The sequence below is a fragment of the Felis catus genome, chromosome E2 (genome assembly GCF_018350175.1).
Source record: "Felis catus isolate Fca126 chromosome E2, F.catus_Fca126_mat1.0, whole genome shotgun sequence".
Classification (NCBI taxonomy): domain Eukaryota; kingdom Metazoa; phylum Chordata; class Mammalia; order Carnivora; family Felidae; genus Felis; species Felis catus.
The window spans coordinates 173,132-295,027 of record NC_058382.1 but is presented as its reverse complement, the minus strand read 5'-3'; the positions used below and the strand labels follow the sequence as shown (position 1 = coordinate 295,027).

At 48.4% G+C, this 121,896-nt stretch overlaps 7 protein-coding genes and 3 long non-coding RNA genes across 26 annotated transcripts; 7 read left to right on the top strand and 3 right to left on the bottom strand.

Annotated features, from left to right (window-relative positions):
• The first annotated feature begins 739 nt into the window (after positions 1-739).
• On the top strand, positions 740-6,185 carry RPS5 (ribosomal protein S5). Its single transcript, XM_003997339.5, has 6 exons — positions 740-896; positions 1,669-1,777; positions 4,001-4,210; positions 4,372-4,500; positions 5,884-5,982; positions 6,064-6,185. Exons 2-6 carry the CDS (start codon positions 1,670-1,672, stop codon positions 6,130-6,132), a joined length of 615 nt encoding a protein of 204 aa, XP_003997388.1. The 5' UTR covers positions 740-896; position 1,669; the 3' UTR covers positions 6,133-6,185.
• Positions 6,186-6,321: 136 nt separating this feature from the next.
• On the top strand, positions 6,322-11,821 carry RNF225 (ring finger protein 225). The gene is made up of 2 exons (XM_023245771.2): positions 6,322-7,137; positions 7,723-11,821. Exon 2 carries the CDS (start codon positions 7,734-7,736, stop codon positions 8,739-8,741), a length of 1,008 nt encoding a protein of 335 aa, XP_023101539.2. The 5' UTR covers positions 6,322-7,137; positions 7,723-7,733; the 3' UTR covers positions 8,742-11,821.
• Positions 11,822-18,796: 6,975 nt separating this feature from the next.
• ZNF584 (zinc finger protein 584) lies at positions 18,797-54,787 on the top strand. 8 transcript variants are annotated; one of them, XR_006590208.1, is made up of 10 exons: positions 18,849-18,888; positions 19,233-19,289; positions 21,343-21,501; positions 28,982-30,226; positions 31,119-31,245; positions 36,310-36,432; positions 37,044-38,601; positions 44,069-44,200; positions 51,385-51,420; positions 53,455-53,575. XR_006590208.1 is itself a non-coding variant. In XM_006940729.5 (5 exons), the coding sequence occupies exons 2-5, from the start codon at positions 30,209-30,211 to the stop codon at positions 38,048-38,050; spliced, it is 1,275 nt and encodes a 424-aa protein (XP_006940791.5). In that variant the 5' UTR covers positions 18,895-21,501; positions 28,982-30,208; the 3' UTR covers positions 38,051-39,008. The 8 variants fall into 8 exon arrangements, 1 of the variants encoding a protein (XP_006940791.5); XR_002738640.2 differs by lacking the exon at positions 19,233-19,289 and having other exon boundaries at positions 18,797-18,888; XR_002738644.2 differs by lacking the exons at positions 18,849-18,888; positions 53,455-53,575 and adding an exon at positions 54,540-54,787 and having other exon boundaries at positions 18,895-21,501.
• Positions 54,788-56,637: 1,850 nt separating this feature from the next.
• Positions 56,638-63,404, bottom strand: ZNF132 (zinc finger protein 132). 5 transcript variants are annotated; one of them, XM_045045755.1, is made up of 3 exons: positions 63,194-63,404; positions 60,469-60,637; positions 56,638-59,106 (listed from the first exon to the last, which is right to left on the bottom strand). In XM_045045755.1, exons 1-3 carry the CDS (start codon positions 63,260-63,262, stop codon positions 57,176-57,178), a joined length of 2,169 nt encoding a protein of 722 aa, XP_044901690.1. In that variant the 5' UTR covers positions 63,263-63,404; the 3' UTR covers positions 56,638-57,175. The 5 variants fall into 5 exon arrangements, with proteins under 5 accessions (XP_044901690.1, XP_006940789.3, XP_006940790.3 ...); XM_006940727.5 differs by having other exon boundaries at positions 62,950-63,327; XM_006940728.4 differs by lacking the exon at positions 63,194-63,404 and adding an exon at positions 62,772-62,943.
• Positions 63,405-63,640: 236 nt separating this feature from the next.
• On the top strand, positions 63,641-84,970 carry LOC109494580. Of its 2 annotated transcripts, none has more exons than XR_006590230.1 (2): positions 63,641-64,285; positions 82,846-84,970. It is a non-coding gene; the product is annotated as an uncharacterized LOC109494580 (long non-coding RNA). The 2 variants fall into 2 exon arrangements; XR_006590231.1 differs by lacking the exon at positions 63,641-64,285 and adding an exon at positions 66,779-68,699.
• LOC101089225 (zinc finger protein 569-like) lies at positions 77,716-78,964 on the bottom strand. The gene is given in 2 exon segments (XM_019818484.3): positions 77,716-78,076; positions 78,078-78,964. Coding segments are annotated over 2 exon segments (837 nt in total). The 5' UTR covers positions 78,765-78,964; the 3' UTR covers positions 77,716-77,926.
• On the bottom strand, positions 79,013-83,764 carry LOC111558087. The gene is made up of 3 exons (XR_006590215.1): positions 83,628-83,764; positions 81,543-81,669; positions 79,013-79,522 (listed from the first exon to the last, which is right to left on the bottom strand). It is a non-coding gene; the product is annotated as an uncharacterized LOC111558087 (long non-coding RNA).
• Positions 84,971-87,635: 2,665 nt separating the features above from the next.
• On the top strand, positions 87,636-97,813 carry LOC102899750. The gene is made up of 3 exons (XR_441959.4): positions 87,636-87,999; positions 93,028-93,214; positions 97,271-97,813. It is a non-coding gene; the product is annotated as an uncharacterized LOC102899750 (long non-coding RNA).
• Positions 97,814-98,130: 317 nt separating this feature from the next.
• Positions 98,131-104,209, top strand: ZNF324 (zinc finger protein 324). 3 transcript variants are annotated; one of them, XM_023245759.2, is made up of 5 exons: positions 98,131-98,891; positions 99,009-99,426; positions 100,382-100,508; positions 100,837-100,953; positions 101,361-104,209. In XM_023245759.2, the coding sequence occupies exons 2-5, from the start codon at positions 99,418-99,420 to the stop codon at positions 102,797-102,799; spliced, it is 1,692 nt and encodes a 563-aa protein (XP_023101527.2). In that variant the 5' UTR covers positions 98,131-98,891; positions 99,009-99,417; the 3' UTR covers positions 102,800-104,209. The 3 variants fall into 3 exon arrangements, with proteins under 3 accessions (XP_023101527.2, XP_023101526.2, XP_023101528.2); XM_023245758.2 differs by lacking the exon at positions 99,009-99,426; XM_023245760.2 differs by lacking the exon at positions 98,131-98,891 and having other exon boundaries at positions 98,898-99,169.
• Positions 104,210-106,518: 2,309 nt separating this feature from the next.
• ZNF446 (zinc finger protein 446) lies at positions 106,519-114,373 on the top strand. Of its 3 annotated transcripts, none has more exons than XM_045045770.1 (7): positions 106,519-106,655; positions 107,957-108,337; positions 108,414-108,615; positions 108,929-109,023; positions 110,610-110,694; positions 110,924-111,013; positions 111,266-114,373. In XM_045045770.1, the coding sequence occupies exons 1-7, from the start codon at positions 106,551-106,553 to the stop codon at positions 111,886-111,888; spliced, it is 1,581 nt and encodes a 526-aa protein (XP_044901705.1). In that variant the 5' UTR covers positions 106,519-106,550; the 3' UTR covers positions 111,889-114,373. The 3 variants fall into 3 exon arrangements, with proteins under 3 accessions (XP_044901705.1, XP_019674030.1, XP_011287821.1); XM_019818471.3 differs by having other exon boundaries at positions 111,151-111,824; XM_011289519.4 differs by having other exon boundaries at positions 110,924-114,373.
• The last annotated feature ends 7,523 nt before the right edge of the window (positions 114,374-121,896 follow it).

Sequence of the window (121,896 nt, the reverse complement as noted above, 5' to 3'; positions counted from 1 at the left end):
GTCCATTGATCTCGCATCAACGCATGGCCGAGATGCATCAAACAGTGGGGTTTGCCCCCCAAGCCACCTGCTGGGCACAGCACCTGGTCCCACGTCCGGAGCTCCTCCCCTACCCTCAAGCTATGAAGAGGCGGCTGGAGCTGCAGGGGTCGAAGACAAATGATGGGGGTACCCTGGCATGGGGTGAAGAGAGGTCAAACCGGAAAGGGTCTCCTCTGGGAGGCTCAGGCCCGCAGCAACCCCAGGCGTGCAAGCGTGGGGGAGGCCGACCTGGGAGAGGGGCTCGCGCATGCACGTTTGGGGGGGGGGGGGGCAGGACCAGCGGAGGGCAATCGTGACCACCAGGCTCACTCTTCCTTCCCGAGCCTACAGCGAGCGCGTGCCTGTGAAGCGACTGTAACCTGGAGCGAGAGGGGTACCGAACTGGATGCCCTACTCAAAACCGGCGGCAGGTGGGGCGTGGAGCCCGCGGCGGAACACGGTGGAGAGCGCGAGCCTGACTTCCGCCGTCACTAGACATGGCGGCTTGGCCTCAGAGAATTCTCTGAGCTTGTGCAAGCCACTCCTCCCCCCGCCTCCCCCCGCCACCCCGCCCCAAGAAGGAAAGTACTGAAGGTTAGAACAGCCGCCAGGCACGCTTTTGGGGCCGCTTCTGCAAGTGCGCGTGCGCAAAGGATTTACGGCTTTCCTTTGGCCCAGCAGGCGCCTTCACATTCTTGTTCCGGATTGGCCCTTGAACAAACCGTGTCATTTTGCGCACGCATTGTCCCCGCTGACCCGGAAGTTTTCACCTTAGTTAAAAGCGTCGGCCCGCGACTCGCGGTCTCTTCCTGTCTGTGCCAGGGCAGCGCGTGGTGCACGCCGAGCGATTGTGACTCCCCCGGCTGCGCCCCCAGGTGAGGCGGCCGCGGGGTTGGGGGTCCGAGGGACGATTCAGGATCTTTTGGGGAGTCCTCATCGATCCTCGAGGCCCGGGGCTTCCCTGGGGGGTGGGCTCTTTCCTTTCTCTGGAAAATGTGCTGAGAAAACGCGGAGGCGAAGGAAAGTTATTCTTTCTTTGGCGTTCCGCTACCTCCGTAGCTTTACCCTGCAGCAGGGCTCGGATGTAGTGGTTTGGCCCCTGCAGGCATACTTTGAAATAGGACGTTGCTGTTATTTTTATATGCGTGATGCACTTTGTAGCGTATACACGGTTTTCTCTTTAGTAGCAGCCCCTTGGTGCTTGCCAAATGCCCCCTTGGTGTCGGACACGAGCGGTAGCCTTTGCTTTGATTATGCACGGAATTCGTGTAGTGATCTTGATGACAGATAAACGGTTCTATTTTATGGAAGAGGGAGCAGAATCTAAATTAGTTTGACACTCCTAGCGTGGCAGAGCTCGTTAATGACGTGGCTGGGATTTGAACTTGAGCGGGTGCGATGTTACGGTATTTGGCATCTACTGTCTCGATACGGCCCGCGCAGCAGCTGTTGACCCAGGCCTGCCACCAGCTCTCCTTGGTGAGAGACAGCTGTTTCTTGCTGACAGCTAACTGGTTCTTCTAAGACTCAGAAAGATGGACCCGAATGTTTACAGCCTTTCTTGGTTCCACATAACTTCCCAACTTACAGGTTGTGGGTTAGTCTCACAGGGGTGGGTGTGCTTGGGCTCTGACAGTCTGTTCCTAGGATGACGGAGTGGGAGACGGCTGCACCTGCAGTGGCGGAGACCCCTGACATCAAGCTCTTTGGGAAATGGAGCACCGATGATGTGCAGATCAATGACATTTCCTTGCAGGTAAGGGGGCTGTGTGGTGGTTGTGCTACCCAGTTGGGTTTTGGGGCACACACGGATTCTTTCAGGAGGGGTCCCTGGAAACTTGTAGCTGTAAAGTTGAAAACCTGACAGGTAAAGGAGGGCTCCCTGGACCATCACACCTACAAGTCCATTTTTTCCTTGTGTTCTTTTCATCTGTACACAAGATGGTTCCTTTCTCAGAGGTCACATCACATCCCACAGGGTTTTCGTGTGGGTGTTTTGGGGTTTTTTGTTGTTTTTGGATCATTATTTTGCATGTGAAAATCCAGTTGTCCCAACACTATTTGGTTTTTGTTTTTAGAGTTTTGTGCATTTTACTTAGCAAATTTAGGCTATAAGTTGTCTTAAGTTAAATCTTTTATACATTATAATAAGTTTGTCTGAATGCCACCATATGTTGAAAAGAATATTTCCCTTATTGAATGGTTTTAGTATCGTTGAAAATAAGTTGAGCCTAGCTATATGATATGGGTTTATTTTTGGACTCAATTCTTTTCTGTTCTGTAAATCTATCCTTAAGCCAGTACCCCTCTGTCTTGATCATTGTATTTTTGTAGTAGGTTTTGAAATCAGGAAATCAGTGGGAGTCCTCCCAGTTTCTTAACCCCTATATTGTTTTACGCTGGGCCTCATTAGGACTTTTGTGGGCCTTTCGTTAAAAAGAAATTATATTTTGTAATTTCATTGGTATAAAGGCAAATACGGTTTGGATTGTTTTTATTCCTTTTTCATTTTAAAAGAAACGAAAACATTTTTTGTTGTTTCTATACATCATGGGATCTAGGCACTGTGCCTCATGGAGGATTCGGTCCTGTTTTTCACACCGGATGTTTTGTAGTTCTGTTTTCCTTCATTTCTTTGTTCTGCGAGGGCTAGATAGCAAATATTTTAGTCTTTGTGGGTCATATGTGGTAGATATGTGTTGCGAGTATAAGTGATAGAATGATCTTTGGGTGTATTTCATAGCGGAACAATTGACAATAGTCGTCTTCACGTACATGTATTTCCTCTGATTCCAACACCCCTGAATGTTTTGGTGTTTTCTAGACATTTTCTTTAGAAATGATACATGTGTATATAGGAGAGATTGATGAATAATTTTGTGTGTGTGTGTGTGTGTGTGTGTGTGTGTTTAGAGAGAGTGGGGAAGGTGGTAGAAAGAGGGAGACACAGAATCCAAAGCAGACTCCAGGCTCTGAGCTGTCAGCACAGAGCCCGACACGGGCTCCAACTGGTGAACCATGAGTTCGTGACCTGAGCTGATGTCGGACACTTAACTGACTGAGCCACCCAGGTGCCCCAAATCACTGTTTTGAAACAGTAGTTCTCTGGAGTGATTTCCCCCCACCTCCTTTAGGGGACAGATGGCAATGTTGGCTTACATTTTTGGGTGTTGAAACTGAGAAGGGTGTTACTAGCATACTGGATGCTGCTAAACATCCTGCAGTGTGTGGGGCAGCCCTTATACAAAGAATGTTCTGATTTAAAATGTCTACGCTGCAAAGTTTGCGGAGCATTTTATTTAATGTTTACTTTTATATTTGGGAGAGACAGAGTGCAAGTGGGGCAGGGACTGAGAGAGAGGGAGACACAGAATTCGAAGTGGTCTCCAGGCTCCGAGCTGTCAGCACAGAGCCCAGCATGGAGCTCAAACTCACGAACCATGAGATCATGACCTGAGCTGAAATCAGAAGCTTAACCGACCGAGTCACCCAGCCACCCCAAGGAGCACCTTAAAATGAGATCATGAGGGGCACCTGGATAGCTCAGTCGGTTAAGTGTCTGACTTCGGCTCAGGTCATGATCTCACGGTTTGTGAGTTCGAGCCCCGCATTGGGCTCTGTGCTGTCGATTCAGAGCCTGGAGCCTGCTTCAGATTCTGTGTCTCCTTCTCTCTCTGCTCCTCCCCACTTGTGCTCTGTCTCAAAAATTAATAAATGTAAAAAAAAAATTTTTTTTAATGTGATCATGAGCTGTAATCTTGGTTTTCCATCTTCCTTCCTCCTATTATAAGGGAAACACTCTTTTTAGTGACTTGGTAAAGTTACTTTTTGGGGATTTATTGTTTTGTGGCACACGGGCCTCACAGTCAAGCCCCCACAGGTGGACAGGGGCTATCCAGAGGTGGTGCTCAGTCCTTCTGGTTCCTGGCCATCCTGCTCCTGACCATGATCCCTCCATCCTCTCTCCCTGCTGCCCTAGGATTACATTGCGGTGAAGGAGAAGTATGCCAAGTACCTGCCCCACAGTGCAGGACGCTACGCGGCCAAGCGCTTCCGCAAGGCACAGTGCCCCATTGTGGAGCGCCTCACCAACTCAATGATGATGCATGGCCGTAACAATGGCAAGAAGCTCATGACCGTGCGCATTGTTAAGCATGCCTTCGAGATCATCCATCTGCTCACTGGTGAGGTAGGGCTCTGAGGCCTGATGAGGCAGAGAGTGCCCTTAGTACACCATAAACCCAACAGCTACCCCATGACAAGCATGCCGGGGTCTGCCAAGTTTTTAGGAGTGAGGACACCGGGGAGGGACATAGGTTGGGTGTCAGGTTCATGGCTGCCTTCTCTTAGAACCCCCTGCAGGTCTTGGTGAATGCGATTATTAACAGCGGTCCCAGGGAGGACTCAACCCGCATTGGACGAGCTGGAACAGTGAGGCGTCAGGCTGTCGACGTGTCCCCCCTGCGCCGTGTGAATCAGGTGGGCCTGGGGCTTTAAGCACATATGGATTGATGGGAACACCACTGGGCTCCGGTGTGGTTCTGCCTGGGGCAGATTGGCAAGTGGGAAGGTTTGTCCTGCCTGTGTGTTTTACTCAAAGTGGCCTTTCCTCCAGGAAGCTTTCCTGCATTTCCATCCCTCTGATGGCAGATTCTAGCTCTGGCCCCTTCCCTGAGCAACAGTTGCCTGAGGCCAGTTTCATTTGAGTGTATTTTTACATACCATGTATGGGTATATATTTTTTCACAGACCATTTGAGAATCAGTTGCAGGCATTGTAAACATTTTCCCCTTAACACTTCAGTGGATGTCTCCTAGGAACAAGGATATTCTGTCCCCACCATCATCCTCAAGGAGTTTAACAGTGGTAGAATTATCTGATCATCCAGTCACTGCAGCTGTCCCTAGCATATCTTACAGTTGTCTGTTTACTTTCTTTTTTTAAATGTTTATTTTTTAATGTTCATGTATTTTAATTTTTTTTTAATGTTTATTTTATAGCGTGCACGAGTCAGCGGCGGGGGAAGGGTGGGGGGAGCAGGGGGCAGTGCAGACAGAGGAGACAGAATCTGAAGCAGGCTCCAGGCTCTGAGCTGTCAATACAGAGCCCTTTGTGGAGCTTTAACTCATAAAATGTGAGGTCATGACCTGAGCCAAAGTCCGATGCCTGAGCCACCCAGGTGACTCTAATGTTTATTTTAGAGAGAGCTGGGGGGGGGGGAGGGGCAGAGAGGGTACAGAGGGTTAGAAACTGGCTCTGTGCTGACAGAGAGCCTGATGCAGGGCTCTAATTCACAAACTGTGACAACATAGCCTGAGCTGAAGTTGGACGCTTACCCAACTGAGCCACCCAGGTGCTTGTCTTAATGTTTCTTTGTTTTTGTGAGAGTACATGCATGAGTGGGGGAGGAGCAGAGAAGTGGAGACAGGATCCCAAGCTGGGCTCTGCGCTGATAGCAGAAAGCCCATTGTGGGGCTTGTATTCATGAACTGTGAGCCGAAGTCAGATGCTTTTCCAGCTGAGCCACCCAGGTGCCCCTATAATAACTGTCCATTTTTAATCGGAGGTCCAGGTCAAGAGCACACACTGCATTGCATTTCCCTGGGGTGGTGGGTTTCAAATCTCCTGTAATCAGGAGCTTTTGTGTCTACGCTTGTTTTTGTGGCCCTTGGTCTGATCCCAGATAGGCAGCATGCCACCTGGGCAGCCTGTGGGCTCCTGCTGTGTCTTGACTCAGTGGGCCAGTGGATGGCAACATGGTAACTGACATTTGTTAGGATCACAGAGTACTGGAGGACAGTGGTCCTATCTGCTTTGGGGGCACCCCTGCCCCCAGGCTTAACTGACCCCTGTGCTCCCTAGGCCATCTGGCTGCTGTGCACAGGTGCCCGTGAGGCCGCCTTCCGGAACATCAAGACCATTGCTGAGTGCCTAGCAGATGAGCTCATCAATGCAGCCAAGGTGGGTGAGGACACTGGGGTGGGGGTCAGTTCAAGAAAAGGCTCTTCCAACATTCTAAACTAACCATCTACTTCCTTGCAGGGCTCTTCCAATTCCTATGCTATCAAGAAGAAGGATGAGCTGGAACGTGTGGCCAAGTCCAACCGTTGATCTCCTGGCTATGGCTCCAATAAATCTGTCTGCTCTTGGGGCAGCCTCACCCACCTGTGCCAATGTCTGTCCTTGTGTGGCTCCAGGAACTGGAGTGGGGATGGCAGTGTCCTGAGGAGCTGCCCACACTTCTGGCATGTGTTTTGGTCTGTGGGGACCTGGGATCACCAGGGAAATATTCTGTCCAGGAAGCACCACTGACTCAGGACCATGGCACCCCGGGGTGCAAGCCTGGCCACCTGGAGTGTTCGTGGATGTTGGAAATGAGACGGGTGGGGTTGTCCTGGCAGAGATGTCACTCTAGTCTGGGGAGGGGCTTGGTAGTTGTCCATGATACCTGGGTGGCTGCCCACCATCCTGAGAGGCATGTTCCCTGGAAGGAGCTCCAGGGAGAGGAATCCAAGGCCACAACTGTTTCCAGCCCCCTGTCTGCTTGTTTGAAAGGGGCCAGCTCTGTCCAGTCCGCTGTGGTGTCTGCCCACCTTCCACCCCGGGACTCCAGGGGTTCCTTGGTTCTGGCCAGGTTCCCCCAGGGGTTCCAGGCCGCCTCCCCAGTCATTTTGGGTGGTCAACAATGCAACCCAATCCTGGGCATCCTGTAGAGCCACTGCCACACTAGGCTTCTGATTGTACTAGGTGGCTGGGAAGTGGGTTCCTGAGGTGTTGAAGGTTTGGTTGCAGGAGTGTGGGGTGTTAGGGGAGGATTCTTGCCCACCCACGAGGCCAGACTCTCCCTGCCCTGTCAATCTGCCATCGTCACCTGCCGCCCCCAACATCCGGCCAAGGTCAGGCTTGGTGTTCATGCTGGAGGGACCTGTCTGGGGGGGCGGGGCAGGCGGTCAAACAGGTCTGGTGGGTACCTTGGGAACCTGGGATCTGGAGGGAGTGGTACCAAGGCAGCACCCTCCTGCAGGGAGGGGCACCTAGTATGCAGTTGCTGGTAGGCAGAGGACTGGGGTCAGAATTGGAAGGGACGTGCCAGCCAAAGGGAGGAGGCATCCACAGGTAGGAAGAGCCCAAAGGTCAGCTGGGGTCTGTCATTGTCTAGTTGGGACCCTCTGTCACCTGTTGGGCTTCCAACATTGCTCTGTGCTGCTGGGCTCCAATCCTGAAGTTTGGGTGTCCTCTTCCCTCATCTTCCTCTCCTGGAGTCTGTGGACTCCCCAGAGTCAGTTCTTTTGGTGGGTGGGGGCATCCCCTTCTTTGCTCCTCTTGGTGTTGGATTCTCCTCATTGCCTAGGGTCCTGCCTGGTGACTCAGGTCCTCTCTGCTATCCTCTCTGGGGCCTTTTGAGTCTGTAGCTTAGGATCTACTGGGCCCCCTGAGTCCATCCCAGTGTCTGTCCCTGTCCCCAATCCTCCGTCGTCTCATCTGTCCTGCCCCCCTCCTTCCCTGGTCCTGATATTCTACTTCCTACTTCGGACACCCTTTTCCTCTGCTCCAACCCAGAGAGTCGCTAACTTTTACCATCCTCTGCTCCTTGGCTCTGGCAACCACCCTTTCTCTGAATGCCCCTGCTCTAGGTTGGGCCAGCCCCTGACCTTCGTTCTTCCACCGCCTCCTTCCCTGGCTGACCGCCTCTCCCCTCAGGCCTCGTCCGGATGCCCTGCCCTCGGCCACCCTGGCTCCGCCGCCCCCGGGCCGCTCAAGGCTCAGGCCCCTGCTCTCCGGGCTCACTCTCTGTGCCACGCTCCCCGGGCAGGGGGGAGGGTGAAGACGACGGCGAGGAGGAGGAGGAGGAAGAAGGGGAAGGCAGCCCGGGCTCGGGCCCCATCCTGTCCCCCGCGTCTCCCGTGGAGTGCCTCATTTGCGTGTCCCCCTTCAACGGCGAGTTCAAGCTGCCCAAGCGCCTGGACTGTGGCCACGTCTTCTGCCTCGAGTGCCTGGCCCGCTTGTCCCTGGCCACGGCGGGCGGCGGGGACGCGGTGGCGTGCCCCGTGTGCCGAGCGCCCACGCGCCTGGCCCCGCGCCGCGGGCTGCCCGCTCTGCCCACGCAGCCTGGCCTGCTGCCCCGCGAGGCGCGCGCGCCGACCCCGCGCCGGGGCTCAGTGCGCTTCGACCGCCGCCGCGGCCTGCTCTACCTGCGGCCGCCGCCGCCCCCGCCCGGGCCGCGCAAGTCACGCGCTGCCCGCCCGCCGCCGCTGCCGCCGCCGCTGCGCCTCGGTCGCCCGCTGTCCCGCCGCCTCTCTCTGAGCAGCCCGGCCTGGGCCTTCAACGCGGCCGTGGCGCTGGCCGTGCTGGTGGCCGCGGGCCTGGTGGTGTCGGGCGTCTACATCTTCTTCCTCATCCCGCACGCTGCCTCCTCCGGCCCCGCGCGGCCCCAGCTGGTGGCGCTCGCCCCCGCGCCTGGCTTCTCTTGGTTCCCGCCGCGGCCCGCGCCCGGGGCGCCCTGGACCCCCGCCTGGACGCCGCACCCCACGGGCCGTGACCTGGACACTGCCCTGCCGGGGGCTGCGGAGGACGCGCCGCAGCCCGAAGGGGGCTCCGAGGACACGGCGGAGGGCGAGGGGACGCCGGCCAGGGCCCCGAGCCGCACGTGGAGGGCAGGGGTTGGGCCCGGCTGGGCCCCGCGGGGACGGGGCGCGAGGAGGGTGTGGGGGCCGCAGTAAACGCATCTGTGCTCCGGGTCCTATCTTCAGGCCTGGGGACCTCCGTGTCACTCTGGTGGGGCCCTGCCAGGACCCCTTGCCATGATTCTCGTGGAGGCCTTGGTAAGGTGCATCCCTTACCGATTGCCCACTTCTCCAGAAGGAGGCTTGGTGGGATCATTCCAGACAGCATCACCACAAAGCAGGGACCCTCTCAAGGACTACCCCCTGCCTTCATTCCCACAAGGGGCCCTCAGAGAGCACCCATGACCCCAATCCCTGTGGACATCCGGCAGCTGAGGCTGCCCTGATCCCCATCTTTATCAAGGTCCTGCTGGGAGCCACTCCAAAGCCTGGTCTCCATTAGGATCCAGTGGGAAGTACCCTTGATCCTCATCCCTCGTGGCAGTCCACCTGGAGAGCCCCTCTGACCAGAATGGTGCAGGTACCCTGCTAGGGACACCATCAGCCCTGATCACGGGGCTTGACTAAGTGTACCCCCAGTCATCAGACCCCTGGGGGAGCACCTTCAGCAAGCAGCTGGGGCTGAAGGCTCTGATTTACCCACCCTTGGGACTCACTGGAGGTTGCTGGGGCCCCCCATCTTTGGAGGCAAAGCTGCTGCTGCTGTTAGTCTCTGGCCATGGTCTGGCCCAGCCCATTGTAGTCCTCCCCCTCCCCCCTCCTCCCTCCCCCACCAATCCCTACAGGAGGCTGTGGAGTTTTCCACTCTGCTGCATACAGGCTGGGTCTGGGTGGCATCCAGCTGTTTCCATGCTGGTCCTGTGTTGCCTCTCTGTAGACATAGCTGGGACTTGAGCTTGGAGGGGCAGCAGGGGCCTGGCCAGGATTTAGGAGGGACAGATAGACCCTGAGCCTCAAAGACTAGCTCCCACTTGGTCCTGAGTACCAATTTGCAATGGGAGCCTCCACAACTCCAATGGGTCATGGCTTCTGGGACCCTCCTGAAATGCTGTAGGGGAAGCTCTGGTCACCTAGGCTTAAAGAGGCTAAGGTTGCCCTCTAGGTCAATGTCACATGATTTTGGGGGTGGGTGTTCCTGGATCTCCCTGGCCTGCTGGCAGGTATCCTGGCCACCTTAGGTTCTAGAACCTCCATCACCCCCATCTGCACTCAGTTATTGCACCTCTTCCTCCAGGGCTCTATCAACCTTTTTTGGCATCCTTGCCATTCCCCTAGGTGAAGCTTCAGCCCTCCCTGTGGACGGCAGCCTGCAGGGTTCCTGTCCTCCTCCTCTCAGAAGCCTTCCCTGCTAATGTCACTGCAGGGTAGATGGCAGCCACCTGCTACACAAACTGAACACGGGCCTTCTGTTCCTCCCGGGTCCTGGAGCCCACATCCTGTCTCACTTTGCCCAGGGTTGGGGTTCTGTGTTTTGTGGGTGGGAATCCAGCATTTTCCAGAGAGCAAAATGACTGCTACGGGGCTGGAGGCTCCTGTTTGACTTGTTTACATCTGTGTCCTCAGTGCCTGGCATACAGAGGGGGGCCAAATAGTATTCTGGGGAGTGACAGCATTGCAGGTGACAAAGAGGCAGCCCAGGAATGCCTATGGGCACTCCAGGCCCAACTGTCTCCCAGTCACCCCGATCTAGGCATATCGGCAGAGCTCCTTTTGATACAAGCTGCTCCTTCCAGGTGGAAAGCCAGAGGGGGAACATCAGGACATTGAAGGGAGTGTCTTCCCAGACCAGTTCTTGTTGCACACCCAGGTGTCAACGTCACCCACAGGGGCTGGGGGCAGTGTGCTGGGTCACTGGGCAGTCATAGCCCAGTCCATTCAGGGAGGGAGTGGACTTGGTCAGGCAGGAACAGGTTGGTGGTCTGTATTAGTTTTCTCTGTCTGCTGCAACAAATTACCACCAACTGAGTTCCTTAGAACAACACACATTAAGTATCTTATAGTTCTGCAGGCCTGGAGTCTTGAAATCAATTTTGCCTCGATAAAATTAAGTGTCCTCAGGGCTAACTTCTCTGGAGGCTCCAAGAGAGAATGTCCCTAGCTTTTCCATCTTCTTGAGCTGCATTCCTTGGCTTCTTCCTCTATCTTCATATTTTATTTTATTTTATTTTTTAAGTAACTACGTCTCACGTGGGGCTTAAAATCACAAACCCAAAATCAAGAGTCCTGCGCTCTACTGACTGAACCAGCACGCTCTATCTTCAAAGGCAGCAGCCTAGCAGCTTCAGATCTCTCTCTGATCTGCCTCCCTCTTTCACTTATAAGGACACTGTGATTGCATTGAGCCCACCCAGATAATCCCAATTTCCTCAGCTCAACATCCGCATCTGCAAAGTCACAGATTTTGGGGATTAGGATGTGGCTATCTTTGGGGGACATTATTCAGCTTAGCATAGGGTCTCAGATATCCCTCTTCTCATTCCTTCCCTCCTCCACCCCAGGCTGGGAAAGTGGAGAGGGTCAGGAGTTGGGCCCAGCTGGGGGTGTCAGAAAGGGGCCCTTAGCTGGTGGTGCACAGAAGGGGGAGAGACAATGCTGTCTGCTTGGAAGGAGACCTTAGAAATGTATCTTCAAAACAGCTGGCATCGAGGTAAAGGGACCTGGAACAGGAAGGTGGTGACTGAGGGCAGTGGGCAGGGCTGGCCCCTCCCCCCTGTCCTAACTAGCTTCCTCTTAGGGGCTAGGGAGAGTAAGAGAGTGCTTCTCCACTCTCACAAATGGAAACCTGAAGCCTCAGTCTTTCTTTCCTTTAAATGAGGCTGATGACAGATTCCAGGGGTCCTGAGCATTCCTGTCCACCAATTACTACCTTGATGCCTGCCCACCTGCTGCCCACAAACAAAAGGAGCTGCCCCAAACCACACTGGGTGACTCCTCCCCATCCTTGCCTACCAGCCTATGTGGCCACCCAGAGCTGTGCTCTCCCAGCCCTCTCTCTGCCCTCTCAGCTGCATAACCACCCCTCACCAGCCCCAGGCTTGCTCCTTCTTCTAGGTCCTGGTGCCTCTGACTACCCAGAGAGGGGGCATCAACTTCAATGCCTTGCATGGTGCCAGAGATGCCAGACGTTTGTTCTTTTCTCTGTAAAATGGACAATAAACATTTTACTTGCAGGAAAATTTTGTTAATCTACAAGTATTTATTGAGCACCTGCTGTGTACCAAGGGTGCCTGGGGACACCTCAGGAACAAAGAGGGCTCTCACATGCCAGATGACATCCATAAAGCTGAGCAGAGGGGCCATCATCTTGGCCACACTCCCTTCCTTGTCAAGCTCGTGGAGCCCCCAACTCCCCAAACCTTCCCCAGGGCATCCCCCAGCTCTCCGTCCCATGCTCTCTGAAGGGCCCCCAGGTACTCCATTCTACAGGGATCCCGCCAGCCTCTTCTGATTGGAGTCAAGGAGGCTCCTGCTTACTCCAAACCCGACCCTGACCATCAGGCATCCTTTCGTGTTGAGACCAAGGGAACAAAGGCCTCAGAGGGCCCTCACTGGACCCTGAGAGCAGCAGTGTCCAGATGACATATGGGGAAACTGAGGCTGATGGGCTGGGCAGGACGTGGATTTGAACAAAGACTACAGAGCTTTCTGCAAAACACTTTCTCCCCTCAACTCCACACCCTGGCGGGGCAGCCTTGGTTTTTTCCCTTCCCTGGAGGTGCAGTGGAAGTTCTCTCTCAGTGCTTGGAGTCTTCCCTCCTCGCTAAGACAGCTGCTAAGCAGCAGGCCAGGGGAGCTTGGGAGAGCTTCTAGCATTCCCGGCTGGGGGGCCACAGGAAGAGGGAGAGGTGAACAACAAACAAAAGACCCAGATACCTCAAACGCCTGAATGTAAGAAAAGGGGCAGATTTTGCGATCGCCTTTGTGGCGCTTCTGCTGTGTACCAGGCCCAGCGCTCTGGACACACAGGCCCATGCCCTCGCAGGGCTCACGCCAGACACAAGGTGGTGGACAGGGACTAAACTAGATTTGAACAGAGATAATACAATTATGGATAAATTTTAACACAGACAAATGTGAACGCAGGCAGATTAGATCACGAGGTTTCCAGTGGAGGTAAGTGCCAGAGGAAGACCCCAAATGTGCGCCGGGCAGGTGGACCTGCCTGACTCTGAGGCACTCTCACTAAAGCTAACCACACATTCAGATTAGACCCGGCAAGTGCTAAGATCCTCCCATCCCAGAAGGGAGACTGAGGCTGGGTCAGGGAGCATCTCCACTAGGAGCCCAACTTGGCGGTGCAATCCTAGACGTCTCCTCCAAGCTGCCACCCCCTCTGCACTGGCAGTCTCTGCAGAGGCTTGGAGCCACAGTGGCCTGAGCGACCTGTGACCTGAGTTCTCCCTCCCTGGGGCATGGGGCATGGATGCTTCACTTTAATAGCCTGGGAAAACTTTGAGTATAGGGTATAGGACTTTTTCAAAGAAACTTCTAGAAATCTACTCTTTCCTTTTTAATTTTTTTAGAGAGAGGGAGAGAGTACAGGTGAGCAAGGGAGAGGGTCAGAGAGAGAGAGAAAATGGGGATCTTAAGCAGGCTCCATGCTCAGTGTAGAGCCTGATGCAGGGCTTGATCCCGCGACCCTGGGATCATGACCTGGGCTGAAATCAAGACTGCCACTCAATAAACTGAGCCAGCCAGTCACCCCAGCTCTGTAACTTCTTAATTAAGATCCAGCAAACTTTTTGTGTAAAGGGCCAGATCATAAATATTTTTGCCTTTGTGGGCTGTGCAGTTTCTAGTCACTACTCAACTCTGTCACTTTGGCGTGAAAGGAGCCATAGACAATATGCAAATGCATGGCTACGACTGTGTTCTAATAAAACTTTATTACCACCTTATAGCACCCAGAATGGCTAGTATCAAAAGACAAGAAATAACAAGTATTGGCAAGGATGTGAAGACAAAGGAACCCTCATGCACTGTTGACAGGAATGTAAATTGGTGCATCCACTGTGGAAAACAGTATGGAGGTTCCTCAAAAAATGAAAAATAGAAGGGACACTTGGCTGGCTTAGTGGGTGGAGCATGCAACTCTTGATTTCAGGGTTATGAGTTCAAGCCCTGTGCTGGGTGTAGAGATTACTTAAAAAATAAAAATCTTTGGGGTGCCTGGGTGGCTCAGTCAGTTAAGCCTCTGACTCTTGATCTCAACTCAAGTTTTGATCTCAAGGTCATGAGTTCAAGACCCATGTTGGGTTCTGGACTAGGCCTGGAGCCTACTTAAAAATAATAATAATAAATAAATTTTTTTAATCTTAAAAAAATTAAAAATAGAGATACTTCACAATCCAGTAATTTACTGAGGAAAATGAAAACAATTTGAAAATATATGCATCCCTATGTTTTTTGCAGCATTATTTACAAAAGCCAAGATATGAAAGCAACCCTAATGTCCATCAATAGATGCATGGATAAAAAAGATGTGGTGTAAATATGATGAAATATTACTCAGCCATAAAAAAAGAATGAGATCTTGCCATTTGCAAAAATATGGACAGACCTACATGGTATTATGCTAAGTGAAATAAGTCAGAGAAAGACAAATACCATATGATTTCACTTGTATATGGACTCTAACAACAAAACAAATGAACAAACAAAAAAAAGCAGAAATAAACCCGTAAATACAGAGAACAAACTAGTGGTTGCCATAGAGGAGAGGGGACAGGGGATGAGCAAAATGGGTGAAGGGGAAGGGAGGTAGAGGCTTCCAGTTATGGAATTAATAAGTCATGGCAATAAAAGGTACAACATAGGAAATATGGTCAAGGGTACAGTAATAGCGTTGTATGGTGACGGATGGTGGCTACACTTGTGGTGAGCATAATGTAATATATAGACTTGCTGAATGGCTACGTTGTACATCTGAAACTAATATAACATTGTGTGTCAACTTTACTCAATAAAAACTCTATTTATGGATGCTAAAATCTGAATTTAATGTAATTTTCATACGTTACAAAATGGTGTTCTTTTGATTTTTTTCAACCATAAAAAATGTAAAAACCATTCTTATCTTGGGGGTAGTACATAAACAGGCAATGAACTGCATTTGGACCACAAGCTATAGTCTGCTCTTGCCTGTCTTAAATTACTCATGACTCTTGATTTTGATATTCAGTGAACCACAGAAGACAGTGCCCTTCTTTGAGTGGCCGTGTGCACACGGTCTGAGGAGCATTCTTTCTCTTTGAACCAGGCTGGAGTGTGGTTCTTCTGACCCAGCTGGCTCTTGTTGGTCCCTACTCCATGGGCTGCAGACTTGGTTCATGGTCACAGCTGGCCCCTCCCTTGCCAAGAGGCCAGCTCAGAGCTCATTGCTTCCACCAGTTCTGGACTCCATCCCAGGCTAAGTGAAGAGCTCTGTAGTGGGTGGAATAATGCCCCCCAAAGATATTCATGTCCTCATTCCTAGAATCTGTGAGTGCTATATGGCAGAAGAAACTTTACAGATGTGATTAAGGATCTTAAAATGTGGAGATTACCCTAGATTATTTGTGTCGGGCTTCAATGCAATCACAAGTACCCTTCAAGAGGGAGGCAGAGGAGTCAGAGAAAGAGATGCGACAACAAAGACAGAGGTCAGAGTAATGGGGCCACAAGCCAAGGAATGCAAGCAACCACCAGGAAGTGGAAGAGGCAAGTAACAGATTCTCCCCTAGAGGCTCTGGAGGGTGTATGGCCCTGGTGACACCTTGATTTTGCACTTCTAGCCTCCACAACTGTCAGACAATAAATTTCTGTTGTGTTAAGCCACCCAGCTTATGGAATTTTGTTATAGCAGGCCTAGAAAATGAATACATCCATATTTCCGCTTTCAACCCTCTTGCCACTTCTGCTCTCTGTCCCTTCCTGCCCCTGCCTCTGCCCTATCTCTCTCTCCTCCACCTCTCATTCCTCTCACCGCTCCCTCTAGTAGTTTTCCAGTTTTGGTCTTCACTTAGCATATTATGAGATATGTTCATATCCTTAAACTGTTCTTGAATACTGGATACTCAGTTTCAACTGGATTTTCCTGTGCTTGAACACACCCTTCCGCACAACATTTACAAATTTCTAACAGGGCTCTGCTGAAAAACATTTATAGAGGTATGTATTGGAGAATCTGCCTTTTCTCCATGTTCTGTACTTCATTCTTGTATCCTTGTCCCTCATGAGGCCTCCTACATTCTCTGATCTTGCACATCAGCCTCTTAACCTGATTTGAACCTCCTCAATGGAGTTGTTCTTAGTGTTAGACACACATTTATGATGGAACTGCCCCATTCAACCAAAGTCACCATGGACTTTGTCAGCATTTCTTCACTGTCAGCTTGTTGGCATTGAGTGAAGGACGAGGAGGCAACTTTCAAGCAGACTGTTTTTATAAAAGAAGAGTCACAAATCTTCAAGGTTGGTCCTGCTACCCAGAAGATCCACCTCTGTTACATATGTAATCCAGTCTTGAAGATAATTTTACACCTAGCTGAGCACCACGGGGCAATCCTTGGATAGGAACCATATGTATGTAGGGATGTGGGAGAAGGTTCTAGTTCAGTGCAAAACTTTCCCAGCTCCCATCCTTCAATAATAATAATAATAATAATAATAATAATAGGAATGTCTGAGTTGCTCAGTTGGTTAAGTGTCCAACTCTTGATTTCAGCTCAGGTCATGATATCATGATTTGTGAGTTTGAGCCCTCCATCAGGCTCTGTGCTGACAGTGGGAAACCTGCTTGGGATTCTCTCTCTGCCCCTCCACTGCTCACCCACACACTCTCTCAAAATAAATAAACTTTAAAAAATAATATTAATAACTATGACAGTAATGTAATAACACTCAGTGAGAGTTTACTAAATTCCAAGCACCATGGTTTGCCTGTCATGCTTTTTTTTTTTTTTTTTAAAGCTCAAATAGCCCCACAGGTAAGTCCTAGAGATGGTGAAGAGGCTAATGATAAAAGACTCCAGAGCTGGACACTCTGTGCCCTTAGACAAATAATGTGATCTTTTTGTCTCAGTTTCCTTCATGCCAAAACAGGGGTGAAAATAGCACAAGCTTCCCTGGTGTTTGAAAGGCTCAAAGTTATATAGATAAAAGACTAGATACATAGATAAAAGACAGTGCCCAGCAGAACTCAGCATGTGCAGTGATTACTATTGTATCTGTGTTACAGATGAGGACACCAGGGCTCACAGAGGTTCATCTACTTGACCAAGGTGACCCCTGCCCCAGTATAATTACGCTTGGAGTGGGGATGTGAACTTGGGGTTATAGGACTGCCTTGTATGCAGAGGAAGACTTTACTATTCTTATTTCATGGCCAATTTAGTAACTAATAGATTTATCAAACAATTAGCATTTTTAAACATTGAACAATCAACATTCCTAAATAACTACCAGTGGGATGAGTAAAAAATAAAAACTTAGGGATTTAAAAAGTCGTATCCATGTTTAAATATTGTGTCCCACTCATAGGTACTCAAGTGAAATGAAAACTATATTCACAGACCAGTATACAAATATTCATAGCAATTTTATACTTTTTTTTTAAATGGAAGCAACTCCAATATCCATTACTAGGATGAGTAAATACCATGTGGTACATCCATAAAATGGAATCCCATTAACCAATCAGAAGCAAAAACTTAGGGGCGCCTGGGTGGCTCAGCTGGTTAAACTGGACTTTTTTTTTTTTTTTTTGAGAGACAGAGACAGCTTGAGCGGAGGAGGGGCAGAGAGAGAAGAAAAGAGAGAATCCCAAGCAGGCTCTGAGCTGCCAGTGCCGAGCCCAACACAGGGCTGGAACTGAGGAATCCTGAAATCATGACCTGAGCAGAAACCGAGTGGAACCCTTAACCAACTGAGCCACCAAGGTGCCCCTAAACCGGACTCTTGATACCAGCTCAGGTCTTGATCTCATGGTCCTGAGTTCAAGCCCCATGTTAGGCTCTGCACTGGGCATGGAGCCTACTCAAAGGGGAAAAAAAAAAAAAAAAAGTAATGACATATATGCAACACCATGGAGGAAAAAGTCTTAAAAGTATGAAGGTAAGTGAAAGCTAGGAAAGAATGATCTTTAAGATTCCATGTATTATTTTTTTTCAAGATTTTATTTTTAAGTGATCTCTACACCCAAGATCCAGTGGGACTGGAAGTCACAACCCGTATATCGAGTTACGTGCTCTACCTACTAAGCCAGCCAGGCGCCTCTGTAAGATTCCATTTATACAAATTCTAGAAAATACAGAATTACATTTTTCCACATTGGCTCTACTCATAAGGTGAGAGTTTTCTGAGCCCAAAGAAGAAAACATATGTGGAGCATTTTTTACTTAAGTCTTTCCCCAACGGTTGCGCATGTAAAATTCTCTGATATGAACTTGCTCCAGTAGACTTCAGAGGTGGGAGATAGGACCAAGGCCCTCTGAAACTCCTTATGCACACAAGATTTTGCTCCGTGATCTCTTCAGTAGTAAAAGAGAGTTGCTTCTTCTCCAAGGACTTTCCATAAGCCACGCACTGAGAGGGCGAGTTTTCCGCGTCCACTCTCGGGATGTTCTGCATAGGGATTGTTGAGGCCTTAGCTGCCCGATAAGGGCACATACTGAGCAGTAGGAAGGCCCGGGCAGTGCACCATCTGCATCTCTGCCCACATCTAACTGTCAGTCTTCCTCCCCACACCTCCTTTTCCTCTTGCAGCGGTTCCCCAGGCATTAGTCCTTAGCTGCTCCACGCCACGGGGAACGACTCGGGGGCGGCCGCGGGCACGTGCCGGCTTCTGCTGTGGCCGCGGAGGACGCCCCCTCTCTGAGCGGCTGCACAGCCCCCGGGCGGTCCCTCTATGGCTGGGGACGCCGGGGATCGAGGAGGCGGGACATTCGTCGCGGTAAAGGCACGTTCATGGCGTGGTGGGACACCCCCCACCCCCACCCCTACACTCTCGTGCTGTCCCTGTTCCTAACTCTGCCCTTTCAGGGAGCCTAACAGACGCCGTCCCGGTGCTGCTACCCGATCCCTAAGCCAGAGGCTGTCGGAAGTGGAACTCTAGACAAACAACCGTCTGAGGCGGGCGGCGGAAGTCCCGCCCCAGAAGCCCTCCCCGAAACGCCCTCTCCTGGGTCTTCATTGGTCAGGGCCGAGAAGTCGTCGCAGTGTCTTCTGCGTAGTTCGCGCGGCGGTGCTCTGCGCTCCCGGCTGGGTGAGTACTGTGGGTGCTCTACAGGCTGGGTGAGGGCAGCGTTTGCTGTCGTATCTTTGCCGAGCCGTGAGCCTCCAGTGTTGGCTCCGTCTCCCTGAGACTCGTTGTCCCGACTATGGGATGGGCTGCCTGTCACGGAGATATCCGCCCAGGCCGCGCGCTCTCCCGAGCCTCCTCACCCTGTCCTCGTCCCCGCTGCCCCGGCTAGCGGCACCCAGGGCCCTGTAGGCATTTTACGCAGGAAGGGGTGAGGATTGAGGCCCAGACTGCCACGGTCAGCCTGAGGTCTGGGCTGGGGTCGGGTCTGCCGACCCGCGGGACCCACAGGGGTATCCGCCTTTCAGTGTGCAGCTCCGCCCCCAGGGTCCCGAGGCGTTGGCGGTGATGACAGACCGGCTCAGGTGAGTTGAGGGTGCTCCCTTGGCCCTCGCTAACTTAGACCCCGATATCTGGGATGTTGGTATCCTGAGACTTTTCCTCCTCGCCGCATTTGCCTCTCTGCCCTTAATTACTTGGGCTTTGGGAGTCCCTTCTGGCCCATAATTCAGCGGTTGTGCAGGAGAGTTCCCATTTCTGTCAGTCAGTAGGATGTGATATAGAAAGTGTTAAAGACACAGAGACTAGCAAATCCTTGGCAGTGAGGATGAGCTGGGAATGTTCAGAGAACCACAACCCCACTTAGGTCTTTTGAGAACAGTGAGCAGGGGCAGGAGTCAGGCGGAGAATGGATCTAGACCTCTGTTCTGAGGATGCTGGGCACCATGGGAGATCTAGAGCAGAGGAGGAAGATGATCTGACTCAGGTGTTGGGAGGCTGTCTCTGGCTAGAGGGGAGAACAGACTGTACTTGAAGAAGGCCCATGAAGAGGCTGCTGGTGACAGGTGGCTGCACCAGGGTGGTGGCAATGAAGATGGCAGATATGCTTGTACTCTGGATCTGTTATTTGAGTAGGACCAGCCCAACTGCCTGATGTGAGGCAGTGAAAGACACTGAGCTATCAAGGGTTAGCCTAGGTGTTTGGACTCAGTGGTTTGATGGATGGAAGATATATCAACAGATGTGGAAGTTGATGTCTAGAGCAGTTTCCAGGGACAAGATCTAGAGTGTGGTTTTGGAGATTTTAAGCATGATATATCCAAGTACTCTTGAATGGGGCCGCTGTGTAGGCTCCCGGATGCGCAACTCTGGAATTCTGCAGGATCAGGGTTGGGAACATCCAAAGGGTGGGGCTAGAGAGTGGAACTAGGAACAATGTGGGATGGGTGAAGGATGGTAAAGAATACCCCTACAGGTTGGAGAAGGGGAGGCTGAGAACCAAGGACCAGATGTCCTGACTATGCAGTTGGAAGGTGATGGTAGGTGTCATTAAGTCTCTGTGAAGGCTGGGCCAATGTTAGCAGGGGAATAAAGAGGGGGAGTGGCAGGGGGCCAAGGCACCTGAGAGACAAGTGGACCTGGGGTGGAGCCTGTGGCATGACAGTGATGGATGTTGGTGGTAAGTGGGCCCAGGATTGGGCTGATTCTGTGGTATCTCTAGGCTTTTATGTCTGCCCCCTTTGGGGCCTGAGGCTTTTCATTCAGAGTTGCAGAGGCACTCAGTGGCAGATGGGGGTCACCTGAGAGACAGGGTCCCAGGCCCGGTGGGCTGGACTCTGAATGTGCCTTAGGAGGGGAGAGGAGGGTCACGGCAAGTGAAAGGACAGCTTGTGCAAAGGCAGAGTTGAAGGAAGTCCGGGATCTCAGAGATCCAGTTGTACTTCTGCGTGGCTGAATATTGAAGCTAGGAGCAGGGCCTGGTGGGGAGTCTTTAATGCAGGGGTGGGGGATTCCTGTGGCAGTGGGCCATTGGAGGTGCAGGCGCAGACAGGCCTGAGGCAGGATAGGATTGTGGTTGCTATGCCACATACTCTCAGGACACCACATGGAGAGTGGCCTGTGGGGAGGCCAGGGAGTTGCCAATGGGGTGAGCTGGTGAGGTTGTGCTAGGGGTGTGGAATTATGAGCATGCCAAGTATGTTATGTTCCTGATAGGGGGGAGGGCAGACTGAAGGGCCTTGGGAGCAAGTATCTCGACCTAAGGGAGAATGGCGTGTGTAGGTTTGGTTGCATCTGAGAGGTGTGATCTGAAGGACACAGAGGGAATGGGCTGGGAGGAGAAAGGGTGAGGCCTGTGTGGCTGGACCAGAACATAGATGGCATCCATCCTGTTGTTGCTGTGGGCTGGATACAGAGTCCAATAGTAACATCATGAGAACAGCATCAATGGTGTTGTGACCTTGGTATTCTCTCTGAGGTAGAGTTCTGGGGAAAGGGGGAGCATCAGGATGTGTTTGGGAGTGGTGGTTTGGGCCTCTGGGGAAATAGGATGTCAGTGAGAGATATATTACCCTTCCATGTCAAAGAACTGGCTGGGTGTGTCCCTTTGTCCATATTTTGGTTGTTTTTTCTGCCTAGTCATCAACCCCTAGGATCAGTTGCACCCACCACTGCAGGGTATGCTGACATGTGAGGATGTGGCCCTGTATTTCTCCCAGAAGAAGTGGAGGCTCCTTAATGTAACCCCATGTAATCACCATGATGTGATGTTGAACTTTGAGCTCGTCGGCTCACCGGGTAAGTCCCTTATGCCCTCCTGAAGTATATGATCACCCTCTGCCTTTTCCCATGGGAAGTTGTCTATCCCAAAGCTGGACCAGAGGGCTCCTTCTTTCCCAGGTTCCCTATGGTGGGTGTTGTGGGTGCTGTGACTGGGCCAGGTGTACTCTCCCTGCATTTCTTTGAGCAGCCCCCTGAGTAGCCCCAATAGGTATTACCTGAAGGCTTCATAGGGTAGAGTTTGGGGGGGGGGGCAGCTCTTTCACAGGTATCCAACTGATCCCACCAATCTCAGCCTGTCTCCAGCTTGTTGACCTATGCGCAGCACATGCGTGAGAGCTTAGTTGCATCTCTAAACTTTTTTTTTTTTTTTAATTTTTTTTTTCAACGTTTTTTTATTTATTTTTGGGACAGAGAGAGACAGAGCATGAACTGGGGAAGGGGCAGAGAGAGAGGGAGACACAGAATCGGAAACAGGCTCCAGGCTCCGAGCCATCAGCCCAGAGCCTGACGCGGGGCTCAAACTCACGGACCGCGAGATCGTGACCTGGCTGAAGTCGGACGCTTAACCGACTGCGCCACCCGGGCGCCCCTCTAAACTTTTTTAATAGCAGAAATTACAGGAAAGCCTTCAGATATAGCTCCAACCTCATTCAGTACTGAGAAATTTATCACCCCAAAATGACTTGTAAATGCAATGAATGTAGAAAACCTTTACCCCAAAGCCCCAAATTTGTTCTACATGTTAAGTTTTCCTACCACAGAATATCCTCTTTAGCCCAACCAGTGTGGGAAAGCCTTCAGCTGCAGCTCCAACCTTATTCCACACCAGAAAGTTCACACTGAGGGCCTTAGAAGTACAATGAAAGTGGGAAAGTCTTTAGCCATGGCTATCACCTTGTTCGGCCTCATCCCAAAGAGAAGTCTTTGTGAGGGAGCCACTGCCAAAGGTTCAACCTTGTGTAATAGTTTTCTATTGCTGTGTAAGAAATCACAATTACCAAAACATCCATGTATTAGTTCACAGTTCTGAGGTCAGAGTTCTAGCACAACATGGCTAAGTTTTCTTCTCCTATTAGGATGAAGTTGCTGGCTAGGCTGAGTTCTTCTCTGGAGGTTCTGGAGAAAAAATCCATTCAATCTCATGAATTACAACAGAAAAATCTTGGGGGCTTAGAATTCTGCCCACCATGCTTTTTAAAAAGGGCAAAAGATTGGGACACCTCCACAGACAGCCAATAAGCACAAGAAAATATGCTTGGGCACCTGGGTCGCTCAGTCGTTACGCATCTGACTTCAGCTGAGGTCATGATCTCACGATTTCTGAGTTCAGTTCCCACATCGGTTGAGCTTGTGTGCCTCTAATGGTGAGCTTTGCTTCCCTCTGTCTCTCTGTCTCTGTCTCTCTGTCTGCCCCTCCTAGGATTCTTTCTCTCTCTCTGCCCCCTCACTCACTTGTGCTCTCAAATTAAAAAAAGAAAATAAAAAAAGAAAAGATGGTAAACATCGTATGCCATTAGGGAATTGCAAATTAAAACAATAGCATTACATATGTATTAGAATGGCTAAAATCCAAAATACTGACAGCAGGAGGAACCAGAACTCTCATTCAATGATACAGTCACTTTGGTAGAGTTTGACAGTTTATTGCAAAGTTAAATATAGTCCTAGCATATGGTCCAAGCAATCACCCTCCTAGGTATATACCCAAATGTGCTGAAAACTTAAGTCCACAGAAAAACAGGCACATAGTTTATAGCAAGTTTATTTGTAATTTCTCAGAACTGAAATCAACTCAGATGTCTTTCAATAGGTAAATGGATAAAGAAACTATGGTGCACCCATACAATGGGATATTATTCAGCAAAAAAAAAAAAAAAAACTGAGCTATCAAGTTTTATCAAGCTTAAGACATGGAGGAATCTTAAATGCATATTGCTAAGTGAAACAGTCTGAAAAAGGCACACTGCGTAATTCCAACTTTATGGCATTCTGGGAAAGGCAAAACATAGAGACAGTAAAGTAGTGGTTGACAGGGACTTGGAGGAGGGAGGGAGGGAGGGAGGGAGGGAGGAACAGATGGATCACAGGGGATTTTTCATGCAGCACAACTATTCTGTATGGTACCGGAATGACTGACACATGTGACATTATGTACTGTCAAGAGTCAAGACCCATATTATGTACAACACAAAGGATAAACTCTAATGTAAACTGTAGACTTTAGTTAATAACGTGTCAACATGGGTTCATCAATTATAACAAACATACCACACTGAAGATGTTAACAGTCGGGGAAACTGTGCAGGGATACCAGGAATATGGGAAGTCTGTACTATCACCTCAATTTTCCATAAACGTAAAACTGCTCTAAAAATAATGCATATTAATAAAAACTAGAGTAATATTGGAAAACATCAGAAATTTTAAAAATGAGCCAGGGACGCCTGGGTGGCTCAGTCACTTGAGTGTCCGACTTCAGCTCAGGTCATGATCTCACGGTTCGTGAGTTCAAGCCCTGCATCAGGCTCACTGCTGTCAGCACAGAGCCCTCTTTGGATTATCTGTACCCCTCCCCTGCTCACGCTCTCTCAAAAAAGAATAAACATTACAAAGGAAAAATGAGCCAGACTAGAGACAAAGGGAAAATCATGTGATTTTCACTTGTAGTTCATAGTAGCCTACTTGGAACACAGCTGACCAGTGTGAAGCATTGTCTACTCAAATTTAAAACAGTTCTCCCAATGACAGGCCCAAGGAGACTCATACAATGAACTTAAGAGCTGCACTGTTTTGAGGGGAAACTGCCTAACAACAGGCACTACTGGAAATGATTAGGGTATCTCCATTAAAAAATGTTGGCACCAAATATGATTGTATTTATAATCAGCAAGTATACTTCTAAACATTCTTGGACAATCAGAACACATCATGCGCTTGTTAAAGAATAGACAGAGTCCCAGCTGGTGACTTGGATGTTTTCATTCTCTCTTCCCTGCTCCTGATGAGCAGGCGCTTGGGGTTATCTCCTTGTCCATGTCAACCAACCCAGTAAGTACTAAAGCTGAAAGTATGTGACCCCAGACAATGATCTGAATCCACACGAAAAAACAAAAAAGCACCAGTAATTATGTAAGTATAAGTAGAAATGCACATAAAGTAACTATATAAAACCATATATATATATATATACACACACACACACACACAACTATACACAACTATATATCTATCTATATCTATATCTATATATTAGTTGTACTGTTTGGCCTATAACAAATAGAAATATACTTTCCATTAGCAACACAATGGAGGTGAGTGGGACACAGCTATATTGGCTTAAGGAAATGGCTCCAGTGAGTATCTCAAATTCAACACATGGGCGTATTTATTTGTCCAACCTCATCAAATTTTGCACTTGAAAGGAGTGCATTTTGTTGTACATAAGCTACACATTAATCAAGTTGACTTAAAAAAAAATTCCAGTTAGAAAATGGGCAAAAACTTAAGATATTTCACTAAAGCAGATATATTATCCATATATCCATATCCATATATCCATATATATCCATATGTGCAAATACATGCATGGAAAGATGTTCAATAGCAATTACTGGTGGGAACGTAAAATAGTACAGCTACTCTGGAAACAATTTGGCAGTTTAGTATACACTTACTGTACAACTCTACAATTGCATTCTTGGGTTTATCACCTCCCTGACACAAACAATGACAACTCATGTCCACACAAAAATGAAAACATGTTCAGAGAACCGAATACAAATGTTAGTGGCAGCGTTATTTGTAATAATAATAATAATAATGCAGACAGCCCAGATGTCCCTCAATAGGTCAATAGCTAAACAAACTGTGGTATAGCCACACTATTCAGCAATTAAAAAGGAACAAGCTACTGACACACACAAATTGGATGGATCTCAAGTGCATTATGATGAATAGTGAAAGCCCAAAGTATATCCCATCCATACTATAGGATTCCATTTACATGACATTTGTGATGTGGCACAAATATAGTGATGGGGGACAGATCAATGGTCGTCAGGATTGGGAGAAGGTGTGACCTAAGGGTTAGTTAGAAGAGCTCCCTTGTGAAATGGAACAGCTCTGTAGTGGATGGTGGTGGTGGTAGTAATATGAATTTAAACATATGATAATATTTCGTAGAACTACATAAAGAGTATATGTGAAAATTGCTGTCATCTGAATAAGGTCTGTGGTTGAGTTAAAAGTACTGTATTAATACTATTTTCCTGGCTTTGACAATGTACTATGGTTACGTACATTGAGGGAAGCTGGATGAAGGGTACATGGGATCGGTTTTGCAACATCTTTCAAAGTACTTCAAAATAAAAAGTATTTAAAAAGTTCCTTGAATGTATATGTGCAATTGAGTGTGGAAACAAAAAAAAGCACTATGAAATAACAGCACATATCTATTAGAATGGCTAGTGTAAGGTAAACACACATACTACTGTGCTTACAAAAGGACCAGGCAAACAGTCCTTGTGGCGTACATGAGGAAGCTCACTGGGATTAATATTGCTGTAAGACCCTCACAGACACTGCTGGGCTTTATATGGGAGGTAGAATAGGGGGTCAGAGCCACTTCTCCACAGGGTCACTGGTCTCATCTGTCAATCCATAAAGTACACTGACCCCTCAACCTAGCAGGAAGACTTATATGGAATGTTTGTACTTTGATAAGGGAGCACATCACAAAATACAGGCAGGACTCTTGCCCAAGGGATGTATTCTTACATGCTATATCATTCCCAACTGGAGACATGCAAGAATAATTCCCCCTAGACTATGCAGAGAGAAGGGTCTACACTGTTTCAAATTCAATGTATAAAATATGATTCTGTATCTTATACTTTCAAATCCACACACTTCAAACTTGCATCATATGTAACCACCATGTCCTGCTAGATGCAAAATGGTACACAGAGGCAAGGGGGGTCAGAACTTAGGGAGTCAGGCTGAGCTGAGTTTGTACCTGGGCTCCCATGTGACTGTGGGTACAATGCCTCACCACTCTGTGTCCATTTCCTTATGTATAAAATGGGGAAATTAGGCGCCTGGGTGGCTCAGTTGGTTGAGCTTCCGACTTCGGCTCAGGTCATGATTTCACGGTCTTTGAGTTTGAGCCCCACGTCGGGCTCTGTGCTGACAGCTCGGAGCCTGGAGCCTGTTTTGGATTCTGTGTCTCCCTCCTCTCTGACCCTCCCCTGTTCATGCTCTGTCTCTCTCTGTCTCAAAAATAAATAAACATTAAAAAATAAATAAATAAAATAAAATGGGGGAAATTACAATCAGCCCATGGTGGGTGAGAATACCAACATTTGAATGCCAGCAATGGAAGCTCAGAATCACTGCTCAGTCTCTGTATGGCTGTGTGGACACTCCCACCTTCAGTCACACTCCACAACCTTTCACAACTGGTTGGCAGAAGTATCTCCCAACTGCTAACAGCCTCCCATGCTACACTGTGATCTGGATATTTCCAGGTGTCCACCTGCTGTGGCAACCCAAATTGCACCCTCCTCTTGCCATCCTTCAGGAAGCCAGTCCTAAGTAGATGTCCTACATTTAGGGGTGCCTGGGTGGCTCAGTCAGTTAAGCGTCCGACTCTTGATTTTGGCTCAGGTCATGAACTTGTGGTTTCAAGATTGAGTCCCATGTCGGGCTCCACACTGATTCTCTCTCTCTCCCTCTCTCCCTTTGTCCCTCTCCCCTGCTTGTGCTGTCTCCGCCCGCCCCCCCCCCAAAAAAAAAAAAAAGATGTCCTACATTTAGGGTCACCCTGCCACCTTCCCAGTAAGACTCCATTATCTCATTACCTGTCCTTGTGGTCCCTAAAGAAGCACTAAACCTTTAATCTGAAAAGTAAAACTACTGAGGTCCAAGAAGTCAACCTCAGGAAGTAACACAAATAAAAACCATAATGAGCTGTGAATGCAAGCCCAAGAAAGATGAGTAAAGAGAGGAAACTTCAGTCTGAGAACACTTGGGTTCAAATTGTAGTGCTGTCGCCTACCAGTTGTGACCATGTAAGCATGAGCCTCTGCCCACACCCAAGACAGGGAAGCCTGGCTCATTGAGGAATGGGCTTTCTAGAACTACTGAAGAATGTGTATCTGCCCAAGACATGTTGAAGATGGCCAATGTTTTCAGCAGAAAGAAGGGAGAGGGGAGGTGAGACATGGAAGACAGAGAGGTGAGGGACAGCCAGGATAGAGGAGTCAGGGAAGTAGATGAGAGGGTAGACTGTCCATTAAGTCAGGAAGATAGAAAAGTCACAAGGGTAGTGGCCATGGCACTTGGACACCAGAGGTACAGCTCAGGCTCCAGGCACAAGAATAGTCTAATCCCAGAGACACTCCCACTCCCCAGTTTGCAATCTCGATGGGTGAGCCTGTTCAGGACCTCTCATGCATCCTTGGTTTCAAGTCTACCTGGTCCATCAGTGCTCTTGACAGTACTCTAATCAGGTGACCTCATGGAGTGGAAAGGTGATAATCATGCAGGGAATACATACTGCTAGGCTCAGAGTCCAGCCTAGGCTAGAACAATCCACCCAATGACAGTAGTCTGTGGCCACTAACCACAGGCATGTACCATGTGGTGAGGGCAGACCCACCTGTGCCTGCCTTCTTGGAGAGAATACACAGGTGTAACTGAGGAACAGGGTTGCGACAACTATCTGAAGATATCTGATCAACTCAGGACCCGTTAATAAGAGGTAAACATTGCACAGCCAGGGGGCTGGAGTCAGGATTGTAAAGAGGATGAAAAAACACTAGGGGGTCAGGGAGGCACCAAGACCTGAGATGGCATGGACCAGACGCCAGGTGTGAGAATAGCCCACCTCGGGCAGTCACCAGGGCAGGTCTCCTCATCAATTCCATTGGGATAACCACAGGGAACGTAGAAACCACCAGAGCCATGGGAGCTGATGAGGTTTGTGAGAATCCACCCCAAGAGGACCAAACCACCCCTCAACAGACCATAACCCGTGAGGATCATCTGTATATGAACAATACTGAAAATCCACAAACTGAATGTTCAGGGAAGGTCTCCAAGGCAGAGCCCAGTGGCCCCACAGACAATCACCACGTCAGTGTATGAAATGCTGGGCATCTTAGAGAAAGTGACTGAGCTGGACATGACCTGCTGCAAAGATTTAGACTTCTGACCCGATTTCAGCCACTCGTGGCCCCTTGATAGAATGTGTGCGTGGGGGGGCGGGTTGTTCACAGCAGTCAGGGAGAGAAGGAAACATAGCCTGGGGGCCGCAGGTACAGGACCACCACAAACTTGCAAGGCGAACACAGCAAGAGCAAAGAAAACAGAGTTCTAGGTGTGGGAGTAAGGAAGCCAGTGGCCCGACGCAGAGGTCACCAGTGCAAAGTTCTCAAGCATCACCCTGGGGTAGGTTGCTCTGGGACTCGTCTAAGTGTTCCATTCTTCCTAGAAGACTCGGCACCACATCCTCTAGGATGAGTGCATCTGAATCCACTGCACGACATCCTGGAGCCGGGTCCTTCTCCTGCTGGCCTCGCATCTTGATGTGCCCAGGACCTTTCTCCCTAACATCCTCAACAACGCGCTCACCCTCCTCCACAAGGCCCCCTACCTGACTATGGCCTTACACGGGGCAGGCTATCAGCCTACTGTCCCCTGAGCATGTTCCAGACCCATCCCCGGTACCTCAGACCTGCCTGAGTCCAGTGGCCCAGGCACCACCAGACTCAACACTTGTAAAGTCCAACTGCGGATCTTCTCCAACACTTCCTCCTCCTGCCAAGGCTCCCTGGCCGCTGGTCCCCAGCTCCTCACTGAACTCAGGCTGGAGAGGCTTTTCTGAGCTCCGTCTCCTCCTCCGTGAAGCAGACACCGCGTCCGGGGCGATGACTCCTGGGCGGCGGCGGGCACGGATGGGCTTTGATGGAGGTGAGACCCGAAGGTGATGCCTCTTTACCGCCAAAAACACTTGCCGAGCTTAAGCCGCGTACAGAGCGCGCAGCCTCCTCTCAGGCCCTCTATATTCCAGTTTCCACGGTTCTGAGGAGCCTCCCAAATTCCCGCCTCCGCGCAGTTACGCAGTCCGTCTGCCGGACGTGGTTCCGAAGGAGGGCGACGCCGGAAGTCCCACCTCCACGAAACGCGGAAAAGCTCCTCTCTGGGGCCCTCATTGGCTACGTCGGTACGAACGCACAGCAGCGCCCTCCCCTGTCGCCTTGGCAACGAGCAAGCGGCACCGCGAGGGAAGCTGGGAAATGAGGCCCTAAAGTGACGCTGGCGCTAAGTTAATGAAGGCGTCTGGAGGCGGCCGGACTTCCGGCGTTGCTCTAGCTGTGCTCTTCTTGCAGCTGTGGGTGGAGACCAGCACTTGGAGAGCCGCGTTGCCGAGAAGAGGGTTGGGGACCCTCGTGGCACCTATGCGCGCGCCGTGACCCTCGGAAATAACCCCATTTTTCTAAGACTCGGTGTCGCCCACTGCGGAACGGGTGCAGGAGGGCCAGGGCCTCCCGCGAGCGGTTCCCTGGTCTTTGAGCACATTTTACACGGAGGAGACCTAGCTTCGAAGGTTCCGCGGTCGGCCGGAGGTTCCTGCGCCCAAGGCGGGGTGGTAGGTACGGATTTGAGCTGAGTAGACCGGAATTCGGCGCCTATCGCAGCCAAGCTCCGTCCACAGCTTCCGATGGCCGAGGAGGCGCTGGTAAGTGGAAGGTGCCAGAGGCTCTGACAGCCCTGATCCCCACCCAGTGGGTCGGGTTCTGAATGAGCTCAGGAGAAGAGGGGAAGGCTGTGCAGGTGAAGGGGCAGCCTGGTCAAAGGCAGAGGTGGAAGAGGGGTCTTGGAGATCCATGTGTGGTCTGGTCGGCTGAGAGTTGAAGCGAGGGACAGGCCTGGGTACGGAGGTCTTCAGTGCAGAGTGCGGAGGCGGGGATGCCCTTAACACTGAGCCATGGAGGAGTGGGGCTGGACTGAGTCAGGATGGTATTGTGGTTGCTCTCAGTGGTGTTACCGGAGACACTGTGTGCAGAATGGGCATGTAAGGGAAGTCCAGCGAGTTGCCAATGGGCTGAACGGGTGAGATTGTGTTGGGGTACAAGTTGTGGTACAAAGAGTTCTGTGCATGTCAGACACCGGGGGCAAACTGAAGGGTCTGGGACCTAAGACAGAAGGGTGAGCCTAGGTTTGCTTGTCTCTGGGAGCCGATCTCTGGGACTTAGAGGGAATTGGCTAGCAGGAGACAGGGTGAGACCTGTGTGTCTGGCTGGGAACATAGATGGCATCTATCTGGTCACCAGCCTGTTGTTGCTGTGGGCAGGATGCAGAGTCCGATAGTAACATGAGGAGAGAGGCACCAATGGAATTGGGGGCCCTGGCAATCCTCTGAGGTAAGAGTCTTAGGAGGAGGGAGGTAGAGGGTATGTGTCGAGTGGGAGTAGGGGTTTGGGGTTCAAAGGGAAAGTTGATGTCAGTGAGAGATGAGGCAGGACCTTGGGACACTGATCAAGGGCCTAGATGTGTTCCTCTGTCTGTGTTTTGGTTGGTTTGTCTGCCCACTATTGAGCCCTAAGGCTCAGTTCAATCCATCATTACAGGGGCTGGTGACCTTTGAGGATGTGGCTGTGTATTTCTCCCGGGAGGAGTGGGGGCTCCTTAATCTGACTCAGAGGAGCCTTTACCGTGATGTGATGCTAGAGAACTTTGCACTTATTGGCTCGCTGGGTAAGTCTCTCACACTCTTTCCTAACAGACCGCCTCTGCCTTTTACCCATAGGAAGCTGTGCTCATCCTAAAACCCCACCACAGAGGCTGCTTCCTTCCCAGGTTCCCTGTGGTTGGTGCTGTGAGTACTGGCAATGGGCTGTGTGTTCTTCCCCTGCCTCTCTCTGAGCAGCCTTGTTAGCAGCCTCAATAGCTGTTGCCCCACGGCCTCCTGTAGTAGGGCTTGGGGTTCAGAAGTTTACAGTTTGTCCAACAAATCCCACTCAGCCCTGACTGTCTCTGTGAGTCTGCTGAAGTCATGGCCTCTCTGTGCTCTGGGTTTTGCCTTCTTTCTTCAAAAGAAAATTTATAGGGTCCTCCCTGGTCCAAGCTTGAGCCATGAATTCGAATCAGTAGCTCAGTTAGGGGAGTATTGCCACTTAATATCTTTCAATTCAGAACATGAAATGTCTTTCCATTTATTTAGTCGTCTTTAACTTTTTTCAACAGTGTTTTGTAGTTTTCAGCATATAAGACTAAAGTTATTCCTAGGTATTTTATTCCTTCTGATGATATTTTAAGTGGAATTGTTTTCTTAACTTCATCTTAGATTGTTCAGTGCTAGCGTATAGAAATATAGATTTTTGTATAGTGATTTTGTGTCTTGTGGCCTTACTAAACCCATTTATTAGTTCTAATAGTTTTTGGTTTTTTTTTTTTTAGTGAACTCCTTGATATTTTCCATATATGTGGTGTGATGTCATCTGCAAATAGAGATATCTTTACTTCCTTTGCTTAACTGACCTGGCTAGAACCTCAAGTACTTTATTGAATAGAATTAGTGAGAGTAGATATCCTTGTCTCATTCTCAATTTTATGGGAAAAGCATTTAGTCTTTCACTAATAATCACTGTGGGCAGCTCACCTTTTCAGGTGAGGAATTTCCCTTCTTTTCTCAATTTGTCGAATGCATTTATCATGAAAGGTCATTAGATTTTGTCTAGTACTTTCCCATGTGTATGGAAATGATCATGTGCAGGGGCCTGGGAGGCTCAGTCGGTTAAGTGTCGGAGTCTTGGTTTTGGTTCAGGTCATGGTCTCACAGTTCATGAGATCAAGACCCGAGTTGGGCTCTGTGCTGTTTGTGGAGCCTGCTTGGGATTCTCTTTCTCCCTCTCTCTTTCTGTCTGTCTGTCTGTCTGTCTCTGCCCCTCCCCTGCTTGCATGTGTTTTTTTTTTCTCTCTCTCAAAATAAAAAAATAAATAAACATTAAAAAGAGATGATTGTGTGATTTTAATTGTCTATTCTGTTAACACAGAGTATTGCAGTAATTGATTTTCATAGTTCAACCTTGTGTTACTAGGACGTTTTTCACTCTGTCGTAGTTTATAATCCTTTTATGTATTTCTGGATTGGCTTTGCTAGTATTTTGTTGAAGAGTTTTGCATCTCTTTTGTTGAAGAGTTTTGTTGAAGAGTTTTGTTGAAGAGTTACCAATGTGTAGTTTTCTCACAATGTCTTTTTTTTTTTTTTTTAATTGAGTATGAGGGTAATTTTGGCCTCAATGGATGAGTTGGGAAATGTTCCCTTTTCTACTGTTTTCTGGAAGAGTGTGTCAAGTATTGGTGGAAATTTTTATTTCAGTGTTAATATTCATCAGTGAAGCCCTCTGGGCTGACTTTTTTTCTTACCCCCATGGGGGAAGTTTTGTTGTTGTTTAAATATAATCAGACTTTCTGTTTCTTCTTGAGTCAGTTTTGGTAGTTTGTGTCTTTTTTAGGAATTTGTCTGTTTTATCTAAGTTATCTAATTTGTGGGCATACAGTACAGTTGTTCATAGTATTTCCTTAAAATCCTTTCTAGGGGTGGGGCACCTGGTTGGCTCAGTTGGTTAAGTGTCTGACTTTGGCTCAGGTCGTGATCTCATGGTTTGTGGTTTCAAGCCCCACGTAGGGCTCTGTGCTGACAGCTTGGAGCTTGAAGCCTGCTTCGGATTCTGTGTCTCCTTCTCTCTCTGCTCCTCCCCCACTTGTACTCCGTCTCTATCAAAAATAAATAAATGTAAAAAAAAAAAAAAAAAAAACCTTTCTAGGGATGCCTGGGTGGCTCAGTCAGTTAAGTGTCTGACTTCGGCTCAGGTCATGATCTCATGGTTCGTGAATTCGAGTCCCATGTCAGGCTGTATGCTGAGAGCTCAGAGCCTGGAGCCTGCTTCAGGTTCTGTGTCTCCTCTCTCTGCCCTTCCCCATTCACACTCTGTCTCTCTTTCAAAAATAAGTAAACGTTAAAGAAAATTTTTTTTTAACTTTCTATTTTGTAATTTTGTTAGTGATGTCCCCCTTTTCATTTTTCTTTTTAATAATTTGATTCTTTTATTTTTTTCTTGTCAGTCTAGGTAGCAGTTTTTCAATTTTGCTAATCTTTTCAAAGATTAGCAAACCTAATTTTGGTTTCACTGATTCTCTCTTTCTAATCTCTATTTCATTTATCTCTGTTCTTTACCATTTCCTTTCTTATGTTAGCTTTGAGTTTAGTTGCTTTTCTTTTTCCTGTTCCTTGAGGACTAAAGTTAGGCTATTGGTTTGGGATCTTTTAATTTTTTTTAATTATTTTAAAAATGTTTATTTAGGGGCGCCTGGGTGGCTCAGTCGGTTACGTGTCCGACTTCGGCTCAGGTCATGATCTCACGGTCCGTGAGTTCGAGCCCCGCATCGGGCTCCGTGCTGACAGCTCAGAACCTGGAGCCTGTTTCGGATTCTGTGTCTCCTTCTCTCTCTGACCCTCCCCCATTCGTGCTGTGTCTCTCTCTGTCTCAAAAAAATAAATAAACGTTAAAAAAATTTTTTTAAAAAATGTTTATTTATTTCTTTTTTGAGAGAGAGAGGCAGAGGGAGAGAGGGAGACAGAGAATCCCAAGCAGGCTCCACACTGTGAGCCAGGATCCCGACAAGGGGTTAGACTCATGAACCATGACATCATGACTTGAGCTGAAATTGAGAGTCATATGCTTAACTGACTGAGCCACCCAGGTGCCCCTGAGCTCTTTTTAAATATGGGTGCTGTGACATAAAAAGAAATATATATTTTGTCTTTGTTCCCACTTCCTAGCACTGCTCCTAAAACTCTTGGAATCTTTGAAATGATGAGTATCTTTTGTGTGCTAATGGAATGGCTGGTGGCTGGGAGCCCCTAGATAGCTTCAGGATAGGGGGTGGCCACCAGAAAGACTAGGGCACGATTGGAAGGTTAAAAATTGAGCTGCCCCCACCCCCTATTCTCCCAGTCCCCTAACCCTACCCTCCAGGGAGATTAGAGGGGCTGGAGACTGAACCAATCACCAGTGGCCCATGCTTTAATTAATTATACATCATAATGAAATTTCCATAGAAACTCCTAAACAATAGGCTTCAGAGAGCTTCTAGGTTATTGGGAAAAGTGGCACCACCAGAGGGCATGAATGCCTCTAACCCTCTACTTCGTCAACCCCCACCCCCATCTCTACCCTGGCATACTTTGCCCTTTGCATCTCATCCATTGGGCTGTTTCTGAGTTGTATATATATATATTTTTTTAATTTTTTTTTAACGTTTATTTATTTTTGGGACAGAGAGACAGAGCATGAACGGGGGAGGGGCAGAGAGAGGGGGAGACACAGAATCAGAAACAGGCTCCAGGCTCCGAGCCATCAACCCAGAGCCTGACGCGGGGCTCGAACTCACGGACCGCGAGATCATGACCTGGCTGAAGTCGGACGCTTAACCGACTGTGCCACCCAGGCGCCCCTGAGTTGTATATTTTATAATAAACTGGTATAGTAAGTAAACTCTTTTCCTGAGTTCTGTGAGCCATTATAGCAAACTATTGAACCTGAGAAGGGATTAATAATTGTGGGAATCCCTGATTTATAGCCACTTGGTCAGAAGTGTGGGAGGTCTGGGAGTTTCAACTGGTGTCTGAAATAGCAGCAGTCCTGTGGGACTGAGCCCTTAATCTGTGGGATCTGATGCTGACTCTGTTTAGTTAATATGAGAATTGAATGGAATCCTTGGACACCAGCTTGATGTCTGAGATTTGGAGAAGTGGTGTGGAACACCTGCCCTGTACCTACCCACTTTTGGTGTCAGATTGTTAGAAGTGAAACAGCACAGAGGTGTTTATAGCTCTAATTTCCTATTTTCTAAGCACTGCTATGTCCCATTACTTTGGGCATGTTGTATTCTCATTTTCATTCATTTCAGAGTGCTCTGTAGTTGTCTTTTGGTCATTTAGGAGTGTTGTATTTAAATTCCATAAATTTGTGAGTTTCCCAAATTTCTTTCTGTTGTTGATTTCTATTTTAATTCCTTTGTGGTCAGAGATCATACTTTGTGTGATTTCAGTCCTCGAAAGTCTATTTCCCATCAAGTGGTCTGTTCTGGAGAATGTTCCATGTGCATGTGAGCATGTGAGAATATGCATTCTGCTGCTGTATTGTGGCATGCTCTATAGATGTCTGTTAGGTCTAGTTGATTTTTAGTGTTGTTCAAGTGCTGTATACTTATTTGTTTTCTTCCTAGTGATTCTGTCCATTATTGAAAGTTCTCCAACTATTATCGTTTGTCTATTTTTTACTTAAGTTATGTCAGTTTTACTTCATGGGAGGCTCTATTAAAAGATTATGGTAAAACACAACATGGGGTCTACCTGCTTAACACATGTTTAATTGTGCAGAAGATGTTTTTTTCTTTTCTTTTTTTGAAAAATGTTTTTGATGCTTATTTATTTTTGAGAGTGGGAGAGAGAGACAGAGCATGAGAAGGGAAGGGGCAGAGAGAGAGGGAGACACAGAATCCAAAGCAGGCTCCAGGCTCTGAGCTGTCAGCAGAGAGCCTGACGTGGGGCTAGAACTCAGGAACCGTGAGATCATGACCTGAGCTGAAGTCAGACGCTTAACCAACTGAGCCACCCAGGTGCCCCGAGGATGTTGTTTTTCTAATACTCTGTTTCCTTCATGGTTGCCATGGTGACATGAGCTTCCTTTGGTGGGGGATGGAGTGGGTAAGCCTTGGCTTGGGTTGGCCTCTTACTGCCGTTCTCCCTCCCAGGATTTGCATCTTCAAGGTGCCATGTGGTTGCCCAGCTGGAGAGTGAAGAAGAGTTCTGGGTTCCCAGCATGGTGGACCTGACTCTGGTCAGCAGAGTTGAGGCCAGGAGGGGTCCTGGTCTTGGTGAGTAGGGCTGGGACATGTCTTGGTTTCAGTGATGGGCTCACAGCATGCTGCTCATCTGTGTGCTTTGGCTTTTTGGTACTGAGGCCAGTGACCACACACTATTCCCACCTTTCCTCTCCCTTGTGGACACAATATGTGATTTCTGTCCCTACCATGACTCTCAGGACCTAGATGACCCCCCCTCCCTGTTCTCCACGCCAGTGTAGAGCTACTAGTGACTTGAGATGTGCACACATCCTTAAATAATACTTCAAGACCAGCTACTCTGTTGCAGCTGCCTTTTCATCTGTGCAGACACATCCTCTTCACAGTGCCCACTGTCACCAGCAGTGGAGGCCCTACTTGAAACACATTGCAAGGAGTGACCTGGTGGCCTCACCTCTTCTCCTGGCACTGCTCCCATCTTTGTGTTCTAATCCCTGCTGAAGTCTTTCCTACTCTGTGATCTGGCAGAGCCCTGTTCTACTGGGCCAGCCGTTTCTCACCCAGACTTCTAGCAACCTCCTGGCAATTCTGTGGATTGCTTTCTGGTATGTCTGATGTGTGTTTGTGATGTAGGTACCTCCTCTCTCTAATCCAGCTCTCGGTAACTGGCTTTTATGTTTCAGGTTGTCCGTGTAGCCTGAAGGATGGGGAAACCCCTACAGAGCAGATGAAGAGTTACAGAGTCTACCTGTCAGAGAAGTCCTCTCTGCTTGGGGAGTCTGGGAAGGACATGCCTACCACCTTAGGTCTTCTCCGGCACCAGGCCACCCACAGCAAGGGGAAGCCACACAGGAGCACCGAGCATGGAGAAGCCTTCCAACCCAGCTCCAGTAGCCAACAGCAGCAGGCAGTCCACGCCACACAGAAGGCCTTCAAGTGCAGTGACTGCGGGAAAGCCTTCCCAAAGGCCTTTGCGCTCCTTGACCACCTGGTAACCCACCCCAAAGAGAGACCCTTTAGATGTCCAAAAGGTGGAAATGCCCCCACGGAGAAATCCACCCATGTTAATTACCAAAAAATTCACACTGGAGAAACATCCCATGTGTGTACTGAGTGCGGAAAGGCCTTTAGTTATCCCTCTAAACTGAGGAAGCACCAGAAGGTTCACACGGGCATAAAACCTTTCAAGTGTGATGAATGTGGCAAAACCTTCAACCGCAAAGATGCACTCGTTCTGCACCAGAGAATTCACACTGGAGAAAGGCCTTATGAGTGCAGCGAATGTGGGAAAGCCTTCAGCGTTCTGTCTACTCTCATTCGGCACCGGAAAGTTCACATTGGAGAAAGGCCCTATGAGTGCAGGGAATGTGGGAAGTTCTTTAAATACAACCATAGCTTCATTCTTCATCAGAGAGTTCACACTGGAGAAAGGCCTTATGAGTGCAAGCAATGTGGGAAAACTTATGTGACCCGCTCTGGCCTGTATCAGCACTGGAAAGTTCACACTGGAGAACGGCCCTATGAGTGCAGCCTGTGTGGGAAGACCTTCACCACCAGGTCCTACCGCAATCGGCACCAGCAGTTCCACACTGAAGAGAGGTCCTATGAGTGTACAGAATGTGGGAAAGCCTTCAAACATAGTTCTACCCTTCTTCAGCACAAGAAAGTCCACACTGGAGAAAGGCCATAAGAAGACAGGGGATGTTGGAAAGCCTGTAGCTAGGGCTGGCACCTTGTTCAACATGAAAAACCTCACTCCAGAAAGGAGAGGAGAGTAGCCATTTGAAAGCTAAACCTGGCACACCCCAACACATGCGCTGGGGTGGCAGGTGTGTGGGAAGTTTTCAGGAGCTAGGTTGCACTTGGACCTGCCTAGGCTGTTGGCAGTGTTAAGTTGCTGCCAGTTTCCATGATACAAACCATCTCAGCTCCACCACCTGGCAGGTGCCCAAGGTGTGCATCAGGCACCGCAATGTGCTCTGGAACAGCAAGACCTCCATGGTCGCCACTCTTTAAAGGAGAGAATCATGAGTGGTGGAGTCCGTGATGGGCCTCATTTGCTCCCTCCAACTGGTTCAGGTATGCCTGTGACCAAGCTCTGGTCAAGAGTAGCTGAGCTGTGTCTACTGGGGGCTTCCAGAGAAGGTTAATCCTTTCCATGGACATCGTTTACACTACGCATGGTACCTGTCATGGATTTATCCAACCCTGGAACTGACTCACACTTCCCTGGAATGTATGGTAATAAAAGCTTTATTGTTTAAGCCGTCTTTAATATTGGGGGTTCTGATCACTGTGTGTGAAGAGATTGAGAACAAAACTGGGCTCATGAATAGAAGGACTGGCTTCTGTGGTAAGGGGTCCTTGACTTTTGTTGCCTTACTGGGGATAGCAGGATGTTCACCTCATGGCCATCACCCTGGTCCTGAGAGAAGGAAGATCCTGTTGTCCTGGGATGTGGCCAATGTTCCTAGTGTCTCTGCATACTGTGGCCTTCATTGTCTTTGCTGCCAGTGTGCCAGGGCACAGAGGAAAGAAGTGGTCGAACCAACATATGGACCCGTATCCTCTGGTTTGTGGGGTCTTTTGATTTAAAAAGTTTTGGAAACTAATTTCCCAAAGGTCAATAAAATGTCAGTTCAGCAAAACTTGTATGTTGGTTGTAGCTGTGTCCCTGTTCCAAAAGTTATGCTTCCTGTCAAGAAGAGAATGTTAGTTTGAAGCACGTTGGAGAGAGAATGGTGACCCTAGGCTTAAGGGGCTTTGAGCCACAGTGCTCAGCCATTACCATGTGTTGGGGTTGGAAATGACTGCTGCCTCCTATAACTGGAGTGATGCTTCTCCCCCACCCCTGATGGCAGGAGGACTGGGGGCAGAAACAGGGTAGAAGCCCAGGCAGGATTATAGTCAGGGGACTTTTTGGCCAGTCTGCTCAGTTTCTTCCCAACACTGTGAAGTATATGCCCACCTCCAGGCCTACTCAGGCCCTACTCCCTGCGTATAGTAATTGTTTGCCTGCAGCATGGTGGGGGTGGGGGTGGGGGTTGGTCTGTGTTGTAGCAGAGTTAAAGTCCAGCTGAGCCAAGTAGGGCTCAGTTCTTGGGGTAGGGTAGACATCAGTCATTAGAGTTCAATCCTTTGTACCTTGTATGGGTGGCCTTGGTTAGATCAGATGGCCCTGAGCACATGGGTGAAGGGTCCTCTGAACCAGCTTTCTGGTCTCCCATTGGGGTTGCTTGTATAGCAGCCAACCTGCTGGGGAGGGGGTGAAGGGTAGTGTTTTCCAGGTGATGCTGGAACATCTGAGACAAATGGTTCCTGGTGGCTCTGACCCTTTGACTTGCCCAGGGTATCAGTTTGGGTATCAGTTAGCTCAAATCTCACCTGGAAAGCCAGTGCCAGCAGCCCATCCTTGCAGCTTCTGTCTTGGTCGCCCTGAGACTGCCCTCTCCCGCAGCCAGGGGTAGCTCTCCTCTGGAGTCCACCCAGCAGTTCTGTGCCCCTGGGCATTTTTATATGTGCCCTCAGCCTATCAGGAATGCCTCCCCAGCCTCTCTACCTCTTTCAAGAATACCCCTTCCACAGTTAAACCAAGATGGTATTTCTTCATGAGACCCCTCACTTCCTCATTTGGAGTGATCTTCTTCCTCTTTCTCTGCCCTCTCTGTGCTTTGATGTCTGGCCAGACACAAACCCAGTGCTACCCCTAAGTTTGTCCTCACGATTACATCTGCTGCACGTTTGAAATTGAGGGATACATTTGGGTTTGTTAAAGACTTAGCAACATAGAAGTCTTCACTGAGATTGGGACTAGTGTGTTTCTTGATTTTTAAGTTCATCTACAGAGGCATAGTACTTCTTTTCTCACTGTGCTATGTGACGTGTTTGGTCCCCGGTCAGCAGGGCAGGTGTCTGTTTATTTTCTCACAGTCAGCAAGACATTTTGGTGATAGGAGTAAATGTGCGTGTCTCCACAGTAATTAAGCAGGAGAGCAAGGTTGAAATTCTGAATATTCTCAGTTTGATACCTTGTCTTAAAAGACTCTGTGAACTGGTTCATGAGAACAGACACCATCTTGCTCTGCAGATGCCCATAAGGGGAACCTCCTTCATCTTTTGGTGAGTGTCTCAGTCTGTTCAGTTGCTATAAGAAAATACCAGAGACTGGGCGGCTTAAGCAAGAGAAATTTATTTCTCCCAGTGCTAGGGACTGGGAAGTCCCGGACCCAGGTGTGGGCCAATTTGGTTCTTTGATGAGAGCTCTTCTGGCTTGTAGATGGCCATTTTCTTGCTGTGTCCTTACATAGTAGAGAAAAAGAAAGTTCTGGTGTCTCTATGCTTCTTATAAGGATGCTGATTCTGTAACAGAGGACCCACCCTCATCTAAATCTAATTACCTCCCAAAGGCCCTATCTCCGCACCATCAGATAGTAGTTTAGGACTTCAACACATAATTTTGGGAGACGCATTCAGTTCATAACAAGTCTCCTTAATATTGGTGATTTTCATTTTTTAAGCCAAGCTCTGGAACTTAATCATTTAGCACCTCAAGCCCTAAGCAGACCAATATAGCTAACTTACTGGGAGAAATGGAGAAGAGCCTAAAGAAAAGTTGGCTTTTAACAGTGAACAAGTAAGTATGTCCAGTAATTACTTGTTCGTTCACTCATTCAAGTTTTTATTGAGTATATGCATCAGGCCTGGTCATCAGAGCATATTCAACCCACAGCTATAATGATGGGGGTCAAGGGTGGTCATGTGACCTGAGGTGCATTAATGAGAGGCATTCAAAGGACTTGCAAGGAATTGTGAGGAAAGGGGAACCCTCTTGTGGACCCTGGAGTTCATGCACCAGGATCTGGGAGTTGGGGCTGCCAGCAGCAACTTTTCCTCTTTAAAGAGATGCATGCCTGAAAACTAAGCCAAAAGAGGCAGCTGAGTGGAGATAAGAGACAAGCCCTTTTGATCTCACTGAGCCCTGCATCCAGTTGTGCCTAAAGCTGTCCTGTGAGCTTGATGAATGAATCAATAATTTTATTTTGGCAAAACCACTTATATTTGGGTTTAAGTGCCCTGGAAGGAAAAGAGTTCTGCCTAACATGTAGTCCTTCCCTGCAGTGGTTCCCCCCACTACTCCTGCCAAGGACATCACAGGGCAGAGCCTCCTGGGGTACAGTACCCATGGACAGATCAAAGCCATGTCAGACATGAGGCTCAGATTCCACCAACCTAAAGGTCTATCAAGTGTTCACTTGCCTTCTCTGAGTTCCCCTTCCCTGCTCCAGAAGCTCCCAGCAGCATGGCACCTGCACAAAGAAACTGGCCCCCTCCACCAGTATCACCACACGCAGCCCAGGCCTCCCTCAGAGCAGCATGTCCATCTGTGGTTCCCATTTGGTTTAGAACAAACCAAACTCCTCATCCCAGCTTACAGGGCCTGCATGACCTGGTTTCCATGCCCTCCTCCTCCAGCATGGGTTAGAGTCTTCTCCTCGCTCTCAAATGCACCATCTCAGTCCTGCCTGAGGCCTCTGCCCTGAAGTTGCCTCTGTCCAGAATCCTCTTCCCCTGGAGTCACCTCAGAAGTAGTGGTTGTAGCTTTCTGTCACCTCCCTATTTCATTTCCTTCGAACTCCAACCATTCTCTCCTATGGCCCTGTTCTCTGATCTGTTTGCACATTAAATCTCTGTATTGCACATCATATTGAGATAAAGTGTGTCTGCCGCAGGGCCTGACACACAGTAGGACCCCAGGAAATGGAATTTTTGTTGGGCTAGTATTTGGCTGCCCTGCAGGACTGTGCTGGGCTCAGACCACAGCCCCATCATCACAGCTGACTCTGGGGAGGGAGAGAGAAGGACACCATAGAAAAAGGTAGTAAATCCTTCTTTCTGCACTCAAGTAAGTTACCTGAGTCTGCTTACATATTTATCTCATGCTATGTGAATTGCTACTGTATGCTGAGACTGAACTTGCCCATCAGGGAAGAAACACATAAGGGCATGGAGCTGACATTTTAGTAGGGGCATATAGACTGAAGTCCCCCACCCCAAATTCATGGATTAAAAACTAATGCCCAGTGTGGTATATTTGGCGGTGGGGCCTTTGGGAGGTGCTTAGGTCCTGAGAGTGGAGCCCTCATGAATTATATTAGTGCCCTCCGAAAAGAGATCCCCTGAGAACACCTTCCTTCCTTCCTGGAGTCTCACCAGACACTGAATCTCCTGCCACCCTGATCTTGGACTTCCCAGCCCCTAGTAATGCAAGAAATAAGTTTCTGTTGTTTGTAAGCTACCTGGTCTATGGTGGACTGAGACATGGGGAGACAGATATCCCTCAAGAAACCATACAACTGGCAACTATGACAGGGGCTATGAAAGGACATCCTTTAGGGTATCAACTGAGCCCCCTCTTGGTTCTCTGCATTTCAGGACCTCTGGGTTTGTCGTCATGTCTGTCTACTGGGAACTCAAGTGACTCTGCAATTGGCCTTTACCTTCTAGTGAAAGGAAGTTATGGCTTTTAGTCATCATGGCAGCTTCTTTTGTGTGGCTGTGATTTTGTTTTTATTTATTTGTTTATTTTATTTTTTAATGTTTATTTGTTTTTGAGAGAGAGAGAGAGAGACAGAGTGCAAGTGGGGGAGGGGAAGAAAGAGAGGGAGACACAGAATCTGAAGCAGGCTCCAGGCTCTGAGCTGTCAGCACAGAGTCCAGTGCGAGGCTTGAACCCACGAACTGTGAGATCATGACCTGAGCCAAAGTCCGGTGCTTAACCGTCTGAGCCACCCAGGCTCCCCTGTGACTTTGTTTTTAATCTAATATTTAATGATTCTACTTTTTTGCAGTCCACAGAGCTTATTCAAATTCCACCAGTTTATATATGCACACAGATACGTGTGTGTGGTTCTATACGATTCTATCACGTGTAACTTCATGTAACATCACCTCAATCAAGATATGGAACTGCTGAAATACCATGACAACTTCCCTCATTCTGCTCCTTTATAACAACCCCCTCATGTTTAACCCCCAGCAGCCACTAATCTGCTCACCTCTGTAGCTTTCTCATTTTTAAAAAATGTTTATTTATTTGGGGGTGGGGGAGGGACAAAGAGGGGGGAAAGCAAGAATTCTGAGCAGGCTTCACGCTGCCAGTGCAGCCCGATGCAAGATTCGAACCCACAAACCATGAGATCATGACCTAAGCTGAAATCAAGAGTCAGATGCTTAACTGACTGAGCCACCCAGGCACCCCTGGAATTTTCTCATTTTAAGAAAAATGACTTAGATGAGGTCCAATTTGTCATTTTTTCCTTTTATGAATTGTGCTTTTAAGGTCAAGTCTAAGAACATTTCACTTGATCCTAAGTCCCCCCAATTTTCTCCTTAAAATGTTATAGTTTTGTTTTATATTTAAATCTATGATTCCTTTTGAGTGAGTTTTTTTACAAGGTGTGAAATTTAGGTAAGGTTTAATTTTTGTTTATTTACTTATATTTTACCTGTGGGCGTCCATTTGCTCCATTACCATTTATTTGTTAAAAGGCATATTCTTCCTCCATTTAAGTTCTTTTACATCTTTGTCAAAAATCAGTTGGGCCTTTATGTGTGGGTTCATTTGGTTCTTTGTTTTGTTCCACTAATCTATGTATCTATCACTCTGTCAGTACTAATGATTAATTTTAATATTTCCATTTCCCCATAGTTTGCACTGGGCGGACCTGGAGTCTGAGACTTAGAAGAGCAGCTGTAGTGTAAAGTCACCCTTCATGGATGCCACCACATTCAGAGGTTCATCCCCATCTCTTCTCCATGCAGCAAAGTAAAATTCCCAAAGGTAACTGCAGATCCAGCCCCCTGGTTGCCCATTTCCCACAGGACCTGACCCTTCCTGTCCGGGGGCCCATCTCTGACGAGGGATGGCCTGAGGACTTCCATCAGAGATTTATCTTTTTTATGGACATTGTTGACTCTACATAGGACATTTGTCATGGATTTGTCCAGCCTTCAACTTACTCATCCCTGGCACATACCACCTTATACTGCTCTAGATTATATGATAACTTAGGTCTTTTTTTTTTAAATATAATTTTTTGTCAAGTTGGCAAACATATAGTGTATACAGTGTGCTCTTAGTTTTGGGGGTAGATTCCATGATTCATTGCTTACAACACTGAGTGCTCATCCCAACAAGTGCTCTCCTCAATGCCCATCACCCATTTTCCCTTCCCCCCGCCTTCCCCATCAACCCTGTTTGTTCTCTGTATTTAAGAGTCTCTTATGGTTTGCCTCCTTCTCTGTTTGAAACTATTTTTTCCCCTTCCCTTTCCCTATGGTCTTCTGTTAAGTTTCTCAAGTTCCATATATGAGTGGAAACATATATCTATTCTTTCTCTGAGTGACGTTTCACTTAGCATAATACACTCCAGTTCCATCCATGTTGTTGCAAATGGCAGGATTTCATTCTTTCTCATTGCCAAGTAGCATTCTGTTGTATGTGAACCACATCTTCTTTATCCATTCATCAGTTGATGGACATTTAGGCTCTTTCCATAATTTGGCTATTGTTGAAAGTGTTGCTATAAACATAGGGGTACATGTGCCCTTATGAATCAGCACTCCTGTATTCTTTGGATAAATTCCTAGTTGTGCTATTGCTGGGTCGTAGGGTAGTTCTATTTTTTAAAATTTTTTAATTAATGTTTTTATTTATTTTTGAGAGAGAGAGAGAGAGAGCACGAGTGGGGGAAGGGCAGAGAGAGAGGGACACACAGAATCTGAAGCAGGCTCCAGGCTCTGAGCTGTCAGCACAGAACCCGACGTGGGGCTCGAACTCATGAACTGGGAGATGATTACCTGGGCCGAAGTGGGATGCTTAACTGACTGAGCCACCCACGCGCCCTGCGTAGTTCTATTTTTAGTTTTTTGAGGAACCTCCCCACTGTTTTCCAGAGTGGCTGCACCAGTTTGCATTCTCACCAACAGTGCAAGAGGGTTCCCATTTCTCCACATCCTCGCCAACATCTGTTGTTTCCTGAGTTGTTAATTTTAGCCACTCTGACCGGCATGAGGTGGTATCTCAGTGTGGTTTTGATTTGTATTTCCCTGATGCTGAGTGATGTTGAGCATCTTTTTAAGTGTCTGTCGGCCATCTGGATGTCTTCTTTGGAAAAATGTCTATTCATGTCTTCTGCCCATTTCTTCACTGGATTATTTGTTTTCAGATGTTGAGTTTGGTAAGTTCTTTATAGATTTTGGATACTAAGCCTTTATCTGATATGTCATCTGCAAATATCTTTTCCCATCCCGTCGGTTGCCTTTTAATTTTGTTGAATGTTTCCTTTGCAGTGCAGAAGCTTTTTATCTTGAGGTCCCAATAACTTCATTTTTGCTTTCATTTCCCTTGCCTTTGGAGATGTGTTGAGCAGGAAATTGCTGCAGCTGAGGTCAAAGAGGTTGTTGCCTGTTTTCTCCTCTAGGGTTTTGATGGTTTCCTGTCTCATATTTAAGTCATCCATTTTGAGTTTATTTTTGTGTATTTTTATGTTAATTTTGTGTGTGTATTTTGTGTACCCTTAGTCAAGGGTAAAACTGCAAGCATTTATACCCATGGTCAGTATTCCTTTGGGGTAACTCATGACTTTTGAATATTATGGAAACAACAATATATCCCTACTTCCAATGGGGATAAAATTAAAAATGACTCCTATGTCCAAATTTTATTAGATGCAATACCTTTGCCAGCTGCTCTGGATATTATTAAGCTTTCCAGGCATTCCAGACTCAACTCCCTGGAGGCCAAAAGAAAGCGCCTCACTGGTATTTCCACCAAAAATGCTGCTTGCAAGGAGGCCAGTAGCCAAACCTCTGTCTTGGTCCAAAGAGATGTTATCCCAAGTGATAATTTGGGTGGTGAGGAATGATCAGAGACACCCAAAGGAAAAACAGTATTGAAAATCTAATAATTGTTGGTTCAATAGTAATAGAGAACTTTGGTTTGGAGCAAATAACAATCCAGCTCTACCAGAAATTCTAAAATTCTCCCTACTTACAACTGTACATGCGTCAAACCATTGGTTTACTGAGAATATGACAACATTCATGAACCAATTTTGGTTCGGAAAGATTAATAAGGTCTCACAAAGTACCTACTTCACTCATCCCATCTGTCCAAAGTATAATCCAGAGAAACCTGTTAAAAAAAATGGATTTCATACAGCTTCCCCATCTTGTGGATATAAATATATTTTAATCATGGTTTGTATGTTTTCTTACTGGATCAAAGCTTTCCCTTGTAGACAGGTCAGTCATTCTACCATGGCTAAAATTGTTTCAGAAGAGATTATCCCTACCTGGGAAAATCCCTCTCCAACTCTATAGTGCAAGGGGAACCCATTTCACTGGACAGGTGCTTTGACAAGTCTGCACTGTTTAGCTGGTTTTACAAAACTTTCATTAGCATACCATCTTCAATCCTCAGGGTTAACTGAATGCACTAACAGCATGGTTAAGACTCAATTGGTAGGGAGTCTGAGTGGCTCAGTCGGTTAAACCTCTGACTTGATTTCAGCTCAGGTCATGATCTCACGATTTGTGGGTTGAGCCCCATGTTGAGCTCAGTGCTGACAATGCTCTCTCTCAAAATGAATAAATATGCTTTAAAAAAGAGTCAGTTGGCAAAATTTACAGAGGTCTTCCAAATATTTTGGCTGAAAGCATAGTTGTTAGTCCTTCTAAACCTCAGATCCACCCCTTTGGGAACACAGACTCACCCTTTGAGATAGTCACAGGATGGTCAATGCATTTGGCCATGCCTCCTTTGATCCACAGTTGATAAAAGAACAAAGAACATATACTTCAATATTGTAAAAGCCTAGTTGGTTCTATTAAAAGTAACCATGCTTCGGTAGTGCGCTCCTGGAAGACAATGACCTTAAGCATCACACCTTACAACCAGGAAAAGACTGCTCCAGAAGACTCTACTGCCTCACTGGAAAGGCCCTTATCAGGAACTTCACACCAAGTCTTGTGCCACCAAACTCCAGGCAATAGACTCTTGGATTTACATGATGGAGCTAAAGAAATAACCAAACCCGACTGGACCTGCACACCACCTATTAATCTGAAAGTAAAGATTTCCCAAAGTGAAGCAGACAACATCTGATGAGACAACTTTCCCAAGATGTTTGGATTTTGCATGCATTTTTTTCTCACTGTTGCTTCTTCTCTCTCTTTTATGGGAAGAAAGGACCCCTGTCTGCATTTTCCAAGCCCTCATGAAAGGGGAAACCTCTTCTTTTGACTATGGCCTTTTGGAAACAGCCTCATTGTGATCCTGTGACAAATTAATTTTTCTCTTGCTTTTTCTGAAGGGTTAGAAGCTTCAGAATTCACAAAAATTTATATTTAATATATATATTAAAAATATACACACACACACATATATATGTGTATACACACACACACACACACACACACACACACACACACACACACACACACACATATATATATTTTTTTAAGTTTAGTTTTTTATTTTGAGGGGGCAAGGGGCAGAGAGAGAGGGAAACAGAATCCCAAGCAGGCCCTGAGCTGGCAGCATAGAGCCTGATGTGGGGCTTGGACTCATGAGCTGTAAGATCATGACCTGAAGTCTGAAGTCAGATCCTTAACTGACTGAGCCACCCAGGCATCCCTTCACAAAATCTTTCTTTAATATGAACTATTAACTGATATTCAGAGATTCTTACTGAAATTCATGGTTTCTGAATTTAAAGTTTATAGGCTGTATTATCAATAACATATTTGGTTCCACACAGTTCTTTTGAGATAATGATACTGTTTTAAAACATCTTTGAAACTTTGCTGTTTTGCAAAAAGTTGATCAACTATTGCTTCATGTTTATACTTGCACTGTATATTCCCAAATTCACTTGGTTAGTTCTTTCAATGTGCTCCTGCAGTATTCACTCTTCTGTTTTCATGGCCTCTCTTAATTGGAGACTTCCAGGAGGATACACACTCCAGGTATGCCTCCATAGTGAGAGCTTTACTCCCCTGAGTCAGAAAGAGTGCCAATAAATATTTCAGTTGGCTACTTTCAGACCTAAGGTCCTGGTTTAGAACTATCATACAATTTGGAATTATCACGTTACTTCCTCTGTTTTGTAAACTTAATAATTTTAAGTTTTGTATATCATTGCTGGTCAAACTTTTATAAGAATGATGTACCCAATAAAGAGATGATCTCCAATATTTATGATCTTGGTAAATTTATACTATAGATGGGAAGTGTCTGGGAGTTCTCCCTCCTAACCTTCCATGTTAACTCAAATGTGGCCTTAAGTGGTTTCCAACTGGTTTCCACTTTTCCTCCAACTTAGGACATGACAACCAGGAAAGGTCCTTTTTCTGGCACTGAGTGACAAAACCACTAAAATCTGATCCTTGATCTGTGATGCTTTTAAGGAAAGATCTTGATCAAAAGGGGTAAATATGAACATTTATAAAGGAAACCTTATAAAATGGACTTGGGAGGTAGGAAGAGGACCCTCATGCCCTACCACTGGTCATCAATGGCAGACCCAACAGGAAGAAACCAGTAGTTCATCATTCCAGCAGAAGAAAGGAGGATTTCCTTCCCAACATTGGCAAAAGCCCAGCCTAAGAGAGACATGAGAGACAGTCACAATCCAGTCAATGAGAAAAAAACACAACAAAACAACCCAGCCAATGAGAAGACACTACACCTTTGAGCTCCCAGTTTACCCCAATGGAATTTTGGTTTACAACAGCCCCTCCTAACTTCTCCTTTCTTATATAAAAAAGCCTCCTTTCCTTTGATCTCCAGAATTGGATAAAGTTTTGTCACAGCTTGCTCTGATCAATCGTAATTCTCTGCTATTACTGAATAAATCCATTTTTGCTGGTACTCTGCATTATAGGTAATATCATGAAACAGTTTTGCAAAAGTCCACTTTTTATTACAGCTACCTCCTTAGTTGTAGCAGAGCATCAAAAGTTCTGTAATGGTCTCTTATTTATATGGGTTCCTATAGAGGTCCATAAGTAGAGCATTTTCCAAATCATACTGAAGTCATGCCTCAAAGCATACATACTATCAGTATTACTATTTTTTCTCTTGTTATTTGTCTACTGGTAGGTGTGGATGAGGGCAATTAATTCATCAATGTGAACTGAATTTCTGGGAAAGACTTTTTTTTAATGTTTATTTATTTTTGAGACAGAGACAGAGCACGAGTGGGGGGTGGGGGGCAGAGAGAGAGGGAGACAAAGAATCTGAAACAGGCTCCAGGCTCTGAGCTGTCAGCATAGAGCCTGATGCGGGGCTCGAGCCCACGACCCGTGAGATCATGACCTGAGCCTAAGTCGGATGCTTAACCGACTGAGCCACCCAGGCGCCCCAAGACTTATTTTCTAAAAATGAATGATCTGTGATAGCCTTCTGGGCAAACGTCGGCTGCTGTTTTAAGTATGAACAATCAAGAAAAAAATAAATGAGGTTATACAAAAGAGTCTAAAAAAGTTCTAGGGGCACCTGGGTGACTCAGTCGGTTAAGTGTCTGACTCCTGATTTCATCTCAGGTTGTGATGTCACAGTTTGGTTTGTGAGTTGCAGCCCCACATGGGGCTGGGCGCTGATGGTGCTGATGGTGTGGAGCCTACTTGGGATTCATTCTCTCTCTCTCTCTCTCTCTCTCTCTCTCTCTCTCTCTCTCTCTCTCTCTGCCTTTCCCCCACTTGCGGGCACTCTCTCTCAAAATAAATAATTAAACTTTAAAAAGGCGGATGGCGGGGGGCGGTGCCTAATGGCTCAGTCGGTTGAGCGTCAGTCCGACTTCAGCTCAGGTCATGATCTCATGGTTCACCCCACATGGGGCTCGCTGCTGTCATCACAGAGCCTGCTTGAGATTCTGTCTCCTCTTCTCTCTGCCCTTCTGCTCGCGCTCTCTCTCTCAAAAGTAAACATTAAAAAAAAAAAAAAAAAAAAAAAAATTCAAGGCGCCTGGGTGGCTCAGTCGGTTAAACATCCAGTTTCGGCTCAGGTCATTATCTCGCGGTTTGTGAGTTCCAGCGCCGCATCAGGCTCTGTGCTGTCAGCTCGGAGTGTAGAGCCTGCTTCGGATCTGTGTCTCCCTCTCTCTCTGCCCCTCCCCACTTGTGCTCTGTCTCTCTCTATCAAAAATAAATTAAAAATGTAAAAAAAAAAAAAAAAAGTTGTGTACAAGATGTCAACCAACAAAAATTCACTGAAAATTTAAGAAAATAAGCATATACTTGGGCAATGAGAATTCCAATTTGGGAGACACAGACTCAGGTATAAACTTGAATTGGATCCTAAAAAAGACAAAGAAGGGGTAGCGTTATACAGGCAAAAAGCTAGGTAGGAGTGTAGTAAATGTTCAGTTCCTCTAGGCAAAACAGGGATTTAAATTAGGTTAACTGAGATTGGTAGAGTTAATATGCAAATGAGGGATTGAAACTTATTAAATCACATTGGCTTTTTTTGAAGTGAAGAATGTGGATGATTCAGGTGTCATGGTGAGGAGTAAATTAAGTCCAGGCTGAGAGCTTGCAGCTGACTAAAAAAAAAAAAAAAATTTTAAGTTCATGGTTTCCCCAGTGAGGATGTGCATAAGTTTCTCCTCCCTTATGCCTGACCCTGTTTAATTTAATTTAATCAATTAATTATGTGATGAATTTTGGCAGCTTGAACCTTTATTTTTAGTATTTTTTTTAAAGCATAATTATAGAGAGGTGGGTTGGGATGGGCTAGATGGGTGATGGGCATTAAAGAGGGCACTTGTTGGGATGAGCACTGGGTGTTATGTGTAACTGAGGAATCACTAAATTCTCCTTAAACCATTATTACACTGTTAACTAACTTGGATTTAAATAAATTAAAAATAATTAATTAATTAATTTTAGAAAAGCATAACTAGAAACTTTCAATACGTAAATAATCCTAGCAAACCATTTAAAAGTGTTGTTGTTCCACAGGAATTTCACATCAGGTCCACCAGGACATCCAACTCTGTGAGTAACCCCCCCCCCCTGCACATCCCCCCACCACCTGACTCTATTTTAAAAAGAGACCTTTTAGCCAGTCTTGTTTGCTCCATTTTGAAATCTCCTTTTACAAAGATGTAGTTAATGTTCTAACAGAGGTCCAAATAGTGGAGAGGTTTCTCCCCTTCAAGTTGGGGAAGAAAGTTGCTGGATTCAAGCTGCTATAGTGAGAAAAGTGATACATAAAAGGTTAAGACACCATGGGTACCCCAATATATCACTATGTTCTTTAATTCTTCTCATAACACTTACTAGAAATTGTCTGCTTTCAGCAAGATCATTTGTTTTTTAAAAATTTTAAAAATGTTTTTATTTATTTTTGAGACAGAGAGAGACAGAGCATTAGCAGGGGAGGGGCAGAGAAAGAGGGAGACACAGAATCCAAAACAGGCTCCAGGCCTGTGCTGTCCGCACAGAACCTGACGCAGGGCTCAAACTCATGGACCGTGAGATCATGACCTGAGCAGAAGCCGGACGCTTAACCGACTGAGCCACCCAGGCGCCCTTCAGCAAAATCATTTATATTTAGAATCCTGGCAGCCAAATATCTGTGAAGGCTGTTTTCTATATTTTGTGCTAAAAATTGAGTCTTTTTCTTGTAAATTGATAAATCATTGAAACATTTTACTTTTATAATAAAATTAAGAAGGTGGCATCTTCATTTTGTCAATTTTAACTTTTTCTTTTATCTGCAATTTGGTAGATAAAAGTGCTTTCAAATTATTAAATGTGGAGGATGCCAGACAAAAGTAATTTGTGCTATTATCCTTCCCTTCATAAAATGAAGGAGCAGGCATCCCTAGGTGGCTCAGTCGGTTAAGTGTCTGACTTCAGCTCAGGTCATGATCTCACAGCCTGTGAGTTCGAGCCCCGTATTGGGCCTGGAGCCTGCTTCGGATTCTGTGTCTCTCTCTCTCTCTGCCCCTTCTCTGCTCACACTCTGTCTCTGAAAAATAAGTAATAAACATTAATATTCTTGGTTTGTTTTGTTTTGTTTTTGAGAGAGAGCGCGAGAGTGAGAGCAGGGGAGGGGCAGAGAGAGGGGGGAGAGAAGGATCCAAAGCGAGCTCTGCACTGACAGCAGAGATCCCGATGAGGGGCTCAAACTCATGAACCCTGATATCATGACCTGAACCGAAGTCAGATGCTCAACCGACTCAGCTATCCAGGCACACCTTGTGTTAATATTCACCACTGTCACCTACTGGTTTTATTCTATAAAACTGACACTGTGTCCTGTGACCCTGAAGACTTAGCACTTCATATACTGGTCATAAAGAATCACTTTCCTTCCATAGATGTTATGGACTGAATGTCTGCATGTCCCCAAACTTCATATGTTTAAGCCCTTATCCCAGTGATGGTATCTAGACAAGAGGGCTCTGGGACATAATTAGGTTTATTTATTTATTTTTTAATGTTTTTTATTTATTTTAATTAAAAATTTTTTTAATGTTTATATATACGTGAAGGAGAGAGAGAGATGAAGTGTGAGTGAGGAGGGGCAGAGAAAGAGGGAGACACAGAATCCAAAGCAGGCTCCAGGCTCCAAGCTGTCAGCACAGAGCCTGATGCAGGGCTTGAACCCACAAACCGTGAGATCATGACCTGAGCTAAAGTTGGATGCCCAACCGACTGAGCCACCCAGGCACCCTCATAATGTTTATTTATTTTTTAGAGACAGAGAGAGAGAAACAGAGAGACAGAGCTCGAGTGGGGGAGGGGCAGAGAGAGAAGGAGACATAGAATCCAAAGCAGGCTTCAGGCTCTGAGCTGTCAGCATAGAGCCCAATGTGGGGCTTGAACCCACGAACCATGAGATCATGACCTAAGCCCATGACCTGAGCTGAAGTTGGGCCCTTAAGCCACTGAGACACCCAGGTGCCCCTGGGAGGTAATTAGTTTTAGATGAGTTCATGAGGGTGGTGCTCCATAATGGGATTGGTGCCTTTGTGAGAAGAGGAAGAAAGGTCACACTCTCCTCTCTCTCCACCATGTGAGGACACAGCAAGAAAGCAAGCCACAGAGAGGGTCATCACCGGAACCCAAACATGCTGGCACTCTGATCTCCGACTTCCAGCCTCCAGAACTATAAGAAAATAAATATCTGTTGTTTAAACCACTCAGTCTATGGTATTTTGTTATTGCAGCCCAAGCTAAGTCATGTGACCTTTAAAATGATAAGAACACCTTGTTTAGCACTAGTCTTCAAGATTAATGATTTCAGAAAGACAAATATACCCTTGAGGTTTGAAACATTTGCATCTGTGGGTACAACCATGTAAGAAAACATAAGGGTAGCAGAGGGCTGGCATCAGGCCAAAGGTTCAGGCATCAGAGAAGAGAGAAGCTAACACCAAATTGGAGGAGGAAAAGTACAGCAGACTTAGAGGAGAGGAAAAGTTGGGAGAGTTTGAGAAGACTGTAGAGGGTGTCCCTCATGGGGGAGGTCACAGGCAAAGGTCCAAATGCAGGGAACTACTACTGGACAGAGCTCAGAGAAGAGCTATCACTAGTGAGAGCAGAATGTGCAGTGTTGGTGGATTGACAGTGGACTGAAAGCACTGTTAACTGCTAGGCCCCATACAGGCTGGTATCCAGAACAGCTATAAGGTTAGGGCCATGAGGCCTTTGCCTGGAGTGTTCTGGCATCGCTGGCAAAAATCTTCCTTCTCCAACAGACTGGCTGCTGTGTACTGAGCCCCAGTAGGAGACCAGGCTGTTCTAAGGAAGATTCTTCACCCACAGAATTCTTCACCCTTGAATTGGGGGCCATTTATGAAATCTAACCATGGCCATCCACACAGTGTACAAAGGATTGAGATGACCAGTGTCTATCCTACCCCATTTGCTTGGAAGGCTTGATCCTCTTGTGGCTCAGTTGGCCTTTAACTCTGATCTCACATGAGTTCTCCATGTTGATTAAAGATAATTCTTACATCTAGGAAGGAAGGTCTGAGCAGAGTGGGATTCCCCCAAACATCTCTGCTGGAGAGTACTTGAGCAGCCCTACTGCAAATTTTGATGACTGCAAGCCTGTCTTGGGTTCTGCCTCTGATGTGGCTATCATTCCTTGTTTCCTTTAGGCTTTTAGGAAAAGTCACTGCGAAGAGGAGGCAGCAACAATGCCTTCTCATCCACCAAGCACTATGGATGGATACTGCATGCTGAAGCCTCTCATGTCAGAAAACTCCAGGTCTTTCTCCCCCAGGTCTCACGGAAGGACACGGGAACGTATATAGCCCACATACATGTTTTGTCAAACTGCTTTTGTACCAAAATGTTTTTTCAAATGGCTTCTAACATAAAACCAAAAGCCACATAAAAATCTGCATATCTGGCTCTTCTTGGAAAACCAAGACATCTAAGAAACCCATATTAATTCAACCATGTTGTCTCCCCATCCCTTAAAAAGGACAGACTTCCTTGGTGGCTACCTGAAATGGGGTAATGAAGGCCATGACTATGCAATCCTCTAGAAACTCTGGTTATTCACATAAACCACTCTCCAGACCATGAGCTCTATCCTCTCAATGTCAGAGTTCTTGTGTGGTGACAGCCACGAGGTGAACAGCTCAGGAAGAATATAGGAATTCATAAAACACTTATTTGGATTTGCATTATGGGTGCTACACAGGTCTGCCAGTCTTAAGAAGTTCTGCACCCTTGGGGCACCTGGGTGGCTTGGTTGGTTAAGCACCCAACTTTGGCTCAGGTCATGATCTCACGGTTTGTGGGTTTGAGCCCCTTGTTGGGCTCTGTGCTGACAGCTCAGAGCTTGGAGCTTGTTTCAGATTCTGCCTCTCCCTGGCTTGTGCTCTCTCTCTCAGAAATGAATAAACATTAAAAGAAGAAGGGGAGGAGGAGGAGGGGATGAGAAGAAGAAGAAGAAGAAGAAGAAGAAGAAGAAGAAGAAGAGAAAGAAGAAAGAAGAAGGAAGAAGAAGAAGAAGAGAAGAAGAGGAAGAAGGAAGAAGAAGAGGAAAAAGGAAGAAGAAGGAAGAAGAAGGAAGAAGAGGAAGAGGAGGAAGAAGGAAGAAGGAAGAGGAGGAAGAAGGAATAAGAGGAAGAGAAGGAAGAAGAAGGAAGAAGAGGAAGAGGAGGAAGAAGGAAGAAGAGGAAGAGGAGGAAGAGGAAGAAGAATAGGAGGAAGAGGAGGAAGAGGAGGAGGAAGAGGAAGAGGAGGAGGAAGAGGAAAAAGAAGAGGAGGAGGAGGAGGAGGAGGTAGTAGTAGTAGTAGTTCTGCACTCTTATCTCACTTGGCCAGTCACCTGGAATTTTCTGATGTACCTTTAGAACAGCCAAGTTCCCCCTAGTTTACTAGTCTTCTCCACAGCCAGTGTTTCTGTACTAATGATGGCTTCCCAAATGGCCCCTGTGGGTCTCAGATTAAGTTATACTTGCCTCACCTGCAGAGCCACAGTTAATGGAGAACTGTGGTTACTCCTTATCCCCAATGGCATGGGCCTATAGTTTCCTAGTCTCCCCAACTCCCTATTACTTCACACCCAGTATTTCTCTATCCACTAGGTGGATACAGTATTCACTAGGCCTCTACTGGCCTCCCAGGGTCATATCTCCTTATTAGGAACCAGAAGACAGCTTCTTCTCACATGGGGGAACCCAGAGTTCTCTCTGTGAACTAGGGACCTGCCCTCTAATCCAACAGACCATTCTTTTTTTTTTTTTTTCAACGTTTATTTATTTTTGCGACAGAGAGAGACAGAGCATGAATGGGGGAGGGGCAGAGAGAGAGGGAGACACAGAATCGGAAACAGGCTCCAGGCTCCGAGCCATCAGCCCAGAGCCCGACACGGGGCTCGAACTCACGGACCGTGAGATCGTGACCTGGCTGAAGTCGGACGCTTAACCGACTGTGCCACCCAGGCGCCACCCCAACAGACCATTCTAATGTTGCGGACTAACATCCTCCTTCTTCAGGGTGAGCTCTGGGCCTTCAGGTATCTCTGAAACACAGGCCACTATGTTTACTTTATGAGCCCTTCAGTTTTTCCCAGTCCTTCAAATGCAATGCGAAGTGGGCCACAAAAGATCATAGAGCAATTCCCTATGTTCCTTTTATACCCTGAGGTAGATGTTGTCGGGTGCCCTGTATCAGCCTTCCCCCACTCTACCTGCTTCTTTTTTCAACCTAGCCCACCCCAACCCCCAAGATTAAGCTGGGTTGATCAATGAGGTCTTTATTATCATGCTGGATAGAGAAGACCAGGGTAAATGGTTCCAGGGAAGGGTAATGTGTGGGCTCAGTGGACACATCATTGGGATTACATGCAGACATGACAACATCCATGAGGAATGTGTGTCTTCCTGAGAAGCCCAACTGGACATCCCTCAAGGCCCCTCAACCAGCCTGGGGTCAGTTCATTTCCTAACCCTCTCAGAGGCAGTGGGAATGAAGCCATTCCAATGGGCCCAGGATAAGTCTGTTTTCCTCCAGGAAAGTGGAAAGGAGGCACAGGGAGCTGTTTTTTCCATGCATATGTAGATGACTGTTGCAAATATTTGGATCCAGGCAGGTTCAAAAGGGATTTGTGCTCCATAGGGGAGAGAGCTCAGTTCTGGGCTGCTGAGAAAGGCCAGGGTAGCTTTTGAAGACTTCTCCAAATTAGTGGTACATGTAGGTAACTTCTCTGTGGGTATTCTGCTCCAAGTTTGACTTGGCTGAAAATCTTCTCAGAAGGACCATTTCCATAAGACTCCACTCAGGTATGAATCCTTTTATGCTGAGCAAGATTGCAAAGACGGCTAAAAATTTTTCCACAGTGGCCACACTCATAAGTCCTTTCTCTGGTGTGTACTATCTGGTGTCGAACAAGTGTGGATCGTTCACTAAAGGCTTTCCCACATTGGCTGCACTCATAGGGCCTTTCCCGTGTGTGAACTCTCTGGTGACGAACCAGGTGAGAATTATTGCTGAAGGCTCTCCCGCACTCACTGCACTCATAAGGCCTTTCTCCAGTGTGAACTCTCCAGTGATAAATAAGGCTGGACTTTCGGCTAAAGAACTTCCCACATTCGCTGCACTGATAAGGCCTTTCTCCAGTGTGAACTTTCTGATGTTTAATGAGAATGGAGTTCTGGCTAAAGAATTTCCCACATTCACTGCACTCATAAGGCCTTTCTCTTGTGTGAACTCTCCAGTGCTCAATGAGACTGGAACTGTGAGCAAAGGCTTTCCCACATTCACTGCACTCATAAGGCCTTTCGCCGGTGTGAATTCTCCAGTGCTGAATCAGGCTGGAGCTGCGACTGAAGGCCTTTCTACATTCACTGCATTCATAAGGCCTTTGCCCAGTATGTACTTTCTGGTGCTGAATGAGAGTGGAGCTATTGCTGAAGGCTTTTCCACATTCACTGCACTCAAAAGGCCGTTCTCCAGTGTGAACTTTCTGATGTCGAAGGAGGTGGGAGCTCTGGCTGAAGTCTCTTCCACATTCACTGCACTCAAAAGGCCGTTCTCCAGTGTGAACTTTCTGGTGCTGAGCAAGGTTGGAGTTATTATTAAAAGCTCTTCCACACTCGCTGCACTCATAAGGCCTTTCTCCAGTGTGAACTCTCCAGTGTTGAATGAGAGCAGAGCTACGGCTGAAGGCTTTACCACATTGATTGCACTCATATGGTCTTACTTGGGTGTGAACTTTCTGGTGTCGAAGGAAATTAGAGCTTTGGCTGAAGGCTCTTCCACATTTGCTGCACTCAAAAGGCCTTTCTCCAGTGTGAACTTTCTCATGTCGAGTGAGGTGTGACCTGTTATTAAAGGCTTTCCCACATTCACTGCACTCATAAGGTCTTTCTCCTGTATGAATTCGCTGGTGATGAACAAGTGTGAGTTTGTGGCTGAAGGTTTTCCCACAGTCATTGCACTTATAATGTTTTACTCCAGTGTGAAATTTCTGGTGCTTCCTCAGTTTAGAAGGGTGACTGAAGGTCTTCTCACACTCTTTACATACATGACATGTCTCTTCATTATGACATTTTTGGTGATTAACAAGGGTTGATTTCTCCTCTAAGGAATTTTCAACTGTTGGGCATCTAAACAGTGTCTCTTCAGAATGAATTCTCAGGTGGTTGAGGAGGGTGGAGCTCTTCTGAAAGACTTTTCCACAGTCGTTGCACTTGAAGAGGTCCTGGGTGGAATGGACTTCTAAGAGCTGCTCAAGATTAGAACTGTGTGAAAAGGCCTTCCTGCACTCTGTGCTTCTGTATGGCTTCCCACTGCTCTCAATGGCTGGATGCTGGAAGAGGTCATGGCTGTCCAAGGCATCCTCACCATCTTCCCCACAAGTGAAAGGCTTCTCTGACAGATGGACTATAGAGTGTTCCACAAATGAGTCCCTGTCTTTGTCCCATCTGAAGGGCTTTTCTCTACTGTGCTCCTCCTGGTGCTGGTAAAGGTTCACACTGAACCAAAACTCTCTTCCACATGCTCCACATGTATAGAGGGTACTCTCAGGATATGTTCTTTGATGTTCATCCAGGTGCAAAATGTCTTTCAAGAATGGGCCACACATATCACAGGTGTCAGCCTTCTGCGTGGAAGGATTTGCAGTGGGGATCCTGACCTGTAACATCCCTTGTATAGAAGCATTCTGCTTGGAATGGGCCCCCTCATCTTCCACTCCATGCCAACAACCTAAAAGCAGAGAAATTTCTGGTAACCTGAGTGCTCCACTTGGTGGAAAGGGTGATTTCATTAGAAATGTGAGGCTGGACATATACAGCAATGGGTCCAAGGGATGGTGACAGGTCAAGGGGGCCAGAAGAAGAGTGAAGGGCCCACTGTGTAGGACAGGGATAGCCAAGCTACAGAATAAAGGAGGCCTTACTAGAGGAAATGACAAAGGACGTGAATAGACATTTCTTAAAAGGAGATATGTATATATACGTACACATAAACAAATGGCCAACAAGCACATGAAAAGTTGCTCAACATCATTAGTTATTAGAGAAATGCAAACCAAAACTACAGTGAGATACCATTTCACACCAACTAGGCTATCTATAAGAAAACAGACAATAGCAAGTATTGATAAGGAAGTAGAAAAATTGGAACACTCATACACTGCAGTGGGAATATAAAATGGTGCCACCAATTTGGAAAACACCTTGGCAATTCCACTATGTATCTACCCAAGAGAAATGAAAACATACTTACGTAAAAACTTGTACATAAATGTTCACAGCAACATTTTTCATAACAGCCAAAAAGTAGAAACAAGACAAATGCCCATCAACTGATGAATGAATAAACAAACCATTGTATATCTACACAATGGAATATTATTTGGCCATAAAAAAGAATGAAGTACTGGTAAATGCTACAACGTAGATTAACCTTACAAACATTACACTAACTGAAAGCCATTCACAGAGAAACATATACTGTGTGACTCCATTTATATGAAATGTTTAAATAAGCAAATCTATATAGTCATAAAGTATATTAGCAGTTGCCTAAGGCTGAGGAAGAAGAGATGAGGGAAGATGGGGAATGACTGTTAATGGGTACAAATTCTCTTTAGGTGATAAAAATGTTAGATTATGGTGATATTTATACAACCCTGCAAATACCTAAAAACCACTGAATTATACATTCTGAAGTATGAATTTTATGGTATAGCTCAACAAAGTTTAAAAAAAAAAGTCCCATGGGGGAAGGGACAGATTCTGGGCATGGCCCCATAGTGGGTCACCGAGCCGGAAATTGGTCTAGCTTAGTGGGATCCATCAGTCACACCATATGTCCCTGATCCCCAAACTCTGTTCCCACAAGGCCCCTGGGCAACAGCTATTAGGACTATTTATGAGGCTGCTCAGAGAAATACAAGGAGAATGCACACAGCCCAGTCCTAGCATCCACAGCATCTATAACAGGAAACCTGGGAAGAACCAGTGCCAATGGTCCAACTTTGGGATGAACGGAAAACTCTCTATGGGAAGAAGGTAAAAGGGAAGAAGCTGGTCACCATGCTGGGGCAGGGCAGAAAGGCCTTACCAAGTGAGGTCATGAGCTCAAAGTTCTCCAGCATAACATTGTGGTACAGGTCCCTCTGGCCTGCATCAAGAAGCCCCCACTCCTCCTTGGAAAAGTACACAGCCACATCTTCAAAGGTCACTGGGCTTTGCAATGATGAAACAGCTAAGCTAGAAGGCCAACAGATGGACTGAAAAGCAAACAAAAAGTCAAATGGACACATCCAGTTCCTTGACCTATGACTCAGAGTTCTGCTACATCTACCACTGGCACCTTCTCTTCTTGTGACTCCCTCAGTCCATCCTTCCCTCACCCACCCACCGCTCCTCCTCCTCCTCAGGCCCCCACCTCAGAGGAGATAAGAGGCCCTGTCACCACAGATGTCCCTTTATCCTTGTAGTCTCACTAGTTACTGTAGCCAGGCCAATCCAATCCAATCTAGAGGAACAAAAAGCTGATACAGATGCTGTCTGTGCTCTGTGCTAGCCAGGAACCCACTCTTCACACGAAACAAGCTCCTTTGTGTCCCCAGATCACACCTCCCAAGTATAAGAAAATTTGGACTCTCCTCCCTTAAGCCTCTAGTGACAGGGCCCTGGGCCCATTGGTTCACATTCCCTTACCTTGTACATGTCACTCTTTGGACACCCACTCCCCAGCCCCCACCCTCCCTTCCTGTTCACACCACAGGCATATCCCTAGTTCCTATATCCCACTGTGCACATGGCATACCCAACATAAAATGGGCAACCAGGATCCAATACTAAGCCTGGCTTGCCCCACATCTCCAAAAATCGCCACTGCCAGAGACAATCATCACTTCTGGTTAATGCCTCCCCACTTTGCCTTGTTGCTTCAGCCTTCAGCTCCCCAGAACCATGAATAGATCTTAAACACCCCTGCTCTCTTCCACCTCCACCCTCTACATGCTTTCCCTTCAGCAGTCATAGCTGTTTTCACAGATAGACAAATCCCAGACCCTAGGCTTGGGGACTCTTAGTTTAGACTGACCCTTTCTGCCCCTGATTACTCCTCCCACCCTGAAAAAGACCCCAGACCCCAAGGAGGATGGCCACAAAAACCTGGTGAGCTGTAGAGAGGTAAACCAGTCTCATCTCAGACCCCACTGTCATCCTACCTCTGTTACTTTCATGCTTCATTTTTTTCATCCCAGGTCTAGTCTCTAGGTAGAGGCTTGGTCACCATTTTGGTCAACCCCCAGCCACACATTATGTCGACACACAAGTCTCCCTTGGATGTCTCCAGCCTGGACCTGGCATAAAGCATACTTGGCACTTCCATTTGGCAGTCTACAGGACACCTCAAATACAATACGGCTAAAACCTAGCTCTTCATCTTCCCTCTGAAATCTACTCCTCACGCCAACTTCCACACCTGACAAACCTGTCTGGGTCAACCCTGATATCTCACTGCCTCACAGCAGGAAATCTAGTCCACCCTACTTAAAAGGGAGATTCAGGAGCCAACAATTTCTCCTACTTCTACCTTTGGTCCAGCCACCAAAGCACACACTTGAACTGTTGCAGTCACTCAATGGAAGACTCAGTGGTCTTCCTGCCTCCAACTTCACCTCCAGAGAGAACTCTATTCTCTCCTGGCCATCCAGAGGGAGCCTATTAAGATCCGAATCAGATCACCTCCCTCCTCTGCTCTAAACTTTCCGGGATTCACCATGCTCAGAATAGAGACCCAGCTCCTCAGCCTGCCATTCCAGGCCAATACCTGTCCCCATGCTTTCTATGTTCACCAGATGAAATGCAGACCTGCAGTTCCTTGAACACTTCCACCTTATACTCACCTTCAAGAAATTTGCACATGCGGTCCCTGTGCCTGGGATACCCTTCCAGACCTTATCCCATAGGATTCCAGAAATATGAACGTTGGGGGAGGGGGGGGAGTCATCAAGAGGATGTGACTGCCAGTTGACCCATGACCTGGACCTGGGCAATGGGAGGCTTGTCATCATCTCCTGTCCTTGGAATGTGTATTCTTCCCCACTCCCAGAAATTCCCCCAGGGATATAGCCTTGAGATTGTGATCTGACACTGACACCATCTGGATGGTATACTTGACTGAACCAAGTTAAAATCTCCACATAAACTTTTAAGATTTGTTGGCCTGGTGTGGAGATCTACTCTTGTGGCTGCCCAAGGCAAGCTTCCTATGTACCTGTCCTTGCTTATTAAACCTGCACCAACCAGTCTGGAGTGACGTGCCTCTTTCTTCACTCTCTCCCTACCCTCCACCTCTGGGGTCGGTTTCAGATTACATCAGGGCAGCTCCAGAGGAGGTTGCTAACTTACAGTGAACCCATCCATATAACGTCCAGCCTGGATTCAGGATGCTAGGAAGAGTGACCCTGGGCTCCAGACTCAAGTGTAGGCGAAGAGTCCAGAACACCATCATTCTCTTGTACAGGGGCTCCAGGATCGGGAGGCCAGGGATACCAGCGGGCGAAGAACTGGGGCACCCTCCACTCACCTGCCCGGGGTCCATCAGCGAGGTTGCTGGCCTGGTCAGAGTCTGTGGAGTGGGCGGGGCCGTGCAAGGCAGCGACAGTGACAAGCACTGCGGGGTCATCCAAAACCCTACGCCCCCACTGCCCGGGGTGACCGCGTGCTGACGGTCGCACTCAGGGTTTTAGTAAGTCTTCCCCCGTATAAAATGCGCCCAAGGACCTGGGAGCTGTCTCCGGGGACCGTGGGGCTAAGGCGGAGTACATTACCTCCGTTCTACATCTGGGGAAACCAAGGCTCAGGAAGGAGGAACCATTAGCTGAGGGGTAAAAGTGCATGCAGCGGTGCGGTGACAGTCCCGGGACTTCCCTATGCCCATCTCTGGTCCCAGCAGCCGACTGCCAACCAGCCCACCAACTGCTCGGCGAAGAGTGCAATGGCGACGACGGAAGTCCCGCCCCGTCCTCTGCTGCTAGCGCAGAAACGCCCAGACTCTGAGCGGGCAAATGCTCTGGGCCCGCCGCTCGCAACCACGCTAGTTCCTACAACCAGTAGCTGTGCCTCCGGGTCGTTGCCTGGGTGATCAGGACACACACACACACACACACACACACACACACACACACACACACACACACGCGCGCGCGCGCGCGCGTCACTGCTCACGCGTCGCGAACTACATTCCCCAGAAAGCCTCTCATCAAGCGTCTTCTCAGAGCTTCCCAGGGAGAACCTGGGCGAGGGGCGTTTCCGAGGCCGCGGTCTGGGCTCTGGCCAATGATAGCCTAGGGGAGAGGCGTTTCCGGAACCGCCGCGCCAGCGCGTGGTGGCTTCTGGTTTTCGGTTGTTTCTTTGGCAGCTTGCCGTTTTATCGGTGTTGGAGGAGGAACCAAGTTGCCTGGCTGTGGATGGTGCCGGGAGGCTCACCGGGCCTGCGGGAACGGATGCAGGGAAGATTCGAGAGTCGGGGAGATTCCGTCTCCGTGCCCTGTGCACCCCTTGACTCCAGAGAATGTCCTGACTACCCAAGCCCGGATATCCTTGGCAGTAGGGGGGGCGACCTCGCGGGGATGTCTGCAAGGACCTCCTTTGGAGCCCGCCCGGGAGTCGTCGCCCTTGGCGTTGTGTCTGCTTTACAGAGCGGGGGACGGAGGCTCAAAGCCACGCGTTCCGAGGTCATGACCAGCTTGTGGCTGGACTACGGGCGTGATGAGTGAGCCGATCAACTAGTCACGGCTGAAGGATTCTTCCACCCGACCTGACTCGGAGTCCCAGTGTCCTGAGTCCCCGACTGAGCTACAGGCCTCGATGTTCTGGATGATGGAGCGTTCGCAGGTGGGGAGTCTTCATCCCAGAATTCGGTATGTTAAGATGTAGAGAGTACAGACAGAGGGATCTGCATGTGCAAAGATTCGGAGGTGAGACTGACCTGAGAACATTCAGGAAAATTCTCATTCTTCCACTGCATGAAGAGAGGAGTCCTGCCTCTATTCATTGGCTGAATGTGCTGGGAGTCGTAGAAATTTTTGAATAGAAGCGGGATATCCATCGTCTGGATTTAGGATTTTGAAAGTATCCCAATGAATACCAAGTAAACATACTGAGTGAACACACCGGTGGGAGAGGGGTTGTGGCCAGAGGTTGTGAGGATGCTACTGCAATATTCTTCCAGACAGTTATGATGATGGCCTGTCCAGGGTAGAAGTAGGAGAGGTGAGAGAAGTGATCAGATTTCGGTTAGATTTTCAAGATGAAGTTAATGGGATTTCCTGCTACATGTGACGAGTGAACGTAAGTGGTGGATAAAAGACCATCCCGAGTGTTTAGGAAGAATGAGATATTGTACATGGAGATGGGAGTTTGGCAAGAGGAGGATATTTTGGGGAAGATTAGCAGTTGGATTTTGTAGATGTGGACTTCTAAGTGGAAGTGACTACGTGCCATGGACACATAGGGAGTTTTGGTTTGGCCTCCGATCTCCAGGTTGCAGTTCACTGGTGGCCTGGACCAAGGAAGGGTCTGAGAATGGCATTTTGGAAGGAGAGTCTTAGGTTGTGGTTGCAGATAAGTGGCCCTGAGGTGAGTGTGGGGTGTCCAGGATAAGGACCAGTGGCCGGGTGGAGGAGATGGGTGCAGAAAAGGAGAAGCACTGTCCAAAGACCAATGGATCCGGGGAGAGGGCACATCCAGGAGGAGGGCCCACCCTTTCAGATATGAGAGGGTAAGCAGGCATGTCAGGGGACAAGGTTGGGAGACATAAAGCTAGGTGGCCGCAGGACAGAGACTGGGGTCCCAGGTCCCATGCCCAGTGCTTAGGTTGCATCCGTCTGCTCCCTGGCCTGCTATAGCAAGGCCCAGTGACTTTTAAGAAGGTCACATACTGCTTTCAGAAAAAGTGGGGCTCCTTCATGAGACACAGTAGGGCTGCTACCATGACATGGTGCTGTCCTCACCAGGTTAGGCCACTGTGTTCCCCATGGGATATGCGGCTGGTCCTGGTGCTGGCCCATGTCTTGATACATCTTCTCCCAGACTGCTGTATAAACAACTCCAGTATCTTTTAGGTCAAGGGTCAAAAGTATCACAACTTGCATAGCAGATCACATCCAGCTTGGTTATTATCTGGCCAAGTGACCCAGTCGAGGTGTGTTGCTTTTCTTTCTCCTCTGTCACACTTCCTCATTCCAGCAGGTTTTCTGCCAGCTGCCCCTTGTCAGCCCCTGTGATGGCACATGGACACAGACACGATCACTGATTGTGGGGACAATGCACCTTTCCCCTGAGATCTTTCCTGGTTGTTCATTTTGTGAGGTTCAGTTCTCCAGATGCATAAGTGATCCTTATCCACCTCAGTCTGTCATGGGTGAATCATGACAGACCTGGTGCTGGCCTCTCACAAGCCACTTGACCCCTCATAAGAATGACTGCCTGCACTACCATCAATGTGGTCACCCAAGGTGAACATGGCCAGGAGACCTGGACAGGGCAGCTTGAACCAGTCCATGACCAGAGAGGCCCATGGAAGACCAGTTCTGGTCAGTGCAAGACTGGTAGGGGAGGGCCTGTGGCAGCGGGCTTGTCTCTCACCTGGTACCTGGCCTGTGCCCTCTCTTACCCTGGTGCCAAAGTGAGTAGCCATGCCTCTTTTCTGTCATTCTGGAACTTCATTCTACTTTCCCTTGACTCATATTTCCTGGCTGATCCCTCTGTATCCTTTTCCTCTCAGCCTTTTGCCTTCTCCCCTTTTATGGTCAGATCCTCCACCATTGGCCTCCCCTTAACATGTTCTGAGCTGATACGTATCCTTAAGTAGTTCTTGAAAGGGTGCCTGGGTAGCTCAGTCAGTTGAATGTCCAACTCTTGATTTCAGCCCAGGTCATGATCCCAGGGTCATGGGATCAAGCCCCCATCTGGGTCCATGCTGAGTGTGGAGCCTGCTTGAGATATTCTCTCTCTCTCTCTCTCTCTCTCTCTCTCTCTCTCTCTCTCTCTCTCTGTCAAAAATTTTTTTAAGGAAAAAGAAAATTTATCTCTTCATGGGACTGCTTGCTTCCTCTAAGGAAGGTGGATATAATGTCAGTGGCTGGACCACCCTCACTGCATAGCACCTGCCTGTCACCAGACACTGAGGCCCTTTTGCAGAACTCACAGAGAACTGACACTGAAGAGACACCCAGTAAACACATGGTATATGGAGAGGTGTTCAATCAATAAAAAATACCAGAATGGGGGGCGCCTGGGTGGCTCAGTCGATGGAGCGGCCGACTACAGCTCAGGTCATGATCTCGCGGTTCATGGGTTCAAGCCCCTACGTCAGGCTCTGTGCTGACAGCTCAGAGCCTGGAGCCTGCTTCAGATTCTGTGTCTCCCTCTTTTTCTGCCCCGCTCCTACTCACACTCTGTCTCTCTCTCAAAAATAAGTAAAACATTAAAAAAAAATTTTTTTTAATTTTCAGAATGGGAAAAAAATCCCAAGTACATTGGGAAGATGGGAAGGCCTTCACCTTTGTCTCCATTCTGAGAAAGCAGAAGTACATTCATGTCTTCAAATGTCATGATTGTTGTAATGTGAGAAAGCCTCCAGCCAGAGCTCTATTCCTTTTGAGAATGAGAATGTTTGCCCCTTAGAAAACACTCATTAAGGCAGGGAGTGTGGCCCAGCCTTGAGCAAACTTTTGCATTTCCCCTTGCACCAAAGGAGTCAAGTGCCCAGAATGTGGGCATCTGCATTCAGAGCTCTATTCTTGTTAGCACCAAAAGATTCATGCCAGAGAACAGTTGTACAAATGCAGTAACCACCTGAAAGCTCTCAGGAAAATTGAACCTCTTTCACACAGTCCCCACTGGAGAAAGGCATAAGGAGTGCAGCTGGTGTTGGATAGCCTCCTTGCCCAGATTTAATCAAGTTTTGCAGCAGCAAGTTACTGCATTGTGAGTGTAGTGAGTAGGAGAGCAAAGCAGCTCCTGCTGGGTCCTGCATAGAAATATTCACACTGGAGAAAGCTCCTGTGTGTACAGCTGGTATGGGAGACTCAGCCACAGCTCCTGCCCACCAACCAGCACAAAACCTTCACTAATGAAAAGCCATTTTAGGAGCAGTGAATTTAGTAAAGTCTTCAGCTGCCCCCGCCCCCCCCTTTTTTTTTTTTAACATTTTCTTTTAAATGATGTTTTAAAAACTTCATTCAATATAAAAGAATTAACACCTGAAAAATACCGTATACAAATAGCCTTCAGCCACAAGTTGTACCTTGTATAGAAGTTATTTTTTTTTTAATTTTTAACGCTTATTTATTTCTGAGAGAGGGGAGGGGCAGAGAGAGAGGGAGACAGAGGATCCAAAGCAGACTCTGCGCTGTGAGCACAGAGCCTGATGTGGGGCTCGAGCCCACAACCATGAGATCATGACCTGAGCTGAAATCAAGAGTCGGCTGTTCAACCGACTGATCCACCTGGCGCCCCAGAACTTCTACCTGAAGAGATAACTCCACCAATGCCCTGTAGGGGCCCCTATAGGGGCCATACTGTACTTTGTGACCAGCTGTCACACCGCTGGGTGCTATGGAAAATGTCCTTCTCTGTTTGATGGTCATCTATTACTCAGTGTAAGCAGCCCCTGTTCCCTGCTTGCCCTCCTCTGGAGGGATGGTGGTGGCCCTGCACCCATTGAAGTGATGTCCTACTGCTCACCCATGACTGAGTTTGGCACGGACATGACTCTTACTCTGAGCAAGGGGCCTGATAAGATAGTTCCTGGAGGGCTTCTAGGGAAGTTTTCCCATTGTTTATGGACCTTGTGAAATCTGCCTTTGACATCCATGATGTCTTCATTGAGTTTCTCCAGGTACTCATAACATCGTTTATATGTGTTGCTATCATTACCCAGCTCTGGTACCATGACTTCAGACTGCTCTGCACCATTTGATACTGAATACATCACCAATTAATTCACCTTTGATATTGGAGTCCTGTTTATCGGGAGTGAATTGGAAACAGAACAGAGTTCTCAGACTGGTTATCAGGTTCCCTATAGCACCTGACAGGGCACAACAGTAAGGCATGGAGCATTTCTGACCAGATGTGACCCAATTTGCATTTCTACCCCATGTTCTCTGACAAAGAATGAAAGCCTCTGTGTTCTGAAGCTTCTCACCTGGAGTTCGCCTGGAAAAGCCAGTCAACAGTCTGGAAGAAGCAAGATAATGGTCTGTGTTTTAGGAAATGTCTCTTCCACCCAGCAGTGGTGAAAGGAAGCACTCTGAAGGCCAGACCCTGGTAATATATCATCCACTTGTGTTTGTACAAGGATGAATTGAGTACTGTAAATGGGTAAAGAATACTGAGTGTGAGGAAATAAGGTGTGGGGAGCCTGGTGAACTGTTTTGATGTCTGGGCCTTTGCAGGATTGAGGTGTGCAGGTGTTGGGGCGCCTGGGTGGCTCAGTCAGTTAAGTGTCTGACTTTGGCTTAGGTCATGATATTGCGGTTTGTGGGTTTGAGCCCTGTGTCAGGCTCTGTGCTGACAGCTCAGAGCCTGGAGCTTGCTTCGGATTCTGTGTCTCCTTCTCTCTCTGCCCCTCCCCTGCTCATGCTCTGTCTCTCTCTCTCAAAAATTGATAAACATTAAAAAAAAAAAGTGTGCAGGTGTAGATCTGTATATCTCCCACAGCTGTAGTCAACATATTTTTTATGCATTCCTATCATCTCTTAGTGGGCTGGATACTTTTGGTCATCACCATGTGGTCAGGAACTCCAGGACTATGAGAAAGAACAGCCCATAGCCTTTTTGTTAAATGGCTTTATTGAAGTATAATTTACATATTATAGAATACATCCATTATAATTGCATAATTAATGATTTCTAGTAAAATTATAGAGTTGTACAACCATTATTATCTCACCCCATTCCCATTGCCTCAAAATGTGCGGTTGGACACTTTTTTTTTTTTAATTTTTTTTTAACGTTTTATTTTTATTTTTGGGACAGAGACAGAGCATGAACAGGGGAGGGGCAGAGAGAGAGGGAGACACAGAATCGGAAACAGGCTCCAGGCTCTGAGCCGTCAGCACAGAGCCCGACGCGGGGCTCGAACTCACGGACCGTGAGATCATGACCTGAGCCGAAGTCGGACGCTTAACCGACCGAGCCACCCAGGCGCCCCTGGACACTTTTTTTTTTAAGTTTATTTGTTTAATTTGAGAGAGGGAGAGAGAGAGCATGAGCCGAGGAAGAGCAGAGAGAGAGAGAGTATCCCAAGCAGGCTCCATGCTGTCAGCATAGAACCCCATGTGGGGCTTGAACTCACAAATCCACGAGATCATGACTCGAGCCAAAATCAAGAGTAGGACACCTAACCAAGTGAGCCACGTAGGTACCCCTGGACACTTATATAGCCAAAACCACTCCCATCCTCAGCCCCTGGCAACCACTAATCCATGTTATATCTCTATACTTTTGCCTTTCCTGATATTTGGTATCAATGGAATCATATAATATATATCCCTTTGTGTGTCATTTCTATCACTTAGCATAATGTTGAGGGTTTTGTTTTTTGTTGTTTTTTGTTGTTTTTTGTTTGTTTGTTTGTTTGTTTTTGCTTTTTAAACTTTATTCTGGGGGTGCCTAACTGGCTTAGTGTGTTCTTGAGGTTTATTCATGTTATGTTATATATCAGTATTTTATTCCATTTTATTGCTGAATAATATTCCCTTGTATGGATATACCATATTTTATTTGTCATTAATTGATAGACAACAGTTCTTGGCCATTACAAATAATGCTGCTAGGCATATTCGCTTACAAGTCTTTCTGTAGATGTATGTTTTCTTGTTGCTTGGGTAGATTGTGTAGGGGCTGAGGGCAGGCTGCCCCAAGATGGGCCTCTTCAGCATAAAGATTATTTTGAGTTAGGGGCGCCTGGGTAGCTCAGTCACTTAAGCGTCCAACTTTTTATTTCTGCTTGGGTTGTGATCTCATAGTTGGGGAATTCAACTCCCGCATCGGGTTCTGCACTGGCAGCGCAGGGCCTGCTTGGGATTCTCTCTCAGCTTCTCTCTCTCTCTCTCTCAAAATAAATAAAATTTTTTTAAGTAATCAAAACCCAGCAGATGCAGGAAAAGCTCTCTGCCTTTCCCACAACTGTCTAATTTACATTGGAAGGAGAGCCTGTAATAGGAAGAGAGCAATTAACAGACACTTCCCTTTGCCTAAGGAATTTATCTGCCTCATAGAGCAAACTTGTGTTTCTAAACATCTTTCACCTTCTTGCTAAAAGCTTTCTCCTTTTCATATCCTTAGACCTCTGCCCCTCTCCTCAGCTCATGTGAGCTTCATGTGCCCCATTGTCTTTGAAATTTCATGTCTGTGGATTCCCTATATATGCATTCATTAAATATTATTTTCTCCTGTTAATCTGTCTCATGTCCATTTGGTTCTAAGTCCATTTAGAAGGATTATAGAGCAGAGGAAGGTCTTTCTGCCTGACAGTTTCTAGGAGTGGAACTGCTGAGTGAAGTTCACTTTAACTCTTTACTGCCAAATTTTTCCAAAGCGTCTCTACTATTTTATATTCCCACCAGCACTGTAGAACTGTTCCATTTTCTCCACCTTCCTGCCAATACTTGGTGTTGCCATACTAGCGTGAAGTGGTATCTCAATGGACTTTTTAAAATTGTGGTAAAATATACACAAAACTTCTATTTTTTTTTTTTCAACGTTTATTTATTTTTGGGACAGAGAGAGACAGAGCATGAACGGGGGAGGGGCAGAGAGAGAGGGAGACACAGAATCGGAAACAGGCTCCAGGCTCCGAGCCATCAGCCCAGAGCCTGACACGGGGCTCGAACTCACGGACCGCGAGATCGTGACCTGACTGAAGTCAGATGCTTAACCGACTGCGCCACCCAGGCGCCCCAAAACTTCTATTTTTTTTTTTAATTTTTTTTCAACGTTTTTTATTTATTTTTGGGACAGAGAGAGACAGAGCATGAACGGGGGAGGGGCAGAGAGAGGGGGAGACACAGAATCGGAAACAGGCTCCAGGCTCTGAGCCATCAACCCAGAGCCTGACGCGGGGCTCGAACTCACGGACCGCGAGATCGTGACCTGGCTGAAGTCGGACGCTTAACCGACTGCGCCACCCAGGCGCCCCTCAAAACTTCTATTTTTTAAGTGTTATTTATTTTGAGAGTGAGAGAAAGTGTGAGTGGGGGAGGGGCAGAGAGAGGAGAGAATCTCAAGCAGATTCTGCCCTATCAGTGTGGAGCCCAATTCGGGGCTCAAACCCACAAATCTCGAGATCATGACCTGAGCTGATGTTGGACACTTAACTGACTGAGCCACCCAGGTGCCCCTAAAACTTCTATTTTTAGGTGTATAGTCCAATGACATTAAGTAAACACACAGTTCTACAACTATCACTCCTAAACATCTCTACAACTTTTTCATTATTATAAACTGAAACAATGTGCCCATCAAATAATAGTCTCAAGGGGATTTTAATGTATATTCTCCTAATGAATAATGATGTCAGGCATCTTTTCTTGTGCTTATTAACTGTTTATCTTCTTTGATAAAATGTCTACTCAAATCTTTTTGCTCATTTTTACTTGGGTTGTCTTTTTTTTTTCTTTCATTTTTTTGATGGTTTATTCATTTTTCAGAGACAGAGAGACAGAGCATGAGCAGGGGAGGGGCAGAGAGAGAGGGAGACACAGAATCTGAAACAGGCTCCAGGCTCTGAGCTGTCAGCACAGAGCCCGACCTGGGGCCCAGACTCACGGACGGCAAGATCATGACCTGAGCTGAAGTTGGACTCTTAACCAACTGAGCCACCCAGGTGCCCCTACTTGGGTTGTCTTCTTATTGAGTTGTTCAAATTCTTTATATATTCTGTATTAAGACTCCATATATATGTAGAGGTATTTCATCTTGGCCTGTAGTTTGTTTTAATTTTTTTTTAATGTTTATTTATTTTTGAGAGAGAGAGAAAGACAGAACATGAGCAGGGGAGGGACAGAGAGAGAGAGGGAGACACAGAATCCAGAGCAGGCTCCAGGCTCTGAGCTATCAGCACAGAGCCTGACATGGGGCTCGAACTCATGAACCGCAAGATCATGACCTGAGCCAAAGTCAGACACTTAACCAACTGAGCCACCTAGGCGCCCCTTGTTTTAATTTTCATAATGACATCTTTTGAAGAGCAATATTTTATTTTTATTTATTTTTTAAATGTAAACTCTATGCCCAACGTGGGGCTTGAAGTCACAACCCTGACATCAAGAATAGCATACTCTACTGACTGAGCCAGCCAGGTGCCCCTTGAAAAGCAATATTTTACATTGTGATGAAGTCTAATTTGTTAGTTTTTCCTTTTATGTTTTGTCTTCTGGTTCATATCTAAAAAATTCTTTGCCTAACTCAGTCAAAATTTTTCTCCTATTAGCTTTATAGTTTTAGCTCTTATATTTCCATTTATGGTCCATTCTATGATAACTTTTTTTTTTATTTTTTTTAACGTTTATTTATTTTTTTTTCAACGTTTATTTATTTTTATTCTTTGGGACGGAGAGAGACAGAGCATGAACGGGGAGGGGCAGAGAGAGAGGGAGACACAGAATCGGAAACAGGCTCCAGGCTCCGAGCCATCAGCCCAGAGCCTGACACGGGGCTCGAACTCACAGACCGCGAGATCGTGACCTGGCTGAAGTCGGATGCTTAACCGACTGCGCCACCCAGGCGACCCTAACGTTTATTTATTTTTGAGACAGAGAGAGACAGAGCATGAACAGGGGAGAGGCAAAGAGAGAGGGAGACACAGAATCTGAAACAGGCTCCAGGCTCTGAGCAGTCAGCACAGAGCCCGACGCGGGGCTCGAACTCACGGACGGTGAGATCATGACCTGAGCCGAAGTCAGACGCTTAACCGACCAAGCCACCCAGGTGCCCCTATGATAACTTTTTTAACATTTATTTTGAGAGAGAGAGAAAAAAAAAAACTCAAGTGGGGGAGGAGCAGAAAGAGAGGAAGAGAGAGAATCCCAAGAAGGCTCCATGCTGTCAGCATGGAGCCCTACGTGGGGCTTGATCCCACACCTGTGAGATCATGACCTCAGTTGAAATCAAAAGACAGACACTTAACTGAGCAACCCAGGCACCCCTCATATGTCTTCTTTAATGAAGTGAGTGTTCAAGTCACTGACCATTTTTTTAAAAATTAGGTTGTCTTTTGTAAGTGTTCCTCATAGGTTCTAGATTCACATCCCTTGTTAGGATTTGTTTTGCAGATAGTTCTTCCAGTCTATGGCTTGCATTTTCATTTTTTTGAAGTGACCATTGAGAAGCAAAAGTTTGGGCGCCTGGATGGCTCAGTTGGTTTAAGCTTCTGACTTTGGCTCAAGTCATGATCTCACGGTCGTGGGTTTGAGCCCCATGTTGGGCTCTGTGCTGACAGCTTGGAGCCTGGAGCCTGCTTCAGATTCTGTGTCTCCCTGTCTCTGCCCCTCCCCTGCTCTCATTCTGTGTTTCTCTCTCTCTCAAAAATAAACATTTAAAAAAAAGAAAAGCAAAAGTTAAAAATTTTTATTAAGTCCAATTGATTTATCTTTTTCTTCTCATGCTTTTTGTTATACTTAAGAAATACACTAAATCTGAGGGCTGACCAGAACCTTTTAATACAAGGACTTTTGCCTATAGTTCTCGGGCATTCACTTTCGAATGTCCCCTTTCTGTAAAGAGAGCTTTCCTAGGATTCTTCCCTTCTGATCTTATCCTCTGATAAACTTTTGCCTGCTACTAAAAAAAAAGAAAAGAAAAGAAATCCACCAAATCCAAGATCACTATGTTTTCTTCTAGATTTTTTATTGTTATGAGTTTTATGCTTACATCTATGATCAATTTTGAGTTAACTTTTGCATATGACTTGAGGTAAGCTTACAGGTTTGTTGTTGTTACATATGGCAATTCAGTTGTTCTAGCACTATTGGTTGAAAAGATTACCTTTTTCCTATCCTATTGAATTGTCTTGGTCTGTTTTGGTACATGGAACCCTAAAATCCACTTGGTATCTGGTTTCAGGCACTGAGTGGATCTGGAGGCTCAAATGATGTCAGAAGGGCTGCTTCTGACCATCTCTCAATACTTCCTTCTTCTGTGGCTGGTTCAAAGGACAGCCTTCCTGTAGAGTTAAGATGAACATTAGTAGCCCAGTTCATAGGTGCTCAGAGCCATGAGGGCTTTGTGTTAGATGTTCCGGCACATGCACGTGCATGCACACACACAGCTCCACAGACACAGACGTGCATACGCACACACACACACACACACACACACACACACACACACACACAGTAGGCCAGCTGCCTTGCACAGAGCCCTGATGGGGAGAGCAAAAGTCAGATTCAGATTGGGACTACTTCACCAAATCAAGGACTCTTTGCCAAAATACTTTGTTTTACAAGACACACACCTAGGTGACCATTCGGAAAAGGGATTAAGTTCTGATGACAAATGTCTGTCCTATGTTGCTTGCAGGTGTGGGCTCCACATGGCTCAGCTGAACATTAACTCTAAGCCCAAGAAGCCCTTCCATGTTGGCAGGAGGCAGTTGTTACACCCAGGAGGGAGAGCCTGAGCAGACCAAGGACCCCTGGGTACTTCATCACGATGGGGAGACTTTGAGCTCCACGTAAATTGGTCCTCTGGGGAGATCAAACTCTCAGAACCAACAGGCCTTTGTTTGCTATGTTCTGGCACCACCAGGGAAATATTGAGTTTCCAATAAGTTGGCTGATGTACAGAGAGCCGTGGTGAGGAGACTAGAAGGCAGGTAAAAGACTTCATTCATGCATTGGGAGCACTGTTATGAGGTCTAACCATAGCTAAAACGTGGGTTCAAGGAGTTGAGCTCTTGATGACCCACGATCCCTTTGCTTGGAAGCCTGAGGCCTCAAGGTTCAAATGGGCTTTAGTTCCAACTCCAAGCCCCCATGTTAATAGAAGGCAATTATTGGGGCGCCTGGGTGACTCAGTCGGTTGTGTCTGACTCTTGATTTGGGCTCAGGTCATGATCTCTGCAGTTTGTGAGATTGAGCCCCACATTTGGCTGTGCGCTGACAGCACAGAGCCTGCTTGGGATTCTCTCCCACTCTCTCTGCCCCTCCCCTGCTTGCATATGCTCTGTCTCTCAAAATAAATAAAATAAAACTTAAACAAGAAAACAGAAGGCAATTATTATACCCAGAAGGTCCAGGAGTGCCATACCTTGGGATGTGGGAAGCACTTAGGCAGACCTGCCACATGCCTGGGACCCTGCCATCCCTCATATGGTCAGCTTCAGGGAACTGGAGGATCCTAAGTGGAGTGGCAACAGCAGTACCATTGCCCCTGCCACATGTTCTCAGGTAAACACTGCACCAAAAGCCTTCATGTTTTGGGATCCTGGGGCTCCAGACAGCCTGGTTCGTTTATTTTCTGACACTTGAAAGTATTGAACCAGGAGATATGCAGCCCATATATATCGGTTGCATATATACCTATAAGTTTTGTAAAGAAGCTTTCAACATTTATGAAATCAAAAGGCTTCACATAAACATATGGTTCCGTCACTCCTCTTGGAAAACCAGAAAATGGGGGCAAGCATATATTGATTCCATTATCTCTGACTCCTGTACCCGGGGACAGCCCTGCTTCAGTGGCAGCAAAAAATAGCAGATGATGAAGATCATGGACACTACACTCACCTGGAATATTGGCTGGGCTACAAAAATCCTGAACTACAAGATCTCCCTTTTCTCGGGCCCAGGGTTCCTACCTGTGCAGTAAGGGCCTTGAAGTGACCAGTGCAGGAAGGCTACAGGAATCCACACCACCATTTGCTCAGGCAGTGAGCAACATACCACTGTTATGTCCTTTGTTCTAGAGGATAAGATGAGAATATGCAGGACTTCCTAAGACCTGCAGAGCAGAGTCTCTCCTATGGCCAAAGTCACTGTCAACAAACTTGGCAGACAATCCAAATCAGGTTTTTTTCAATTGCTTTTTGTTTGTTTGTTTTCAAAGAGCTGTTGTTTCTCCATCTTTTGTGGTATAAATTCCACCATGGCTGATTGAACTCAACTAAATGTTGAGTTGAACACAACCAGTTCTTGTGAGTGGGTGTGATGTAGCCCAGGCATAGCACCAGCCATTATCTCCTCTGTTTGCCAGTGTCCCTGACCTCAAAACCAGTGTTTCTGTGCCCACTGAAACAGGTTCTACCTGCCTCCTGAAGATCTTACGTGCAGTGATACCTACCTACAGATTTTGGACATCAGGGGCCTTACTCCTGGACAGTAGCCCCTCAATTCTACTGGAGAATGTGGGACATTCCCAGGAACAAGGTACCCAACTCCTGCTGCCCAGGAAGTACTGGCGAATGTCCAAAGCTCTGGGTCTTACAGGTTGTCCTGGCATCCAGGACACAAGATTTGACCCAGAGACTTTCAGCCTGTCCCGGAAGCCCTTGGGCCTAGACTGCAATCTATTCCTTGCCATCCCACTGTTCAAGTTGAGGCCTCCCAAAAGACCTTCTCCCTTTTTATCCTGTTAGAGCCCAATTCATTCTCCATTTCCCACACACACAATGGATGGAGTCCCAGTATTAAAGATGGCTTCAATAGTAAGGCCTTTATTACCACACACTCTGGAGGCAGGCAGTTCCAGGGTTGGTTGATTTGGATACTGGACAATTCCATTGCAGGCACCATCTGTAGACTCAACAATGGCCACAATAAAAGGGAAGCTTCTTCTGCAAGTCCTCACACTCCAGGTCAGATCCTCCTGGGGAGAACAAGGTCAGGACTATGCCTGAACAACTAGAGACAGGGCAAAGATGGAAAATGAGGCCACCCCCAAAGAGCTTCCATCACTCATGTCTCCCTCCAGGGAATGAGAGAGCACAAGATCAGCCTTCCCTGAGTATGTTGACATGATAGTTACACACTGTGGGAAGATCTGCTGGCTGGCAGAAGTGAGATGGCATCTGGCAGTGATGTAATCTGGCAAAGCACCTGGACAGGTTAGAAAGTGTGGTGAAGCTCCTGAAAGCTTCCATGTATCTGGCAATCTCCTGGTAGGGGTATTAGGATATTCAAGTTTCAACTTTTGGCTTATGGCTTCTTTACAAAGGTTCCTTTCACAGAAGTTTTCTTTTTTTTTTTTTTTAATTTTTTTCAACGTTTATTTATTTTTGGGACAGAGAGAGACAGAGCATGAACGGGGTAGGGGCAGAGAGAGAGGGAGTCACAGAATCGGAAACAGGCTCCAGGCTCCGAGCCATCAGCCCAGAGCCCGATGCGGGGCTCGAACTCACGGACCGCGAGATCGTGACCTGGCTGAAGTCGGACGCTTAACCGACTGCGCCACCCAGGTGCCCCATCACAGAAGTTTTCTTAGGCGTGAATCCTTTTAAGGTGAGCAAGGTGAAAGCCCCAGCTAGTTAGTGGTTTTCCACATTTGCCACACTCCTAAGTGTTTTCTTTGGTGTGACCTTTCTGGTACTGAGTGAGGCTAGCGCTCTGGCTGAAGGCTTTCCTATGTCCACTGCACTCCAAAGGCTCTTTTCCAATATGACCCTTCTGGTGTTTAGAGAGGTTTGAGCTGTAGCGGAAAGCTTTTTCCGCATTTGTTACACTCGTAAGGCTTTTCTCCAGTGTGAACTCTCTGGTGCTGACTGAGGATGGAGCTTTCACTGAAAGCTTTCCCACACTGACTGCACTCATACGTCCTTTTTCCAGTGTGAACTTTCTGGTGTTTAACAAGGTTAGAGCTATAGCCGAAGGCTTTTCCACATTCACTACACTTATAAGGCCTTTCTCTAGTGTGAACCTTCTCGTGCTGAATGAAGGCAGAGCTTTGACTGAAGGCTTTCCCACATTCCAAACACTCATAAGGCTTTTCTCCAGTGTGAATTCGCTGGTGTGGAACAAGGTTGGAGGGGCAACTGAAGGCTTTCCCACATTGGTTGCATTTATAAGGTCTTTCTCCATTATGACTCCTTTGGTGCAGAATAAGTTTGGAGGTTTGCCAGAAAGCGTTTCCACATTCACTGCACTCAAAAGGCGTTTCTGTGTTGTGAACTTTCTGCTGCCGAACAAGATGAGAGCTGTTAATGAAGGCTTTCCCACATTCTTTGCACTCATAAGGCCTTTCCCCCGTGTGTATTTTCTCGTGCTCAACAAAATCGGCAACACAGCTAAAGACTCGCCGGCACTGTCTACACTCATAAGGTCTTTCTGTGTTGTGAACTTTCTGGTGCCGAAAAACATGGAAGCTGCGAGTGAAGGCCTTCCGCGCTAGCCACATCCATAAGGCCGTTCTCCAGTGTGAACTCTCTGGTGCTGAACAAGTGAGTGTTTCCGGTGAAGGCTTTCCCACATTCACTGCAACTGTAATGCATTTTTCCAGTATGAACTTTCTGATGTGTCCTCAGTTTTAAAAGCTGGCTGAAAGCCTTCCCACATTCCTTACACACATGGGATGTTTCTCCATTGTGGTTTTTTTTGTGATGAACAAAGGTTGAGTCCTCTTTAGGGGCATTTCTTGTTGGCCATCTGAAGGGTCTTTCTTTGGAGTGAGTTATCAGGTGGTCAAGGAGCATAAACGCCTTCAGAAAGGCTCCCCCACAGTTGCTGCACTTGAAGGGCTTCTGTGTGGCATGGACTGCCTGCTGCTGCTGGCAACTGGTGCTGGGTTAGAAGGCCTCCTTGCGTGCGGGGCTCCTGTTCAGCTTCCCCGTAGTGTGAGTGGTCTGATGCTGGAGGAGGTCCTGGCTGCATGTGAAGAGTTTTTCTTCACTGTGCTCCTTCTGGTGCTGGTGAGAGTTTGTACTGAGCCAGAAGCCTCTCCCACATGTCTCACATTTGTATGGCTTCTGCCTAGGGTGTATTGCCTGATGCTTAGCCAGGTATAATACGTCTTTCAAGACCAGGCCACACATGTCACAAGTGGGTGGAAGGCCACACATGTCCTTCTGGGTGGAAGGACCTGCCTTAGGCGTTCTGAACTGAAACACTCCTGAAACACACTGTTCAAGAGGGGCTTTTTCATTCCATACCAACAACCTGAAAGCAGAGAAATGCTGGTGAAGTGTATGTAGGCTTTGTTGGGAGGGGGCAGCCCCTTTACAGATGTGGATCTGACAAACTCAGGAATGAGTCTGTAGGATCAAGTCAGGATGAGGTAGAGCTTGTGGTACAGGACTGGGCCCAGGAGGGCCACCGAAGGTGAACACTCAACACATGAGAACACAGGGGTGGGGTTCAGGCTGGGAGGAGGGGCAGAGACCACAACTCCTCAGCTTTCATCAGGACCCAATACAGACAGGCTCCAGATCTCTAGGAAAAGGGGACACAGAGTGGTGAGCATAAGCCCAGGAAAATCCAGCTGCAACCAGGAATCTGGTGCTTAAAGTCTTTATGAGGATATGTGCACATCTCATAATACATTGACTGTGGGCTAATGTGGGACACCACCATAAAGGGGGGAGTGGAGGGGAACAAGGAAGACACAGAGCAGATCAGTGGAGTCATCCACCACCCAGGGTCCAGGGACAAAGTAGAAATGGCAAGAATGTGGTGTCTAAAATGAAGAAGGAAACTGGAATAAGGTAGGGCTACTGGCTCCGGCAACAAACACTAGTAGATACAGAGCAGGTGCCGAGTATACCCCAATGTAACCTTTGCTCCAGCTCCCACTCACTAGAGCCAGACCCCGTCCCGGCCTCTTTTGCAGTGTATGGAGATATGTCCACCCTGTCAGGCTCTCAGGGTTCTTTGCCCTGTTCCAGGTGAGCAACCACATAGGACTTGGAAGTTGCAAGTCCTGGGAAAAAGATAAGGTAGGTAAGTAGCTGGCCCAGCTAAGAGCAGCCCACCCTGAGAACGACCAAAGGGAGATCATGTCATCTTTGCAACTGGGAAGAAAACTCAATGTTACAAAATAAGTCTCTCAGGAGCATCTCACAGTGGTTCCCATGAGTAATAACCATGTCAACTGTCTATAGGCCATGACATGGCCAGGCTTCCGGAAATGTCTGATATTAAAAAAAAGGGAAGGGGTGCCTAGGTGACTCAGTCGGTTAAGCGTCTGACTTTGGCTCAGGTCATGATCTCACGGTCCATGAGTTTGGCCCCGTGTCGGGCTCTGTGCTGACAGCTTAGAGCCTGGAGCCCATTTCAGATTCTGTGTCTCCCTCTCTCTGCCCCTCCCCTGTTCATGCTCTGTCTCTCTCTGTCTCAAAAATAAATAAACGTTAAAAAATAATAATAAATAAATAAATAAATAAATAAATAAATAAATAAAATAAATAAATAAAAATTTTTTTATTTATTTTTTTTTTAATTTTTTTTTCAACGTTTTTATTTGTTTTTGGGACAGAGAGAGACAGAGCATGAACGGGGTAGGGGCAGAGAGAGAGGGAGACACAGAATCGGAAACAGGCTCCAGGCTCCGAGCCATCAGCCCAGAGCCTGACGCGGGGCTCGAACTCACGGACCGCGAGATCGTGACCTGGCTGAAGTCGGACGCTTAACCGACTGCGCCACCCAGGCGCCCCAAATAAAAATTTTTAAAAAAGGGAAGAAGGGGTGCCCGGGTGGCTCAGTTGGTTGAGTGTCTGACTCTTGATTTTGGTTCAGATCATTATCTCTCAGTTTGTGAGATCAAGTCCCATGTCAGGCTGTACACTGACAGTGTGGAGCCTTCTTGGGATTCTCTGTCTCCCTTTCTCTCTGCCCCTCCCTTGCATGCACACTCTCTCTCTCTTTCAAAAATAATTAAATAAACTTAAAAAAACAAAAAGAGGGAAGAACCTGGGCACAGAAGTGCCACTGATCGGGACAAACTTGGGCAGCCAGCCAGACCCTCAGTCCTGAGCCTTTCTCCAGAAAGCTTCAGAAACAGATATTGGGGCTCCTCAGAGAAAGGAGTAGGCTGTGCTCGTGACCCAGCTCCTCACACACAGCAGATAATCCAGAGGAAGAAGCAATACCCATGCTCAGCTGTGGGAAGACAGAGATGCTCCTGTTAGAAGGGGAAGGACAGAACCTAGAACAGGAAACTAGGAGGATGGGAGGGCCTTACCCAGTGAGGCCACAAGCGCCAAGTTCTCAAGCATTACATCGCAGTACAGATGTCTCTGAGCTTCATCAAGGATCTCCCACTCCTCCCAGGAGAAGTACATGGCCACATCCTCAAAGGTCCCCTAGCCCTGCCATGATGAGGAGGACAGCTAAGTCAACCAGACCAAAGGGCAGCAGAAAAACTAACAACAAAAACAAATACACAGACGAACCCATATAGGCCTAGGCCTGTGACCCCACATGCTGCCACCTTTCTGGTGTTTAGTCTCTGACCCCCAAATCACTCCTGCCAACACACTCCTAGGTCTCCTTCTCCCTAAGCTCCAATGCCATGGCTGCCACTGTCTCCTTGTATCCCACTGATTACGGTGTCCTCCTTCACACAGTAGGCAGGCAGATAAGTTGCCACAAGCTCTGGGCCTAGTATGTGGGGCCCCACTGCCTCCTACTAGGCAATTCCCCTGGGTTCCCAGATCCTGCCTCCCAGAACAACCAAACTGTGGCTCATCTCCCATAGGTCCCCGCTACCAGGACTCCCATTCCATGAACTCATACCCCCTCTGCATGTACACATCCATCTTTGTATCCCACATCTCCAGACCCCACCACCATCCCATGAGCCATTCATCCTCTCAGCCACACTACATATTACTCTGCAAATGGGTGTCCAGAACGTGCCTAACTTGGTAAAGTCAACCAGGATCGCATCCTGAGCCAGACTTCCAAAAGTTCCAACTTCCGGAGGTAGCACCCAGCCTTTCCTTCAGTTTCTACCTTTAACTCTCAGCTACCCAGAGTGGGCCACACAGATCTCTGGGACCTCCAAGTGTCTGCCTTTCTCCATGCTGTCCTCTCACCAACCACAGTATTCCTCTCTCCTCCTAATGCACATTCAAAGCCCAGCTCCACCACCTCCCACCCTAGGCCTGAAACATCCCCAGCTGACTGCCACTGAGCTAATCTGCCATCCTGAATGAAACCCCCAGGTCCCAAAGAGGGTGGCCAAGGAAGGTTGGTGAGCCCACAGAGAAGTGAATAAACATCAGCCCTGGTCCCACTATCATGCTACTTGCATCTCCAGTATGCCTCAGCCTCTGTCCCAGGGACCTTGGTCACTATTTGGACCCTCCTCTCCCACACACACCTTCCCTCATGGCTGTTCCTCCCTTCGTCTGACTTTGTGACATCCACCAACCCTGCCCAGGTACCCAGGCCAGCCACCCAGTCCTCAGCTGCCCCAGTAGGACATCCTTCACCATAAGCTAAAGATGCCCCCTCCCAAATCTGAAACAGCTCCACCTTAGTTCACAGGCTGACTGTTGACTGGATGTCTCCAAGCTGAATTCCTCGGCATAACTTAGACCTGCATGTCCAGCTGCCCCTTCAGTACCTCCACCTGGAAGTCTGCAAGGCATTGCCAAGGTCAAAATCTGCCTCTTGATCTTCCCTGAAACCTGCTTCGCCCAGCAACCTCCCCATCTCAGTCGATGCCCTTCAATTCCATCTTCTCATAGCTGAGGCCAAACTCCATGGTGATATCCCTGGATATCCACATCATAAAATCTGGCTGACTTGAAAGATCCAAATCCAGCCACTTCTCCCAACTCCAGTCACCACTCAAGCCAAGACACCATCACTCACCTGATCCAGTAAAGGTGCATCCTTATGGGCCTCCCTTTCTGCCTCCTCACCTTCACTCCCTACCCCACGTCTGTTTTTCACTCTGCAGCCAAAGGGAGCCTATGAACACCTGAGTCATATCACCTTCCTCCTCTACTCCAAACCTTCCATGACTCACACCACCCTCAGATTACAGACCAAGCTGCTCAGGCTACCGTGTCAGGCCTGAGTCTTGTCCACCAGACACGAAGGAAACCTTTCACATCCTGGTCCCTAACCCTGAGACAGCTTTCCACACCTTGTCCCATTGGATTCCAGAATTATGAAACTTTCCACATAACCCCTGGCCAGGACTCAGGACCTCGGGCTTGGGGTAATCCTAGGGTCCTAGCAGCAAAGGAAGAAAGGCGAAGGCGGAGGAGAAGAGTCCAAGGACCCCCCACTCCCCTCGATCGTGGGCCCGTACTATGCGGATGCTGGTCCGGGTCCCCCAGCGCCGCCGCTGCCGCCATTGGACCCGGGCAGGCCCTGAGAGGTTGGCCGATCCCCACACCTCCACTGGGCCAGGTGCCCGCACGCCGCCCGTCGCAATCGGAGCCTCAGAGGGGACGAAACGCGGCAGCCGATCCCATCTTCCTTACTGTCTTCCACGCTGGGTCCCGAGGAGGCGCCTGGAAAGCAGCCCCCGCCCAGAGCTCAGGTCCCCAAGGGCGCTATATAACGACCTGTCAAGAGCAAAATGAACGCCCACAACCGAGGCGCCGGAAGTCCCGTGAGCCGCAGGAAGTCGCTCTTCTTCTGTGATTGGCCCATAGCTCGCCGCCATTCCCCTTGGCCTTCTGGTTAGTGTAGTTTCAGCCTCGCATTGGCCTGGAGTGGGGCGCGGACAAATTCTCCGTGGGCAACGCCCAAGTGGCAGCGGAGGGGCACTGGAAAATGGAATCCGAGATTAAGAATGGTAATGGTGTGTCATAGTTTCCTCTTAAAGAGGTCATTCTCGATTTCCTCCCTCAGAGATGTCCCGCCCGTGACCTGCATTCTGAACATGGAGGGACCAGCACTGTGAAGGGGCCCCTGGGAACACCTCTTCTGCATTTTCTGAGGATGTAAAATGAAGATAATACCTCCTTCATGGAGAGTTTTAGTAACATTAAATGTGTCTTTAATTCAGTGGTCCCCAGATCAGTAGCATCAGCATCACTGGGGAACTTGCTAGAAATGAAAGTTCTTGTCCCTTCTCCAAACCCTCATCAGAAATTCTGGGACAAGCCTAAACATTCTGTGCTTTGACAATCCCTCTTGGGTATCCTCACCCAGAATAAGCTCTAACTCAAAATCCAGTGGTGAAAGTTGGAAAATACTACAACTTTCCTCATGAGAAGTGACATGAAAAGTGCTTAGCACAGGGCCAGGTACATGGTGCTGTGACACTTAGTAAAGGGAAACCTCACTAAAATGGAGTGCAAGGGAAAGCTCTCACTTGGTACCACTGGAAGTCAAGAATTGCCGACAGAAGAATCTTCAACAGGAAAGAATCATCAATTCCAGGCCCCAACAAGTAAAGATGTACATTGGATCTCCTAGTAGAAATCAACTGCCCCTGCAACTCAACCAATGAGAAACTGTCATCACCCTGAATTCTTTTCTCCAATGGACTTTCTTTCAAAACAGCCCCTCCCACCTTCCTCCTTCCTCTTATAGAATAACATTCCACTCCTTTGTTAGACTTGCCTAATGTTTTGCTGTAGCTTGCATGTTCAGAATTGCAATTCTCTGCTAATCCCAAATAAACCCATTTTTGCTGGCAAAGTAACTGTTTTATTTATTTATTTGTAAGTAACTTTTGTGTTGTTTTTGTTTTTGTTTTAATTTTTTTTTCAACGTTTATTTATTTTTGGGACAGAGAGAGACAGAGCATGAACGGGGGAGGGGCAGAGAGAGAGGGAGACACAGAATCGGAAACAGGCTCCAGGCTCTGAGCCATCAGCCCAGAGCCTGACGCGGGGCTCGATCTCCCGGACCGCGAGATCGTGACCTGGCTGAAGTCGGACGCTTAACCGACTGCGCCACCCAGGCGCCCCAAGTAACTTTGGTTTTTAAGATTGACGCTACTAAATAAATGAGAGAGCTATTGTTGTTCTTATCATCATCATCATCATCATCCCAAGGCTTTCATAGCACTGCCAGGGGAAGGCAAATTGGAGATGCTTCTCAAGAGAATCGTTGTTGACATCTGTCAAAATATAAAATGCACTCTTCCTTGATTTAGCAAATAGCCATATAGGCAATGTTCAAAAAATTTTTAAGTATGGGGCGCCTGGGTGGCGCAGTCGGTTAAGCGTCCGACTTCAGCCAGGTCACGATCTCGCGGTCCGTGAGTTCCAGCCCCGCGTCAGGCTCTGGGCTGATGGCTCGGAGCCTGGAGCCTGTTTCCGATTCTGTGTCTCCCTCTCTCTCTCTGCCCCTCCCCCGTTCATGCTCTGTCTCTCTCTGTCCCAAAAATAAATAAACGTTGAAAAAAAAATTTTAAGTGTGTTCATGTATTGTGGTAGGCAGAATATACTGACCCCAAAGATGTACAGGTCTTAATTTCCAGAACATGTAAATATGTTATATTACATGCCAAAGGGGAACTTAAATGGTATATGGAATTAAGATTAATAATCAGCTGACCTTTGGGACACCTGGGTGGCTCAGTTGGTTTAATGTCCAACTCTTGATCTCGGTTCAGGTCATGTTCTCACTGTTCCTGGGATTCAGCCTGGCATCCAGCTCTGCTCTGTGCTGACAGTGTGATGCCTGCTTGAAATTCTCTCTCTTTCCCTTTCTCCCTGCCCCTCCCCTACTTATGCTCTGACCTTGAGATATGGAGATTATTCTGTATTATCTGAGGTGAGGGAGGGGTGGACGGACAATATAATAACAAAGGTCTTTAAAAGTGGAATAGAGAGGCAGTAGAGATTGAGAGAGTCAAGAGTGCTGCAATGTGAGAAAGATTCAAGTTGCCACTACTGGCTTTGAAGGTGGAAAGAGCCATGAACCAACACATGCTCCTCTGAGCCTGGAATAGGCAAAGGAACAGCCACCAACCCATCATCCTTGAACACTTCCAGCCAGACCTTTCTCAAGAAAACCAGATCTCTGAGTCTTGCCCTCATCACCTCTCCACTCAGATATCTTCCAGGGAACTCAGACACAATCCCAACTCCTGCTTTTCCTCTGGAATCTGCTCCTCTTTCCCCCTTCCCATTTCTATGGAGGGCAGTTCCATTCTTTCAACTGCTCAGTCTAAAAGCCTGGAGTCCTTCTGGACCTCCCATCTCTTTCTCACCACTCTTTGATCCATCAGCAAATACAGCTGACTCTGCCTGCAGAAGAGATTCAAAATCTGACTACTTCTCCCACATCTTTTGCGACCACCACCCTAGTCCAGGCTGCCGCCTGGACTACCATCGCTGGCCTCCTTGGTTGCAGTTGCCTTCTTCCTGTGTCCCCAACCACCTCCACCTTCATCTGGCACCCTATCACTTCTCCACATGGAAGCTAAAGTTATACTTGCCAATTTAGATCAGGTCCCTCTTCTATTCACACATCTTCTCAGTTCCTAGGTCCCTCAGGATAAAGGCCTAGTATGAGCCCTTCTCCCCTTGGAGCTTTCTGGTAGAAGTAAAGGTCTTGAAGTTTCCCCAATGCCCTCCTCTCTGGGTCGCCTCCAAGCCTTTGCACATGCAGGTATCTCTGCTTGGAACAGCTTCCATGCTTCATTCCATGCGCACACTCTACTGTCCCAACCTGGGGGGATAAAAATGACCCCAGGCCGGACATCCTCAGTTTCGCGACTCGGACACTGGGGCTTGAGTCTGGCCAGGCGAAAGCTTAAGAAACTTTCACCTACCCGTGCAGAGTCCACCAGCTCTGCCTCGGACGGGGACCCAGACGGAGACCCGGCGCAACGGACCCAATGTGGTCTCTGCGTCAGGTCCTCTGACAGCACTGCTGACGAGCCTCAGACGCGTTGCCGCTTGGTCGTTGTCATGGTGACACGACATGGGGGGGGGGGGGGGACTGCGGTCCCCGCGGAAGTAGGATTTGCGATGTGAACTACACTCCCCAGAAGGCGCTGGCGCCGTGCGGGGCGTACCCGAGTGTACCGCTCTGGGCAAGGGCGGGACATCCGACGTCGCCCTGAGGTTTTTCTTTGGCTGGTTGTGCGCCTGTGCGAAAAAAGGCCTCGATTCCCTGGTTTGAGGACGCGTTTAGGAAAGTCTAGGGCGCCACCGTCCAGGGTCTGGGGTGCGCCAAGTGGGGAAGGTGTGGGGCTCCTTTTTGCGCCTTTGCGCCTACGGGCGATGCCTGCGAGCGATCGTCCCCGCCTCCTCGGGCCTCGGCGTTGACGGAAATAGAATGGGCGGCCTTGTGGGGCGTCCGCCGGGACCGCCGCAAGAGCCCTCAAGACCTTCCCAGTAAGGGCCTTGAGCGTGTTTCCACCATAATGCGCGAGACCGAGGTTCCGAGGGCCTGCCCGCAGCCCAGGGTCCTCCAGTCGTGCCGGGGGACTGAGGGCGGAGGAGGTGCTGTTCCAGCGGGCCACTCCCAACGGGTGCGCGCGCGCCCTCTTCCTCCCCGGCCCCCCACGGGTTGGCATGGGACCAGCGCCGCTACCGATGTCTTTGGCGAGTGAAGGGTCCACCTTGCCGAAGCCGGGCAGTCCTACCCCCAAGTTCCTGGAGCCCCAGCGTTAGCGGATGAGTGTGCTTTGGGATTCCTGCCGCTTTCATTTCCTTGTCTGGGATGATGGGAGTCACTTTCATTTTGTGCCTTCGTGCTCCAGATTACTGGTCAGTATGCTGGCCAAAAGGGGGGTGGGCTGGGGCCTGAAAGGGTTTTTCACGCGTGGGGACAGAGATGTGCGGAGACTTGTTTGTAAGCGTGAGCCAAGCCATCGGGAACCCCAAATCCTTCTTAAATCTTGTGAGAAAAGAGCCCCTCATAGGACAATTTAGGCCTTCTTTAGGGAGACTAATTGCTGGCCCTTTATTCTTACTCTGCTGTTAACTGGTTTCTTTGGCTAGTGTGTGAACAGACTAAGGGGCCAGGGCAAAAGCAGGGAGGCCAGGGAGGAGCCTTCATCAACAGTCCAGGCATGTAATGATGCCCTAGGCCAGAGTGGCAGCCTTAGGTCACACTTAGGAGGTGCCAGTCCTGAGGTGGACAAATTGTGGGAGCATGTGATGGGGAAGGGCCCAGGGAAGTTCTGCACACTGCTGAGGCTCCAGAGTGAGACTGCGGGCCTTGTAGGTATGCTAGTATAGAATGATGGTTCAATCTACTGCAAGTGCAGGGGCCAGGATGTGTTATCCACAGTGACAGTGCAGCTAGAGTGGGTCTTGAAGGACTGTCTTGTGGTGGAGCAGGAAGGACACACCTGGTAAAGGATTAAGACAAAGGCAGAGGTATAAGAGGGCCAGAAGTGTTTGGGAATCCAGGTGTTTGTAGCTGAGAGATGGAGCAGAGGACAGTGACAGGCGGGAAGGCTTTGAACAAAGGGCCAAGGGCAGCCCCTAGGTCTGGGTGCCACTGGAGATTTTGTTGCAAGATGAGGTTGAAATTGGATCCTGGCTGTTATTTCCAGGGTCACTAGCTGCCATGAGCCGAATGGCCTGGGGAGCCTTGAGAGAGAGGGCGGATCCAAGGGCATAGCCCTTGGATAGAAGAGGACCTAAAGGTGTAAGAAAGGAGCGGTCACAACTGATGAGTCTGTCTAGGGGAGGCAGAACATTGGGGAGGAGAGCTTGGTGCTGGGGTTCTAGGGGGGAGGTTGAACCTGGGGCTTATTGTGGTCATAAGTCACATTGTGGTGAATGCCCAGGGAACCATCTGGAAATAGAACATGAACAGATTGGGTGATGTCTATCTGCCCTCCTGCTTCATGATGCAATGGCTCCAAAGCAGTGGCCAGTGGGTGTTGGGAGAAGGAGAAGGCACTGATGTTGGCAGACTAGTGTCCCCTCAGAAATGGAGGCCTGGGGAAGAGGGTAAGCTGAAGGTAGTTAGTATGTCTGGGAGGTGTTATAGGGGAGAGGTTGCCAGGGAGAGGGCAAGATGCCCTGGGTTTTAGGCCCAGGGCTTGAAGATGTCCACTCATTGCCCTGCAGGATCATCTCTCTTCCTCACTGCGAGGCCTGGTGACCTTCAAGGGTGTGGCCATGTACCTCTCTTGGGAGGAGTGGAGGCTCTTCACAGGCCCAGAGAATCCTGTACTGGGACATGATATTGGGTGACGTCACACCCATGGCCTTACCAAGTAAAGCTCCTGCCTTTCTTTATGTGTTGTTTTTCAGAATTGTTGGCACCCAGGTTGGGCTGTGGGCACTTGCTTGTGCTCTCCCTGAGCCACTCCACCTTTGCTGACCCAGGCTTGTGGTGGCCTGGGGAGAAGAGTCAAAGTTCTCTCCATCTTTCCAATAAGCCCTTTGGGTTTGGCTCCATGACAAGGTCTCTCTGTGTGCCATGGATTTGCGGTCTTTCTCTAGCAGATACTTCCTTAAAACTGCCAGTGCCAGTCTCTAAGGGTCCTGTCATTGTTTACAAGGGCTACTGAGTTATTCCTGAAAAACCCTCCTGAAAATTTCATTTTTTCTTTTTTTATGTTTTTTTTTGTTTTTTTTTTTAATTTTATTTTAATGTTCATTTATTGAGAGGGGGGGGGGAGGGGCAGAGAGAGAGGGAGACACAGAATCCAAAGGAGGTTCCTGGCTCTGAGCTGTCAGCACAGAGCCTGATGTGGGACCAAACACACAAACTGTGAGTGAAATCATGACCTGAGCCAAAGTCGGCCACTCAACCGACTGAGCCACCCAGGCGCCCCGTGTTTGTTTATTTTTGAGAGAGAGAGAGAGAGAGAGAGAGAGAAAGCAGGGGAGGGGCAGAGAAAGAGAATGGGATAGAAAATCCAAAGCAGGCTCCGTGCTGATAGCAAGAGAGCCCGATGCAGGGCTTGAACTCACAAACCATGAGATCATGACCTGAGCTGAAGTCGACACTTAACCGACTGAGCCACCCAGGCACCCTGTTTCTTTTTCTTTTTTACGTTTGTTTATTTTGGGAGAGAGCGTGAGCAGGGAAGGGGCAGAAAGAGAGGGAGAGAGAATCCCAAGCAGGCTCTGTGTTGTCAGGGCGGAGCCTAACGTGGGGCTCAATCCCACAAACCATGAGATCATGACCTAAGCCAAAATCAAGAGTCAGACACTTAACTGACTGAGCCACCCAGGTAGCCCTCAAAGTTTCATTTTGTAACATCTCTTCTTCCTTCCTCCTTACTAATGATAAAGACGAAGCAAGCTCCTTGACTTCCACAGAAAGGTCACACACAGGGCAGGCCCCTTACCTGCCTTGTCCTCCATAGGACTTGTGGCCACTGCATCCCACGGGGGCATTTTTGCCAGAGCATGGTAGGGAGTCCTGGGTATGTAGCTGAGAAGATGCAATTCTGGCCATTGCCAGAAAGTCCTGGAAGATGCTGGGACTTGATGAGTACAATTCGGATATGGGATGAGGCCTAGTCTATGTTGGATTGTTCCTGGCCGTGGTCTTATACCACATCACTACCCTGTGCCAAAGTTAATGTCCCAACCTCAGTCCAACTTTACACCTTTCTGAACATTCTGCCCTCGTGCCTTCTCTTCCTGATGTCTAGTCCCTATCTCCCTGACCTCAAGTTTCATCTTGTAACTACTCTCCCTATGGGTCCTCCTGTGTTAGCTTCTATTTAGCTATTAGGAGATGTTTATGTATTGGTAAGTAATCCTGGGAAGCCTAATGCTAAGAGATGGCTGAATGTTACATCATGTGTGGGCTCTTTCTGCATAGCATTGACCTCTGCAAACATCCCTATTGCACTGAGTTTGCAGACAGTGAGCAGCAGATCCTGCCAGCCACATTGAGTCTGTGACCCTGATGAGATACTTTGCATTGGTCTGGCCAGACCCTATACCAAAAGGATTGGCCCTTTCTCCCCTGATCTTGGCCCCCTTAGTTTCTTATGAACCCAGGGAATCAATTGTTAGCTTAAGAATTATAAGCCCCACTTACTGGGGTGCCTGGGTAGCTCAGTTGGTTAAGCATTCATTTTGGCTCAGGTCATGATCTCACAGTTCATGAGTTCGAGCCCTGCATCGGGCTCTGCACTGTCAGTGCAGAGCCTGCTTGGATTTCTCTCTCTCTGTCCCTCCCCTGTTCTCTCTCTCTCAAAATACTTTCAAAAAGAAAGAAAGAGAGAGAGAGAGAAGAAAAGAAAGAAAAAGAGCTTTAGACACCACTTAATGATGGGTCCATCCCCATGCATCTACTATGACATATAGAAAAGGGCATTTCCCAGGGCACTTGGGTGGCTCAGTGGGTTAAGCATCCAACTATTGATTTCATCCCAGGTCACAATCTTATGGTTTCTAAGTTTGAGCTCCACATTGTCAGTGCCGAGCCTGCTTGGGATTCTGTCTCTCTCCCTCTCTCTGTGTCCCTCCCCTGCTTGCTTGCTCACTCTCTCAAAATAAATAAATAAACTTTTTTTTCTTTTTTACGTGTATTTATTTTTGAGAGACAGAGAGATAGAGCTTGAGGGGGGAAGGGCAGAGAGAGAGAAAGGGAAAGAGACAGAAAGACAGAATCCAAAGCAGGCTCCAGGCTCCAAACTGTCGGCACAGAGCCTGATGCGGGGCTCAAACCCACGAACCGTGAGATCATGACCTGAGCTAAAGTCGGACACTTAACTGACTGAGCCACCTAGGTGCCCCAATAAATAAATAAAACTTTTAGAAAATTTTAAAAAAAGGGGCATTTCCCTATTTTCAGGTATTTCATGTGAAAAGGAAGATAAGGAGGCACTGTTGGAATCTGATGCTTCCAGAAAAATCACATCGCAGGGCTGGACTTCCAGTGCTTGTCCTTCTACTCACAAGGTCCACCCCTATAACACAGGGTTATAGTCTTCAAAGACTTTGTCCATGGAGAAACATGGGAACAGATTCTGGACAGAAACTGCACATATGTGGGGCATACAGGAAATAATTCTGGTTCCACGTAAACCTTCAACTGAAACAGTTGACTTTAATATGGAGAGAAACTTCTCCCCTGTGATGAGCACATACTGCAGAGAAGCTGTGCAGCCATGACCTAAGAGCCTGGAGAGCCATGACCTAACACCCATCCACCCACAACAATAGGAAGCCGTGTGGGAACACCAAGCTCAGGGAGGCCTTCCCACCCAGCCCCATTATTGAGCAGTTCCCAAAGTTCACAGCAGGGAAGCCCTTCAAGTGCAGCAACTGGGGACAGCCTTTGCAAGGAGCTCCACCCTCCTTAGCCACCTGACTCACCCTGAAGAGAGACTATGTAGATGTCCAACAAATACATATGTCTGCAAAGAGAAATCAACTCTTGTTGATCACCAAAAATTCACCCCAAAAAATTCAGAGAAACATCCTACGTAAGGAGAGTAGGAAGGCCTTCAGGCACACATGTAAACTGAAAAAGGGTCAGAAAATTCACTCTGGGGAAAGACTTTACAAGTGCATGGCATATGGAAAAACTTTCCACCAAAGTTATACTCTAAATCAGCACCAGAAAGTTCACACTGGTGAAAGACCCTATGAGTGTAACCAGTACGGGAAATCCTTTGGCCACAGGTCTAACCTTATGAAGTACCAGAAGGTTCATACTGGAGAAAGGCCCTATGAGTACAGCCATTGTGGGAGAGCCTTTAGTGAAACCCGAGCCTTTGTTTGGCACCAGATTGTTCACACCAAAGAAAGGGTGTGATTTGGTGTGGGCACTTGGGCTAATCCCTCTCCCTATCCTTACATGCCCAGGCTGGACACCTGAGATATCGTCAGCAGTACCAGATTCCTCATCACCACCAACTCCAGCAGTCAGCTGCCCTCAGAGATGGAAGAGAGGGCACGAGCAAGTGAGGTTCTGGTCCCCGCAGCACTCAAGAATGGAACCATGGGAACTAGCATGCAGTGAGGATGCTGGTGGCTACCTTCTGGCTCCCAGGTATGGAGGGCTGTAACACTGTTAGGGATGTGGCCCAAGACAAGGTGTGATGTTTTCCACAAGTCACAGAGGTCTCCAACATTAATGCGAGGCTGCCTGGGCCAGAAGCTGTATGTTGATACTCCGACAACCGTGAACTGGTTCTTAATCCACTTAGTGCATTCTTAGTCCACTACTTTAGATGTGAGGAAAATGTACATCATAGACAGGGGGCATCGGGGCCCAAGTTCCCATGGGTTATAATCAGAGGAACCTGAGCAAATGCAGGTCAGCCTGACCTATCTTGGGCCTAAGCTTTGACTCTTCTTCCATGTTGCATTTTGCATCCAGCTAGACATGTGCATCTATTTTATGCAAGTTTGAAGCATGTGGGTTTGGAAACCAGATACAGAAGAATGACTAACATCTCATTTGATGCTGCCAATTTGAATCAGGGTCAATGTTTCTCTTCACGTAGTTGGGAGGGAATAAGTCTTGCATCTCCCTAGTTGTGGATGGTGAGGCCTGTAAGACTGCACCCCATGGTTAGAGGCTTGCCTGTATTTCACAAAAGACCCCCCTGGACAGTTTGATTGTATACAAGTGTGCTTGTCAAAGTGTAAGGGTACACTGCTTGGGGTGCATTAAATTCAACACAACCCAAGGAAATCTTGAAGAACTTTTATTTACTTGTTAACTAACAAGTAAGGAACCAGGGAGATAGCTCTCAAAACACTGACTCCCAGTGGAGTTAGTACAGGAAGCAATTATTAAGTGTTTTAGGGGATGGAGACAGGGAGCTTGCATATACATTAAGGAACTTATTCATATCCCATTACTTAGCCACTTTGGTTCACTTTGTATCTTGGTTTGCTGTCTTGATGGGGTCAGATTACTCCATTGGGTTTGTGTCTTTTTATACACTGGACACTCCAGAATGTCTTCCCACTCTCCTTTTCTCTCCTGATTCCAGCCCCTTGCTGTGCCCACCTTCTGGGCCTCATATCTTACCCTTTGCCTTTATCCCCTCATCTCTTTCTCTCAAGTCCTCCAACACCAGTCTCCCCTTACTGTGTCCTAACTTGGTCAAGCGTGTTTAAAATGTCTTATTAACATGTTATTGGATGACAGCCACTTGTGCATTCCAAGGGATTGTGGTCCAGGCATAACTAGCGCCAAGACCTGCCACCCAACATGGTGCTCCCCTGTCACCAGAGGCCATGTCTGTACCAAATCCCCCAACAGGTAACTGAACAGGAGACCTACCTACCATGTCTCTTTGTATTCACACCTGCTCAGAGACCCCAAGTCCGAACTGTCCAGGTCTGCAGTGAACCTAATCCCTGTCCCCTTGGCAGTGACCCCATGGATTACATCCTGGGTGTGTCCAATATGCACTCAGTGAACTTGTATTTCTCTGATCTTCAGTTGTTAGTGATATGGAGAAAAAAAGGCAAAAGAAATGTAGATTAAGTTAAATTTCCTTACAGCTTACAGCCCATTGACAAATACTCGAGACAGAAAGAGTATGACATTCGTCCAGAACTCCCAATTGTCTTAGCATTAATACCTTGCAAGACAAAAAGGAAACAAAAAACCAGCAACAACAATCTTAGCTTGACATAAGCTAGGCTTCCAGGATCCTATAAATCTTCCTTAACCTATGAAAACAACTTTGTAAACTTCCGCTATCTCTACCCCCTCAATTTAAAAGTATAAGCGAATCACTTCACACAATCCTGGGACAGCTCTATCTGCCCAAAGGTCCGGTCCCTGTGCTTTAAGAAAACCACCTTTTTTGCACTGATAATGTCTGAAGAATTCTTTCTTGACTATGTGCTCCAGAACCCCACATCAAATCATATCAGTTAGCATGGAGCAGAGAAAGAGGAGGTGTCCTATGACCTGAAAGATAACCCTTGTGAAATATACCCAGAACCATTTCCCTACAAAAACATATACTACAGGAGTAAAGACTGCGAGAGCAATTTCCATTTGGGGTAAGGACAGTGCTTCCATTCCAGGTCCCACTAGTCTTCTTCTCTCACCTAAGTGAGAGAGGTCATAGTCAACAGGGGCCAGGGCTACAAGGAAATATATTGAATATGCTGTAGCCAGGGAAGACAGTTGAGGTCAAGAGAAAGAAAGAAAAGAAAACAAAAGAAGAAAGAAAGAAAGAAAGAGAGAGAGAGAGAGAGAGAGAGAGAGAAAGAAAGAAAGAAAGAAAGAGAAAGAAAGAAAGAAAGAAAGAAAGAAAGAAAGAAAGAAAGAAAGAAAGAAAGAAAGAAAAGAAAAGAAGACAGAAAGAAGAGAAGAAAACTATAGGAGTGGAGATATACTCCTGGGGCCCAGTCCCACTAAAGACCGAGTATTCATTGGAAGATTTAGTATGCTCCTCTCCCCTGTCACCCATACACCACATCAGTGGAGTTCCAGTGTAACAACAGTGCACTATAACTAAAACAGATGCAAGACACAGACTCTCTCCAAAGAAGAATACTTACCAGAGCACAAAGTCTAGAGAAGAGACAACAACTAGGGCATTAGGGGAATTTGAAGCCTCCAGCACCCCCTGCTACAGCAAACATTAAACACAGCCCTCCTCCTATCCATATTACCATAAATCCTCATACAAACCTCCTGTCGCCTTAGTTCCTCTTAACAAACATGTGTCTGGTGTTCAACAACAAATGACAAGGCATGTCAAAAGGCAAGAAAAAAGGCAGCCCGAAAACACACAAAGCAGTCATCAGAATGACACTCAGATGTGAACAGATGTTGGAATTATCAGACGGGCGTAAAATAGCAATGATTAAGATGTTAAAGGCTCTAGATGAAAAAACTGACAAAATACAGGAATAGACGGATACTGTGAGCAAAGAGATGGAAACTCTTAAGAAAAGATCAAAAGTTAGGGCTAGAAATAAAAAACACTGTAATAGAAACAAAGAGTGCCTTCAATGAGCTCATCAGTAGGTTCAAACCAGCCAAGGAAAGAATCAGTGCTCTACACAACTCAGCCCAAGGTGAGTGTTTACTACTATCTGTTTTGCTTTTACTGATAGGGGAACAGGAGCTCACAGATGTCCAACCAAGTGGTTAGGGTCCAAGCACCTGCCACAGACAACACCCCCCATAAACCCCCATCTCCCGTGCCATCTTGTTCAGGGTAAAATGGGAGCCAGGTATATGTATTGGAGCTGTTTTGTGTACAGAGGAAGATTTGTTGCTGCGATTCATTTCCAATTCATTAAATTATGAATTTATCAAACAATGAGCATTTCTCTCAATATTAGGCATCAAGATCCCTGTAGTCTAACTAATTCCACATTATAGGGATGATTTTATATTATTTTATTTTATTTTTTCAAGATTTTATTTGTCAGTAACCTCTACACCCAACATGGGGCTCCAATTCACAACCCTGAGATCCAAAGTTGCAAGCTCTAGTGACTGAGTCGGCCAGGTGCCCCCATAGGGATACTTTTTAAATAAGAAATTAAATGTCTCCAAACATTCAAAGAGTGCTTGAAATGTTAATGCCTCTAATCTTTGGATAAAATCACGAATTTAATACTTACATTTTCTTAAATTCTTTCAAAGGAAGCAACATTTACACACAAATATTCCAAAATTGTTGTGGTCTCTTGCATTGTGATTATCTGGAGAGCACATTTCTTTATCTCATGTGAATTTACATCAATCCTCACCTAAATACTTAGACACAAGTATGAAATGAAAGCACATAAACAGGTTTTGGTGGTTAAGAATCGGTCTTTGGTTTAGCTGCACCTTTACATCGGCTGCTGCCTTTCTATTCGTGGGAGTAACCAGATATGAACTGTGTGACCTCACTTGTAGTATAATGTGACTCATTAATATTGCTAGATGCGTCCTATTTAAATCTATATGACCGCGCTCTCTTGCATTACGACGATTTACAAATAGTGTTAATTCTAAGGACAGTTGTTGTTGACATAGATGCATATATAAGGACGGAGGAAGGGAGGAAGGGAGGAAGGAAGGCGGCAAGAATGAACGAACTCTTCAGATTAATTCCGTATTTCCTTATAACAGCTCTACGATGGGTAACGTCATTGTACCATTTCATGTACGAAGATGAAGGACCCTGACAACAAAACCTAAAACAAACCCTCACACTAAAGCAACAAAGAGCAAAGCTCTCGTTCTCCAGCAGTCGTGGGCGTGTACTGAGACTGCCCTTCCTTTTGTTTTCACGTGTGGCAGAAACCCAGGTTGGTCCCCAGGAGACAGGACCAAGGCATCAATATCCTGATGTGCCAGCCACACCTAGACGACCCAAAGACAGGCAAGTCTGGGAAAGTACATTTTGCGCGGTCCAGTTTAGCAGGGAAAACAGATGGCTTAGCAAAGTGTCAGAAAACAATTCAGACTCCAGAAAAATTTAGCCTAGGGGCTTGCAAACCCGACGTTAACCCCTTTACAAAACACGGAGAGGTCAATCCAGGGCACAGGCCTCCAGAGGTAGAGCCAGGCTCTGTGCCAAAGCACCGTCCCACCTAACTCGCCCCTCTCATCAGGCTATGTCCTTTTATTTATTTATTTATTTATTTATTTATTTATTTATTTATTTATTTATTCATTTAAAAAAATATTTTTTATGTTTATTTATTTTTGAGAGGGATATATATTTTTTAAGAATATATATGTTTATATATTTTGAGAGGGAGAGAACGAGCAGGGGAGGGCAGAGAGAGAGGGAGATTCAGAATCTGAAGCCGACTCCAGGGTCTGAGCTGTCAGCAAGAAGCCGGACGAGGGACCAAACTCACAAACCCCGGTATCATGACTTGAGCCGAAGTCGGCTGCTCAACCAACTGAGCCACCCAGGGGCCCCTATCAGGCTTTGTCTTTTTTTTTTTTTTTTTTTCCTCCTTCACGCTTTGTCTTTAAAGCCCGGTGTCGGGGTCGCCTCCTGGGACCTCAGCAATTTCCGCTTCTGCGCGTCCCGCGTTAAGTCTAGTCCGCCGCGTGGGCGAGTGTCTAGAGCCCAGGACCCCGAGCGCAGGACGCCGAGCCGGGCGATCGCACACTTCACTCCCCGGGATCCACGGAAGCTGGGGAGCGCCTGCGGGACTCCATTTCCCAGCGCGCCGCGCGGGGATGCCTAGACGTTGCCGCGGATATCAAGCAGGGCTCCGCCCACGCGGGACGGGAACTGCGCTTCCCAGAAGCCGCCGCGCGTGCGTCCGCAGCGTGCACTGGGCCTATGAGGACTTTCGGGGGCTGGACTTCCGGCGTCCCGGACTGTCACTTTGCTACCGGGCGTTGGGCCACACCGGTATTGGTGAACTGGAGCGCCGCGAGCCCCCAGGCCGGTTTCTTAGAAGGTTTGGAGACCCGAGGCGAGGGCTGGGAGGAAGACCCGAGCGGTGGACCGTCTCGCGCACGCCCTGATTGCTGGCGACGGTCGCGCCCCGAGCCTAGGCTTCTCCGTGAAGAGCCTGGGCCGCTCCGCGGGGCTGTGGGGCGGCGCCCCGAGTCACGTGCTGTCCGACCCCGGGACGGCGGGGGAGGCGGCGCCCTGAGCGACCCTGCCTTACACGGCCCGGGAGGCTGAGACCAGGAGACGGCGAGTCCGTGTTGTCCGTCTCTTTCTGCGAGTCCCCAAGTACAGGTTCTGATGGCGACCGCGGCGCTGACAGACCGGGCCCAGGTGAGTAGAGGAAGCGTAAGGCTCCCATCCGCCCGGATCCCTCCTCGAAGGACCCGATCCTCGACTCAGGGAGAGACTTTACCCGCACGTTTTGTCTCCCCTCTCGGTTCGTCCTAGGCCCCGGCGTTCAGGCCAGTGGAGCGTGCACGTGTGAGATCCCCACTTCTGGCAGCCAAGGGAGTGAGGTGTAGAAGGAAGTTCCAAGCAGAGGGTCCCGCACGTGCAAAAGCTGGGAGGGGAGACTGAGCCTAGGTGGTTCCGGAGCTGAGCTTCCGGACGTGAGCACGGGAGAGAAATGGCAGGCTTGACTTGCATCGGGGGCCATGGGATGATTCTAACAGAGCCTGGATATGCTTTAAGTTAGAGACTTTAAAGTAACCCACCGTTTGCTTGGCGGAGAAATGACGCAGAGCGGGTGGCTGTGTGCAGGGAGCAGGCAGCACCACAGTCCAGGTGGCCGAAGACGGCACCCGCTGCACACGGGGCCAGTGGAGATGGGAAAGTGGCTGGATTCTGGAACGATCTGATGTCTCAGGTGCGGCGTGTGAGCGAGTGCCCCGAGTGGAGCACAGTCCCAAGTGTTTAAGCTGAGCACCCAGGAGAATGGAATTGCTGCAGACAGAAACAGGAATTTGAAGGGAAAAGAGGTTTCAGAGTAAAATCAGGGAGTCTGTGATGTCCCAGAGTGGAGGTATCATGTGGACCTGGAATTGGAGGTGTCCAAGGACAGAGTCCTGGTATTCGGAACCAAGGCAGGGCCTGGGAATCAGACTTAGGAGGAGGGAATAGCGTAGATTCAGCCAGGGATGGGTAGTGCTCCAGGGAGATGCAAAGATGCTGGTGGCCCCTGGGGCTCTCAGAGGGGAGGTCTGGCAAGTGGCTGAAGGGAGGGTTTTGGCCAAGGAAATGGGGGGCGAGGAGCACATGGCTATAGAGGGAGAGGGGAACTGGCTTCCTGTGTGGCGACCAGACTCTTGGGGCCAGTCCTATAGTGACTGGAGGGGATTAGCCGGTCCTTCAGGCTGAAGGAGCAGCCTTGGAATGTCAGGCAGGTTCAGCAGAGGCAGGCATCCTTACGGGGATGGGCATGTCTCTTGGGTCCACAGCTAGGACTTGTACAATTGCTAATTACAGGAACAGGTAAGGGCGTGGCACGTCTGGAGAGGGTCAACTTGTGCAAAGACTGGAGCACGAGTGGACACCTGGGCCTGCCTTTGGAGTGGCAGCCATCTGAAGGCCATGGGCTTGCTCTAGCTGCCTTGTATAGAGTGGCGAGTAGGGAGTCTGAGAAGACCTGTATGCCCTAGACAGGGTGGAGGGGAGAGGAGGGAAGTTTCGTCTGCAGAGTTGCAGAGCTCTGGGGTGGGGCGGGGGGGAAGGTAAGCATCTGAGGGACACTAGTTGGGGTAGCCATTGGGACAGGGAGGCGGGTCCTGGGTCCCACAGCCAGAGCTTAGATTGTGTCTTCCTTCCCCTGCCCACTCTTGTAGGGCCTGATGGCCTTTGAGGATGTGGCCGTGTACTTCTCCCAGGAGGAGTGGGAGCTCCTGGACGCAGCCCAGAGGGCCTTGTACTGCCATGTGATGTTAGAGAACTTCGCGCTTGTGTCCTCGCTGGGTAAGGCCCTGGGTTTTCTGTGGGAATCTCAGTCGTTGCCAGCACTAACCCCTTCTCTCCTGTTGGCCTGTGAGCAGCCTCACACCAATTGGCTGAGTGTCCCTGTGCCACTGTGGTGCCTGTGTCTAGGCTCGGCCCCTTTCATCTGGTGCTTCCAACACGGTTCTCCTCACAGGGACCATTGAACTTTTCCTGTGAGTCCTTCCCTGCAGTGAGGCTTCAGATGACACCATCTATGTCCCACAAAGCCCCTCACCCTTGCCATCTCTTGGGCAGTAGGTTGTCCTGAGCTGGGCCTGGCCCCTCACTTGCTTGTGTTTTCTCACAGGACTCTCTGCCTCACGACCCTGGGTGGTCCTGCAGCTTGAGCGTGGCGAAGAGCCCTGGGTTCTCAGTGGGACAGTTGTGACACCAGCCAGGAATGCTCAGAGAAAGCCCAGCCCTGGTGAGTGGGGGCTCAGAGGGTGTGAGCTTGGGGCTAACCAATGGCCAGGCTTCTGTCCCCCGTTTCCCTGCTTTCCTGGACACTTTCATCTCCTGCTTCTGGCCTGACTCCCTCCTGTTTTCCTACCATCAGCCTCTCCTGGCAGCTCTGGCCTTGGCTTGCCATTCAAGGGGGAGCTCCCAGGGTACCCCATTCCAGACACTGGGGCACAGCCTCTAATTAGCAGGTCTCTCCTGCTCCTGCCCTCATAGAGTTCACCATACTAGGGAAGAGGCATTGGGGAAATGGGGTTTGTGAGTAAAGCTTATAGGATTCGGTAGCCTCCAGCAAAGGCCTACCCACTAGGCCCATCCTGATCACCCCCTTTGGCCAGGATGACCCAGGATATACCATTTCTATGCCTTCAGGTCCCTGTCATCTGGCATATGACAAGGTTGTTCCTGAAGCAGCTTTGCCAGTGACCTTCCAGAATGGCTCCCTTCCAGCACCTACCTTCACAGGCACCTGCGAACGTGGGAAAAGCTCAGTGGGTTGGCAGGGCACCTCCCTCTCTCAGGAGAAAAAGTCCACAGGCGTGTCGGTAATCTATTGGGAAAGGCTCCTGCTGGGTCCTGGCAGCGGGGAAGCCAATGTCAGTCTGCGGTTAACCTCTCCACTGAGGACTCCTGAGGATAGCCCGCCTAGGGAGAAAGCCCTCATGAACCGCCCCATGCCAGACAAGCAGCTGAGGCCATATGGGGGCCAGAAGCCATTTGGGCAGGATGGCCCTGGAAGAGGCTGCACCAAAATTCCAGAATTTGAGGCTAGTCTCACCTCTGGGGAAAGAGAAAAGGGTGGAACTAGCCTCAAGCCTCATGGACTCCCTGCTAGCCAAGAGCCCCCCACCTGGGATCAGCTGGGCAAGGCCCTCCACACAGGCCCCAGCTTCCTCTCCGGGGAGAAGCCCTTCGAATGCAGGGCGTGCACCAAAGTGTTTCTGAAGAGCTCTGACCTGCTCAAGCACCTGCGCACCCACACTGGAGAGCGGCCATACGAATGCTCTCAGTGTGGCAAGGCCTTCAGCCAGACATCACACCTGACGCAGCACCAGCGCATCCACAGCGGTGAGACACCCTATGCGTGCCCGGCCTGTGGCAAGGCCTTCAGGCATAGCTCCTCGCTGGTGCGGCACCAGCGCATACACACCGCTGAGAAGTCCTTCCACTGCAGCGAGTGCGGCAAGGCCTTCAGCCACGGCTCCAACCTCAGCCAGCACCGCAAGATCCACGCAGGCGGGCGGCCCTACGCATGTGCTCAGTGTGGCCGCCGTTTCTGCCGCAACTCGCACCTGATCCAGCACGAGCGCACGCACACGGGTGAGAAGCCTTACACCTGTGCCCTTTGTGGTGCCGCCTTCAGCCAGGGTTCCTCCCTCTTCAAGCACCAGCGCGTGCACACGGGTGAGAAGCCCTTCGCCTGCACACAGTGTGGCCGCGCCTTCAGCCACAGCTCTAACCTCACGCAGCACCAGCTGCTGCACACTGGGGAGCGGCCCTTCCGCTGCGGGGACTGTGGCAAGGCTTTCGCCAAGGGCGCAGTGTTGCTCAGCCACCGACGCATCCACACGGGTGAGAAGCCCTTTGTGTGCACACACTGTGGCCGTGCCTTCCGTGAGCGCCCGGCCCTCTTCCACCACCAGAGGATCCACACGGGAGAGAAGCCCGTGCGGCGACCTCGGCGTGGGGCGGGCCTGTGCCCCCAGGCCAGGCCTTCTTCAGGGGCACCATCAGAGGGCACGCTGGGCAGAGTAGCTGGGCCCACTCCCACCTCAGGCCCACCGGCAGTTTCGAAGCCTGCTGACGCCTGAGCTCACCGCTCCAGCCTCCCCCAGGCTGTGGGAAAATGCCCTTGTTCCCTGCACATTCTGGAGAAGCCCTGTGCGTGCCCTGTGGTGCCGTCTGCACATGGTGACGATATTTGCCATTTCAGCACCAGCTCACTCCAACTCTAAGAGATCTGACTACAGAAAGATCAGGGGGATGGACGTGGAGGCTGGGACTTTGGTGGGCAGAGACTGGGCAATGAGAGGGCCGCTTCATGCCTGTTATGACTGTGAGCACTCAGGTGAGGAGGGGAATGCTGGAATGTTGGGGAGGCAGTCCTAGAAATTTCTGACGCCCGCGCACATACTGGCCAACAGGCTGACCCTCAGGATATTCTCTCAAGACCTCAGTTCATCAGAGGCTTCTGGGAGCAGGCCCAGTGGATAGGAAGTCAGGTTGGGGTCTGGTGTTGGCCTTGGGCCCTGAGCCTCAGTTTCCACCTCTGGGGAAAAGAAAGGAAGAGAGAGGGAGAGAGATTCAGGCTACAGAGGGTATTTGCAGCACCGTGACAAGCAGGATCTCGATAAGGGCCAACATGTGCCAACTGCCAGCCCTGTGAGATGGCTACTATGGCTGATATCCCCACGTCCCAGTTGAGGAAACTGAGGCAGAGAGTGGGAGTGTGCTGCTGCACAGAGCAGAGCCCAGGACTTAAATCCAGGTCACAGGCCCAGCTCATCTCTCTGCCCCCATGCTCTGGCACTCGTGCTCTAGTCTGCCAGTGTGAAGGCTGGACGATGCCAGGCCTGGCTTCCTGCACATGGCAGTCCCACAGGACGTGGAGGAAGTAGAGGTGGAGGTCCCTGGGGTGGGAGGAGGGAGACAAACATCAATGTGTTCATTCAGGTTTCACCCAAGCCTCAGCCCTGGCCATGCCCTGTTGTTACCAAAGTCACCATTACAGGGGTGTTTATATCCCCACTGCCCTGGTGAGAGGTGACCACGATAACAGGTTGGAGGAGACCAGATGGGACTACTTGTTTCTGCAGGGTCAGTGGGCAGGTGCCCACCTGTTCTCTTCCCTCAGTTGGAAAGAGGATTTGCTGTTACCTAAGGCCACGTGTGTGTGATGCCTTCCCATCATGGGACACCTCCACGTGGCTGGGACACGTGGTGGACTAGGGCCCAGGTTTCTCCCTGTGGCCCTTATCAGAGCAGACCCTGTCTTGACCTCAGGCCTCACCCCTAGGGATGTTAGTGGTCTCTTTTTTGGGGAACAAAAAAGAAAAGACCAAAAATTATAAGTTGGAGTGGATGTACATTGTGTAAATCCCTGCACAGCACTGTGGAAATCCACAACCTCAGTCTCTCCTCCCAGCCTCCAGGTCATGGTTCAGACAGCTTTAACAACACAGTCTAGAGAGGCTTCCTGATAAAAATTTCTTTGTCAAACATGTGAGGTGTAACAGTCTGATGCCTGTTTCATCCTAGGACATTGTAGTCATGCCTTCTGTGTGTTGTCATTGAGCTGCAGGGTTGGCTTTGTTCCACATCTTTGAGAGGCCAAAGGCTACATATGTAGCCTGTCTGAGATCCACTGAGGGGCTGGAATACCTGTGCCCCTTGGCAGCCAGAATGGGTGTGCACCAGCCAGGAGGGTAGATAGCATGGGGCTGCCCCAAGCAGGAATTCTATCTGATATGAGTCTTTGTGAATCTGGTTGGGGAATCTGAGGCAGGGTTCACCAGTGGTGGCCAGAAAGATTGACTCCAGCCTGGTGGGTGTCTAGTCCCTCCACCTCCAAGATTGGCAGCCATCTTCCATGTACAATGAACACAGACCTTTCACCCTCCCATTCTCGCACCCTGCCATCAGGGCCAGACCTGTCATTTGCTTTTGGAATCTCACTTCTTGCAAGAAGAGTCCTGCTGGACCCACTCCCAAAGATCCTTGGGTCCAGGTCCTCTGTGCCAGGCCTCATGGTATCCTACAGGCCCCTGAGCCACTGTCCACCCCTCCTGGACTCATTCTTTCTCCTCTGCTTTGGTACACACTTTTGCGTCACCCCCATGTTACTTTCCCCCAGAGTGTCTTCCATGAGGGTCCCTAGGTCACAGCCTCAGTTTGCCCACATGTGCACTGCAGACAACCCCCACTCTGATAGCTCTTCTCAGGAGCTCATAGTATTCAGGAGCAAGGGCATCTGTCAAACATCTAGTGGGTACTCAGCAAGTGTTATCTAACCTTTTCTGCATCTTGGACTGAAGCTCCTTGAGTTATGACCCCTTGAGCTGGGCCTGATGCCCTATCCCATTTCCTCACCGGTCTCCTCCCCACTTAACCATTCTTTTCACCTGTGCGTTTGGCCCCTGGTATCCCTCACTTCCTCCACCCTCCTCAAATCCACCCCTCCTAGTACTGAGGTCTGGTCAGTGCCCTCCACCCAAGTCCTTAAGGAGCAGCAACCATGATTACCTGCTTTCCCCCTTGTCTTGGCCTTTACATTTCTCTCCCCCAAACATCTGTGGTCATGTTGGACCTTGGCCTGTCAGGCTAATCCTTCTGCTCTTTATCCCGAACAGGCTGAGTGTAAAAGTGTCCTTGAGCTCTCTGGGTCAAGATGATGAATTGAACACATACATTTCACTTGGTTCAGAAACCCACTGAAGGTACAGAGATGAGAGTGTTTAAAAACATAAACCCACAAGTATAAGGATGGTGGAAGAGGTCAACAGCAATGGCATTCTGAAACTAGAAGTGGATGTGGGATCTATCTCTGATTTAGAGAAAGCTAAATACTGATTTGGTACTGGGGGAAATGGACAGAGGTCCCCTAAGGCCTATACTGCAGAACTCCAGAAGGCTTGAAAACCCGCAGCCCCCTGGGAGAGGAGTCCTAAAACAGGACTAGAAAGAGAACTACTGAAGCTGTTAGAACACCAGTTCTTCCCCGTAGAGTGGTTGGTGGAAGAGTCGTTTCTGGGGAATCCACACAGAGAAACGATCTAAGTCCCCACAAAACAGCCCAGTCTGATGACATTACTTAGAAGAGTTGACAAGTCCCAGCCATGCACATGGTCAGAGCTTCCAACTGGTGTGTAAGACCAATGCTGTTTATTGAGTGCTTGTAGCCAGGGATTACTAGGTATCACAAGAAATCAAAACACGCATATGCAAATTAGGATTGAATAAGTCACTGTTCAACTACTTGATTCCTGGAAGCAAAACACCCCTTTCCACAGTGATTTTAACAAACTAACTTTGCCTACTGAGATTTAAACTAAAGATCACTCTTACTAGCTTTGGTACCCAAAGTAAAAAGTTAGCGTCCCATAACTGGATAGAAATCATCCCTCACTTTGCAGTACTGGCATCTGAAGACACGTCTGAGACTCTGAGGGTATATAAATCATGGGACAGCTTCTTGATGTGTAAATGAGTGTTCCCTGTTCCTTGTTCCCGCATGTCCCCAGCAGAGGTCGAATGGAGGACCCCATCAGGGGACTCACTGGAGTCATGCTCGAGAGTTGGCAGAGGTCGACAGATGAGGCTGTCTTAATGGGTCGGAGTCGGCTTCCTTCAGGGACCGCCGGGAGGCGAGTCTCTGCCAAACCATACTACCCAGGCCATCACTTCCGGCCTCCCAGGAGGACAGGGTGAAGCTCTGGCCGTTGCCTTGGAAACAGATGGAGGCGGGCTGGTGTCCTCTAGCGGTTACCAAGAGGATTGCTCCGCGACAAGAACTAAGCCACAAGAGGGGGCTGGGGAGGGGCGGAGGTGGGGTGCTAGCTCTGAATGGCCATAAGGTCACGCTCCTCCCCTCCACCTCACTTGCCAATAGGAGCCGGGTCCGCTGTGCACATGCGCAGGATCCTAACGTACCCTCCATCACGGCTGTTGGTGAGTCTAGGGCTCGGATGCAAAGGAAGAGTGGTAGCTAGTGACGGGAGGGAGCCCCCAAACTCTGCGATTCTTCAGATTCCTCTAAGAGGAACAGCTCTCAATTCTGAGAGGCCTTTGGAAATGAGCATCCGCTGGCGGAGGCCGCGCCCGTCCTTGCTTGCTGGGTCTCACGGGAAACGTAGTCCGAAGGGGGCGGGGGGGCGGGGGGGGGGCAGTACTTGCCGAGCAGGCATGTGATTGGCCAGGGCGAAGTCGCCATGGCAACGCGCGGCGGGGCGGGAGTGGCGGGGGCTCTTACCGGAAGTGGCCTCCCGGCCAGGACACAACGGTTGAGGTGAGCGCGTGCCTGGCCGGATTGGGCGCGGCTTTTTCCACCCCCTGGGGACCCGGCCGCTAGATGCTGTCTGCACTCCAGAGTGCCCGCCTACCTCCCGACCTGCCCTTCGTGCCCCACCTCCGAGCCTAGGCCTAGGCCTTTCCGCCCACAACAGGTTCCCCGTCCTTGGGCAGAACGTCTTCTCTCCTATCCTTTTTGGAAGATAGATTCCGGGGGGTCAGGCCTTGGTGTAGCTGGTCTGACAGGCCGCCCAGGTGGGCGTGTTTCATTTAGAACCTCTTGAGGGCTGGGACACGGTGTCCGCTCACGACTCCACGCAACTGCAACTCGTGGTTTTGTTTTGTTTTGCTTTTCACGTGCTTAGTACAGGCGGCGTGAGTCATTCACATTTCTCTGTGGTTAGCGAGCACGGTGTCTCAGAGTCCACCCCCCGCCTCGATCCATGGCGCAGACGTGCCACTTAAGTCAACATGTCCTGATGTCCTGGAGATCGTGGGGACATACATTCCACCATAACCTAGCATGGCTCTTCCCACCTTCATTTCTCCTGCTCACCAGGGATTAAGGCCCTACCAGGACCCTCCCTGGCTGCTTGTCCCTTGGCCTCCTGCCTGACTGACCACTCCCCTTCCTCCTGTGCTGCTCACTTTCCCTGGCTCCTGAGTCAGACCCTGGAAGCCTGTGATGATCTTTCATTTATCTACCTCTTAACCATCATCTCCTGCAGTTTCCTGGAAATGCCATTGGACAACTTGCCTCCAAGCATTCATCCACAAGGCTTTCTTCTGCATTCAGTTCCTTTCAGCAGACAGCTCCCGTGACCCTTCCCTCCCTGAAGTTTTCCTAGCCTCATGTTCCCTGTGGCAAGAGTCCTCTCTGAACCAGCCCCCTGGGCTGGGCCTGTCTGCCTTACCCTAGCCATGGCCTCTTGGCCCCCACCCTGACCCCTCCTTTCCTGCAGGTCTCTTTTGTTGGCTACAAGAAGACACCCAGTACAACAATGCCATCCCCACTGGGCCCCCCACGCCTGCCCTCTGTGGACCCTGTGGCCACTCTGGAGGAGCCCGAGGCAGCACGCCTGCGTTTCCGGGGATTCTGCTACCAGGAGGTGGCAGGTCCCCGAGAGGCCCTGGCGCGGCTGCGAGAACTGTGCCGCCAGTGGCTGCGGCCGGAGGCATGCTCCAAGGAGCAGATGCTGGAGCTGCTGGTGCTGGAGCAGTTCCTGGGCACGCTGCCCCCTGAGATCCAGGCCTGGGTGCGGGGCCAGCGGCCAGGCAGCCCTGAGGAGGCTGTAGCCCTGGTCGAGGGCCTACAGAATAACCCTGGGCAGCTGCTGGGCTGGGTGAGTGTGGCCAGCATTGACTTCTTGGAGGGACAGAGCAAGACTAGAGCCTCTGTGACTTGCCTCTCCCCCTCAGATCACAGCCCATGTCCTGAAGCAAGTGGTGCTCCCAGCGGCACAGAAGATAGAGGAGTCCTTGGGGAGACCCCAGCCTTCAGGGACAGTGGAACTTCTCAGGGCAACCTCTGGGGAGGAGCCACAGGACACCCAGATGGAGGGGTCTCCCCAGCTCAGCTGCAGTGTGAAGGAGGAGCCTGATGCTGATGGGCAGGAGATGGGTGAGAGTGGGAGCCACATTAGGTCCAGGGGATTCCTGGACGATATGTGGACATCGCTAGCTAGGGTAGGGGATTCTAGGAGGGGTTGTGCTGGGGCTGGGGGTTTCCTAGGGGGAATGTGAATGTCCTCGATGGGACTCAGGAAGGACTGCAGACTTCAGAGATGGGTCCCCAGGAAGCAGGAGGAAAGGACTGGCTGGCACTGACACACAGAGTAGCCTCCTGCCTGCTGGCAGAGGAAGGCCAAAGCTGCAGCACCAACACCAGCTCACCTGCCCTGGCCCACCTGATCCTCGCCTGCCTCATTTCCTAGCACCTTCCAGCCCCCCACATCCATCCCAGTCCCGCGAGGGGTACCCAGGACACCGGGAACCAGCCGCCACCTCCTTCCACCCACCCAGGATTCAGGTGAGCAGCCCCAGGTGGGAGGTACAGGCCCCCAGTGGGAGGAGCATGTCCTTGGTGGACACTCTATTCTGTCAGTTTTTCAGGCTTCTTGGCCAGCAGCTTTTGTGCTCTTTGCTGCCCAGAAGTGGAGTTGCTGTCAGGGTCCCTCCTGTGGGTCCTGGGAGACAGGGACAGGCTGGTGGTCTCTAAAATTGGAAAGGATTTGAACCTCAGGCCATGGAATCTGGTTTAGAGTGACTGAAAATCGTAGGGGTTGGCTTCCTCACTTACAGGGAAATGGTGATTTTGATGTTTCCAGCAGTCTTAAGCTGGCCCCTGGAGATTTGAACCCTCATATGCAGGTGGTGAGGGGTCAAGATGATGAACCCTGGCAGGAAAGCCTGAGCTTCACACAGCAGTCTGGCCTCCCCTGCACACCTGAGATTAGAATGGAGATACCTAGGAAATAACCTGCAGCCACTTCTTTCCTGGGGCTTTTCTAAAAGGCCAACCAGCCCTGGGCTGTGGCCAGCTGGGCACAGAAACTCCACTGAGGCCCCTGCTACCTGGAACGCTTGGTTCCTGAGTGTGGACAGCAGGGGTCCTGTCCTCTCCTAGCAACTTTGCTACTAAGCCATTCCATTGGGGACCGTCCCCAAGGGAAGAGCTAGTTGAGATGTGCTTCAAGGCTAAAAAGTCCCTCCAGGCCCTCCACAGCCTGATGGTACAGTGGGAAACAACTGGGTGGGAAGGCCACTCCCTCCAAAGCCTCTTGACTTCTGGTAGCATTCCAGCAGTGGCTGCCACCTTCTTGTCCCTGGAGCTGCAGTGGCTTGTCTGTCAGGCTTGTTTCCCACCCCAGCAAAGCCCCAGATGATGGGATTTGGGGAGGCAAGGAGAGCAGACCTGGGAACAGAGAGTGCATCACCTGGTAAAGCCCACAAGGGTCCAGCTTCAACTACCAGAGTTCACCCTCTGGCAACAGGCAGGAGCCAGCCCACCACCTGTCCCACATACGTCATCTGAGCCTGAGATGCTTGGCTGCACCTCCTAATGTGAGTCCTCCTGCCCTCGACCTCTCCACAGCCAGGTCGACACATCTAGGAATGCTGACAGCCCTCAGCAGCTCCCCCAGGGAGGATCTCTGTTGCTTTTGTAACCAGAGGCTTGGTGAGAGGTGGCTGGGTCCTCTTGGGTCCCCAGGCCTTTTGGTCTCAGTGCATCACACACTGTTCAAGGCAAGAGGGTGAGGCCAGCCACATCTGTCCCCACCTAGGCTTCCCCCAAAACCCATCCAGGGGTCCTCAGCTTCAAAGTGTCTGACTAGAATATGGCGTGGGGCTTCTGAGGGGGACAAGTGCTAGTAGCATCCCCTCCCCACCCCCCAGTGAGCTGAAGGACAGCTCCTCTCTGCCTTATTTCCCAACCTTCATACACCTTTCTCAGCTTCATCCTTAAGAAGCAAAAGAGCCTTAGGTAACCTGGCCGCTTCCCCAGGTAACTAGTAAGGTTGTGGCCAGGGAACATGGGTAGGGTAGGGCACTGCAGAGCAGGGAAGAGGATGGGGGGTGGATAGGCACCAAGGGTGATGGGCTGCATCCTGGCAGGAGGAGTGGGGGCTACTGGACCGGTCACAGAAGGAACTGTACTGGGACGCGATGCTGGAGAAGTATGGCACGGTGGTCTCCCTGGGTGAGGACCAGCCACAGCCCCTCCTTTGGTGCCTGTGTACCACCTTGGCTATAGGGCTCCCTGCCCGACCCTTTCCTGTGCACGCTTCCCAGCTTTTACTCATGTTTGCCCTCCTTACCTAGGGGCATCCTGTCATTTGCCAGGATCCCCACCCCTGCCCCTAATGTATGAGAACCCCTCACCGGCCCCCATGCCAGGACTGCTACCTGACTGTCCCTCACCCCAGCAGGGTTACCGGCCCCCTTGCCAGAGGCACGGGTTGAGTCGGAGCCAGGGGTACTGCGCTCGGGGACAGAGGGTCAAAGAAGCCTCCACCCGGGTGAGTGCTTCTCCATGCGATCTGAACCGCCTGTTGCCTGGTGGAGTGGGAGCTTGTCTGCCCCCACACACCTGGTGGGAGGGATGGGAATATCAAGGATGCTGGGCTACCTGGGACTGCCAACTCTCCTTCCCCAGGAGATGAGAGTGAGAGTCACTGTGAGGGTCCACCCCGCTGCCCAGAGGCCCAGCCACCCCAGGGCCCCAGGCCTGTCACCTGGGAGGGCCCATCTGGGGCCTCCGTCTCCACCAGGGCTACACCGGGAGCAGGGCTGGAGGCCGGCGCCCCGCGGAGGAAGCCTTACACCTGTGAGCTGTGTGGCCGAGGCTTTGATTGGAAATCGGTGTTTGTCATCCACCACCGGACGCATGCGGATGGGCAGGCCACGCGGGCCCCGGTGCTGGCTGTTGGGGGTGCTCAGAAGCTGCCACCAGGTTCCCGGGAGCCGGGCACACCACGCCATCCCCGGCGTGCACTCCCAGGCCCCCGGAGCTATGCGTGTGAGGAATGTGGGCGCAGCTTCAGCTGGAAGTCTCAATTGGTCATCCACCGCAAGAGCCACGCAGGCCAGCGGCGCCACTTCTGTGGCGACTGTGGCCGCAGCTTCGACTGGAAGTCCCAGCTGGTCATCCACAGGAAGAGCCACCGGCCGGAGGCCCCATGAGTGGCTCCAGAAGGCAGCCTCGTCTTGGGAGCCTTGCAGCCTCCAGGTCCTGGACACAGTTCCTGGCAATCTGGTTCCAGCCTTCCTTGGGCTGCTTGGTCTCTGTGTGAGACATGTGGAGGCAACAGAGGACATTCGTGAATCAGAGTTCCCAGGAGAGTCCCCTGACCCCAGTTCAGTCTCCCCAAAACAGCCACCTGGGTGTAAGTAAAAGAAGCCACTGCTCCCTCAATAGCCTAGCGAGGCCTGGGCTGCAATAAACTGCCTAAGCTGAGTGACTTCCAAGCTCCGAGGTCCCCAGCTGTGACCTGATGCAGATGGACAGGTTAAGGACTCTCCTTACCCCTGGGACCTTGTTGGCCCCAGGTGGCTGATCAAAAACTGCCCTTTCTACCCCTTCTGAAGCTGCTGGGCCTGATGTCTTGGTGTAGACAGTCCAGAAAGCTCAGGAAAGCATGCCTTGCTTTGTTTGCAGACAGGTGGAAAACTCATGGCCCTCTATATTTTAGATTTGTAACAAGTTGCATTTTTATAATGGGAAGTTTCTACATAAGAATCCTGATCTCTGCTTTCTTGCTGGCCATAATATCAGCAATGGCACTTCTCCTGCCTGGCAGCTGGAGCCACAGAGCAGGCCGTACTCACCAGAAGGGCCAGCAGTCCTGGTATCCTGCCCCACCTTGTTCCTGAGCCACCCACATCACTCCCTGGCCTCCTTGTCCTTGTCCTTTGAGCCCTTGAGTCCCAGCTTGAGTGGACACTAAGGGGACCTCCTTTGCAAGTATGGATGGACAAGGAGGGTGGTCTCTGAGAAAAGGGTCCACAAACAGATGTCCCATAGGCCATGTGATTTTAAAGTAGTTGGTGTTCACTTAGAAAAATTTGAAATCTATGAGGGCAAAGATGATGAAAATGACCCCTAATTCCACTGTCTGATAGCAGTGCTTATTCCAGGTGTTTGCAGGAGTGTTTTTGTTAATGTTTATTTATATTGAGAGAGAGCAAGTGAGCAGGGGAGGAGCAGAGAGAGGGAGAGAGCAGATCCCAAGCAGGCTCTGCACTGTCCACGCAGAGCCTGATTTGGGGCTCGAACTCAGGAACTGTGAAATCATGACCTGAGCCAAAATCAAGAGTCTGATGCTCAAGTGACTGAGTCACCTGGGCACTCCAAGGGTGTTTGATAAAGCTTCTTGTGGAGATACTGTGTATGTCATGCTTTTCTAACTCCCTCATTTCCCTGTTATTAAAAACATGTTTTTTAATGCGTGGGTGAAAATTCCCCGTCTGTCCAGCACTATCATTTCTACCAAGCCCAGATATTTCATTTTCTGCCTCATGGTGTCCAATACTGTGATGCATACTCCTGAGCATACACTTTGGATGCAACTCTGGTTATTTTCTTTTGTTTGTTTGTTGTTGTTGTTTTCTCTTTGTTTTTTTTTTTTTTTTTTTAAGTATGCCCAATGTGGAGCTTGAACTAATGACCCTGAGATTAAGAGTTGTGCACTCTAGCAACTGAGACAGCTAGGCGCCCCAATTCTGGTTATTTCCTTAGAGTAAATCTCTCAAAGTGGGATTGTTGAGTTTTAGGAAACATGGGATTTTTGTTTCATTTTGTTTTTCCCTTGAAACAACACTGGTTTCCTTTCTCCAATTCCAAGTCCTCTCCTCCCCCCACAACACCAAGAAGTTCTCCAACAAAAAATATTTTTTAACTCTAAATCAATAAGAAAATGACTAAAAACCTATTAGAAATGTGGATAAAAGCTGTGAATCAGTAATTCACATCAGAAAAAACTTGATTGGACCAACAACCAGAAAAGACATACATACTCAGAAGTAATCAGAGAAATACCAGTGCTGAAAAGGCAGGGCCTGGCCTGCTGTGTTTAATAACCTGCTCCTGGCATTATGCTTGGTATTCGTAGCATGGCCACTGTGAATAATTAAGATACAAATCTTAAATAATATGATGGGTTTCTCAGTCTTCAAAATAGCAAATAAGAACCCTGACAATAACAAATATTGGTGAGGAAGCTCAGAACTGGAACCTGTAAATATGATGAGCTATCACTCTTGTCATTGGGTTAAGTTGACCTTAAAATACGGAAATGATTCCAGTAGGTGTGGCCTAATCACATGAACCCTTTTAAAGCATGGAGTTTTCTCTGGCTGGTGGCAGAAAAGAGTCCAAAAGAGTTGAAGCATGAGAAGAATTTGATATGCATTGCTGGCTTTGAAGATAGGGGAACAACATTGTGGCCTCTAGAAGGTAAGAACAACCCCTGGCTAAACAGCCAGCAAAGAAACAGAGACCTCAGTCCTACAACCACAAGGAACTGCAGTCTGCCAACAACCTGAATGAGTTTGGAAGCAGATAATTCCCAGGTCCTCCAGGTAAAAGCCTAGCCCAGGCAACATCTTGATTTCAGCTTTGTGATACTCTGAGCAGAGAACCCAGCCACTATCTCCCAGACATCTGACTTAGAGAACTGTGAGCTAATGAATGGATGTTGTTTTAAGCCACCAAGTTTGTGGCAATTTGTTAAACAGCATAGAAAACTAATACAATAATGTATAATTAATGGGTTTAGTACTGTTCATAGCCAAAGGTAGAAAATGGGCCTGTATCCAGTGATGAATGGAGCATGGAGTGAAATGGTGATAGTGTTTTTCAATAAAATTTTTAAGACTAAGAAATGAAGCACATAATGATTTTGGAAAACTTTGGCCGTATTTACTACAACTAAATACATGTGTGCTCTGACTCAGCAATTCCACTCCTGGGTATGCACCCAAAAGAAATGAATGCTTATGAGCACCAAAACACGTGTACAAACATTTAGAGCAACTATTTATAAAAATAAAAGATCAGAAAACAGCCCCAAGCCCACTGCAGTTATCAATTTATTGCCTCTCAGCTCCATGTTCTTACCTGCTCTGCAGTAGTGGGCTGGACCCTGTAGGCATGTCTCCTTTGCAGAAAGCACATTGTTAAGCTTTGTCAGCAGAGGGCACTGGAGGAGAACCACAAGAGTGTCTGTTTCTCTTCCTGCAACTGCACAACAGCCATGGTACATGTGGAAGACTGCCCAAAGTAGGCATTCTTTGGGCAAGCTCCAAGCCTTGTCCTGACCTAGTAACCACCTCACCACGGCCCTCCTGATGTGGATACCATGCACCCCAAGGTGCCCTGCTAGCAGGATATTCCCAATGCCTCTCCCAACAGATAACATCATGCTGCAGGCCTCATACCTGTAGTGGCATCTTAATTCCCTCTGCATGCCTGCTTGTAGCCTTGGCCTACCGCCACACCAAGGTGGTGATTCCTGCTTGGTTTGGGCAACCCAGAGAATTTCTCTGCCACCCAGTGCGCTCCAAACACACCTTCCCCAACAAAGTCTGAACCCCAACCCCCAACCTTGAGGACAGAGCTCCCACCTTGAAAGTTTATTCTTACCTTTGGCACACTCTCTCTCTCAACCCTAGAATTTTTAGAGTTATCCCTGTTAGAGTTAATAACTTTTTTTAAGTTTACTGATTTGTTTTGGTGGGGAAAGGGGCAGAGACAGAGGGAGAGAGAATCCCAAGTAGGCTCTGTGTTGCCAGCGCATAGCCCAACACGGGGCTTGAACCCACAAACAAGGAGATCATGACCTGAGACGAAATCAAGAGTCAGATGCTTAACTGACTGAGCCACCCAGATGCCCCTAATTAATAACTTTTTATATCAAATTTACCCTGTTCAAATTACTGTTTGAAAATTTCCTCTGCCTCCTGAATGGACACTCACTGATATACCCACCAATAGCAGTGTGGATAATTATACTGGATATCCATGCAGTGAAATACTATGCAGACAGCAATGACCAAAAACAAGTGATTGCTACATGCAACACTGTTGAATCTCATGCATGAATAGAAGGGAGGGACAGGGCTTGGCCTCACCCAGCAGTGCAGAGTTCTAAAGCCTCTCCAGCTTCACCTCCCAGTACAGGGTCCTCTGCGCAACCCCCAGGTCCCCCCACTCCTTGGTGAAGGCCATGACCATGTCCTCAAAAGTCACAGGTCCCTGGGACTGGGACACATCTGTCCAGCCAGACCTAGGTCATCTCCTCTCCATCCTTGCTTTGAGCAGATTCAGGGGAGGGGGCAGAACAGGCAGGATTCCATAGTGCCCAGAGATGAGAGGGACCCCAGCCCAAACAGAGAGGCACTGGAAGAGTGGACACACATTCCCAGGGAATTCCATCCCACCCACAAGACTGCTCTTCATCCCTTGCACCTTTGGTCTATCCCTGCCTTGGGGACATGCTCTTCCCTCCCCTCCACTTTTGCCAGCCCTTATACCACAGTCACATTATGTTCAGCTCCTGATTCCCCAGGCCAACTGCCCCTCCAGTCCCACCCAGAAGTCCCTAGACAGCCTAGACTTTATTGGCTCAATGCTACCTACCCCTCCAGCCACTTCCTATCTCAGTGGTAACTCTCTCCCTCTAGTTGCTCAGAGCTGAAACAAAGGGGGCCCCCATAATCTTCATCTGGGGTCCACGATCTGATCACCCTTCACTCTCCCACTGCTGCCATCCTTGTTTCCCATATCATGGCACTAGTCCCTTAACTGAATTGGCTTCTCTCTCACCACATCCTCTCCTCCATGTTCTTTTTGCCCCACAACAGCTAAAGGGGTCCTGCTAAAGCTTTAGTCAGTACTCCAGATATATACAACAAGGAATTGAAAACAGGTACTCAAAACGAGTACATGTACAAGATTATTCATACTTGGGGCACCTGGGTGGCTTAGTCGGTTGAGCCCCACATTGGGCTCTGTACTGGGCATGGAGCCTGTTTAAGATTCTCTCTCTCCCTCTGCCCCAACTCCCTGTTCACATTCACTCTTTCTCTCAAAAAATAAAGGTAAAAAAATTTAAATGTATTAAAAGAATGTTCATTCAAAAAAAAAAAAAAACCAAAAAAACAAAACAAAAAAAAAGTTCATACTCAAAATAGCCAAGGTGGAAACAACCCAAATGTCCATCAACAGAGAAATGGATGAATAAATTGTAGGATAAACATACAGTGGAATAGCGAATAGCATTCAGCAAAAACAAGGAATGAAGGACTAACAGATACTACACCAGGGCAGATGGCACTCCAGTACTATCTACATGCTAGGTCTGCTCTGAGCACTATACTCAACACCCCCCCCCCACCCTTCCCTATACCAGAAGCACAACTATCCCCTTGACAGATGAGGAGACACAGCCCAAGAAAGGTCAGGTCTCCTGTGTGAGGGCAGTGGGCTAGATACACACTATGCCCTACACCGGTGGACCCATCCCCTTCTCCTTGGAGCATCAGCTTTGTTTGTGACATACTTTTCTTTCAAAAGATCCATACATTAATTATAAAGCAAACTCACATCATACAATAAACAAATAAACACTCTTCCAGTCACTTTAAAATAGAGAACTTCTAAATTAACAGACGTTCATCCACATAATCCTGTTTTACCACCTAAACCACACCTGGGAAGTCTCACCCACCCGTGCCCATCACCAACTCCAACACCCCTCAAGTGAGCACCATCTTTTGGAGAATCAAAGGCTTTTCTGGGGTCTGCACAGGCCACAGTCTCTTCCCACAATGGCAGATGCCTATGGGTGGACCTGTCTCCTAATGAGCCATGGGTACTCAACGAGGCAGTTCACTTTTACAGGAGACTTGTGTTTTCCCATGGTCTCAGAAATACTAAGGGTATCTGAACAAGTGTCTGCCCACGAGTATGTGCTCCACCCCACTTCCCATTCTGTGAAGGCCCCACCCATCCTGTCCTGACTCTGCAATGGGCTGTCTGGACCATGTCTGCCTTTCCTACTCCCCAGCACTAAACACACCCTGGAGACCTCCTCTCCTACCACATCTGCTGTCCCCTCAGATCTGGCCTCTCAAGCCATGAATAGTCCCCCCATTCTTCCCCAAAGATCCCCCCACCCTATACCCTTCCCAGAATGTTCTGCCTAGCCTACCCTTCCCAGAAGTCCCACCCACCTCACCATTCCCAGAAGAACTTCCCACCCTACCCTTTCCAAAGGTTTTCCCCTGCACCACACCATTCTCAGAAGTTTCTCCCTGTGGGCCTCCTGTCACCCAACCTCTCACAGCAGAGACCTGGCCACAACTCCAAACTATGTGGCTCTGCCTGGCCTTCCTTGGATGGGTGGCATGTCAGGAAACACAGGAGACCCAAACTCAGTGAGGTCTCACTCCAGGGCAGCTGGCAACCATGTCCACATCTCCTCAGAAACCCTTCCCCAGGGACGAGAAGTCTAGAGAAAAGAGCCGAAGAAGAAGGAGGGAGACAAACATGAGATGCCTCTAGTTATCAATATTGTTTATCACCACGGTTCATTTACTGAAAGAGAAAATCTCATCTTGAATCATTAAACCTGAAAACAGAGGCCCAAAGAGGGAAGGGGGTGGAAGTGGAGCCCAAAGAGGGAAGGGGGTGGAGTGAATAGTAAGGGAAAGATGGGACAAGAAGACCCTGTGGACTTGGTAGTCTTTAAGAAACTTCACCACCTAAGTCATCACTATAGCCTCTGACTGTATTTGGAAAGCTCACATGCTTATGTGCCAGGCATGATTTATTCCCTAGGCCAGGATCTGTTGTTCCTGGGATGCATGGCCCAACTACAAGGGCGTCTACCACCCAGTACAGGGATCCCTGCCACAGCAGCCACCCTATAAGAACAGAACAAAAGCATGGTGCCTCTACTACCTTTCACTTAAGCAGTGGGGTTTTTGTTGGGGGATGGAAAGAAGAACTGGGGAAGAGTTCTGACATGTGACCAGTGCTACTCTAGTCTGAATGTTTGTGTCTCCACCAAATTCATATTGAAGGCTAATCCCCAATGTGGTGGTATTTGGTGATGGGCCTTTGGGGGGTGATTAGGTTATGAGGGCAGAGCTCCCATGAGTGAAATTGTGCTCTCATAAAAGAGACCCGAGAAAGTTCCTTTTCTTCTTGTGCCAGTGGAAAGATGGCCCTCTGTGAGCCAGGAAGCAGGCTCTCACCAGACAATGAATATGATAGTGCCTTGATCTTGGACCTTGCAGCCTCAAGAACTCTTAGAAATAAATTTCTGTTGTTTATAAGCCATTGAGTTGGTGGCATTCTGTTACACCAGCCCAAACAAAGAAAACTACCTAAGCATATTTTGAAATAAAAGTAAGGATGGGGCGCCTGGGTGTCTCAGTTGGTTATGAGTCCAACTCTGATTTTGGTTCAGGTCATGATCTCATGGTTCATGAGACTGAACCCTAATCAGGCTCCTCCCTCTGAGCACGGAGCCTGCTTGGGATTCTCTCCACCCTCTCTCTCTGCCCCTCCCTGCTCACTCTCTCTGTCTTTCTCAAAATAAAAAAAATGAACTTTAAAAAAAGGTAAGGAGAGGAGCACCTGTGTGGCTCCTTCTGTTGAGCATCCTACTCTTGTTTTCAGCTTGGGTCATAATCCCATGGCTCATGTGATCGAGCCACACATTGGCTCCGTGTTGACAGTGTGGAGCGTGCTGGGGATTCTCTCTCTGCCACTCCCTCGCTCAGGCCCTCTCTCTCTTTCTCTCTCTGTCTCTCTCTCTCTCAAAATAAATAAATAAATTTTAATTAGAAAAAACTTTAGGGGCACCTGGGTGGCTCAGTTGGTTAACCCACTCTGAGTTTCAGCTCAGGTCATGATCTCACAGTTCATAGGATCGAACCCCGCATCAAGCTCTGTGGTGGCAGGACAGACCCTGCTTAGGATTCTCTGTCTCCCTCTCTCTCTCTGCCCCTCCCCCACTCACACTTTTTATTGCTCTCCAAATAAATAAATAAACTTCAAAAAATTTAAAAAATATTTTTTTAAGTAAGGAGAAAATTCCTTATCAGATGTTAAAACTTATTACTAAGCCATGCTAATTAGAGTGGTGTGGAACAAAAAAAACCAGAAACATCAATTGAATAAAGTAAGAATAAAATATGTGTGTGATTAGGGTGGGGGAGAAAAAAATATGTGTATGATCTGGGCACCTGGCTAGTACAGTCAGTGGAGCTAGCAACTCTTGATCTCGGGGTCTTGAGTTTGAGTCCCACATTGGGTGCAGAGGTTACTTTAAAAAACAAAAGAAAAAGAAAAAAAATATGTGTGTGATCTATCAAATAAATATTAATTCATTGTGTTTCTAGTCTGGGGCGGGAATAAGAAAAGTAGATAATTATGTTTTAAACCTTGCAAATATAATACAAAAAGAGTGAATGCCCCAAGCTGTCTGGGCTTGGGGGAGCAGGGATTTGTATAAGGTGCTGATGAACCTGTAAATCTGCACATCCATAGCGAGATCATGACCTGAGCCAAAATTAACAGTCAGACACTTACCGGGCTGAGCCACCCAGGTGGCCCATACATATTCTATTATACATATCCTATTACTTAGACACTTTGGTTCAATTGTGTCTATGTGTGCTGTCTTGATGGGGGCAAGTTACCCGATTAGGGCTTGTTGTGTCTTTTTATACACTGGACACTCCAGATTGTCTTCCCATTCTCCTTTTCTCTCCTGATTCCAGCCCCGTGCTGTGCCCACCTTCTGAGGCTCATATCTCACCCTTTCCCCTCACTCCCTGATCTCTTTATCTCAGGTCTTCCAACACCAGTCTCCCCTTAGTGTGTCCTGACTTGGTCAAGCATCTTTGAAATGTCTTATTAACATGTATTGGATGACAGCCACTTGTGCATTCCAAGGGGTTAGGGTCCAGGTATAACTAGCACGAAGACCTACCACCCAACATGGTGCTCCCCTGTGACCAGAGGTTAAGGCTGTACCAAATCCCCCAAACATATAAGTGAGCAAGAGAATTACCATATCACTTTATAGTCGCACCTCTTGAGGGGCCCCAAGTCTGGGCTGTCCAGGCCTGCAGTGAACCTAATTCCTGGCCACTTGACAGTGACCCCACGGACTCTATACTGGGTATGTCCAATATGCACTCAGTGAACTGGAATTTCCTGTTTTTAAGTTGTTAGCATGAAGCAGAGGAAGAGGAGGTGTCATATGAACAGAGAGATAACCCTTGTTATACTTCCATACACTACAGGAATAAAGACTGTGGAGCCATTTCCATTTGGGGAAAGACAGTGTTCCCATTCCAGGTCCCACTAGCCTTCTTCTTTCACCTAAGTGAGAGAGGTCATAGTCAACAGGGGCCAGGGCTACAAGGAAATACATTGAGAAATGCCAGGGAAGGCAGTTGGGGTAAAGAGAAAGAAAGAAAGAAAGAAAGAAAGAAAGAAAGAAAGAAAGAAAGAAAGAAAGAAAGAAGGGAAGAAAACTATAGGAGTGGAGATATACTCCTGGGGCCCAGTCCCACTAAAGACCGAGTATTCATTGGAAGATTTAGTATGCTCCTCTCCCCTGTCACCCATACACCACATCAGTGGAGTTCCAGTGTAACAACAGTGCACTATAACTAAAACAGATGCAAGACACAGACTCTCTCCAAAGAAGAATACTTACCAGAGCACAAAGTCTAGAGAAGAGACAACAACTAGGGCATTAGGGGAATTTGAAGCCTCCAGCACCCCCTGCTACAGCAAACATTAAACACAGCCCTCCTCCTATCCATATTACCATAAATCCTCATACAAACCTCCTGTCGCCTTAGTTCCTCTTAACAAACATGTGTCTGGTGTTCAACAACAAATGACAAGGCATGTCAAAAGGCAAGAAAAAAGGCAGCCCGAAAACACACAAAGCAGTCATCAGAATGACACTCAGATGTGAACAGATGTTGGAATTATCAGACGGGCGTAAAATAGCAATGATTAAGATGTTAAAGGCTCTAGATGAAAAAACTGACAAAATACAGGAATAGACGGATACTGTGAGCAAAGAGATGGAAACTCTTAAGAAAAGATCAAAAGTTAGGGCTAGAAATAAAAAACACTGTAATAGAAACAAAGAGTGCCTTCAATGAGCACATCAGTAGGTTCAAACCAGCCAAGGAAAGAATCAGTGCTCTACACAACTCAGCCCAAGGTGAGTGTTTACTACTATCTGTTTTGCTTTTACTGATAGGGGAACAGGAGCTCACAGATGTCCAACCAAGTGGTTAGGGTCCAAGCACCTGCCACAGACAACACCCCCCATAAACCCCCATCTCCCGTGCCATCTTGTTC

Bases quoted from the DNA above. Each gene is read 5' to 3' on its own strand.
- ZNF324 (XM_023245758.2), top strand. From the start codon at position 98,859: ATGGCGACCGCGGCGCTGACAGACCGGGCCCAG. The intron at 98,892-100,381 runs GTGAGTAGAGGA...CCACTCTTGTAG, and splicing joins CGCTGACAGACCGGGCCCAG to GGCCTGATGGCCTTTGAGGA. The intron at 100,509-100,836 runs GTAAGGCCCTGG...GTTTTCTCACAG, and splicing joins CGCGCTTGTGTCCTCGCTGG to GACTCTCTGCCTCACGACCC.
- ZNF584 (XM_006940729.5), top strand. The intron at 31,246-36,309 runs GTAAGTCTCTCA...TCTCCCTCCCAG, and splicing joins TGCACTTATTGGCTCGCTGG to GATTTGCATCTTCAAGGTGC. The intron at 36,433-37,043 runs GTGAGTAGGGCT...TTTATGTTTCAG, and splicing joins CAGGAGGGGTCCTGGTCTTG to GTTGTCCGTGTAGCCTGAAG.
- ZNF132 (XM_045045754.1), bottom strand. From the start codon at position 62,434: ATGATGACAAGCCTCCCATTGCCCAGGTCCAGGTCATGGGTCAACTGG. The intron at 60,638-62,266 runs GTGAGTATAAGG...TTTGCTTTTCAG, and splicing joins CATGTGCAAATTTCTTGAAG to TCCATCTGTTGGCCTTCTAG. The intron at 59,107-60,468 runs GTAAGGCCTTTC...CTCTGCTTTTAG, and splicing joins TGAGCTCATGACCTCACTTG to GTTGTTGGCATGGAGTGGAA.
- RPS5 (XM_003997339.5), top strand. From the start codon at position 1,670: ATGACGGAGTGGGAGACGGCTGCACCTGCAGTGGCGGAGACCCCTGAC. The intron at 4,501-5,883 runs GTGGGCCTGGGG...TGTGCTCCCTAG, and splicing joins CCCTGCGCCGTGTGAATCAG to GCCATCTGGCTGCTGTGCAC. The intron at 5,983-6,063 runs GTGGGTGAGGAC...ACTTCCTTGCAG, and splicing joins AGCTCATCAATGCAGCCAAG to GGCTCTTCCAATTCCTATGC.
- ZNF446 (XM_011289519.4), top strand. From the start codon at position 106,551: ATGGCCATAAGGTCACGCTCCTCCCCTCCACCTCACTTGCCAATAGGA. The intron at 106,656-107,956 runs GTGAGTCTAGGG...CCTTTCCTGCAG, and splicing joins ACCCTCCATCACGGCTGTTG to GTCTCTTTTGTTGGCTACAA. The intron at 110,695-110,923 runs GTGAGGACCAGC...TCACCCCAGCAG, and splicing joins TGGCACGGTGGTCTCCCTGG to GGTTACCGGCCCCCTTGCCA.
- RNF225 (XM_023245771.2), top strand. From the start codon at position 7,734: ATGCCCTGCCCTCGGCCACCCTGGCTCCGCCGCCCCCGGGCCGCTCAA.